Below are 121,896 nucleotides of genomic sequence, written 5' to 3'. Positions count from 1 at the left end.
CTTCCTCATAGTTGAGTGGTGAGCGGTTGGGACTGCGAGACATGGGGTCGCGGGTTCAAACCCCGCGTCATTTATATGCAACATTAATTTATATTAATTTATATTCATTAAACACTTTAAGCAATCACTGATGAGATTCACAGCACCTAGAAACCGGTATTACGGATACTGTACTAATCTCAGCTCGAGGTGGCGGAGACGATTAACATACAATACACAGCTCGATTAAACTATTTAAAACATTCAAATTACGAACGTTTAAAGTGCAATTATTTTTTTTATATTTACGTCTGTTTACATGTATTATTTTGGAATGCTTTGATGTCTGCCGGACGAGTCGCCATCGCCAAAATAAAAGACATCCGAGCCCAATGGGACTTTGATATAAAATACCGCCGCCTTGTGATTCTGAGTGTCTGGTCTCCAGCACAATGGGAGATTCGCAAACCGGTTGTGCAACCAATCCCAATACGCATGACCAATCAATCATGATCAATAACGATCATGCCACACGTCCCCGCCCACAATGGGAGATTCGCAAACCGGTTGTGCAACCAATCCCAATACGCATGACCAATCAATAATGATCAATAACGATCTCAATTGTGAAGCCAAAGCCCCGAGACTTGGAGTCAATGAGGCCAGGGAGACCGCGGGGTGGGTGGTCGGTCACAGGCAACACAGGAAGATGGTGAGATGGATTTTATTATCTTGACTTGTGTTTCTATGTTACAATCAATACATTAGGAAACCGGCAGCAGAGGTTACGCGATAATCAGCAGAGCGTCACGGTGATGTTGTTGATGAATATCGTTCGGAACGGAAAGGGTGTCGCGTGTTTTAAAATCGGAGCTAAAGATGTGTTTTTTTTACAATCTAATTTTACTCCGTGTATACCGTTCTTATTGTGTTGGGGTGACTTCAAATGTAATTGTCACGTTTTTGCATGCGCAGCAACTCTGCGACCATTTAATCGTCGTTAATGTGAGAGTTTGACTTCATTTCCCCTTTCACCTGAACGGGGGGGCTGCCACCACGTGGCCCCCCCAGGGGCTGTGTCACGTGTGAGGCGGCACCCCGAGTGGGAACCCCCCAGGGGCCACCAGCTACTGCTGCTGCTGCTGCTGGTGGGTTCCACTTTGCTTTGAACGAGGACCCCGTGCGCCACCCATCCCCCCACCCCCCGTCTTGGCATGCTGCCGGCCTTAATAGGCGCTCGCTAACAGCACTTGCCCCCGACATTGTGGAAACAAAGGCGATACGGGGGGAGGTCTTTGTAGCAATGACGAGCCGAGATCTCCTTTGCGTCGAATTCCGCTCTCCACGGACCCTCGAATCGGAACCACGCGCAGCGTCACTGTCAGTCGATTCATCTTCTTGGTTCTTTCGGTAAAGTCACGTAGAAGGGAAGCAATAAAATAATAAAAATAAAACATAATAAAATGATTCTCACGACGTTTCGACAGACGCTGTCTCCCCCGATAGACCTGGTCTTCACCTGAGGACGGCTGCTTGCGTTGTGGCCGAAACGTCGTGAGAATTATTTTGTTTTATTTTTATTATTTTATTATTTCCCTTCTACGTGACTTTACCGAAAGAACCAAGAAGATGAATCCCTGCAGTCACGAAAGCTTTAAATCGAGATGTCAATCGATTATCGTGATCTGTGACGTCATCACGCACACGTGCGTGATGACGTCACGTGATTCTCATTATTGAGTCGGGTGCGTGCTGACGTCACGTCCCAGACGTGGTTCGCACGCACACGCGTTACGATGTTGCACGATGCTACGGGCATCCCCTCGACTTGACGATTCTTAAAAAGGAAATTCGTTAATCGGAACGGCTTTAACCATTTCATTCTAAAAGAGAATCGGGGATGTATTTAGAACGGCCATCTCTACTAACCTACAAATATCCACCTGTGTTTTTACAATACAAAAATAATAGGAACGTTAACACAATTTAACAATTTTGATTTAAAGCTTTCGTGACTGCAGGGATTCATATTCTTGGTTCTTTCGGTAGAGTGACTTTACCGAAAGAACCAAGAATACAATTTATAAAACTAACGGTAACCTTTTCGGGGAACGCGCTAAAAGATTTTCTGCGCATTGGATTGAGTGGAGAGGCGATGTGGATGTGCTGCTGCTGCAGGGACACCAAGATGACGTGCGCCTCCCACGTGATTTATCTCACGGCGCGTGGCCGCAGTGAAATTTCGTTGAAATTCGATGTCGTGAATAGAAAAGTGTCCCGTAATTTGTCAGTTGCGTTTTACGTGAAACTTCGTAAACCGAACGTTTTTGCAAGGAGGGGATTAATCTGTATATCCAACACAAGTCTTGCTGGCTGGCTATTGGGAGCGCCAGTCGCTTCCAAAGGATGTGTGGACTGCTCGTTCATGTCAAAGTTGGGGAACAAACTTCTGTTTTAAAGGATCTATTTGAGTGTGGTGCTGCCCCAATGCCCATGCAGAGCAGCGACACCGTTACTGGGTGCACGCAACATTGCATCAATTGCTGCCCCCCCCAAAACCCCCCGGCAGTGTTCATAAATGACACACATTCTGGCAACGATTTTGAAATCGAGTCCTGAACAATACTTTTATTGAAAAAAAACATCCTTTACAGTTACACATTTTAGGTTTGCCACCCGTCTGTGGATTGGCATCTTGTTTCTCAGGTGGCAGGAATTGATTTGTGCATAGATCTGCTACAAGTATTATATTGAACTATATTATACTGCAGTTTTGAGAAGACCTAGGCCCGATTTGTAAACAAGCATTCAACGACGCACAAATAATTGTTGAAACAATCTTCACCATTTGAATGCAGCAACTAGACGCCATGTTTTGTTTGCTACTAAATGGAGCCGCATGGTGCGGTTGGGATGTTAACGCCCTTGCCTGGCATGCCGGAGGTCGTGGGTTCCATCAACCCTGACGCCTGCTGTATACTCGGAGTTGGCATGTCTCTCTCCCCGTGGTCGCTTGGATTTTTCTTCAGGTCCTCCAGTTTTTTACCTCCATTTTAGAATCCACGTGAATTTCCATTATTTGGCTGCTATATGCTTCCATGTCATAAGCTGCCACTTAGTTGAGCTACGATTGGTGGTCAGGTCGCTTTTGAAAATGAGCTACATAGCTCGGTGGGCCTTGTCTGGTAAAATAAAAAGGCTTTAGTTCTTTTAGAGTTCCAGGAAGTGACCACAACAATCGCTAGAAGCCCTGGATCCTCCCATGCAGATCTCTTCACCCGACACGCGTCGGCTAGGGCATGATGTGAGCAAAGGTCCGTCGCCACCTCTTTAAGCGAGCATGGCAAGGTACACCACAAATGGGGGTGCCGGTTTTGTGCCACGGGTGAAGTCCTAAATCATGAGATCGCTCAAGAGTTCATTCTCGTCCAAGTCCTCTTCTGCCACTCCTCCGTCCGGCGTCTCGGGAGTCTGCTGGGCCAGTGCGAGGACGTAGCGCATGTTGTACATGTTCCAGTCGCACCTGCAAGACAAAGATCCCCCCCCGGAGGCTTAACAGACTTGTGGGGAAAGTGCTGTTAGTAAGGATATAAGCTCGGCACTGCGCACAAAGGGGTGGGTAGAAATCCGATGGACATGCCTGGCTGCCTTTGTCTCCCTGGTGGTGATGTTTACACACTGCTGAGTTGACCAAGGGGAGGGGGCCCATGATCGGTTTAGATACTCGTCATTGGTGTTGGCTGTGAGCGGGAATAGAACTCAGGTCGTCGGGTTCGTGGTGCAGCGTGCTAACAGCTCCACGGCCACTCCCCATAAACAGACATTTACACGGCATCCCACCACCTCCCAAGGGTGTGTCGACCAACAAGATCACCTAATGTAGGGCAAGTCTCCAGCTTTCGGGAGAGGTTCTTGGTTTAGAAACTGGTGGGCAGCGCTGTGCATATGCATTATGTAGCCAACCGTGCTCATTGGAGTTGAGGGTTAAGGACGACAAACTAAACGCCAAAAGCAATTCTAAAGAAATGAGAGTTCAATCTACATTTTACACGTGCATGGTTCCAATGGATTCCTAATTTGGGAAGGAATAATTCTCCAGATGGCCACAGAAGCGCATCTGAAAGCGCGCAATGCGGTGACCGCAGTTCGTGTGCTGGTTTATGCTCCTCGACGAAATGTGTAAAGTATTGCTGTTCATTTGTGGCGAGCACTTTGTGTGTAATGTGCGCGACTAAGATGTTACGACTGCAGGTGTCTTAACCCTGAAACACAGGACAAGATGTCTCGTTCACGGTGGACCATTTAAAGAACCCATCATGTCATTTGATAGCAGTAGGCCAGGGGTGGTAGGAATCGTTCGGTTGGGCCGTGTGTGTCCAGGCGCTGTGGGGGAATCTCACAGCTTGGCGACTTCGTCATGGCGCTTCTGGGTGCTGCGCTGGAGGTTCCGGATCAGCGGCAGGATGGACGCGGAGCTGCCAGCGGAGGGAACAAGACGCCACGGCAATGCGCCATTGAGTGAGGGCATCCAGATGGTGCCAGAGCAGCCATCCACATAGTGAGCGGGCATCTGCGTTGCAAGGTGACTGGCTACCCTGCATTGCTTCTAAGTAATAATCGCAAGCATACAATAGGCACACTCTTCAAAGCAATGGTGAGGGACTTTGGCTGAAAGCAGATACTCTCGAAAATGGAGACAATGGTAAGGTTCCATACTCTTTGGTTCTTTCGGTAAAGTCACGTAGGAATAAATTAAATTTATTTGATTTTCTACCTACGCGACTTTACCGAAAGAACCAAAGAGTATGGATCCCTGCAGTCACGAAAACTTCAAATCTAGATTAATGGCAAGGTTGATTTAATAACGCTGATGCATCTCCACATTGCTCGTTTACCTAGGAGAGGCCTCGCCAAAGACTCCTTTTGAGGGGGGTCCTGCCCAGTGGTTCCCAGTAAGGGGGGGGGGGGGGGTGCAATGTTGATGATGCAGGTAATGTTTCAGCATTGGCATGTTTGGGTCAATACCCAGTTGGGTCCCATGTATTCTTAGCTGCAGAACAAACACATTCTGAAAGTGGGGAAGACCAATTCAACACTTGACACCACAGGATGCCAGACCTCACCAGAGGAGCTCGTCATTGTTTTTGTTGAATGTTCCATGGTACAAACAAACAGGTTTTGGTAAACAGGCATTCTCAGTGGCCGCCCCTCGTTTCTGGAATATCACCACAACTTGATTTACAGTCACTACCTTCACTCAATCCTCTGAAATCACTTCAAGTGCATTCCTGACAATCTGCCATTGCTGAAGCAAGTAGACATACGAATCGTTTATTATTATTCTATATAGGAGTCCTGTTGTAATGTGTGCAATGTCATGGCGATTGTGATGGTTACTCGTGTTACTTTCAATTTGTTTGCACAGGAAAACTATTTTACCAAAGGCATTTCTATTCCTTGTTTTACAATTGTATCCAATTTTATTCCTCTCTAAATGCACTATTTTGCAATATGTTTCTCTAATCTTAATGTTTACTTTAGTTAAACAATTCATTCATTAAGTAATATATTGTACATTTTTTATTTGACTTTCATTGCTGTATTTATAAGTTTTATGTGACCTGTTGCAAACGCTGTTTATTTTGTTGATAAAACCAGATTCAAGAGCTTCTTAGCTCGGAGGACAATTCGAAAGAAACGATTTAACACTGCTGGCTCATCCGCTCATTCACTTGATTGCTGCCACCCTGGGGCCTGCCATGGAGGGGGGTCCTCTCACCGAGCCTTGAGTGACGGCCCGTGCAGCAGCAGCAGCTGGTGTGCCCACAGGAGGTAGAAGTGGAGGTGGCAAGATGACTCCAGCATGACGGCAACAAAATCCAAGGTCTTGAGCACGTAGACTTCTGCTAGGGACCTGCTGACAATCTCGACTGGAGAGGAATGGGAGAGCGTGCAGGCATGGTGTTACAATGCACAAACGCCTGGTGGTCTAGCATCAGACTCCCGGAACTCCACTACCCAGCTGGGAGTGCAAGGACCCTTCACTCCAGGGGAGCGCGGGGACCCATCGTGCTGCGGGTGCGAGGAGCGGTCACTTACTGTGCGAGTGGGGGATGCTCTCCAGCACCTCCTGGATGACCTGCTTCTCATTGAGGCGGAAGCTGAGGATGAGCGCGGTGGAGAAGTTCCCGGCAGAGAGTGCCTTGCGCACGGACTGCGGCGTCACGTCCACGTCCAGGTCGAAGGGGTCAAACACGAGCCCCCTGTCGAGGGAGTAGACCAGCAGCCCCTCCGTCGTCGTGGCAGCCCATCCCTGCCCTGAGCAGCCCGTGGCAATCACAATGAGCATTGTTGTGCTGTGCCTATCTAAATTGGAAACTCATTTCTTTTCAAACTGCTTTTAGGGTTTAGTAATTGGTTGTCCTTCCACCGCACCTCCGATTTTAGTAAGTAGGCAGCGAAAGTCCGACACACACAGAACATGCAAGCATTGCTTGTTTCCAGGTTATCTACGCTTTTTAGGTCGTCAAGTGCAGCGCAGGAGGCTGGCTGCCAGAAGCGAGTGAGACAGGACCCAGTGTTGTAGGCCAAGTGGCTGAGAATAATATTTAGTGGGTGCAATTGCACACATTTATGGAATTGTAGAGCAGTAAAGTTTTTGTCCAATTATATTCCATAAGTGCCATCGGTCAACATACAAAGAACGCTGCGCTGAACAGACAGCCAGCCTTGTGGGCAGTGCCACCTTCACAGCACAATGGGTACAAATGCATGATTATTTGATTACATGGGATGGCCAGTTTAAGTCTGAAGACTTTTGTTGGGAGTCCCACATTTGGAATGCTTGGCCAGCGTCAAAGCAGGCACCATGTGTTTGTGTGGTTTCAAAAGGAGGGGAACGTTGTGTTGGACCTGTGGGGGCGAACTGCAGGGATGTGACGCGCACCTCCGGCTTGAAGTGCCGGCTGCTCATGTCTCCTGCGGGCACGAGGGACAAAGAGGACGCGTCAAAGGGCACGGCACGCACACCGCCAGGGCCGTCCAAGACTAGAACTGTGGACGCGCCCATGCCCCACTAACACCAGCGGAGGGGCCACTCGGCGCTCAACGACACGCGCGGCTGAGTGATGTCCAGTCGGCTCGACTGGCATGCTGGCATCACGACCATGCTTGGAAGGGTCAACGTGGGGTCATCACCAAACTATGCTTGCTCACAACTTTTTTTTGGGGTTGGCCCACGTTAACGAGACGTGAAACAGAGCTTCACAGCACATCGGGCTCCCCCAATATAAATACATATTCCCATCCTGTTTAGAATTTGGCCAAGTGTTGTGTGGCGTAACCCTCCACCACCACACGAATGAAACCATGACGCGGCTGTGCAGGCGTCGACGCTATGCTGGGCCGCGTTGTACGGTGCAGCAAAACGGCAACAAGCTTGCACCTTGAAACCACGCATCTCAACGTTTACATAAGAAAGAAAACGGGTAAAAGCAAAACCGGCAGTCCTAGAAACGTTGTGAACAGGATGCCCGCTGGAGGACCGTTCAAAGCACGCGGACTCGCAGGAGGAGGAGCGTTGTCGAAGTTACCTCGTCGAACGCCGGGAAGGCTGATGGCTGTTCCCTCCTCATCCCCCACACCCTCATCGATCAGCGCCAGGCTTCCAAACTCCGTCATCTTACGTCGGTCCAGGAATTGCTGTACACCAACACACAAGTCGTTACATCAGGATGCCCGCTCACATTTATATCATCCCTCATTGGTGCTCTGCCAATTATTTTACTTCCCATTCAAACAAAACTTTTAATTTGACCAGCTAAGGCACACTGAACTCTTTTTCAGAAGCGACCTGGTTACAAATGAAAGCTCAACCAAGTGGCTTATCATAGTGTGGAAATTTATAGCAGCCAAATACTCGAAACACAAGTCGATTCTAAATGTAGAAGTAAAGATCCCCACAACCACATGGAGAACATGCACTCCAAATATACAGAGGGGCTTAAACCCACAACCTGTATACCAGATGAGGTAGTTAACATTTCTCCACCATGCAGAACAGGTGCAAAACGTACCAACTCCACGCAAAAAGGTACCGTGATTAGGGGATCGAACCCAGGACTTTCTTGCTGCAAGGCAGCATGAGCATTACCGCAAGGCAGCATGAACATTACCACAAGGCAGCATGAGCATTACCACAAGGCAGCATGAGCATTACCACCGCACCGCCAACACGACACCAGAAAGCGCGTGTCCAACCGGGGGGAGCATGCGACGACGGCTCTCACCTCCATAGCATCCAGGGAGTGGTTGCAGGAGATCTCAAACTTCTTGATGAGGATTTGTTCCTGGATGTTGTAGATGCAGACAAACTTGGAGCGTCCTCCAGCCAGGATGCACTCCCCGTCGGCCGAGTAGCACAGCGTGGTGAAAGACCTGGGGCGACAGGAACGCCGCGCTGAGGTGGACGTACCTGCAACGCCGAGTGTATCTGGAGCTGCGGCAGCGTCTCCCGGCCCTTGACACGTCACAAAGGGGCAACCCCCTCCTGGTGGCAGCTGCCCCTGTGTGGCTGATGTATCGGCGCCTGGCCTGCTCAAGTCTGCTGAAGAGATGATTACTACTTCGCCTGGTATACAGGAGGTAGTGGCTTCGATCCCCATCCCGACGTCTGTATATTTTGAGTTGGCACGTTCTCCCCGTGGTCGCGTGGATTTTTCTCCGGGTACTCCGGTTTCTCCCTCCACATTTAGAATCGGCGTCCGTTGAGAGTATTTGGCTGCTATACATTTCCACGCGACGATAAGCCATTTAGTAGAGCTATCATTAGTGATGGCCGGGTCGCTTCTGAAAAAGAGCTATTCAGTAGCTCAAGTGGGCCTGCCTCCCCTGGTACAAAACCGTAACAAAAAACAAGTTTTATTTGCGACTCACTTCCCCTTGGCGGTGTGCTTGGCGGTGACGAGGTCGAGGTCCCGGCGCCCCATGACCAGGTCGTGGCGCCCCTCGATGGAGCCGGTCTGCGTGGCCTGGTGCGGGTCCCAAAACGAGATGTGGCCGTCCAGCGTGGCGACGGCGATCTGCTTGCCGTCCGGCCGGAACACCACGGCCAGGGCTGCGGTGGCAGGCACAGCGGCGCGCAGCTAAACGTCAAGCGCCTACCGGCTGGCACTGCCGCCGCCGTACCTCCAATTAGCACGGTTGGCTACGTACGGTGCGCGAAAGATGTTCGACGCACACGCAAGCAGCAAGACCACCAGCCACAGGCTCAACCCGGAAGCGTCGTGGCCTTTGGTCAGTCGACTCGATCAGTGGCTAGATGTTATCTCCCTCGCCTGGTATACAGGCGGTCGTGGGTTTGATCCTGACCGTGACTATGCGAGGAGCGGCGAGTGGGGGCATTGAGGGCAATAGTGAGCGGAGCAGTAAAGGGAGCAGTGAAGGGAGCAGTGAGCGGGGCGGTGAGTGGAGCGTTGGGGCGGTGAGGCGAGCGGTACCGTCCGAGTTGAGCTGGATGGTCTCCCGGTTGCCCTTGTTCTCGAACACGTCCCAGACGCGCACCGTGCGGTCCCACGAGCAGCTGGCCAGCAGGGCCTGTCCGGGGCTAAAGCTGAGGCCACTCACCGGCCCCTCGTGACCGGCCAGCACCTGCGCGCGAGACAAAGAGACCCCCCCGTGTAGCCTCGACAGACCGCTGGGGCGAGTGCCGCGCGTTAACGGTGGCTCCTGCGTACCAGGCACCCACGGTGGCAGGGAGCGGTGAGCGGAAACAAACCTCCAGCAGGCGTCCGGTCTGCATGGACCACACGTAGACCTCGAAGTGGTCGGAGGATCCGGCGCACACCACCTCCCCGCTCGAGTCCACCGCCACGCTGCAGAACTGCGCCGGACGCGGCGACGTGAACGTCCGGAAGTTGCGGTACCTGTGGGACGCCGGGCCGGCGAGGTGTTAACGACCTCGCTTGGTATGCAGGAGCTCGTGGGCTCCATCCCGACCCTGATGATGCTGCTGTATATCTCGAGTCTGGTATTCTCTCTCTCCCCTTCTCTCCCCGTGGTGGTTGTGAGGATTTTTTCTCCGGGTCCTCCGGTTTTTCCCTTCCACATTTAGAATTGATGTGCGTTGAGCATATTTGGCTGCCGATAGAAATGTCCACGTTATGACAAGCCATTTCGTTGAGTTATCATTTGTGGCCAGGTCTGAAAAAAGAGCTAAACAGTCCAGTGGGTTTTAGCTGGTAAAATAAAAATTTAGTTTAGTTTAAGTCTCGCGTCCGGCCATGGGAATGTGGAACTTGCGCCACCTGTGCAGGTCGAAGGCTCGGACGGTGCCATCCAGGGAGGCGGAGAGCACCACGAAGCCGGTGCTGGTGAAGGTGACGCCCGTGATGGAGCTGCTGTGGTCGCTGAAGGTGACGAAGCAGAAGCCGCTGCTGGTGTTCCACAACTTCACCTGCAGCACGCACACCACCACCACCACACGCACACCACCACCACCACACGCACACCACCACCACCACACGCACACCACCACCACCACACGCACACCACCACCACCACACGCACACCACCACACGCACACCACGCACACACCACCACCACCACCACCGACCTCACGTTATTATCATATCATTATAGGATTTTATAATAATTATCATTATGGCGGCTAGGAGATGTTAACTACTTCACCTGGTATACAGGAGGTCATGGATTCAATCCTGACGCCTGTTGTATATTTAGAGTTTGCGTTTCTCTCCCCTCCCGTGGTCGTGTGGATTTTTCTCCGGGTCTTCTGGTTTTTCCCTCCACATTTAGAATCAACATCACGCGTTAAGAGTATTTGGCTGCTATAATATTTCACGTGATGAGCCACTTCTCGTTGAGCTATCATTTGTGACAGCCAGGTCGCTTCTAAAAAGAGCTACATAGATAGCTCAGTGGGCCTTACCTTATTAATTTACCTAAAATAAAATAATGAATTATTCTTCTTGTTTACCAAGGAGAATCTCACTCCGAGTCTCAAGAAGTATTTTCAGGAGGGGACTGCCCAACGTTCGCAATGGGGCCGATGGTGCCCCTGCTGCTGTGTGTTGCCTTGCTGTGGTCTGGGATGGCTCTTGCTGTTGTTTTGCTGCCTTGCCCAAAAGTCTAAACACACATCCTGATTCTGACTCTCCGGCGGCGTCTTTGTTTATCACTGATTTACGCCGTCTCGATAATCGTCGTTGCACCTTTCTCAGGAACGTCCCCCTCCCTCCACCACCCCACCCTCCGTCACCCCCCCCGAACGTAACCCGGCGCCACTGTGGCAAACCAAACGGAGCGGATGCGTCACCTTGCCGTCATCTCCGCCCGTCGCCATGTGCTGCCCATCGGGCGAGTAGCTCACGCACGCCATGCTGTTGTAGTGGCCCTGCTGCTTCATGACGTACGACTCGCTCTGCCATTCCCACACCAACAGCTGCCCGTAGCCTGCACCACAGCAAAACAACGACAAACATCACCCCAACACCATACAGCCTTGAACACGGTGGAGAAACGTAGTATGTTGAACTTCTATTCTATTTCAGATTGAAATAGTGCTCTTTTCAGGGAGATTTACAATACCATACGTAGCCAACTGTACTAGTAAAAGGACAACAAACTAAACACAAAGCCGTTCTCAAGAAATGTTAACTACCTCGCCTGGTATACAGGAGGATTTGATCCCGACCCTGACGATGGATTTTTCTCCTGGGTCGTGAATTTTTCTCTCAGTCCTCCGGCTTTTCCCTCCACATTTAGAATAGACATCACGCGTTTAGAGTATTTGGCTGCTAAAATGTTCACGTGATAAGCAACTTCGTTGAGCTATCATTTGTGGCCAGGTTGCTTCTGAACAAGAGCTGTATAGCTGAGTGGGCCTTACCTGGTAAAAGAAAACAATAGTTTTAGTTTTAACAGACTTTGGGTAGCAAGTGCTGCTAGCGAGGAACACCTATGAAGGCTGGCACAGTGGCACACAAGGGGGTGGGTGGCCAGCACCATGCAAAATGGTGAACACAGAGTAGAATGACGTAGTTGGCAGCAGGGGCGTGCTGCAACAAGGGTTGAGGAACGAGTGACAGCAGCAGAGGGGCACGTGGAGATCACGGGAGGGCGACAGGGGAGGGACGGGAAGCAGTGGAGGAGAAGAGGTGAGTGTTGAGTCTATGGGTAGCAGTGCTGAGTCTATCTTTCAGTGCTGAGTCTATGGGTAGCAGTGCTGAGTCTATGGGTAGCAGTGCTGAGTCTATGGGTAACAGTGCTGAGTCTATGGGTAGCAGTGCTGAGTCTATTCTGCAGTGCTGAGTCTATGGGTAGCAGTGCTGAGGCTATGGGTAGCAGTGTTGAGTCTATGGGTAGTGCTGAGTCTATGGGTAGCAGTGCTGAGTCTATGGGTAGCAGTGCTGCTCAATGTGCAGGGGAAATTGATTCCAGTGGAGGGCTGCAAGGAGGGAGAAGGACCGAACAGGGAGGTGGAGGAGGGACGGAGAGAAGATTGTGAACGAAGAGGACGAGAGGAGGAGGAGATCTACGAAGCCAGACGGCAGCAGTGCCGCAAGGACGGCGAACACCGACTCACCTGTACAGCCAAAAGCGATCCAGTCGCCCGTGTTGTTGATGCAAACCGACGAGATCGATTGGTCCGAAATGCTGCAGGAAAAGGGAGAGAATTTACACGGGAAGGGTTCGCGCTGCGGTCATCCCAAAAACGTTTCAACACCGATTCATCTGGCACGCAAGCGACGCGCGCGATGGTCGCGCGTCGTGCGAGCACGCAGCGTCGCTGCGCCCCGGCGTTCGTGGCGCAGTCAACATTCATCGCACTGGGACGCGAGGGTCGGCGGATCACGGAAGTGTGTGAGACTCCCAACCCTGCCGGGGCGGCAAGGTAAACTAAACTAGACGCAGTGCAGCGCGGAGTAGGAGGCTTTCGCGACCAATATCATCAGTAAGAAGTTTTTTTTGGGTTAGATCGCGTAAATATATAAATGTGTCGTTAAACCCGCCACCACCCGACAAAGCCAACTCGTAAGGGTTGTCACGTAAACAGAACGTGCCAATTCGTCACGAGTACAACACACCGGTGTGTTGGAGAGCCAAGCCACAAAATGTACAACTTTTTATTTTAGAGCGTCGCCTACCCCTACTGCGAATGTAATTGGCAGGACCCTCCACAAAGAAAAGTCTTGAGACTTTATTATATTTTCCTAGGTAAGGCCCACTGAGCTGTGTAGCTCTTTTGCAAAAGTGACCTGGCCACAAATGACAGCTCAATCAAGTGGCTTATCATCATGTGGAAATGTACAGCAGCCAGATACTCCTGAAGGCATGCTGATTATGTGGAGGGGAAAACCAGAGGACCAGGAGAAAAATCCACCACCAGGTGAGCTTAAAGATGTCGAGAGGCCGATGTCTCACCTGAGAGAGTGGATGAGGTTGAAGTCGGGCAGCTCGTGGATGTGGAACACTCCGGAGGCGAAGGCCGAGACGAGGATCTGCGTGGCCTTGTGGTAGTCGGCGGCGGTGAGGCAGTTGAAGTCTCCGTCTTTGTTGAAGAAGTACCTGCAGGGACGAGGTGCCACCACCACTTCAGCGATGCTGACGGACACACTCCACTAAAATAACTCAACTAAACTACCTCACCTAAATTTCGATTTAAAGCTTTCATGACTGCAGGGATTCATCTTCTTGGTTCTTTCGGTAAAGTCACGTAGAAGGAAAATAATAAAATAATAAAAATAAAACATAATAAAATACAATTCTCACGACGTTTCGGCCACAACGCAAGCAGCCGTCCTCAGGTGAAGAACAGGTCTGTCGGAAAGACAGCGTCACCTAACTCAACTCGCCTCAACTAAAACTAGCGAACTAAACTAACTCAACTAAACTTGTATTTTGACCAGGTGAGGCCCACTGATCTATGCAGATCTTTTTTAGAGCGACCTGGCCATCACCAATGATGGTTCAACGAAGCGGCTTATCGTCGTCTAGAAATGTACAGCAGCCGAATACTCTAAACGTGCGATGTTGATTCTAAACGTGGAGGGGGAAAATCGCGACCACCACGGCAAGAGAGATAGACGCAAACTCCACATATACAGCAGGCGTCAGGGTCGGGATCGAACCCACGACCTCCTGCATAGCAGGCGAGGTAGTTAACATCTCGCCACTGCGCACCTGGACCACAGTCTGCTCTCTGTGGAGGCAACAAGTCGATTGGTCTGGCGACAAAGTGGCAACGCTCGTGCCTCACAGCAGGAAGGGCTTGGGTTTAATTCCCCACTCGGCTGCCTTTCTGGTGCACAAGCACGATAATAAGGGGATCTGTGAAACTGCTTCCGTGCTCGACCGTCGCTCGACATAGCGCGGTGCCGTCACGCGACAATGCCGGACGACAGCCGCGTTCGCTTCTTTTCAACCTCCAGTAATCGTCGGACTCGAAAAAAACGTACGCTGGCGATCTATCAAATGAACGTACTGGCGGTACACAACACTCCTCCAACAACCAAACACACACAAACCACGTGGTTGGACAGATCTTTCTCATTCCCAGTACCACACCTCTGGAACAACCTCCCTGAAACAATCGGCACACTCCGACTCCGTCACCACCACACTTACAACTCAACACCACAGCTCGTCACACTTGCACACAACAACAACAACAACTCACAGATACAACTTGCGCGTCACTCGCCACTCACTTGAACTTCTGTTTGTAGTGGACCTTGTATTGGGCAACTTCAGTCTCCACTTTCCCGTGAATCACTTCGCCGGCCTTCTCCCCCTCGCCGTCGCCGCAGGGAACTTCCCGCTCCTCCTCCTCCGCCGCCGCCTCCTCCGGGGCCTTCGCCACCCGAGGCCTGAGGCCCGTCAGCGGAGTGTCGCACTCCCACACGCACAGCGCGGCATCCCGACTCAGCGTGTAAATCTGAGAAAGCGCCAACACACGAACACGTGGACACGTGGAACAGGCCAACACAGGAGCACGCGCGCTCTCTCTCTCTCTCAACAGTTTATCCAGCAAAGCCTCGCATAGTAGGGCGCAGCGGTGGCGAGATGTTACCTTCCTGGCCTGGTATATCAGAGGTCGTGGGTTCGATCCCGATCTTGACACCTGCTGAATATTCGGAGTTTGCGTGCTCTCCTCGTGGTCCGTGTAATTTTCTCCAGCTCCTCCGGTTTTTCCCTCCACGCTTATAATCAACGTGCTTTTAGAGTATTTGACTGCTATAAATGTCCACGTGGTAAGCCATTTCGTTGAGCTATAATTTGTGATAGCCCAGTCGTTTCTATATCGTCTCAAGATTGTATTTTAGGAGGGTCCTGCCAAATATATAATTACATTGTAATCCCAATTCAGTAATTTGCAGGTATTTGTTCAGCGTTAGGATGTTGCTACGTTGTATGTGATTTTGTTTTCTTGTGGCTATGGGAGGAAACCGCCCATTCACAACAGGGGGTAGAACACCCAAACTCCACGCAGAAAGGTGCCCGGGGTTCGGATTGAACCCAGGTGGGGGGCTCCTTGCCACGAGACTCCGCTGGCACCCACACGTCACTGTCACGGCCGAGCCGATGGACAACGGCACGAATCAAACGGCACGAGCAGCGACCCAGCGATGCCCGAGTGCAGCCCGCGGGGCTGCCACCACCCACCAGGCTTACCTGCCCGCCCACGAGCTAGTCCGTCAGCCGCACCACCCCACCCCCCACACCTGGGCGGTGCCCTCCCCCTCTCCGCCCACCGCAAGCGAGCCAAGGCAGGCGCGCACGTACGTCTAGGGAGTTCTGCCTGAAGAAGCACGCGACGATGGCGTCCCTGTGGCCCCCGAGGGCGTAGAAGACCAGGTTCTGCCAGCGCTCGACTCCAAACACCCACGTGGACATGTCCTTGCTGCCCACCGAGAAGCACCTGGGGGGGGGGGGGGGTGGAGACGCGCGTGGTGCTGTCACAAAGACGGAGAGAGGCTCTCGCGACCGAAACCACGCGAGATCGCGCTGCCAGATCTCACTCGCTGGCGCGGGCAGTCGCCCACCGCGTCGGCCTTCTCGCGCTACGACTACCACCACGACCACTACTAAAGGCCACCAGGGGCCGCCAGTGGCCCGCTGGGGCCTTCAATGAACAACGCTGTCCTGGAGGAATCCGATGAGCTATAAAGCTCTTTTTCACAGCTGTCCAGTAGATCTCCAGGCAGCACCCAGCATCGTGCGGAGCGAACACGGAAGCGCACGCACGGTAGCGATGGGCGGTGCGCGCAATGCGGGGCTGTGAGCTCACCTGGAATCGTCCGTCCAGTCGATGCACGTGGTCTCGTCGTACGGCCCAAAGAAGGTTTTGTCCAGCACGAACGGGTTGAACTCCCGCACGAGGCCGGGTGCGTGATAAAGCATCGCCACCTTGTCTTTGGTCACGACAAACTTCCTGCAAAATCAGCGTTCGTCAAGAGTCACAAAATCACAAACTATTTTTTATTTTACGAGGTAAGGCCCACTGAGCCTTCTCATAACCCCGCGACCTCCCACGAGGGGGGTCAGCTTCCCCGACAAGGTGGAGTGGGGGGGGGGGTGTGTTGGTGGCAACTCACCGCCCGTCCGGAGAGAACTTGATGCTGTGCACCGGCTTGTTGAAGTGGAAGTGGTGCAGCACCGACTTGCCGATCATGCTCACGAGCACCGCGGCACCCTCTGCAACAGGGAACCCCCCCCCCCCCACGGCATCAACGCTCGCATTCTCAAGAGGCAACAATCAGCTCGGCAAAAGCGTACGTGGTGGTGTATATCATCGGATTTTCTTTCGATTAGTTTTTCTTCCGACACCGGAAGAAAACTAAAATACAATAACTTTATCGGTACCGAGGCTCCCCCCAAGGCCACGCGGGAGGGCGTGTGGCACAGTTTGGCAGCCGGCTGTCGTAGAGTGCGGCGGTCGTGTCAGCTACGATTCTCTGCCGTGAGTAACGACGTCTTTAAAAACAATGCTACAATGAGCCGCTTGCGCGTTTCCCGAGATTCAGAGGTGAACAGGGACACCCATCCTGCAGTCGTCTCGGAACGGGAAAGGGTTAATATCTCGGGGCAAGCAGCTTATAATCACACGAAGGGCGGATGTTAACGAGCACGGCTCGCAGAGCCGGGGACGCCGTGGGAAGACCGCACCTTCGTCAATGAGGATGGCCAGGCTCATGTCTCGAGAGAGGCCCACACAGCTGATGTTGACCCTCGTCGCCACAGGCAGGGTCTCCGACTTGTTACTGTTGCGTACACACACAAAGACAAAGATCACCCGTGTAGCGTTAACAGCCTGTTGGGGACAAGTGCTGATAGTGAGTACCTATGAAGACTGGTACAGGGGCACACAAGGGGTGGTGGCCAGTACCACCCCCAAAAACCTTCGTCTCCCCACTGGCGATGTTTACGCACTGCACCAGGTACTCATTTGAGGCCGAGTCGACCAAGGAGAGGCCCAGGACCAGTTCTGATACTCGTCACTGGTGTTGGTGACCATGAGTTGAAATCAAACTCAGGTTGCTGGGTTCGTAGCGCAGAGCGCCAACCATTGCACAACCGCTTTCCACCACCGTTGTGTAGAAACACAAACACATTCATCATTTTAAATAATGAGTAGGAAACACATAGCGCAAGGTGGTCTCCACCCATTGTCTGAAATGAAGCAATGTGGAACTCCATGAAGATTGCAACGCTGGAAAATACACACTGTAAATGTAACAATGATGATGGGTGAGCTTTGCTAAACACTTTAGGTTATAAATTCATCAGCACTGGTTCACCACGAGACAACGCATGACCCAATTCGACCTTGTGTGTCTCGTCAGCAGTCAGGGTATCGCTTAAATGAATGCTGGCGAACTGGCAGACCGCTTGTAAACAACAAGAGCCCTCTCGGGACATGGCTTGGAGTGTGACGCTAAACCCTTGTAACACCGAGAGCGGGCATCGCTGCCCACGTGGCGGCACTCACTTTTTGAGGTCGAAGAGCGTGATGCGGTTCCCCACGGGGCTGACCACGCTGTTGCCATCGGGAGAGAAGGCGAGGTTTCCGCGACGGTACACGGTGCCCAGCAGGTTCGAAAACTGCGGAGCAAAGGCACAGGCACGAACCTTAGCAGACACTCGCTCACCGACGACGCACACGCTCGCGCGCATTGCCGCGATGGCTAGGAGATTTCATCTCTCTCGCTTGGTATGCAGGAGGTCGTGGGTTCGATCCCGACCCTCACAATGCCTGTATATTTGGAGTTTGCGTGTTCGTTCTCTCCGTGATCGCGTTGATTTTTCTCCGAATTCTCCGGGTTTTCCCTCGACATTTAGAATTTGGCTGCTATACATTTCCACGTGATAAGCAACTTGGCTGAGCTATCATTTGTGGGCAGGTCACTTCTGAAAAAACAAGAGCTATATCGCTCAGTGGGTCTTAGCTGGTAAAATAAAAGTTGAGTTTAATCTAGTCGTGTTGTATGTATGTTGGAGGTGCGGGGAAAGACAACTAAACACAAAGAGCAGTTCTAAAGAAATTAGTTTTCAATTTAGTGTTTTTTTTTTTATATCGGAAGAGCATTTTAATTACACATCCACCACATAATCGTGGCAGAATGGTTGATGAAGCATTCCATGATTGAGACATTTTAATGCGTGTGTGTAAACAGTAATGGGTGCATTTCGCCGAGATGTTCACGCAGCCTCAACTATGGCCCATACATGAAACCACTGTGCCCTGGGCTCCTTTAACGGAGGAGGAACAGCAAGACTACACATGCCGCTCTCTCTCTGCTGAAGCCCTCGCTCTGGTCGAGGCGAGCAGCAGACCTCGACATTTGGTTCCTGAACAAACTGAGATTCGCAAGAAAACGAGAGAGACGATTTCGCGCCAATGATTGGTGCTGCTTTGAAAGTTACACGGAGGCAGAGAGATGCGCATGTGGATGAGAGAACAAATGCAGCCTGGACAAGTCATGTTGACGGGTTTGAACAGGACAACACTGCAGACGGGGGCGTGGGCTGGCGGCCAAGACGAACGACGGAGTCGCAGCTCAAGGAGGGGACGACGGAGCGATGAAGTCAGCTGTTGCAACATGCAAGGTGGACTTTGAAGTCGCACGAGCGTGAGCAATGGTTGCTGTACCTTTACGTAGTTGCTATTTCTAGTTTTAGCGACCCGGGTTACTATTCAAAATGAGACGATAGTCCTGGTGTCTTTAAGTTCTCACCTGGTTACTGAACGTGAATCTACTGCTGTTGATTATGACGGTGGTGATAATTACAAGGCTACAACTCCCAAGTCACAATCACACAGTGCCGTCCGTATTGACGTCAAAATCAGAATATAAACTGCAGCAGGAGAATCCGACGAGCTTTCAAGCTACTTTCACATGTTTCCAGTAGGGGCGGATCAGGACGTGACAACAGCACAAACACACGATAGGAGATCGAAGCATAGTAAAGGTAACCAAATCACTTAAAATTATTTAGATAAATATTTGTTTTAATCTTACCAGGTAAAGCTCACTGAGCTATTAGCTTCTTTTTCAGAAGCGACCTGGCCGCAAATAATAGCTTAAGAAAGTGGCTCATCATCACGTGGACATTTTATAGCAGCCAAATCATCTAAATGCAGCTGCCCCTCTGCAGAGACCGGCTGAGTGCGCCTCCAAATCCTCTCTCGTGAGACGGGGCGAAGAGGAGAAGACGCCAGAGGAGAGAGCCTGAGGACGAGAAGGACGAGACGGGCCGACAGAGCAAAGGAGACCGCGCTCCGTGCACGGTGGCACGGAGCGGACGACGCTCGGTGAGAACACCGCTCGCGATGGAACGAACCCTGAAGTTGAACTTCATGACGGCGGAGCGCTGCGCGGAACGCGAGCCGCGAACAGGAGCCGGGGGGAGCCACGGGGGGGGGAGAGCCTGGAAGACGTGGAGCTACGTGGAGCCGCGGTGTGGAGCCGCAGCGTGGAGCACGTGGCCGTACTAACACGTGCTTCCGGGTTAACGCGCCCGCGAGGGGTAAACCCGCGGCGATAACTTCCGGTTCACCCCCCCCTCTCCAACCCCCCCCTCACATCCCCCGTTCCGCTTCCGCCTGTGTGCGTGTCGACCCTTGACCCCGCGCGTCTCCTTCCGCCTGCGTGCGTGTCGACCCTTGACCCCGCGCGTCTCCTTCCGCCTGTGTGCGTGTCGACCCTTGACCCCGCGCGTCTCCTTCCGCCTGCGTGCGTGTCGACCCTTGACCCCGCGCGTCTCCTTCCGCCTGCGTGCGTGTCGACCCTTGACCCCGCGCGTCTCCTTCCGCCTGTGTGCGTGTCGACCCTTGACCCCGCGCGTCTCCTTCCGCCTGTGTGCGTGTCGACCCTTGACCCCGCGCGTCTCCTTCCGCCTGTGTGCGTGTCGACCCTTGACCCCGCGCGTCTCCTTCCGCCTGTGTGCGTGTCGCGCGCTCACAGAGCGAGCGGCGGTGACCGCGCAGAGACACCGCGATGTCGTCTACTGCTGCCGCTACTGCTGCAGCTGCCGCTGCTGCCGCTGCCCCCCCCGGGGGGTCGCGGCGCGAGCGGCTGACGCTGCGCGACAAGCTGGAGGGGCGCGAGCTCGACCTGAGCCTCTGCGGCCTCGCCGAGGCGCCCGTGCGCGAGCTGGTGAGGGGGGGTGAGGGGGGTGTGGGGGGGTGTGGGGGGTGAGGGGGGGTGTGGGGGTGAGGGGGGGTGTGGGGGGGTGTGGGGGGTGAGGGGGGGTGTGGGGGTGAGGGGGGGGGTGTGGGGGTGAGGGGGGGTGTGGGGGGTGAGGGGGGGTCGGTGTGGGGGGTGAGGGGGGGTCGGTGTGGGGGGTGAGGGGGGGTCGGTGTGGGGGGTCTGTGTGGGGGGTGAGGGGGGTGAGTGAGGGGGGGTCTGGGCGAGGGGGTCACGTTTGTGGTGGGGGTCTGGGCGAGGGGGTCACGTTTGTGGTGGGGGTCTGGGCGAGGGGGTCACGTTTGTGGTGGGGGTCTGGGCGAGGGGGTCACGTTTGTGGTGGGGGTCTGGGCGAGGGGGTCACGTCGTGTGAGGTTGAGACGTAGGCTGGCCGAGAAATGGGTTTGGTCTGTGGTGGGAGAATTGGCGCTGCCACTCGACAATGCGGAGCTGGGTGGACGCGCCGATGTCCGCGCCGTTCTCCACTGTGCACATCCGCCGAGCCGAGCCGAGCCAGGTCCGTGCCGAGCCAAGCGCGGCACCAATCCCCCATCGACTCGGGTTGCGTTTTTCCACTGCACGAGCCGAGCCGTGCCCCTGACGTCACACGCCGCCTAAACGCGATTTGTTGGTTAACTTTACATTGAGTTAGTGGACGTTTGTTTGTTTTGTAACATTGTTTGCTGTGTGTGTGCACGCTATTAATCTTAAGGTTACCTTTTTATCGCAGGCAGAGTTGCCGAAAGCTACGGTCCTGGACCTGTCTTGCAATCTACTGACATCATTGCAGGTGAACCATCTCTACATCTTGTTGACAATCTCTGGTACTAATTGACAAGCGCCGGATCGGATTGCTAAGCTATTGGTGTAAATGACATGCTATTCATTTATGATCTGGTGGCAACGCAACAGGGAGTAACCACTGATAGACACCGTAAAAGGGTGACCTTTAACCCTCACTCGCATCACCCAGAGGCCGTCTTTGGAAGAGTAAATTATCTCTTGACCTCACAATGAATGCGTCTGCACCTTCGATTAGCTACATACGGTGCAAAATAAGTTCAACGTATATGCAAAATAAATACGAGGCATATTGTCTGTAAATAATGTTACTACTTAAATTCTCCACAACGCTAATATTATTAACGCAAAGAGGCATATTGTTTGTAAATAATGTTACTATGTTACTACTGATATTCTCCACAATAACGCTAACGATTTAACGTTACATTCGAACAGCTAAAGCGTATGGGAGTGCGTGTAAATGTTTATGCTCGTTGCGCTGCGTGGTGGTGTTTATTGTCGTCTTGCAGCCAGAGTTCAGCAAGCTGACGCATCTGGTCAAGCTGGACCTGAGCAAGAACCAGCTGAGGGAGCTTCCCGCCGAGTTTGGGGAGCTGGTGTGGCTGCACCACCTCGACCTCTTTCAGAACAAGCTGCAGTCGCTGCCCACCAGCTTCGCTCGGCTCAAGGTGACAAGCCGCCCGCATGGGGGGAGACGTCGTCCTCATCGGCCCTCGTCAGTTCACTGCAGATACCCTGATCATGCACAAGTGGAAAATTAAAAACTCTCCAGGAGTAGTGTGCGACCGTGGTCATCCAGAACAGACCGTAACAACGCGTAACGATGCAAAGCCCCGTTCCACAAAGATGAAGGAGACATTGAGGCGATGACACACGACGCTGCTGCTCTTGACACAATTGAATGTGAAATGGCATGGTGGCAAGATGTTAACTACCTCGCCTGGGATGAAGGAGGTTGTGGGTTCGATGCCGACCCTGTCGCCTGCTGTATATTTCGAGTTGGCTTGGCTTATTTGTTCTCCCCACATTTAGAATCAACATCACACGTTGAGAGTGTTTGGCTGCTGCTATAAATTTCCATGTGATATGCCACTTTGTCGAGCTAAGTCGCTTAACCTGATAAAATAAAACTAGTTAAGATAGTTAAGTTACTTGTCCATGAGGCAAAAACAACCCTGTGAATCTCGTGTTACATCCTGATGCTTTAATGTAAGTGACCAACTTGTGTTGCACTGTCTTGCAGAGTCTGAAATGGTTGGATCTGAAGGACAATCCCCTCGAGCCAGCTCTTGCCAAGGTGACCACGGACTGCCTCGATGAGAAGCAGTGCAAGCTGTGTGCAGTCCAGGTGAGGCCTCGCCGCACGTAGAGTGTTGAGCTTCAATTCGAGTGGCAAAGTGGTGCGGTGGTAATGTTGAACTTCTTCTGCACCATACGTAGAGCCCCTTCACTGAAGGCACTTGATTTACGTAGCTTACAAAACGGTGACATGGAATGAAGTAGTTGACAGGAGCGTTCTGCAAGGAATGAGTGATGGAGGGGTACTTAGGGATCACGAAAGGGCTATTGGCATACCTGTCAACCCATACGTTTTACCCGTATTCTTATACAGAGAAACTGAGTTTTCAATACAGGAAACAAATGTGTTTATTTGTTTATGTTTCTCCCTTGTCATGGGATTTTGTAGGATGAACGTTGAGATTTGCAAGGGCACGCGGTGACCAATAAGGTCTGATTTAGTCTGTAATAAGATAGGCACTGATAAGGGATTGGCAGGTATGCATTGGGGAGGGACGGGAAGGAGTGAAGCGGCAAAGGGAGGGGAGAGGGAGAGAATGGGAAAGTAAAAAAAACAGCTTGTGTCTCACTGCAAAAAGAAGTTCCTGGGTTCCATGTCCGACGAGCTCATTCTTTGTTGAGTGTGTATGTTCTCCTGTTCTGAATTAATTTCTTCTGTGTTGTCAGGTTTCTTCCCATAGCGAACAAAACATAGAATGTAACTGGTATTGGCCAAACCTCCCAATGTCTAAAAAATACCTGCAAGTTAATCATTGCAAAAACTTGGCCGGGCCCTCTTGAAGATCATTCTTGAGACTGGCTTTTTTTGGGTAAACAAGTTTAGTATCGTTAATATAAATCCATGCTTGATGCTGTTAAAACAGATTTGCTGTGTTAATCTACATTTTGGACACCCTTGTAAATGTCCCATCTCAAGTGATTATCCAGGTGAAATATTTATTAAAAACACTTTTAAACTGCAAATGCCATCATTATAATGGTTGATGACATCAGTAAAGATCACCTGTGCGTTTAAACAGTGAAATTCACTTGCAACACAGTGGTTGTGTAGCTTCACAACAAATCATCCAATTGACCTCTAAAGTAATATTGCTAACCGGAATAATCACCCATTACACAAAGCACGCTGTTGTTTTCTTGTCTTATATTTTAAAAAGCGCCTTTATCCAAGGCACTTTACAAAGGTTATGAGTGGTAAAATGAGGGTAGCCAAGGGTGCTAATGGTGTATAGGGATGGGGTATGGGGAGGGAGGTTTAGTGGGTACGGGAATTACGAGACTACCTCGGGATGGAGGGAAGGACGCGCCAGGGAGAAGAGGTGGGTCTTGAGGGAGGAGCGGAAACTCGACAGGGAGGGGGCTTTATTTCGTCATTGGTGAGTGGACACATTGCGTGTATGGGTCATGACCACTGGACAAGACTCGTGACAGAATAGCAGCCAAATTGGAGAATGTGCCAGCGTAGAGCTGTGAGTGATGAGTTTCGTTCATGTGCAAGAGCAAGATATGTATGCGTGTATGATGAACTTCTTTCGCGCCCTATGTAACCATCCGTGCTATTCGGTGCCTAATTGGAGGGTGGATTGCAGAGATGGTGATGGCATGGGGATGCCTTCATCCATATAAAAAAAAAACCTGTTACCCAGCAGTGGATAGACAATGATCGGTAAAATAATGATTCACCACATTTCAGTGTTCCGTTTGGCAATGTTCTATCCCCTGCCAGGTGGTGGAGTATATGAAGCAGGTGCAGGTGGAAGAGGAGAAGGCCCAGCAGCAACGTCTGGAGAAAGAGCGATGTAAGAGTGTGGCTCGTGAATTGGACAGAGAATCGTACTTAACCATTTCCGATGACATACACTTACAGTTTTACTTGCAATTCCGTATATAATCACAAGTCATAGGCCACGCGGGAGGGTGTGTGGCAGTTTGGCACCAGCTATCGTACAGAGTGACAGTTCTCTGCGGTGATTACAGGACATTCTTTTAAAAAAGCAGCGCCACGCCTCTGTAAATAAAATTTACGCTAAAATGCGTCCCTTTCGTAAATCGAAGGATACCTGTAAATTTATATCGCATTATTACCCACAGTGCACTGGGGGGGAGGTGCCGAAGCCCTGTAGTACCAGCAGGTTGAGTTCACGCTTTTGGGCGCCATGTTGGTGAGATCTTAACTCCCTCGCCTGGTATGCAGGTCGTGGAATCGATCCCGACCCTGACGCATGCTCCATATTTGGAGTTTGCATGTTCTTCCTGTGCTTGTGTATATTTTTCTCGGGGTTCTCCGGTTTTTCTCTCCACATTTAGAATCAACATATTTCGGGTTTTTGGTTGCTATAGATTTCCACGTGATGATAAGCCACTTCATTTAGCGATCATTCGTGGCCAGGTCGCTTCTGAAAAAGAGCTGCATAGCTCAGTGGGCCTTAGCTGGTCGAAATAAAAGTTTTTATTTATAGTTTACGGTGTCCACGCGTGCAGCTAAGCAGGCGCGCAAGGAGGCCGAGCTTCTGCGACAGGAGGAGGCCAAGAGGGAGCTGCGCAAGCAGCAGAAGGCGATGGAGAAGGAGAAGAGGCGGCGCGAGTACGAGGCGGCGCAGGCTCGGCTCCGGCAGCGGAACGAGACCCCGGCTCCCAAACCCAGCGCGTCACCGCATGGTGAGGCTCTCGGGCGCGGCCCACACGGTCGCAGTGTCCGCGAGGGCGGAACCACTGTCCAGGTGCATGGGGGGTGTATTTGAAAGTATCTCGCTGCCAGGGCCAGTTTTAAGAGTTGAAAGTTGCCGATGCCCCGGGAGTGTTCACCGCTGTGTTCACCAGGATGCGCATGTGTGCCGGTAGACGCTGTGGTTGGCGAGCGGCGGCGGCGGCGCGCCAGTGCTGGTCGCTGGTCGTGCCGCAGGGTCCCGGCGCTGCTCTTCCTGCTTCTCGCGCTTGGAGGTCTGATGGCGGGCCTCGTTCTCTACTGTCAGGGCCAAGGCCCAGCGTCGCCAGGTCCCTGCGATCACGTCAACAGGGTCTACGCGGGAATACTCAACGCGCTGCGGCAAAACTTAATCTTCCAATATTTTCTGGAAATGTGTCACGTGCATGCGTAACGATTTATACCTTGCGGAAAATAAATATTCCCGTGGAATTGGAACGTGTTGAAGGTTTTCCAACATGAGTAGAATGACGCGTTTAAATTGATGTCTGCAATATGCTGCATTGTTGATATTAAATGAATTAGTTTCATCATGCAATTCATATGCTAGAGTAATACTTTTGTTATATTTATCTTGAGAGTATAAAATAAAAGGGCAGCCACAATGTTTTTACTCTACGTGGTAGGTCTAACAAGCTAAGTCGTAATTTTTTGCAAGCTAATGCATGCAAATGTACCTTCCACACGCATGCCATGCACAGACTCGCACCCCATGAAGCTCAATGCTGCCAGAATTGTCACTGCCCTGCCACTGGGGGTTTCTCTCTTGGCTCCGCACGTAGACGTGGTGACAGGCCACAGCATTGTGGCAGAATGTGCAGACGTGGTTGGTTTGGGCAGTCCAACGATATTACTCAACCCAGCGGTTTCAACAACTGCCATTCGCCACCAAGTCGCGGTGACATCACCATGGTGCTTGTGCCAGGCTATGTGCACTTTGAGGCCACGTGAAGTGTTGAAGGTTCGCTGGCAGGTTACGGGACAGATCCAGGTGCCATCGGTTGACTGAGACGACTGGCCTGATGCACCATCTGTGACCCCACCACATTTCGAATCAACATCACACGTTTCAGAGTACTTGGCCGCTATACATTTCCACAAGCTAATTTGTAGAGCTATCATTTGTGGCCAGGTTGATTCTTAAAAAAGATAATAGCTGTGGGTCTCTGCCTAGTAAAATTGGAAAGTGTGAGTAGGTTTAAGAAACTTGCTGGTTATTTCAATTGCCTCGCCAGGTCAAAATTGCAGCATCTGGACTGCACGTGCGGTGTGCCGACCATTAACATCACAGCGGCAGCAGCTCTACTTGAGAGTCCAAGTATTTATTTTGAGTACCATAACATAATGAACGTCTCTTAATAGTTTACGTTTTAATCAGAATGCAGCTCAGTCTTCACGTAACAAGCCCATTTCCTAAAAAGCAGAAATAATTTATCCACATAACGGGTTTCGTCAGTGAAAGCATAACAATGGACAGTTGTGCATTTTAGCTTCATTGAAGACTTTAGGGGCATGTATTATGATCTTTTGCTTTGAATCTTAAACTTAAAATTGATTTAGAAATACCAAAATAGCAACCAAGGAGCGAAAATAAATACTGTATAGGCATAATTAGTTTAATTTTGAAAATACCGACAGGAACTTTGAACATTAAGGAAACATTTGTACAGAGGATTATTCTTAAAAGCATGACGCTTTAGTCTGTAAACACGACCTGCCACTTACTTTACAATCGCCTATTATGTGTCTATGTGATCTTGTGATGTACAATAATGCTGTGCAAAGACGTAGCTAGACGGGGGCGTGGGGGATATATCTTCTATCGGCTAGGGCAGTAGGCCATGGGAAAGGGCAGGTCATATTTTCCGTGTTGTTCCTCCACGGCAGTCTTGTGCACATCTAGGTACCAGTCCACCTTTTCCCTGTTGCAGAAAGAGAGAGGACAGAGCGATATATACATTAAAAAGACATCTCCCCATTGCCTTAACAGACTGATTGGGGCAAGTGCTGTCAGCGAGTTGCACCTATGAAGGTTGGCACGGCACACGAGGGGGTGAGTGGCCAGCTCCATGCCCGCTACACCCAGGGGAGGGCCAGGACCGGTTCAGATAATCGTCGCCGATGTTGGCCGTGAGCGGGAATCGAAAACTCGAGGGTCGTGCAAAGTTTTCACAACAAGGGGGCGATGCCACGATTCTAAATTGTAAACTAATTTCTTTATAACTGCTTTTTGTGCTTAGTTTGTTGTCCTTCCCCAACACCTCTGATTAGCGTGGTTGGCTAAGTACGGTGCGAAAGAAGTTCAACATACATACGATGTTGCTATAATGTAATCCCTATTGAGTAATTTGCAGGTATTTTTTCAGCATTGGCAGGGTTACGACACGTTCATAAATAACGCGATCTAACCCAAAAACGTTTATTATGAATTATTATGAGCATTGGGATGTTTGTCCAATGCCAGTAATATTGTGTTTTCTTAGCTATGGGAGGAGATAACTGCAGAACCTGGTGGAAGCCCACACAGAACAGGGGTACAAACATACAAACTCCACACAGAAAGGTTTCAGAGTCGTAAATTGACCCATAGTCCTTTTTTCTGTGAGGCACGTGTTACCACTCTGCCACCCTGCCAGTCAAACATCCTACAATCGGACGCTTCCCTAAGAGGGGAAACAGCAATTAGCATGGCTAGTAGGGTGAACAGCTTTCATGCTGTGTAACTTTATACACATTTACACTTCGAACACTCCCTATCGGGGTACAACCGCTCCTCAAGACGCTGAGCACGCAGGGATGGGCACCGAGGTCAAAGTATACGCGTTGTGACGCTACAGTAGCAGCAGCAGCACGGGTGAGCTGTATAGCTCAGTAATGGCAGCAGTAGGATGTGCAGACTGCACGCAGCAGTGGGCAGCTTGAGATTGTCAACTATTAAAACCGAGTAGCAGTGGGCAGAAATTTGCAGCACGTAGTAATGAGCACGGCAGTAGGCAGCAAAAACGGCAATAGGCAGCACGCAGCGACGGGACAGCAGTGGTCAGCAAATGTCAGTGGGCACCACACAGCAGTGTACGGCAAGTGTCGGTGGGCAGTGAGCAGCACGAAGCAGTGGACAGTACGCAGCAGGCGAGGGAGTACCCCCTGAATGGTAGCGCACCACCACCTCCATATGTATAAAATATCCCCCCCCCGCGTACTGCTGCCCTAGCAAGCGATGACATCACCTGGAGGTCAAACAGCCACGTGGCCAATGCCACCGCAGCACATCATCGCTCAACTCGTCTAAACAATTTGTATTTCACCAGGTAAGGCCCACGGAGCTATACAGCTCATTTTCAGAAGCGACCTGGTTATCACATGATAGCTCAACGAAGTGGCTTGTCATGAGCTCGGGTCGAGGCAAATACACCCCCCCAACCCACCGTGTGATCCTCTTCCTCGTTACCTTGAGAATAAACAATTTTTCTTACCATTTTATTTAGCAGGTATAAAGCCCACTTAGCCATTAGCTCTTTTTCAGACGTGACCTGGCCACGAATGGCAGCTCAATAAAGTGGCTTATCGCGTGGAAATATATAGCAGCAGCCAAATAATCTGAACGCGTGACCAGAGGGAGATGAGACACCGCAAACTCCAAATATACAACAGGCGTCAGGATCGGGATCAAACCCATGACCACCTGCATACCCGGTGTGGGCGATAACATCTCACTAATGTGACGTCCTCCTTTAGACTGCACATGGGCCCCAACCACCGTGCGCTCCACCCCCTTATTACCTTCCGGAGAAACCTTCCACGCTTATCTGTCTTCCAAGAGGATAAGAAGCGACCAATTGGAAATAATTGATTTTGAATGAGTAATAAAAATAAATCCTACCTGCCTCGGGGAAGAAGACCCTTCAGTTGAACAATTTCTTTAATTTATTAAAAAATCCCTCCTCCGGCTGCTGCTGCTCAGACTGCGAGCGAGTGTCCGAGGCGTGGCTGGCCTTACTCCTCTCTGCAGGGGACAGGCACACCACACGGCGGCGTAATCCCACACGGAACCGCCTGCAGCCACGCGTCTCGTCGCCGAACGGGAGCCGCCACGCGGGGGGAGGGGAGGGACGCCAACCCAGCCCGCGTCACGATTCGTGGCGCTGCCGGGTTTCCTTTTAAAGTAGCAAATTCAACTTGGGCGATTTTCGCTTTAGAAAAACGAGTTTATTATTATATCTGTAACACCGGCCACCTTCAGGACGATGCTTCACGCTGCAGCGACCTCAGTGCGATCACAGTATCGCCCCAATTTACGTCTCTCCCACGTTCACGTCGTTTTTGCAAAAGACAATGTCGCTTTATTGTCAACACCGCAACCCGATGATTTGCGCCGTCTCGACCCCACACACTCACGTCGCGACCAACAGCATCATCGTCCGTCTTTTATTGTTACCCGTCGCCTCTCAGCCTCTTTCGCCTCCACCACCTCCGACCCCGTAATCCCCGCTTTGAATTCTGCCGTTTCGATATCCGTCGTCATCGCCGCACCTTTCAGGAACGCATCCCCCACCTCACCCCCCTCCGACGTAAACCGGCGTGCCACAAAAAGCTGCTTGCTTTCGCGAATCGTGGCGTGCGATGCAAAAGCGGTGGAGAGCAAGAGAATGGTCGTGTGGCACCTGTGCTCGTGCTGGTGATGCCCGCCACCGTCCCCTCCACGTCACTCTCCTCCTCTGCGTACTCCAGCAGCAGCGCTTTCTGGCGCTCCGACAAGCGTCTGGCCCCCGGCAAAGGCAACGCGTATCAGCAACGCACCACGTGTCCTCGCAACGCACCGTACGTTCTTTGTTGTTATTATTGAAACTAAACTATTTTTATTTTACTGGGTTAGGCCCCACTGAGCTGTGTAGCTCTGCCTATCAAATGATGGCTCAATGACGCGGCTTGTCACGTGGAAATTTCCAGTAGCAGCCAAATACTCTAAACGTGCGTTGATTCTAAATGTGGAGGGAAAAACTGGAGAAAAATCCATGCAACTAGTGGGAGAGAGACACGCAAACTCCAAATATACAGTAGGGTCGAGATTGAACCCACGACATCCTGCAGGAAACGTATTTCTACGCCGCAGCAGATGTACCACTGCGGCACCCTGCCGCCCACGCCATGCAGCGCTACCCCAGCAGACTGTGGCTGGTGCGCCCATCCAGTCTCAAATCTTTCCCCTTCCAAGACGTCTGCAAGATGCAGAGTGGGGGTCCCGTTCACCGCTGAAACGCACAAGCGGTTAGCGTGAATTTTATTTAGAGAGGCGTAGCGCCGCTGTTTTTCAAGACATCGTACTCGCCGCGGAGAACTGTAGCGACATAACCGCCACACTCTGATACCTGGCGTGCTACGTACTGGACACGTACGTACGTGCGGACACTGCTGGGGAGCGGACTCACTTGGGGATGCGGATCTTGACGTGGATGTAGTGATCTCCGTAGCCGTAGCTGTTCACGCGGTTGATTCCCTTGCCAGACATGCGTATCCGGTGGTCCGGCTGGACCCCACTTGGTATCTAAGCAACGCAGAGAGGGCTTTACAATCAACAACCTAGCCAACCCCGAGCTAGACCCCTCCTTCCCCAACTCACACTGACCAGTGCGGTGAAGTATGATCAAACAATATACATGAGGCAGCTTTATTTCAGCAGAGGGTTGTACACTCGCTACCAAAAATGCTCGTCGTAAAGAAAAGGGCTCAACCCTTTGCAGCAACAACACAGGGGGTGTTGAGATGTTCAAACACCAAATAGATACCTATTGCAAAGCATCAGGTCTGCATTAACCACACATCATGCTTGTAGTAAAACATGCAAACAAACGTGCATTGATAATAATGTACGCATTGCCCTTGAAACGGCCTACACCAGAGACAGCCTCCGCTACTGTCTCGCCACCAGTGGCTGCTATACATTCTACATAAGCCACTTCATTGGGCTATCATTTGCGGCCAAATCACTTCTGAAAAGAGAAACAGTTCAGTGGAATCTTACCTGGTAAAATACAAAACAGTTTAGTTTTCGAATGTGCGGACCCATTTCCAACCTCCAAACATTTTGCGGACCACTACACGCTACTACTAGTTATTTGAAATTGTACATTTCCTTTGTGAGGATGATGTATTTTTTTATTTTCCGCAGCCACACCCTCCGTAGTAGCCTCGCGGACCACCAGGGGGGTCCTCTGTTTAGAGACGTTATTGTTAGGAGAGCGCCGTCACTGTGAGTGGTGGCGTGCGAGGCTCACTGTGATGGTGAAGGAGTCGTAGAGGCCCTGTACGCGCGCCGTGCCGCCCAGCAGCGCCTGCGCCACGGAGATGTGGAGGTCCGAGTGAACGTCCGCCCCCTCGCGGCGGAACGTGGCGCTCTTCTGCACCTGCGGGGTTGAGATGGAGCATGCCCCGACGGTCAGGCAGGGCAGTGCAAAGGACGGAGAGATCCCCCCCAACGTGTAGCCTCAACGGACTGTTGGGGCGAGCGCTGTTGGCAAGTAGCGGCGCCTGTCAAGGCCGGCAATGTGGCGCGTGAGCGGGGTGGGGTGGTAAAATAAAAATAGTTTTAGTTCAGTACGTCGTGTTGGAGGTGCGAAGGCGACGTACCCTGAACGTGATGAAGATTTCCTTCTTCCCCACAGGCATGCGAACCGTTTGTCCGTCTTCCACTCCTGAGCACACCACACATCAACGTATTTTATCGTTTGAACGTATGCATGTAAAACTTCTTCTGCACTGTTCGTAGCCAACCATGCTTATCAGAGGTGCCGGGGAAGGACAATAAACTAAACATAAAAAGCGCCGGTGTGGTGCACTGCACGCCGGTGTGTGGTCATCGGGCGCGGCTCGGTACCGGCGGGCACGGGCACCACCACCGTCTTCTTCTGCTTGGTCTCCCCGGAGCCGTGGCACAGTGTGCACGGGTTCGTCATGATGGTGCCCTTGCCGGAGCACCGGCGGCACGTGGACCTCATCACAAAGGGCCCCGTGTTTATCGTTTCCTGCAACACACGCGCCAGGCCGGCATGGGTGCACAAGCCTTTGGTGGTGGTTACCCACACAATTGTAAACCCTCCGTTCCAAGATTAACATGTCATCACTGCCAACGTTATTGCCACCGCCACAATTTATTGCCAACGTTGGTACCATCCGCGGGATCCCGCAGACGCTGCACTGACGACACGCGACCTCCAACGTATGCCTTGACAGACTCCCAACACCATCTGGCTTTAGACTCACACAAAAACCTATAGACTCACACAGAGACCTATAACTAGCACAGAGACCCACAGACTCTGACAGAGACCGATAGACTCACACAGAGATCCAGAGACTCACAAAGAGATCTCTATTCACACAGAGACACACAAACATGCACAGAGACCTATAGACTCACACAGGAAACCCATAGACCCATAGATATGCTCTAACAGTATCCCACTATCTTCCCTTTGGTTTCCAGCCTCATGGTGACCACCAGAATGCCTACCAACACACACCCTTCCATTACAAGCAATAAGATACACCCAGAAGTTAAACTCATTTCTACAAATGTAAAATTAAAGAGTATTTGTTAACTTACAAAAATAAGGTGGGTCATTTGCCCAAGCAACTAAATGGAGGATAATACACGTGTCTGCAACAGAGGTTATTTCTAGATGCTATCTGTCGTGGAACACTCTGCCGAGGAGAACTATATAACACCGCATGGACAGGCCCACTTTGACCAACTACAACAACTCCTTCCAACAAATATGTCTGGCAGACATGAACTCAAAGACTCCAAACTTCACCACAACCCCATTCAAAACATGCTCAGCATCACCGGTTCTGCGAGCCTCACCCACTTAACTGACACATTCACCCGGTCGGCAATGTACGTATGTTGCATATATATTGAACTTCTTTCGCACTGTATGTAGCCAACCATGCTGATCGGGAGGCGAGTGGCGGTGTTGGCGAGTGGCGGTGTTGGCGAGCTATCATGCGATGGCTAGGCTCATGAATCAGAGCTATATAGCTCAGTGGGCCTTCCCTGGTAAAATAAAAAAAATTGTTTTGTTTATAAAATAAATGAAGAGTTGAGAGTGGCGCCCGTTCTCACCATGCCCGTGCCGTTGCAGTAGTGGCACCGCTGGAGTTTGGTGCCCGGCTCATTGCCGCGCCCTTCACAGCGCTGACACGTGTCGTTAATAAACAGAGAAATCTCCTTGTTCACTCCCTTGGCCGCCTGTGTGAAGGTCAGCTCCATGAAGAACTGAGTGGAGAGATCAAGCAGACGCGCGCATTAGGTCTCTTGTGCGCGCACACACACACACATCGCAGTGAAACACATACATCTATTCAAGTTCTTTTGCACCGTACGTAGCCAATCGTGCTAATCAGAGGTGCGGGGGAAGGACAGCAAACCAAGCACAACAATAAATGAGATTTCAATTTAGATTTAAAAGTGTTACAGCTCCAGTGCCTTCCTAATATTGGAAGAGCATTCCAGACGGTCGCAGAATGGCATCAGAAAGCGCGTGCGATGCGGTGACCACCATCTTTGTTCGACGGCCAGCCAAAAGCCGCTGCTGCAAGGATGAGCATCGTTCGCATGAAGATGGTTTATAGCTCCTCAATGAGATCAGCAGCAAGGTATCGCGTTTTCATTTGTGGCACGAGCGCTTTGTGTGCTCGTGTGACGAGCGCGACGGTGCCGCTCGTGCAACGTGCGCAGCGAGCCCACCTCCTGAGGCTGGTCAAACATGGAGGAGAAGTCCCCGAAGTTGGACCGCGAGAACTCCCCAAATATCTTGCGGAAGAGCTCCTCGGGGTCCACGGTGGAGCCCGCGCGCCAGTACTGCTGCCCGCCTGTGCCGGCTCCCGAGCCGAAACCGGCGTCGAAGCCGGCAGAGCCGTAGGTGTCGTACTGCTTGCGCTTGGCGTCGTCGCTCAGCACCTGCGGCGGAAGAGGGGGCGGGGCACTCGGCGTCGGTGACACGCGTGGGCCAGAGAGGTACGCGCGGCTCGTCGCGGTTTCGTCTAATCGGAGTCGGCGCTCGCACGAGGTGACCACGGACTGCCTCGATGATGAGAAGCGGAGCAAGAGCTGTGTGTGTGTGTGCGGTCCAGGCGAGACCTCCGCTGTACGCATAGTGCTGAGCTTGAATCTATATTTATAGAGCGCCTTCAATCAAGGTGCTTGATGACGGGAGATTACAAAACGGTGACACGGAATGATGTAAATGGCAGGGGCATGCTACGAGGATTGAGGAATGAGTGACAGCGATAGTGAGGCACTCTGATGGGATGCTCTACAACTGACTGGCGAGTACCTCTGTCAAAAGAGTATATTATTGATTGTGTTAAAGTTAAAACGTAGGATTCAGTTTCTTTCTTGAAAAATGTCACATACATGGAAAATGTTGTGAACCATAACGGTCAGATAACCGGCATATTTGATTAACCGGCAGCCTCCATTCCCCATGGATACCGGCCAACGGAGACTTTCCTGTCATTTAAAATCGATGAAGTGTTACACGCGCAGCCGTTGGTACAGGGTGGGCCACAGCAACTTCACCAAGCTGAAGCTGCAAGTGAACGGTGGTTATCCAAGAAAAACTATCTTTTGCCATCGGAATGGAGAATATCCATCGTTCAGCCAATGTAGTAAACGGAGATATGCACCATCACATTGTTCATGTTGCCTGTGAAGACGCTGCGACTAATCTGACCGCGTAAATGCACGCGACACGTTTTTCGCAGTCAATAATGGCATGCGCATATCTGGAGCGTTCACAGCCGCGTTGTTAGACACACGAGGCAGCACGTCAGAGAACGCCCGATAACTGTAACGCTTCGTTAACGGACTGAAGAGACTTGCGAGCGACTTTCAGGTGAATCGCCGCAGCGACCTCTAGTGACATCACGGCCACAATGTCATCCCCTCTCACCTGCACTCGCAAAGCCATCACTCAGACCCGAGGCAGCCAAGGGGTATGATTATTTATCATCAATATATTTTGCATGGAAACTCCACCAAGTGCAGCAATAACAGATGGAGATTCCACCTCGTTCATGTAGCACGTGGGTGAGGACTGTTACCTCGTAGGCCTCGGCCAGTTCCGAAAACTTCTCCTTGGCCTTGGGATCTTCCTTATTCGTATCTGGGTGGTACTTCTTTGCGAGCTGTCAAACCACATGAAGCAAACACTCTTCAGGCGTGCATCAAAGATTAAAGGGCTCCGATAAACATTTTATTCAAGCGAACTAATTCATGCTAATATGGATGGTAATCCATTCTAGACCAGGGACTTACAGATTGAGGATCTGTAAGTCTGCCCGAGAAACTCTACCCCCCCCCCCCCCCCACCTCGTGATGAATGATAAAAGTGGGCAAACACACTGGACTGGTTTCGACCGTCACTGCAGCAGTAGCAGACAAGCTTGTCAAGCAAAATGGGGCTAAATTGTCGAGAGGTCATTGGAGGATATTTAACATCTGCTGTTGGTATTCAAAAAAGTCAGCACAGGTCAAAGAGCACTTCTTCACAGACATTTAATAAGTAAATCCACAAATTTAATGAGTTATTTTTATAGTAGTTTAATTATTGCTTTAATTGGTGATAATAAAATGACATGTTACATATTTACTCCTTTCGTACAATTTTTGGTGATGATAAACATAACAAAAGGGTACACAGCCAATTGCTTTGGTCCTAAAAATCTTTGGAAGAGCAGTTTACTTTTGAACCTCATTTCACCACAGAAGAATCGAGAATGAGCCATTCCGTAAACATTAGCAAGGTCAAGTCACGTGATCATATTTCGGATGTGTTTTTAAAGCATGGATCACACAGCGTTTAGCCGCAGTGGTGCAATCTACTTATCAATGGACCTTTAAACTCCAGGTAGAACATGCACACACCAGTCGCGTGGCTTCTACCTTGCAGGCAGAGGGTTTGGCAGAGAAAGAAGTCGTGGTTTTTTATAAGATAAAACAATGAATGCTAAACTAAAAGCCCGTCCCTGGAAATGTTTAGTGCTGGTATGACGTCAAGCTGCATTCTGGGAAATGTACGCAATGCCGCACCTGATAGTAAGCCTTCTTGATGTCCTTCTGTGCCACATCCTTTGCCACACCGAGGATCTGGTAGTAGTCCTTCTTCGCTGCCAACGCTGTGGCCGACGTGTGGAAGCCCCTGCCCGGCAGCAGGCTCGAGTGCCCATGCACTGCGGTTGGGGGGAGGGACAGACCGCGGTGAACGTGAGCGCACGCCACTCGGAGGGTGCACGGTCTGTGATGGATGCTCCTACGGCGAGAGCCGATTGGTCAAGGTCAACGTGTCATCACCGCCAAAGCCTTTGATGCCACACAACGCGATAACTTTTCGTGATTTGCCGGAGTTGTTGGGTCTACATGTCATTCCAAGTCTACTCTCTTTAGGACTTTCCCTTTCCTCTGGGTGCCCACTCCAGTTTTCATTTTAAGTATCCAGCCCTCCTCCATTCTGTACACGTTCTACCCATTGCAACCTCCTTTGACCGATTATATACCAGTGGTGGGGGATTGGTCCGATGTAGGTGTCTGTAGAGAGTGAGAACGTGGTAGCCTGGAACGGCGGCACGTTTAGATCGGGATGTGCATCACAGAGGAAGGTTTGAGAATTAAATAGAGACCAGTAAAATAATTATTGATGGTAATCAACAAGGGTGGATTGGGTTCATCACTACACAAATTAAGATATGGGCGTCATCGAATAATCTGGAACCACCGTCATAGTTTGCATATTTGGGTAAGGAATTTTGAACGGGTGTAACTTGGCATATAAAGCTTTGAAAAGTTGATATACCACAACATATGAATCGGCAAAGTCACGGGTCAACGTCTTTATTTTCATGTACATCGAGCGGTGACCACCTCCTATTGTCGATCCCGAGCCAGTAGTGGAAACGCCAGTTTAACGCGATCTAACCCCAACACATTCCTGCGGAGGGAGCTGGTAGGAACGTTGGGTTGCTCGGTCAATGGCCAGGGTCAACGGCGGCGTGGTGTATTCCGCAAATGTGCCCGACTGTGAGGGCGGGCACAAGTCGGCGTGAGTAGGTTAAACGTTGAGTTTTATAAGGGCACCACGGGGTGACCAGCCCGTGGTGCCCTCCCCACCCCCCACCCAGCCCCTCCCATTTTTGGATGCATGCACGACAGACGGACACAATAATCCCCTGTGGGCTGGTGGAACCATGTGGTTCCTACCAGTAAGAACCCCTCCAATGGAATGTGCAGCCACCACCATCACCACCACTCCAGCAGGTGGCGCGCGCGTGGATGACCCCAGACAGAGGAGGGCGGTGAACCAGAGGTGAACCAAGACTCACAACTGCGCTACATTCCGCATTGAGGCAATTTACACTAAAAACACAAAGACGACGAATGTGATGGACAAGGTGAGGGGGGGGTATCCACGGGGGAAGCCCAGCCGCACGCCAATGCGCATTGGTAGCACACTAACACGAGTCGGAGTGGACACGCGCGGGGCTCTGAACATCGCCGGCAGCAGAGAAGCCACCGGCAACATGGGGCCTCACACGCAAGACCATTCCCCTCACACCATCCCGTCTCTACGGCGACACCGCCGCCTCCGCAAACACCACGACGACGACAGCCCCCGCCGCGTCCCCTCACGCCGCGCACAGCCCGCGCGAGGCCTCTACGGGGGCCCTGCGCCCCTCAGCCACTCACCGCCCCGCGTGGCGAGGGGCGCCTCCGCCGCGTGTCCCGTGCACCACAGCGCGAGGCGGCGGCAGCCGCGCGGCAGCGGCAGCAGCGGCGGCGGCGGCGCGAGGAGCCCGCGGGGCGCCGCCTCCAACTCGGCGCCGCGAAGCAGCAGCGACAAGCGTGACACCACCCTGAGCGCCGCCATGTTGCCGCACGCACGTGACTCCGCCCCCCTCACGTGACTCCGCCCCCCTCACGTGATTCCGCCCCCCTCACGTGACTCCTCCCCCCTCACGTGACTCCGCCCCCCTCCCGTGACTCCTCCCCCCTCCCGTGACTCCTCCCCCTTTTCCTCCTCCCACCCCTTCCCTTCCCTTCCTCCTCCCCCCACCCCTTCGTCACCCCCTCCCCTTTTCCTCCTCCCCCTTTCCCTCCCCTTCCCCCGCTCCCTCTCCCCTTCCCCCTACCCCAGCGACCGCGCCACACGTGACCGGGCGGGACCAAGTCGGAGATAGTAGTGGGGGGGGGGTAGGAAGTGTCCATGTGCAATGTTATAGAGGGAGTGAGCTTGCTGTTGTATTGCTGCCTTGCCCAAGCCTGGGAATGGATGTACTTGTGCAGTTTTAACTTATATGCTTTATCTATTTTATGTATTTATTTTCAGTGACTTGCTTTCTTTTCGTATACTTTGCACTCCGATCGTTGTTTTATAGCTTGTCTGAGCCACCGCTTACTGGACATCTGTAATAACTCATTGTATTGATCCGGGATTAATAAATAATTGCCGGGCTCTGCGGCGTCACGTGCCCGGCTTTTCTTGCACGCGGAACCGGAAGCGTCTCCCTCCCACCCCTCGCTCCCCCCACGCCCCGCCCCTCCCCCCCGCGCCCCTCCCCTCGCTCCCCCCGCGCCCCGCCCCTCTCCCCCCTGCCCCGCCCCTCCCCCCGCGCCCCGCCCCTCACTCCCCCCGCGCCCCGCCCCTCCCCCCCTGCCCCGCCCCTCCCCCCCGCGCCCCGCCCCTCGCTCCCCCCGCGCCCCGCCCCTCCCCCCCTGCCCCGCCCCTCCCCCCCGCGCCCCTCCCTCCCCCGCCCCTCGGCGCGCCCAGCACAGACGCTCAGCGCGCCGGGTCACGACGGTCAGACAGGGTCAGGTCAGGTCAAGTGGGGTCAGGTCAAGTCGGGTGAAGTGGGGTGAAGTGTCTGCAGGGATTGCGGTGAGCTGAGCGTCTCAAGGGGTTGGCGTTGCCTGCAGCTGCTGTTGCTGTCTCCACAGCGGTAACGCGTGTGGACTGTATGTGCAGTATGTATAGAGACTGTGTGTGTGTACTGTATGCATAGACTGTGTGTGTAGACTGTATGTATAGACTGTGTGTACTGTATGTGCAGTATATATAGAAACTGTGTGTGTACTGTATGTATAGACTGTGTGTATACTGTGTGTATAGACTGTGTGTGTACTGTATGTGCAGTATATATAGAAACTGTGTGTGTACTGTATGTATAAACTGTGTTGTGCAGTCGTAGACTGTGTGTACAGTATATAGACTGTGTGTGTACTGTGTGTGCAGTCGTAAACAGTATGTAGGTGTGTGTGTACAGTATTAGATGTGTGTGTACGGTGTGTGTGTGCAGTGTGTACGGTGTGTGTGTGCAGTGTGTACGGTGTGTGTGCAGTATATGGAGACTGTGTGCAGTCGTAGACTGTATACAGTATGTAGGTGTGTGTGTACAGTATTAGATGTGTGTACAGTATATGTGTGTACAGTGTGTACAGTATATGTGTGTACAGTGTATGCAGTGTATGTGTACAGTGTGTGCGTGGTCTATGGCTAGCGGTGGTGTCGTGGTTTGCGCGCTGCTCCGCGAATCCGGCGATCCGAGTTCGATTCCCGTTCATCGCCACCAACACCAGTGACGATTATTTGAACCGGTCCGAGGTGTCCCCTAGGTCGACTCGGCCTCAAATGATGGTGCGGTGTGATTGCTCCTAGGGGGACAAAGGCGGCCGGGCGTGGTGCTGGCCACCCAACTCCCTCTTGTGCCGTTCTGGTCTTCGACTTACTTCCGGGTCGATAAACCGGGTACTACGTTGTGTTTCATAACTAAAGGAGCCCCAACGCACAGCTCGTCAGCTCCGTATCAGTGCCGGCCTTACTCCAGATCAACTCAGACCTTGTTGGTCACCACGTGCCCCTTGTCATCATGTCTAACCTTCATCCTACAGAGGGAGACACGCAGAATGACCCCCTCCCCCCGTATTGAAACGGCTGTACGACGTATGGACTTGAAAACTCTATTTCCCTGGACAAGAATACGGGGTTCTAGACCGTGTGGGTTGTTGACACGGTGTGAACACGTGTACCTGGGTCTGTGGCCGTGCCCTGGTGACGTTTAGCGGTTAGCGGCGGTTGTTGTTCATCGTCATCACATTTCGTCATTTGTTTGTCTGGAACCAAATCCCTGTGAGATCTTCCTCTCTCTCTTCCTGCTGCTGTTGTTGTCCTTCCTACACGTGTCCAAACAGTGCCAGGTTCCTTCTCGTGTTGTGTAGATCTGGTTGATAAGCGATGCTATTCGACGGTGTATTTTCAGTGAGAATCCTTTTCAAGAGCAGGACCCGACAACGCTGCGCTTTCCATCATGAACCGATTCCAGGCGTCAAGATTCAGGAACACGACGGCGACCATCGCCCAGAGACAGGTGACGACGGCGCTGACGCACGATCCTGGCCACAGTGGACAGCGACTTGGGCACAACTCCAGAGACACGGCCACTCCTGTGCCACTCCTGTGCTATGACAAACTCTGATAGTGCAGTCTTGTACACCATTGGAACCTCATTTGCCAGTAACAAAATATGATAATTGGTTTTTTACCCTTTTATCTGGCAACAAAACTGACACTTTTTTATGTTTGCATAGACCACAATACCTGCAGTCGGAATGCAAAAAAAATATAACTCTGATAATGTACGCCTTTTGGCGTCATCTGGTCCAACACCATGTGAGACTAGGCTCTAAAGAAAGCTGTCTCGGGTGTGGACCAATCAACTTCAAGGACAGTGCATACATTATCAGAGTTATATTTTTTTTGCATTCCGACTACAGATATTGTGGTCAATGCAAACATGACTCCTTGTAAAAAAAGGTGTCAGTTTTGTTGCCAGATAAAATGGTAAAAAAACTATTATCAGTGCTATCTTGATTTGAAGCTTCCGTGTCTGCAAGAATCCATACTCTTTGGTTCTCTCGGTAAAGTCACGTAGGTCGAAAAAATAATAGATCACGACGTTTCGATCGCAACACAAGCAATCGGCATCACCTAATGACGTTTGCTAGTGCTGTTTGTGTGGCGGCCATCTGGCGTTTTTGACCTTTGGGCCTATGCTCAGCAATTGTACGGCCCCAATAGGGTCTTCTGTTGTCCGCACATTAGCTTGCCCACAGAGCCTCAGGCCCCAGAACTATATCACATGGGAGGGAGTTCTCCAGTACATATGGTCACTCGTGAAACTGCCTTTCATAGACTCATTCGGACAATATGAGAAAACTGATCATACGCTGAGCGTCGCATAGCCGTTTAGCGATACGCATTCCTGTCCAAAGATAGTGTGAAAATCAACATTTTTACTTGGGGTCAGTTCATCGTTCAATTGGATTTGTCCCACATGTGTTCGAGTATGGTGCATATTGTCAGTGTTTATATAACCAACTTGTGACAAAAAAAAAAGAAAAACCCAAAACGACACATTTTTGGCTGTTCTGCCTGCCCATGCATGATGACGGCTGCTTGTGCGTATGAATCTGTGCAGCCCAAGGGGCCTTCACACCCACTGCTGAGCCGGTCTGAATTGCATTGTGGTTTTGATTCCCGTCTGCACAGACAAGCACTGGGACAGTGCTAAACTCGGTTCGACTGAAACTAAACTATTTTTTGTATTTTAGCAGGTAAGGCCCACTGAGCTTCTTTAGCTCTTTTTCAGAAGCGACCTGGCCACAAATGATAGCTCGACAAAGTGGCTTATGTGGACATTTATAGCAGCCAAATACTATAAATGCACGTTGATTCTAAATGTGGAGGGAAAAACCGGAGGACCCAGAGAACAATCCATGTGACCACGAGGAGGAAAAATACACACTCCAAATATTCAGCAGGTGACCGGTTCAGGATCGAACCCACGACTTCCGGTATATTAGGCGAGGTAGTTAACATCTCGCCACCGCGGCATGCCAAGCTGATGGTCCTAAGGTGATGGTGAAAATGTCACATTCACACGTTGTGGGCCACCATCTTCAAGGGAGAACCACTGCACCTCCGATTACCATGATTGGCTACGTACGGTGTGAAAGAACTTCAACTGATTTTATCGACTGTGATTTGAACGTGTAACTTTCCAGTTGCGAGTCGTGCGCTATAACAGCAGGCTCTGTGTAATTTCTGCAGGGAATTATCAGTGGAGGTGCCTGCGTTTCAGAAGACGCTGAAGAGACCTTGGAACCAGTGTGTGCCACTGTCAAAATTTAAATCAGATTTCAGGATGACAGCATCCACACCCAAAATATAACGCATAACTCGCCTCACATCACCGTATCCACCCAGATCACCCATGCAACCGTGGCAAATCTCACTGGGCTGCGACATTGAATAAACAAATATTTAAAACATTTTATACGTAGAAAAAAATATATACATTATAATTTATATTCTTTACATATATTTTTTATTTCCTTGATATATTTTTATCATTTGATCCACATGTATAATTATGGACAATGTTAGCAAGATTAAGAGTGAAACAAGGCTCTAAGCAGGATGGCAGATGTGGTCTTTGGCCTAAAATCGAAGGCTGCATATTATTTAAGAACCGGCCACCGAAGACGTGGTGACACTGGAGAGATGTGCAATGCACTTTTCCCGTGACGTTGCAGCATTTGTCAAAAGTTATCTCGCGGGAGCAGTCGGGTAACATTTCGCAAGCCAAATATGATTCCGTCCCTGACAGAGAGCAGGCAGTGATGCTGCACCATTGTCCACAGTGGCAATGCTACAGGCCCGTGTTGTGTTCAGTGGGGAGCCTCCCCTAGGTCGACCCAGCCTCAAATGAGTACCTTGTGCGGTATATATGTTGAACTTTTTTTGCACTGTATGTAGCCAACCGTGCTAATCGGGGATGATCATGATGGTGGTGATGATGGTGATGATCATGATGGTGGTGATGATGATGATCATTATGGAGGTAATGATCATGGAGATGATGATGGTGTTGATGATGGTGATGATGACGCTGTGATTTAGGACTGGCTGAGCGAGCTGCACGTGGACGCTGGGCTGTCCTCCGGGCGCCACATCCAGGCCAGCGTCTGCCTCCTCGCGTTCTCCTCCGGAGCGAGCGGTGAGCCAGGGGGGAGCCACTCACGAGTCGTGGTTGCGAGATTTGATCTCCCTCTCACCTGGTATGCAGGAGGTCAGGGGTTCGATCCCCACCCAGTGACACCTGTTGTATATTTGAGTTTTCTCCGGACCCTACAGTTCTTTCCCTCCACATTTAGAATCAAGGTGCGTTTAGAGTATTTGGTTTCTATACATTTCCACGTGATAAGCCGCTTCGTTAAGGTATCATTTGTGGCCAGGTCGCTTCTGATTTACCACGGTTGGCTATGTTTGGTGCGAAAGAAGTTTAACGTACGTACATTCTGAAAAAGAGCTAATTGCTCGGTGGGCTTTTTTTAATCGAGCAAGTTTATTATAAGTGCTTGGGAACAAAAAGATGTCATTCCAAAATTGAGCAGTGCTAAGGAAAAACAAAGCAAAAAAAGAAGTGAGACCTGCAGCGTGGTGAGCCTGCAGCGTGGTGAACCTGCAGCGTGGTGAGCCTGGAGCGTGGTGAACTCACCGCGTGGTGAACTCACCGCACGGTCTGCCGCGCCGTGACCCCTGCTGTCCTCCGTGTGCCGCAGGAGCTCTCGGGGTGCTGCCCCTCAGCCGATGGGGGCCCGTGAATGGAGGCGTGCCGACTCTGCACTGCCACTCCGGTACGATTCGGCGTGCGGTGGCAACAGTTGACTTATTTAGCGAATGCTTTTACACGTGACTGTCATACAGCTAGAGCTGCAGATACGCAAAATAAACACATAATGCGTGTTTGTCGATGTTATTTGTGAGTGGACGTCGGCGCACGTAGCCACAGAGCCATGTGACAGGTTTCGCAGTGAACACACCACTGCTGTCCCCTGCTCTGTTAATACGATAACGAAATTAGTGGCGTTGCTTGAAATAAGGGTCAGGATCTATGGTGGCAGGGTGGCACCATGCTAACGCTTCTGCCTCAAGGCAAGAAGGGCCAGGGTTTGATTCCCGACTCTGGTGCCTCTCTCTCTGTGGAGTTTGTTCTCTCCCCTGTTCTGCAATGGGTTTTCTCTGGGTTCTCTGGATTTCTTCCCATAGCTAAACAAACACAATGCTAAAATAAATTACAGTAATCTTGATTAGAAGCTTTCGTGACCGCAGGAATTCATGCTCTTTGGTTCTTTCGTTAAAGTCACGTAGATAGGAAAATAGACCGAGAAGATGGATGCAAAATTTAGCAATCTTTGGAAGGACGTGATCAACCAGGTAAAGTGTTAACTGTTGTGTTAGCCGACTCCCCGAGTTGCATTACATTCTAAATTTTGTTAAGTTTGATATCTAAGCTTCCTTTTCTTTTTTTCTCTCTCACCTAAGCCCTCTTTGAATTCCACCCCCACCCTCTCGCCCGTTACGGCCTCCCCTCCCTCCCCCCTCTCCGATGTATATAATGCCTCGTAAAAACGGAATGCTTCTTTCTCTCACCTGAAGACGATTGCTTGTTGTTGCGATTGAAACGTCATGATCTATTATTTATTTTCCTATCTATGTGACTTTACCAAAAGAACCAAAGAGTAGAAATGACAGTACTTGCAACTCACTCAATTGGGATTACACACAGCAGCAGCAACGTCACCCCTTAACTGCAAAATCTTGGCAGGACCCTCCAGTAAAAGTGAGGTTTTCCTGGGTTAACAAGCGTAACAATAAAACTAACTATAATGGCATTCTCATGCCTAAACGTTAACACAGTGGTCCTGAAATAAGGTCTTCATTGATAATTATCCAAATATCAAAATAAATAATAATTACGAAGACGGATCAGTAAACTCGGATGTGCGTCCAAATGTGTGAATGCTGCATTGTTTATTGTTGCGAGGTGAGGCTATGTTGGGTACTGTGTACATCCATATTGAACGTGAACGTCCCACGCTCACCATGGTATCCTGTGTTCACTTTCTTCCTGCAGAAATCATCACGGATTTTGGTTTCTCTCCGTTTGATGATTTGCTGCTGGGCACCTGCTCTGCTGACCACACGGTAGAGACTCCGTGGCTCGCCTTTGGGCCACAACGGCCTCGTCAGCTGTGCCTCCTATTCAAGAGATTGGATTTTCTCTGCGGATTCAGTGGGAATGGCTAAGCCTTTGGGACTCGACATAATTTGGCCTCATAGTTTAGGGCAGTGTTCTTCACTCATTTTCAGAGGGGGGTCACTTCCGCCAATAACACATCATCAGTGTGAGGGCCGCTACACATTTCTAAACCATTGAGGGTTTGACAGCAGCACGATGATGATGGGGGGAGGGGGTGTTCTCATTGTTTGTGTATTGTGGGGGGCCGCACATCATGCACTAAAGGCCACCAGGGGCCGCTAGTGGCCTGCGGTGGCCTTGCAATGTTGGGCACTGCTTGCTGGCAAGGACTGTTTCAATGATGCATCCTAGTAAGTGATTTAGATTCTTTGGGTCTTTCGGTAAAGTCACGTAGATAGGTTCAAAAAAATAATTTAAAAAAACTAATTTTTTTGAACCTATCTACGTGACTTTACCGAAAGACCCAAAGAATATGAATTCCTGCAGTCACGAAAGCTTCAAGTCCGGATTTAAGCGATATATGTTTTATAGATGAACGCAATTGTAGCGTTTGTGCTTCGCAGCAAGAAGGGCCTAGGTTTGATTCCCTACTCGGGCACCTTGCTGCGTGCAGTTTGTATTCTCTCCCCCTGTTGAGATCGGGGTTTCTCTGTGTTCTCCGGCTTCTTCCCATCGCAAAAAAAAAAACATACAATGCAACTGATATTGGCCAAATGTACCAATTTGAAATGTACCTGCAAATGACTCGATTGGGATGTATGTATGTTGGACTTGTTTCACACCGAACGTAGCCGAGTGTGTTAAATCGGAGGTACGGGATCGCACGCACACAGAAAAATAGCGTTGCTCCCTGCTGTGAAAACGTATTGTAACAGCCTCATGAAGAATAAGAGTCTTGAGACTCAGTGAGGCAGGCATTCATGGGTAAGCAAGCGTAGTAATAATGATAACAAAAGTCGAATGCTACCTTCAAAATGAAACCCTTTCCATATAATTGGAAGAGTAAGATGCTAACTGTTTACTGCTTTACTAGTAAACTGAACTAAAACTAAACTTTTTATTTAGCAGGTTGGGCCCTCTGAGTTATATAACTCTTTTTCAGAAGCGACCTGGCCACAAATGATAGGTCAACAAAGCAGCTTAGTTATATCAACCAAATACTCTAAATGTACGTTGATTCTGAAAACCGGAGGACCCGGAGAAAGATCCATGCGACCACGGGGAGAGAGAGTGAGAGACACGCAAACTACTCCAAATAAACAACAGGCACCGTCAGCGTCGGGATCGAACCCACGACCTCCTGTATACCAGGCGAGATAGTTAACATCTCCTAGCCACTGTAGCACCACGGTGCCTGTGCGGTGTGGACCCGGCGGTGGTGGCAACCTCCACCGTTGGCGCTCGTGTCTGCAGGTGAGGCTGTGGCGGCTGCTCGAGGGCGGGGTGGACAACGCGGCGTCGCCCCCTTCGCTCGTCCTGCCCGCGGCCCAATCGAGCGTGGAGCTGCTGCGCTTCCACCCGGCGGCCGACGGCGTCCTGGGCAGCGCGAGCGGCGACGCCGTCACCGTGTGGGACGTGCTGCAGAAGGCGCCCTTGGCAGGTGGGGGTCACGGTCGTTGAGCAGTGACATTCTCGGTAAGCGGAGCGCTCTTTACGACACGGCGCTGCAGCAGGTCATCATAACCATTGTGCGAAACGTCGCTGATTGTCTTATTCTTTGAAGGCGGTGTTGTTGACTCGTCTATGTGAGTTTTTCTTTTTTAACTGTGCTTGTGCATCGCTGCCAGCGCAGCATTAACCACCATAGAATGTAATTAATGTGTGAGAATTGAGCCATGTGCTGTATGTGTTATTTGTGGTATTGTTAAAGGACTTTAGTTAACCAGAAGCAAAGCAGTGTGTACATTAACCGTGGGTTTGCGCTGTGTGGTTGGTGTGCAGTTCTAGCAGATCATTCTGGCCAGGTCCAAGACTTCTCTTGGCAGCAGAGCGGGGTGCTGCTCACCTCCACTTGCAAGGTGATTGTGTGGAGCGCAGAGCCAGCGCACGCACGCCTCGCTGTGCCGCATGCTCACCCGAGCTTGTCGATAGTCTGTGTGCACGGTTCGTACGTTGAATCTAAAATAATCATCGCCGTCGTGGTGGAGAATGCAAGTAATAAATAACGAATTAAATGAACAGCAGCTTTGCATGTACATCAGCCGTACGAAAGAAGAAGAGCAGATCATAACCTCTGCTTCTCCTTATCTGTCGCTCCACTTAAAAAATAAAGTATTTTTACACATCCTATCGTACCTACGGCCTCTTGGGAATACATCTTACCACACAGCATTGGTTCATGGCAAAGTCTGAAACCGGTTTTGACTCACCAGGCTCGCTTGAATTTAATATTTAAAAGTTTCTTGAAAATTGTGATTTTATGAACAACCAGAATAAATATATATCTGGGAGGAAACTGAAGTCACTGCATTCAAAGCAGAGTGTGTTTACGCACGGTGCGTCTTCTGCTGAAAGGTGTTCTTCACGATCGAACCTGCGTGCGTAAGACCTGTCCACCTCCACAGTGAACCGTGCAGCAGCACTCGTGTTGTCCGTGTTGCCCGTGTGGTGAATGCAGGACAAGAAGCTGAGAGTGTTCGACCCCCGACTGCAGCTCTCAGCTGTGCAGGTAAGGTCCTCGCCACAGCCAACCAATCCAAGGTTGATCTCAAAAAGGTGGAAAATTGAAAGCAAAGCATCGATTGCGGCCCTTTACTCGGCAGTGTACGGCATGGTGTGCAGAGAAGCTCGCTATTTAACTACATTTCTTAGTTATTAATTTTTTTTATATATATTCGTTTGTAAAATTGTAGGAAAAACCCACAATGCTCTGCAAGCCCTTATATAGCACGTACCAATTATAGAAATACATTTTCAAATGGCTGAAATTTCACTGTCAATTGCAGCGAAGGTAACCAATTCACTTGGCCACGACTAACCAACTCAAACACTGGGGATCGTCTCCCATGGCGTGTGGTGCCACGTAGGCCACTGTAATCTTCACATCAGGTGCTGCTCATTGAACAGCTTCTGGTCCCGCACAATAGGGGGCAGCACCATTCCACCTGCTTTGCTTATGAGAGTAATGTTCGTCTAATGTGGGTACATATGTTGAACTTATTTTTCACCGTACGTAGTCAACCGTGCTCATCGAAGGTGCAGGGGAAGGACAACAAACGAAACAGAAAAATAAGTTCTAAAGAAATTCGTTTTCAATCTAGATGATTAAAAGTGCAAGGCTCCAGTGGCTTCCCAATATCGGAAGGAAGAACATTCCAGACTGCCGCAGAAGCGCATGAGAAAGCGGCTTTTGCGACCAATATTATTCATCTTCTATTCATCTTCATATTATTATTCATTTTGATTTAAAGCTTTCGTGACTGCAGGGATTCATATTCTTGGTTCTTTCGGTAAAGTCACGTAGAAGGGAAATAATCAAATAATATAAATATAAAAAATTATTACCCTTCTACGTGACTTTACCGAAAGAACCAAAAATATAATATTATTCATGTACAAATTATGACAGTGCATTTAATCACGATATGTCTCGTAAGCATATAGTTTGCAGATGAGCGTACACAGCACATCTGCATATTTTCTACTTGTGTTCGTCACTTATAAATTAATATTTAATCGCCTTGGATGCTTGCATGTGCTTATGAGTAGATGTACATGAATGTGTCTGTGTGTGTCCACAGGCTGTGAAAGGGCATGACAACGACAAGGATTCTCGTGTGCTGTGGCTTGGCAACCAAAACTTAATCGTGTCCACGGGATTTAGTCAGGTGAGTCCCGTTGGCGAACAAAGACGGTGGTCACCTTTTGGATGCGCTTCTGCGACCATCTGGAACGGTCTTCCATCCATCCGCTCCCTCACCCACTCATCCATCCACTCACCCACGCATCCATCTGCTCCCTCACCCACTCATCCACCCACTCACCCACGCATCCATCTACTCCCTCACCCACTCATCCACCCACTCACTCACCACACTGCAGGTCACAACACTTGCACTGTTCCACTTTATAAATCCCTCCCATCAATTTTTCCCCTCAGCAACCTGATAACAACCTTGCTTAATTCGAGAAAAGTATGAACTTTGATCGACTACGCCAAGGATCGTGCTCTGTGCTGCTCGCCGCTTGGTGTTTTGGGCTTTTTGGCGTGTGGTCAGCTCCTGTGTTAAAAAAAAAAGGTGAATTGTGGACATACGCACATCTGTGTTGTGTGCACCTGGCCTGGCACAAGCACCGTGGTGATGTATGTATGTTTAACTTCTTTCGCGCGTACGTATGTAGAACTTCTTTCTCACCGTACGTAGCCAACCGTGCTAATCGGAGGCGAATGGCGGCTGCTGCTGCTGCTGTTGTTGTTGCTGTTGTTGTTGTTGCTGTTGTTGTTGTTGTGAGCAATGAACAGCGAGGATCGGCCGTCTGTGTGTCTGGTCAGGTGAGAGAGAGAGAAGTGAAGCTCTGGGACGTGCGGAAACTCACCGGCTCCGTGTGCACCGAGACGCTCAACTCGTCCTCAGGGTGAGGCTCCCACTCTGTCTGGCCCTGCGCGTTCATCGCCGGCACGCTCGCCCAATTCACGCACGGCACGTACATGCGTGCTTGCACGTTGAACTTCTTTAACACCGTACGTAGCCAACCGTGCCAATCGGAGGTGTGGTGCAGCGCTTGCCAAGACCTGCCGTTGTATGTCAGAAGTTCGGACAATTTGGAAGTTTATAACCGATTAAAACCCGGAGAACTAAGAAGGGTGACTCAGCCAGGCAGACAACAATCGAAGCACCCCCCCCAATTACAGATCCAGTAAAACAAACAAACTTAATAAGAGCAATTACGTTGTAGAATTACGTTCACTCTTAAACTGTCGTGATTTTCAGAGTCTGTTTAAATGAAGGGGAGAGATGGCAGGATGGAGATGCCAAGAGACGCAACTGGAATGGGGCCACAATCACTTTGGGGTAGTAGCGACGTGTGGAAGGTCTCGACAGTTATCAAAGCATCGATTCGTTCATTCAGATCCGCTCTTGCTCTCTCAAACAAGGGTGGCCAGGGTGGGGCGGTGCAGTGGTAGCTCCTGCCTCACAGCAAGAAAGCCCCTGGGCTCGATTCCCGACTCGGACGCCTTTGTGTGCCCTGCCTGGCATCTCCGTGTCCCTCCCATAGCTGCTAAACAAACAAGAAGAAAGGCAATCGCAGTGTTGCGGGTATTGGCCGAACATCCCAATGTTTGAAACGTTACCTGCAATTTACTTGGTTTGGGATCAAAAGCAGCAGCAGCAGCATCGCCCCCGACTGCGAAAACTTGGTAGTACCCTCCTGAGAAATAATCTTGACTCGGTGGCGCTTTTTAATTGGTAAATAAAACAATTCAAATATATATTGCATCATTAGACCTCCTTTGCCAGTACCAAAATATAATAATAGGGTATGGACCAATCAGGTTCAAGGACAATGCATATATTATCAGAGTGTTTTTTGTTAGCATTTTGACCACAAGTATCGTGGTTAATGCACACATGATTCCTTGTAAAACGGTTTCAGTTTTGTTGCCAGAAAAAAAGGGGAAAACCCCTATTATTATATATTGCATGTTGCTAAAAGTGGGTAATCTATCACACCAAGTAAGCTCCTTCATGCTGAAATAAGTGTGCTGCTGCAAGACCATTCCCAGTGACCGGGGGGTCGGCGACCTGCGGCTCTGAAGCCACACTCGGCGGCTCTTTAGGCGCGACCCCGCGACCCCGCGACCCTGGCTATTAAGGAGCGCCACCGTCTCCGATTCACAACTGGCATTGCGGCTCTTGACATATTGAGTTTTTTTTTACCGAATTCGAAACATAAAAGTCTCCTTGTTATTTTGGTTGCCGATCCCTGGCCAAGGCTGTGTGAACAATTCTGGGCCATGCGTATTTTAGTTTTTGTTTGCATTACTTGCCGTGTTTCCCACTCGCGCGTGGCACGATGGTAATGGTGTGTTGCTCGTCACGTGCCTTCACGCGTTCCCGATTGGGCCACGCGATTGTGCTCGTGTTCCTGTTGTTGTCTGATCGTAGCATTCAATTGTTGTTGTTACAGAATCCTACTTCCACTCTACGATGCCGATTCGGGATTGCTTTTTCTGGCTGGAAAGGTACAACGTCCTTTGCGTTCTATAACACGACGATAAATTTGTACCAATTTAATTGTAATTCTAGGGGATGTGAAATGAGTGGATTAATACAGAAGTATTTTGGCGAATGCTCACACCCTTTCATGTATGGGGGGTGAGTGGTTTAGTGAAACTATACAACGAAACTATTTATTATATTACCATGTAAGGCCCACTGAGCTACACAGCTCGTTTTCAGAAGCAACCTGGCCACGTGATGATAGCCCAACAACGTGGCTTATCATATGGAAATTTATAGCAGCCAAATACTCTTAGAGGACCCGGAGAAAAAGCCACGCAAACACGGAGAGAACGTGCAAACTCCAAATACGCATCCGGCATAATGAGGGTTTGGATGGAACCCACGACCTCCTGCATACCAGGATGCGGTAGCTAACACCTCGCCACGGTGGTGAGATGTTAAGTCGGTGCCACTACAGCCCCGAGTTCAGTGTCACCAGACTAAGGGTGACGTTCTCCAGCAGAGGGGCAGAACAAGACGTGGAGAGGAAGTCCGTATGTTGAACTGCTTTCGCACGGCACGTCGCCAACCGTGCTTATCGAGGTCGTAGTTCAGGTGGCACTCATATTCTCGGTTCTTTCGGCAAAGTCACGGAGATAGAAAACAAATCAAAATGAAAAGCAAAAAACCCACGACGTTTCGATCGCAACACAGGCGGTCTTCTTCAGGTAGCCCCCCCCCTCTTTTCTCGCCACCTGAAGAAGACCGCTTGTGTTGCGATCGAAACGTCGTGGGTTTTTTGCTTTACATTTTTGTTTTCTATCTACGTGACTTTACCGAAAGAACCAAGAAGATGAATTCCTGCAGTCACGAAAGTTGTAAGTCTAAATTTAAGGTGGCACTGTTAGGTGGTCGCGATGTGAGTGGAGGATACCTCCTATGAGGAGAGGTGGGAAATTGGTAATGAGTGAGGAGAAAAATGGTGTACTTAATGCAATTTTAACTGATACACTTTATTTATTTTTAGTGATTTTCTTACCTTTATACTTTGCACTCCTATCGTGTTTCTGTATTGTTTGTTCTTGTAACCTTCTGACCTGCCCCTACTGGACATCTGTGAAAAATATCTTCATAGCTCATCGGATTTCTCCAGGATAAATAAAGATTCCGATTCACGTGTTCATCCACCACACTGCAGGTCACAACCCTCCTCTCTCTCTCGGCCTCTTTGCTTGCACTGCTCCACTTTCCAATTCCTTCCCACCGCCTCTTTTTGCAAAGATTTTCTGTAATAACCCTTGCCGAGTTCAAGAAACACGTGGACTCTTATCTACTACAACTTAACAGTGCTGCTTGTGTGCTGGCTGCCTTGCATTTTGGGCTTGTGCTCAGCTGTTGTGTAAACAAAAGGACGTGTGGCTAATGGAGCGTGTGCTCTCCCTGTCTCTCTCCCTCTCTCAGGGAGACAACGTCGTGTACTGCATGGAAGTGTCCGAGTCTCAGCCCACTCTCAGCCAAGGTACACAGCATGCGGCATGCGCAGCCGGTGGCAAGTTTGTTTAAGTTTGTTTGACCAGGCGAGAAACTCAAGAGACCCGGATAGCCTTAATTTGCATAAATGGTATACTTCTTACAATGCCGGCAGTTGGCTCTATCACAACCGCGGAGCTGAGGTTCTTCGTTTAAGGCCTTCCATTTTCCTTGTGAAATTCTATTCAAGTGGCTTTTAGAATTGTGTGTTCGTGTGTGTGTGTGTGCGAGCGTTCTGCAAAGACGCGGCGTTACCTATGGCTGGTCAGTTTCACAGCGGCGTTATTGGTTCTTGCTTCCGTAACATTGGGAGATGGAGAGAGAGAGCGATGGAGTCGCACCCCGTGTGTGCTGTCCTGTGTGTGCGGTCCTGTGTGTGCGGTCCTGTGTGTGCGGTCTTGTGTGTGCTATCCGTGTGTGTTGTCTGTGCTGTTCCGTGTGTACTGTCCGTGCTGCCACGTGCATTAACTCTGGGGTGCCATGCAGGCATCTCGGTTTTACCGTGACCTCAAAACCCTCGATAAAATAAAATCTATGCAGCGAACACGGTTAACTTGTTGCAACGTTAATACGTTTTGTTGAAGGGTTGAATCTTCACTGCAGGATAAACACGGACACATTTCACTTTCAGCCTGGATCTACCAGACTGTGCGCACTTTATTGTAATAAAGTTCAATGCAAGGTCTCGCTACAAATACTTTTATGCCACCCTAACCATAGATGACAATTCTGGGCCCTCTGGGTCTAACCCGTCGGGGTCAGACCCGGACAGGTAGCGACCCCTACGTTTGTTTACCTGTGAAAGCAATGAAGGGAATCCTAAAACCTCCACATCTCCTCTGCAACATCATGACCTGGAGAGACGCATTGCCATGTGATTTAGTCGTGTGGGCCGTAATGTTACCACTTGTCACTGAAGGTTGTTAAAATCGTTCTTTTCCACTGCTAGTAATGGTAAAAAAAAAATGGCTACCGCACATTCGTAACTTTTCATTTCAGTGTCTTGAAGTTGTTGTTCTGTTGTTGTTGTGTGTTCATGTGTTGGGGTCCAGAGTTGGCACAGTCGGCACAGCTGGTGCATCTGCCAATCATCTCAATCAGTCAAACCCATGGCACCTGCTGGGTCTGTCTCGCGACCTGTCAGCGAGCCTTTGACACTTCACGCGATAGCCTCAAAGCGCACCTGGCCTGGCACGGGCGCTGTGGTGACGTCACCGTGACTTAGTGGCGAATGGCGACTGTTGGTATTGGTGCAGAGTTGCCTCAGATTGCAGCCATTCGATTTCTCTCTCCCCGAGCTGCCTCGCGAGCTCCTCTCTGGCGAGCCATCGCCACCACGCGCGCTCGCAGCCGTGCACCCATCCTGGCGCGGGCAATGTACGCGTGGATACGACCTTCATTTCCGAAGGTCGCCGTCGGCGTTTGGCCAATCGATATTTAACCACCCGCCGTGCCCCCCCCCACCCCCTGCGGACCCCCCGGGGGGACAGTGTGCCAGTGCGTGACGGACGCGGTGACGCGTGGCGTGGCGCTGCTCCCCAAGCGGGCGCTGGACGTGATGGGCTGCGAGGTGGCGAGGCTGCTGCAGCTGACGAGCACAACCATCGTGCCCGTGCGCTACACCGTGCCGAGAAAGGTGACCGCGAAGCTCTGGGCAAACGGCAGGGAAGTGACCTCACTTCTGAGTCTGCTCGTGATTATTTCCCAGGGAAGCGTCGCTGCGTTTCAACTCTTATCAGGAGGGTCCTGCCAGGTTTTTCGCAGTAAAAGGGTGATGCTGCTGCTGGTGTGATGCCAGTTGAGTAATTTGTGAGTAATTTTTTTCGCACTGGGATGTTTTTACCCCGATACCGGTTAGGTTATCAGAGCGTGTTTATTTGCATGTTTTACCAAAAACGTGTGGTCAATGCAGACTTGATGCCTTGCAAGAGGTTTCTATTTGGTGTTTGAACATCTTAACACCTCCCGTTTTATTGCAGAAAGGGTCAAACGTACTCTTATTTTTCATCACCGGTTAGGTTGGATGTTTTTATTTGTTAGCTTTGGGAGGGAACGGAGACAACCCAGAGGAAACCCCTAACAGAAAAGCGGGGGGGGGGGGGGGGGGAGAGAGAGAACTTACAAACTCCACGCAAGAAAGGTGCCCGGGTTGGGTATCGAACCCAGGCCCTTCTTGCTGTGATGCACGACCGATGTGCCGCCACTCCGCCACCAAAAACATCAATTTCTGTGCGCACAATGTAATGGGGGATTTCTTTCTTCCCTCTTTCAGAACACGTTTCAGTTCCATGCAGACTTGTTTGTGGACACGGCGGGAGACGTCGCTGCCATGCTGGGCTCCGACTGGTGGACGGGGCAGAACCGTGCGGTGAGCCACTCATGACGCTCTGCCATCTGGAATGCTCCGTTAGAACCACCGCCATCCGTCATAGATGGCAAACACCAATCTTCCTTCACGTTGTTCCGGAAAAAAAATGTCGACAGCTGTCCGTACATTTTGCCGTGCGCTTATCGGGCGTGGAGCTGGCATACCCCCCACCCCGTCGGGCGGTGTGCCGGCCTTCACAGTTGCTACTTCGCGAGCAGCACCTGCCCCAAATAGTCGGTGAAGGCTATACGGGGGGTCTTTGTCTTTGTTGCGTGTTTGTGTGTGTGCTGGTGGGAGAGCGCTAGTGTAGCGATTAGCGCACTGCGCTACGAACTCGGCAACCTGAGTTCAATTCCTGTTCACGGCCACCAACACCAGCGATGATTATCGGAACTGATCCTGGGCCTCAAACGAGTACCTCGTGCAGTGTGTAAACAAGCCCACTAGGGAGACAAATGCGGCCGGGGGTGGTGCCGGCCACCCACACGCCCCTCGTGTGCCACTGTGCCAGTCTCCGTAGGTGTTGCTCCTCGCTAACGGCACTCGCCCCAAACAGTCTGTTAAGGCTACGCGGGGGGTGGTGGGGGTGGTGGGAATCTTTGTATTTGCAGGTGGAGAAGGTGAGCTTAGATCCAACAAAGAGACAGGAAGGCAGGAACGCTTCGGCGATCCTGAAACCGGCACAGCAGCCCAAGTGCAGCGCGACTCTCAGCGCGCCGCACGCGGACACAGAGGACGCGAAGAAGCCACTGGCGGAGAAGAGCACTGGCGGCGTCACGGAGGTGAACGACGTTTGCGTCTTTTTAAAAGTTGTAGCTGTGAACTAATCTTGATCCGTGCCGCATATTCAGAATTAGATTTTTCCAGTAGAGTAATCGCCTCGATATGCGTATGTTCAAGCAACAAAGTTTCGCTCGAACAAAGTTATTACCGTAGTTTTGCACAGAAAACTAAAAGATAAATAAACTCAAATGAATAATGCTTTTATTGATCTACAGTACTAAATAAATAATCGGAGGCAACAGCCGATCTTGCCGTAGTCGCTGTCGTTGCTCCGTGAAGCGAGCCGTCGTCTCCGTGTCTTGCAGAAGCCCGGGGCCGGCGGAGAGAACAGCGGCGGCAAGTCGGCAGAGAAAGCCGGCAGCCCGGGTGGCGCGAAGCGTCCAGCAGCTTACAGCATCGTCGGTGAGGCCCGACGCACTCACGGTGGCTGAGTCAACCGGCGACCCACGATCCGGACTCTTCACCTCGCGATTGCGAGCCGCTCGCTCCCGCCCGGAGTCGACCTGGCCGCACCTGCAACGTGGGCGCTGCCGTGGCGAGATGTTAACCACCTCGCGTGGTATACAGGCCATGGGTTCCATCCCGACCCTGACGATGCCTGTTGTGTATTTCGTGTCTGCATGTCTCTCTCTCCCCGTGGTCGTGTTTTTTTCGCTTTTTCCTCCAAATTTATAATCAACGTGCATTCAGGGTGTTTGTCTGATGTAAATTTCCAGGTGATAAACCACTTTGTTGAGCTATCATTTGTGGCCAGGTCGCTTCTGATTTACCACGTATGGCGCGAAAGAAGTTCAACATACGTACATTCTTAAAAAGAGCTAAAAAAAAGGCCAGGTCACTTCTGAGTGGGCCTCACCTGGTAAAAAAAAATAGTTTGGTAAAAAATATAGTTTGGTTGTTTGGTTTAGTCGTTCGGAAACTGGAAGCCAATGCAGCTCGGCGAGCACCGGACAGACACGGTCGGATCTTGCGGTACCCGTCACGACATGAGCGGTAAAGAATTGTGTACCTGCTGCAACTCGTTCACGTTATTTCAGCGAGACGTCTCGCGTGGTGGCGAGTTGCGATGGTCGTGTGCTCATGGCCGCGTGCTTTTCAAACGCAGGTGTGACGTCCAAATTCCGTCACATGCGCGGCGTGGTGCTGCACCGCGATACTCACATCGGCAACCTGCGCAACGTGAGCCTGACCACGCCCGGAGAGTGCGACGGCATGGCGGCCAACCACCGCTTCATCGCCGTGCCCCTCGCTACCTCCGGGGGGCAACTCGCCGTGCTGCCGGTACTGCCGCAGCGCCGGCGCCTTCTCTGCACGCTTTCATTTCAATTGCACAAAACTCGGCACCCGTTCACGCACAGCCTGGACCGCTGGATTGTCGTTAGCCGGTCCCCAAAGTTCGTTCGTGTTGAACCAACTCGGCCGAAATGATGCCCTCGCAGATGGCCGCTGCGTGGCTGATGGGATGTGTAAAATACGTACGGTGTGTTTTGTGTGTTTTGTGTGGAGTGTGGAGGTACAAATATGTGGAGGAGACGTTCCCTGATTATTGATTTGTTAGTCGAATCATTGCTAAACATGACCAAATGCTTCACTAGGAATAGGCCGACAAAACGTCTCCCTCATCTCTCTGTCCCTGCACAATTAAATAATCGTGAGAAGCACAGGGCCCCCTGGGATGTGTGCACAAGCGCCATGAGTTCCCACACTTGGGCAATTGTGCTGTTGGAGGCCGAGTGTTGTTGTTAAGCCATGATTTTGTACGTATTACTTATTTCGCACGTTACGTAGCCAACCGTGCTCACCAGAGGTGCGGGGGAAGGACAAATAATGAAACATAAAAACGCAGCTCTAAAGAAATTAGTTTTCAATGTAGATTTAAAAGTGCATAGCTCCCGTGGCTTCTTTATATCGGGCGGAAGAGCTTTCCAGACGGCCGCGAGCAATGCGGTGATCGTCTTTGTTCGATGGCGAGCCAAAAGCCGCCGCCGCTGCTGCTGCTGCTGTGAGGTTAAGCGGAGATGGGCTATGTGAAGGCTCCCTGTGTGTGCGCGTGCGATCTGTGTTTGTGCAGCTCTCGCAGACGGGGAAGTTGCAAGACGCCGCCATTCCCACTGTGCAGAACGGCACAGCCATCGCGGACTTCTGCTGGGACCCGTTCAACCCGTGTCGCCTGGCTGTGGGTAGGCAGCCCTTCCCCCCCCCCCCGTACCTCCGTTGAGCGCGGTTGGCTACGTACGGTGTGAAAGAAGTGCAACCTACACACATGCATTTCTTGTCTCTCCAAACAATTGCTGGCGGTCGGCCCATCCTGCCACGATGCGTTGCCCACCGCAGTGCACAAACGCGCTGCCAAGCACCAAGCGCCGCGTGTCACGTGCGCAGTACGGCGCACCGAGTTGTTGCCTCTGTGCGATGCGTAACGCATGGCGGGATGTGTAAACCGTACTTGTTACGCAGAGGGACAGATGTGTAAAGGAGGAGGCGTGTGGTATGCTTCCCTGTGCGGTGGCATGTGCAGCGGGAGAGGACGGGCGAATTCGGCTGTGGATCGTCCCAGAGGCGGGTCTCAGCAGCACGCTCACCGAGCCCCACGTGGTGCTCTCCGGTGAGACGCACCGCTCCTCACCACTCCACTTAACACCACTCAGCTCCTCACCACTCCGCTCCTCACCGCTCCGCTCCTCACCACTCCGCTCCTCACCGCTCCACTCTGCTCCACACCACTCCACACCACTCCGCTCCACACCATTCCACTCCACTCCACACCACTCCACTCCGCTCCACACCACTCCACTCTGCTCCACACCACTCCACTCTGCTCCTCACCACTCCACTCCACTCCACACCACTCCGCTCCACACCACTCCACTCTGCTCCACACCACTCCACTCTGCTCCACACCACTCCACTCTGCTCCTCACCACTCCACTCCACTCCACACCACTCCACTCTGCTCCACTCCACACCACTCCACTCTGCTCCTCACCACTCCACTCCACTCCACTCCACACCACTCCACACCACTCCACTCCACACCACTCCACTCTGCTCCACACCACTCTGCTCCTCACCACTCCACTCCACTCCACACTCAGCTCCAATCTTCTCCGCTCCTCACCGCTCCATTTTACTCCGCTCCACTCCACATGCTAACTAACATGGGCAACATCACAAGACTGCCAAGGCGACTTGAATTATTCTGTACGACAACTTCACGTGCAGTTGTATTTATTATTCCGCTTGTTTACCCCGGAAGGGCTCACCGAGTCTCAAGTAGATAGAACAAATAATAACACGCGTTTTAGTTAATTTGCGTGCTATACATTTCCACACGATGATAAGCCACTTCGTTGAGCTATCATTTGTGGCCAGGTCGCTTCTGAAAAAGAGCTAAAGAAGCTCAGTGGGCCTTACCTGGTAAACTAAAAAGTTTAGTGTCAGTTGAGTGTTATGGCTGTACGTATGTTGAACTTATTGTTGCACCCTACGTAGCTCATTGTGCTAATCGGAGGTGGCTTACCCTGCCTGGTTCATCTTTAGGCCACACCGAGAAGATTTATTCCCTCAAGTTTCATCCCTTGGCTGCCGACGTGCTGGCATCCTCCTCGTACGACATGAGCGTGCGCATCTGGAACCTCAAGTCCAAGAGGCAGATCCTTCAGCTGGAGGGTCACAGTGAGCAGGTGACATGCAGCACCTCCACCCCCCCCCCCCACTCGCTTGCCAGGGGAATCATCTCCCGGGCCATTGTGAGGAAAGTCACGGCGCTGAACTCCCAACGACGGAGTGACGTCCGTGACAAGAATTCGGGCTCGCCACCGTGGTAGCCTGTAGGCACGAGAGACACGTTCCTCACAGTTCAACGGCGCCGAATATTTAACTCGCCCCGGCTTCATAACGATTGCACGCAGAAGCTGCTGAGATTTTTTTAATCGGTTTCATATCAACGCCGCATGTCAGGTGACCGATGTTATTATCATTCACATAACAGACCCTTAAGCACATTTCCAGTTACTCATGTGTGCTTGTCATTGTTGTATTAATTATTACTCGGCAGCTTTAGTTTGTTTTACTTCAAGCTCCGTCGGTCGTTGAGTGTTGACGGCCACAGGCAGCTGTGTTGCGTATTCCCCATCTCCTTTAGATCCGCCTCGTTGTTTCTGGCAGGCCAAAGAGAATCCACCGAGGCTACCACCGCCTGACACATTGAGCGTCTGCAGTGCTGAGGTCACTGTGACGGGCCACCTCGGCTTTGTCGTAATAAATAAGCAGCCGAAACTCCCCCTTCTCCTCACATCGGACTCATGTCGATCAGACGTTCGAGACCTGAATGTCGAAACCGGCCCAGAGTTTGCTCGCGAAGAACCAACGCTGCGGAAATGTCTCTCTCCCAGATGGCTGTGCGGCCAATGGCACGTGTAAATAACACCTTTTTAAAATACATATACATACAGTCGTCCCCGCGTCTTTATGGTCTCCGGTTTACGACGATCTACATTTACATAAATTGGAACCCTCTTTTCCCTACAGACACTAGAAACAGTAGAAACATCACTTGCCGATGTGTTTGTCCTTTTATTGACCCTATTTAACTGGGTTTAACAGGTTATCCACAAAGTCACACAAAAGCTTCACGCCAAGTCAAAACCAAACCGACCCCGTTCAATTGCGTTCGGGAGTCGTGTCGGAAGACACGGTCCTGAATCAAGCTTCTGCATCGTTAATCGATCCGTGGTGGCGTTCTATAAACACCGCGAATGTGGATCGTCATGAATCAGACCGTCGTGAACCGGAGACCACCTGTACAGGCGTGCATGGAGGGACTGAAAATGTGAAGAAGGCGTATTATCTGCCAAGAAGTTATTTTATTGCTTCATTCGTGTTCATTAACAAAGTTTCCGATTCTCCGCTGGCAATGCGCCCGTTTTGTCTTTGTGACCTTGTGTCTTCTGCGCGATGCGTAGAGATGGTGGGCTAATGACGGTGGTGACTGTGGGTGCACTCCGTCTCGTAGATCTTCTCCTTGGCCTGGAGTCCAGACGGACAGCGGTTGGCCACGGTCAGCAAGGATGGGAAAGTGAGAATCTTCAACCCTCGTCAATCCACCAAGCCTATGCAGGTGCGCTCACCTCTAATAATAATGATCACAATGTTTTATGTATGTGTGTGTGTATGTTGAAGTTCTTCAGCACCGTGCGTCGCCAACCATTCTAATCGGACGTGCGAGGGAAGGACAACAAACTTAATACAAGAAGCAGTTCTAAAGAAATTTGTTTTCAATCTAAATGATTTAGAAGTGCATAGCTCCAGTGACTTCCTAATATCGGAAGGTAGAACGTACCAGATGGCCACAGAAGCGCATCTGAAAGAGCGCGATGCGGTGACCACCGCCTTTGATCGATGGGAAGCCAAAGCGGCTGCTGCTGCTGCCGCAAGGATGGCCACCGGAGTTTGCGAGCGATGGAGGTTTACGCTCCTGAACGAGCTCCGCACGGTAGATGGGCAAGGTGTGTGTAAACTCGCGTGTGTGGAGTGGTGGCCACACTTCGCCCGAGTGCCCTGCGCTCCCCGTCTGTCTGGCAGGAGGGACCTGGCCCAGCCGGCAGCAGGGGCGCCAGGGTGGTCTGGGCTTTGCAGGGCACGCGGCTGCTCGTCTCGGGGTTTGACAGGTAAGCCATCGGGTGGTTGCAAGCACAGCGCAAGAACCGCCTGGGTTCGACTCTCCCCAACTCGGGCGTGGAGTTTGTATGTACGTACTTATGTTAAACTTCTTTCGCACCATACGTAGCCAACCATGCTAATTGGAGGTGCGTGGGAAAGACAACAAACTATACACAAAAAGCAGTTCTAAAAAAATAGTGCTGCAGTGGTTTTCTCAAGAGCTGAATAAAAAGTCCAATGTAGCCGGTATTGACTGGACTATCCCAATACTGACAATGTACCTGTAGATTACTTAATTGCAATTTCACTCATCAGTGCCAATTACACAGTGCACTTGTACTGTGCCGCAACGCCTACTTTATTGAGGGCGATATTGGCACGTAAAATAAAGATTAATTGAATGATTGAAGTTTACTGGGACCGGCAGCTCCGGGTTCGGGTTTGGTTCCAACCATCACTGGTAGGCAGTAGGCTAAGCGTTCTTCTTCTTGGTATGGCTGACGTAGGTGCAGAGCAACGACTACAATGTCACGTTCAGGTCGTCAAGCCAGATGACCGCGTCCAGAGCAGCGGAGTAGTGTATCATGGCTGTGATGTCTCCTTCGTATTTGTGGATGGGGCGTTGCGTCGTTATATGCTGTACGGTCTCTGTTCTGGATGACCACAGTCGCACGTCGGAGAGTTTTTAATTTTCCATTTGTGCATCAGGTATCACACATCTACTGCCATGGTTTGTGCAGCGGATGCGGTTGAGGGTGGGCCATGAGTATTTATCGGCTCTAAATTTCTACACGATGATAAGCCATTTTGTTGAGCGATCATTTGTGATGGCCAGGTCGTTTCTGAAAAAGAGCTACACAGCTCAGCGGGGCCTTACCTGGTAAAAAATAAATAGTTGGAGAGTAGTCTCTCTCACAAGCCGAGCCGTAGTGGAGCGCCACGCCGCGTTGTCTCTCTCTCGCAGCGGCAGCGTGCGCCAAGTGTCCCTGCACGACGCCGGCGCCCTGGCTGCCGGGCCCGTGTCCAAAGTGTCGGCTGACGTGTCGCCCTCCACGCTCATCCCCTCCTACGACCCCGACTGCCACCTCGTCTTTCTCACGGGGAAGGTATTGCCGGCCGCCTGCCCCAAAAGCCACGCAAGCGCGGGTGGTGGGTTAATGTGCAGGGAGAAGTCTACGCCGGACGTACGAAGGTTGATGGTTTGCACGTAGAAGAATAGGGTGATGATGCAGGCACTGGCACGATATGGACACACATGGAGGATGAACAACAGGGAAATTAAAAGTGTGTTGCGCAGAAAAATGGAAGGAACCGGACGGAGAGGAAGTCTTCACAGATGACATTAAGAGATTAGTGCCGGAAAAATGTGGCCACTTCTGGAGCGAATTGGCACCAGAGAGAAAAGTGGAAACGAAATGTGCAGTGGACACCTCCGGGGCTATCTGCCCATTGATCGTGATGACGATGGTGATGACGATGGTGATGACGATGTTGATGACGATGGTGATGACGATGGTGATGACGATGGTGATGACGATGGTGATGACGATGGTGATACAGGCGGCACGATGGTGACATTGCGAGCGTTGGTCGCGGTGGCATAAGTAGCAATTGGTGACCGTTGACACGTGCGTGGCTGCCCCCCCCCCCCCCCCCCGTCACCCTGTGCTAGGGCGACACACGCGTCTCTGTGTTCGAGCTCAGCGCTGAACCGCCGTACTTCCTCGAGTGCTCGGGCTACAGCTCCTCCGAGCCTCACAAGGTTGTTCCCACACCACGTTTCCCAGCACCGTGCTGCCCAGCGCAACGCTTTCCAGCACCACGCTTTCCACTTTGCCCTGGGGGGAAGGGGGTGCTGGGCTGCCGAGCTCAGTCAACATGCTGTGGGTGGCGATCGCAGGAGGACCCAAAACCGCCGTGGAAAGCTTAAAAGTGCACGTTTCGTCCTTTGTGAGATCCGCACTTCCGATTAACACGGTTGGCTACATACGGCGCGAAAAACGTTCAACGTACGTAGGTGTACATACAGATTGCAAACCTGTGAGCATGGCGGTAGTTTGTCCTGACCCCGACGCCTGATGTATATTTGGAGTTTGCGTGTCTCTCGCTCTTCCCGTGGTCACGTGGATTTTTCTCCGGGCCCTCCGATTTTTTCCTCCGCATTTAGAATCAACGTTGCGTTTAAAGAATATTTGGCTGCTATAAATGTCCACGTGAGGATAAGCCGCTTCGTAGCACTATCATCTGTGGTCAGGTTGCTTCTGAAAAAGAGCTACATGGCTCAGTAAGCCTCATCTGGTAAAACAAAAAGTTGAGTTTACTTTTATAAATACTTGACTATGTTTGTCTCCCCTGGAAAGCTTCACGGAGTCTCAAGATGCTTTTTTCAGAAGAGTCCTGCCAGGTTTTCACTGTAGGCGGGAGGGGCGACGTTGCTGCATGTAAAATACACATTCTTGTGATTACATTGTATAAATATGAAAACGCGGAAATATAGGCATGTCAAAAATGTGAGATCATCGCGCTATCTATATAAATGTCAGTACAGTGTTGCCAAGGACTGTGATGCTTGTGTATACTTGCGTGGCGGGGCGTGGATGTGCTGCGTTCTAGCTCGTTGGTTGCGTGCGGCCGCAGGGAATGGTGTTCCTGCGCAAGACGGAGTGCAACGTGCGTGACGTGGAGTTTGCGCGCGCCCTGCGGCTGGGGAACAGCACCATCGAGCCCCTGGCGTTCAGCGTGCCGCGTGTCAAGGCGAGCGAGCGAGCGAGAGAGAGAGAGAGACGCCTATTGCACTTGCCCACGTGAAGGGGGCGGGCGCGTCGAGATGCAGATGGGAAGAGACGCGTGTGTGGCTGAAGGAGGTGGGGCCCACGCCGTCGCTACGTCAACCTTGCTCAGGCTAGCCAGGTGACAACCCAAGAGACGAGGAGGACAGTCTCCTTGGGGACCCCACGTGCACGTACCTGTTGCAGGTCGACTCGGCCTCAAATGAGTACTGGACGAGATGTGTAAACGTCGCTACTGGGGAGACAAAGGCGGCCGGGCGGGCGTGGTGCTGGCCACCCACCCCCTCGTGCGCCGTGCCGACCTTCATAGGTGCTCACTCGCTCACAGCACATGCCCCGACGGTCTGTTAAGGCTACACGGGGGACCTTTGTCTTTGTTTCAGAGGGAGTACTTCCAGGATGACCTGTTCCCCGACACGCTGGTGTGGTGGGAGGCGGCGCTCACGGCAGACGCCTGGTTTGCCGGCACAGACGGCAAACTCAAGAAGCGCAGCTTGTGCCCCGGCGATATGCCTCCACGTAAACACCACGCAGCACGCACAGCACCACGTGTACCCTACACAGTACACACAACACCACGTGTACACTACACAGTACACTACACAGTACACACAGCACCACGTGTACACTACACAGTACACTACACAGTACACACAGCACCACGTGTACACTACACGGTACACTACACAGTACACACAACACCACGTGTACACTACACAGTACACACAGCACCACGTGTACCCTACACAGTACACTACACAGTACACACAGCACCACGTGTACACTACACAGTACACACAACACCACGTGTACACTACACAGTACACACAGCACCACGTAAAGACCACGCAGCACGCACAGCACCACGTGTACCCTACACAGTACACTACACAGTACACACAGCACCACGTGTACACTACACAGTACACTACACAGTACACAAAGCACCACGTGTACCCTACACAGTACACACAGCACCACGTGTACACTACACAGTACACTACACAGTACACACAGCACCACGTGTACACTACACAGTACATTACACAGTACACACAGCACCACGTGTGCACAATCGCGCTCGTGCACTCGCACGGTCAATGTCATGTGAATGACAGCGCGGTTCCCAGTTGGTTCAACTTCAGTGGGTTGGTGGCACTGGTCCCTGTGGCCCCACAGTGTCGAGCGTCCCGCGAGAGGAGACGACCAGGAAGTACGCCGGCGGAAACTCCTACGCCGAGGAGAAGTCGGACCAGCAGAAGAAGGAGGAGGTAAGCAGCGCCGCGGGGGAGAGGGCGGCACGGGGCGGCACCAGTGGCAACGCTCGTGCCGCACGGCAACAAGCTCGCGGGGTTCGATCCCTAAACCTGGGCGCATTTCCGCGTGGGATTTTTATGTCCCCCCCCCCCCCCCCCCGTGCCGCTTGGGTTTGATTCATCTGGCCCCTCTCTGGTTTCCGGGCCGTAGCTACAACGCAACTGCCATCTGCCAAAACATCCCAAATCCCAATGCTGAAAATCTGCCTACAAATTACTCGGTTGGGATTATGTGTAGCAGCATTGCCTCCTGCTGCTGCAACAAGGACCCCCCCCCTCCCCCAGAAAAGAGACTTAGTGAGGCTTTTCTGGGTAATCAAGCGTAATAACAATGAAGCAATGTAGTTTAGCTTGCCGTTTTGTCATATGGGAGATGCGCTTTGAGATTTTCTGGGATGCCAGGTGCTGTTCAAGAACACCACCTCGCTTGGCACGCAGGAGGTCGCGAGTGGTGGTTTAATAAATTCTGTCCTCGGTGTGTCCTAAAAGCTGTGCCGTGAATCTGTTTTTCCCGGTTTAATAATTTCTGGCCTCATTATACGGGAAAGGATGTGGGTAGATGTTAACTACCTCGCCTGGTATGCACGAGGTCATGGCCCCGATCCTGACTCTGATGCCTGCTGTATATTTTGAGTTTTCATGTCTCTCCCTCTCCATGGTCGCGTGGATTTTTCTCTGGGTTTTCCCCTCCACATTTAGAATCAACATCACGCGTTTCATATTATTTGGCTGCTATAAATGTCCACACGATGAAAAGCCAATTCGTTGTGAGTTGCCAGGTCGCTTCTGAAAAAATGTTTTTTTCGCTCAGTGGGACCCTTACCTGGTAAAATATAAAAGTTAATAGTTTATACAATGATGATGATGTGTTTGCATCTCCCTTCCTGCCTCAGCTGCTGAATGCCATGGTCTCGAAGCTCTCCTCGCGGGATGATCCTTTACCTCAAGACGAGATGGAGGGAGTGGATGACGATGAATGGGTAAGCTGATCGTTGACGTTGCTACGTGTCCCAAGAAGAAGCAAGGCTACAGCTTGACAATTAACTTGCTACATTTGCTTCATTTCCTATCACACAGCAAGCACAAAGTATTTACAGTGTTCTATTTTGTTATATGTTTCATCGGAAAGGTCTTCCGTGATTGCTTGGTAGCTTAGATTAACAACTTTGCCGGAACGTCGTGTTGGAGTAAATTGTTCAATGCAAAGGCGATGCATCCTCTGTTTCTGTAACATTTGCTCCACAATGACACGTTCGCGTACGAGTGCTGTGGCATTATCATATTGTTATTATCTTGTCACGGGCTAACCGCTATGCGTTTGGGCACGTCTGTGTGCATCTCTGTGCGTGTGTACGTGTGTGTATCTATGTGCGTCTGTGCGCGTCTGTGTGTGCCTGTCTGCGTCTGTGTGTGTCGTCTGTTTGCGCGTCTGTGTGTATCTATGTGCGTCTGTGTGTGCCTGTCTGCGTCTGTGTATCTATGTGCGTGTGTGTGTACGCGTCTGTGTGTGCCTGTCTGCGTCTGTGTGTATCTATGTGCGTCTGTGTGTGCCTGTCTGCGTCTGTGTGTATCTATGTGCGTGTGTGTGTACGCGTCTGTGTGTGCCTGTCTGCGTCTGTGTGTATCTATGTGCGTCTGTGTGTGGCAGGATGATTGACGCTCGCGTTGGAGATGCTGGGTTACAGCCCAGCCCAGCGTGCCCGGCTCGTTACGCCGACCAGGCGGAGGGCGTCAGGATGCGTGTGGTGGTGGTGGTGGTGGTGATCCAGGAGCACCATGAATACAGGGTCCTTTGTACAACCTCCTGATTTTTCTTGCACACGATTCGGAGTGTGTGGTATTTTCCAAAACGACTGATCACCGTGTTGACCACAGCACTCCCTTGTTATTGGAGAGCGAATACGCTCCGGAGATGCTCGTGATTAGCAGATATTGGCCTATGAAAACCTATATTTTTTATGAATTACCTGAAATCAATAGGTAAACAAGGTATTACATACTCTTGGGTTCTTTCGGTAAAGTCACGTCGGTGTAAAAGAACCAAAGAGTATGGATTCCTGCAGTCACGAAAGCTTCAAATCAAGGTATTAAATACATGAAAATTATCATAACACAAAACAATTGGTTATAATAAAACAAAGAACCAAGTATTAAATATTAGATTATAAATGAACTTGTCTTGAGCACATCACTTTATCTCTCATCACTTAATCTCGATTCGCAGATAGCCAACATCGGGGATACCAAGTTCGTGCCGTACTTCACTTGAAATGCACGTACTTTTGTAAAACTTTGATGATTGTGATCCATGTCCACTAACCTGCATTGACCAGCGTGGTGAAGTTTGGCAGATAGGGCCCCATGGCCAAGACAATGTATGGAGGCCTTCATCCAACAGTGGATTGATTAAGGACTGAAAATTATTGTTCTTGAACTAATTCTTTTTCTATAAATGTAGGTTTACTTAGCCTAAAATACATGCTTTGAATTATCAACCTAAACAGAAACATAACTTGAACAGTTAAAATACTTCTTCTTGGTTCTTTCGGTAAAGTCACGTAGAAGGGAAGTAATAAAATAATAAAAGCTTTAAATCAAAAGTTAAAATACTTGTTTGTAAGTTCTAATGTTGTAAACCTTTGTTAGATGACCGTTTTTAAAGGTGCTTAAGAGCGATCAAGTTGGGCCTCTTAACGGACCATGCGTGTGCCCGACGCCCCGATGCATGCTAAGATCGTGTGTGACCCTTAGATTAAGGGGTGATCTTAACATTTAATTCAGAAATGAATTTTTTCCCTTTTCGTTGAGGAATTGAATGCTTTGGCAAGCTCAAAATGATGGGACCATTTAAAATAAACAAAATACTGTGTTTGTAAAACATGGGAATGAAGTTGGACTCAAGCAGCACACGTCGTGTGTATGAAAATAATAGCGGGCATTAAACAGGAAGGGGCATCGCGGTGGTGAGACAAGTGAATAAAAATCGTTAAGATAACCAAATATAAACCAGAGCAAATACAACTGAAAGCAAAACCAACCATAAGGTCACTCACCCACAAGAACACTGACCCACGGAGGTTACTCGGCAACCCACTTAGCCACCCAGGCACCCAATAAGCCACGGGCTACGAGGCCACTCGCCCACGAGGCAATCCAGCCCCCCACCAGATCACTAAGTTACCAACCAGTGCACCCACTCGCCAACCAGTGCACCCACTCGCCAACCAGTGCACCCACTCACCAACCAGTGCACCCGCTCACCACCCAGGCCACCCAGCCACCCACACGGCCTGCCACTAGGCCAGGGGTCGGCAACCTGCATCTCCAGAGCCGCATGCGGCTCTTTAAAGACTGCTTTGTGACATTTAGTAAGGACCACCATTTCGTATTCACATGCATTGTGGCTCTTGAAATAGAGGGTTTTTGTTTTTACCGATATCAATTTATTTTATTTTGGTAGCCAACCCCTGCACTAGGCCACGTGGTCACAAGGCCATTCACCCACGAAGCCACCTACTAGATTCAGGTCATTCACCCACGAGGTCACAAGGCCATTCACCCACGAGGTCACAAGGTCATTCGCCCACTAGGTCACAAGGCCATTCCCCACGAAGCCACCTACTAGATCAAGGTCATTCACCCACTAGGTCACAAGGTCATTCACCCACAAAGCCACTAGATCATCCACCTACGAGGTCACAAGGCCATTCACTCACTAGGCCAGAGAGCCATTCACCCACTAGATGGTGCATGGTTCTTGTACTGGCCTGAGACGAGGCCACGAGCCAGGCTGCTGCTGCTGCCTCTGGTGCAGGACAGATTATTAGAGCGTATTTTTGTTTGCATGTTCACCACAAAGTGCTGTGTGTGCTTAATCCAGACTGATTCCTTGCAAAAGATTTCTATTTGGTATTTGAACATCTTAACAACTTGTATTGCCACAAATGGGTAAAACATTCCTATCGTTTCTCGCATGTATACGACCAAACAATTCGCTGCAAGCCCGTTTTAGAAGAGCATTCGAAGCAGCCCTGTAACGCTTTAAACGCTTTCCCTCTTTTTACATAAAAAAAAAACTGAATTTGTGACATTGCAAGGACAGAAAACCACTTTTTTGGATGTAAAAAATAAAAGCACGGAACCTTAAACAGCAAATCTTTGTTTCTGTTTTGTTTCACCTGAACCCATGCTTGTTTCACCTTAGCCCATACTTGTTATTTCACCTTGAGGGAGTTTGACGAGTTGTTGGTGAAGCTTTGCGACGTTTGCTGATTTAAAAACGCAAACTCCAGCAGCTGCACACGACGGCACCGGGAAGACGGCGGAGACGCGCGCGAGAGTTGTACACCACTTCTATGACCCCCCCCCCACTCGCCCCACCAGAGAACCCACTCGATATCGATTAATCGGAAGGGATAATCGTCATCGGCGTTGGGGGCCGTGATTGGGAATCGAAGTAGGGTCGCCGCACAATCATAACAATCTACAGTATATAAACAATCTATATACTGTATATATAAACAACAATATATATACTGTATATATAAACAATATATATGTAAACGACAATCTACAGTATATAAACAATCTATATACTGTATATATAAACAATATATATGTAAACGACAATCTACAGTATATAAACAACTATATAGATAAACAACAATCTATATAGATAAGCAATCTATATAGATAAACAACAATCTATATAGATAAACAATCTATATAGATAAACAACAATCTACAGTATATAAACAATCAATATAGATAAACAACAATCTATATAGATAAACAATCTATATATATAAACGACAATCTATATATAAACAACAATCTATATAGATAAACAACAATCAATATAGATAAACAATCGATATAGATAAACAATCGATTTAGATTTTAAAAAATCGATATAGATAATCGATATAGATAAGCAACAATATTTATATATAAACGACAATCTAAATATATAAACAATCTACATATATAAACAACAATATATAAACGACAATCTATTCTATATATATAAACAACAATCTATATATAAACAACAATCTATATATAAACAACAATCTATATATATAAAACGCCGAACGTCGAGTCTGTGATGACCGCTGCACTCGCCGTGGTCCCCCTGCAGGGGGCGCCACGTGCTCGACGACGGCGGCGCACGGACAGACGTTCGATTACGTCGGAATCGATCAGCAGGACGAGGCGATTCTCAATCGATTCCCAGAATCGACTGGCCCCACCGACACGACTTTGCCATTTGTTTGGCGACAATTTCGCCATTCTCCCCGCACGCGCTCCCCGTTGATAGGCGCACTACTTCGTTTATCTTTCTCTACTACGATGCATGATACACTAATATGAGATACAACTTCTAAACGGAGCGTCGGGTGCTTGCGTGGAAGCGCCGTTCGTGTGCACATGTTGTGACTTTCCTGGCCGAATTCCGGAATTGCTTTTGTGAACAACTCGTAATGATTAGAATTACATTTATATCGGCGGGTTTACTTCAAGGATTTTAAAGCGCCGTACCAGGACACAGCAGGATAGAAATAATATAAATACTTTTGAAGAATCGTTTACTAATGCTTGTAATACTCGATTCATCAGAGCCGAGTTTTATAAGCTAAAACCCCAACTTCTGGTTCGCAGTTGCACACCGGTGAGCCCCTTGTGAGTGCCCTACCCTATTACAGACCAAATCAGACCGTGTTGGTCACCCCGTGCCCTTATCAATCTCGACGTTCATCCGACAAAGTTCCGTCACAAGGTAGACACACACACAAATAGACAAAAACACATTTTACCCGTATTGAAACGGCCTGTACGCCGTATGGACCTGGGAGCTAAATTTCCCTGCCCAAAGAGAACGCTGTACGGGGTTTAAACCGTGTGGGTTGATACGGTATGGGGATAGGGGACCGGTGAAAGAACGTAAAAAACAAGCGGCTAAAACTAGCGACGCTCTTTCACGAACACAACAAGGATGGAATAAGAAGGGGGGGGCGGGGGGACAAATATATGTTGACGAAGCGAACACGTTCAGTCCCGGGCCACGTCCACTGTGATCCACACAGACTCCATCTCACACTCCTCTGCCCAATATCTATTGGAGCTACATCTGTAAAGGAGCGTGAACTCCGACAGGGATGTTTTTGTTTTTCACAGTCGGCAATGATTGAATTCCTGAATTCCCAAGGCTAATGGGATGATAGCGACTCCAGGGAGAGTAGCAGCAGGATGATGATGGGCTCGGGGAGAAGAGATGGCGGTTGTTCTAAGGGAGGAATGGAAGCTGCAGGTTGTTGTTTTGCCCACTCCAAGGATAAGGCCGGCATCCTCTGGTCTCGGTGGATGCATCTCTGGTCTCAGTGCTGAACTTAGATGCGTCTGTCTTCTTGGTGAAGTCCCCAGTGGTCTGGACAGAGGAATCTCCGAATCCATTGTGGATCACAACCACCGGGCCCACTCCAAGGATAAGGCCCGCATCCTCAGTTTTGCATGTGGTGAAATGTTTACTACCTCGCCTGGTATAAAGGTGGCCAGGGGTTCAATCCCAACCCTGACGCCTGCTGGATATATTTGGAGTTTGCATCTCTTCCCGTGGTCGCGTGGATTTTTCTCTGGGTCCCCCAAGTTTTCCCTCCATATTTAGAATCAACATCACGCGTTTCCAGTATTTGGCTGCTATACATTTCCACGTGATAAGCCACTTCGTTGAGCAATCATTTGTGGCCAGGTGACTTCTAAAAAAGAGCTACATAGCTCAGTGGGCCTTACCTGGTAAAATGAAGAATCTTAATAGTTTAGTTTAAAGTCCAGGCTCCACCACTGATGAGTCAATTTAAATCACCGCAAAAGTTATAATTCTCATATCATACAAAACATTTTGTCACTTTATGCATTTCCCAATGTGTATTTGGGCTTTGTGTTTGCACATTTTTTGTATTTCGTGATTTTCTTTAATGAAAATGTGTATATAATATTTGTCCATTAAATGTTAATGTTTAGGAATAATGTATTGGGTCTCACATTCCACTCGCACGAGATGTCAGCATCGCAAGCGGGCCACGAGAGGGCATGTTTCGTTCTTCGCGCAAGCAGAGCGACGGTCAAGTGCCGAGCCAGTTGAATTAAACTGTCCCCTTTTTTTTTACAAAGAATGAAACGAAAGATTATCTTTGGAAAATACTTTAATATTCTGATATGCTACATTCAACCGACAAGTGTTTATACAATATCTTCTTTAAAATGATCTATTATGTACAGTGAAGGCTACAAAAGAGCATCTGCACCCAATAATGTAGTACAGATCATGCCAGGACATGCAGTGGCATTGTTGAACCTACAGTATATATTACAACCCCTCGATTAAACAAGGGAAAAACAAGAGCATGGTATTGACCTACCACCATGTGAAAAAGTACTCCGATGTTGAATTCAAGTGACCCACTGAATCACAGCATGAGACACAACGGAAAAATCTGCAGGTCCTTTAGACACAACTCCATAAGGGTACCATCTGTATGTACATACACAATAAATATAAATACCTTCTTGGTAAAAAATATTTTAAAGTCAGCAGTAAGTTTTACTGTGAATGCATGCACACAAAATACTGAGGTTTGAGGTACAATGAGTTTTGAAACGTACTGGATATAAAGAATACAGCATAGAATACAGTACCGATATATAAAGTGAAGTCTACGCATGAGTAGAAAAATAAACCGTTCTAAATTATCAAAATTCATGCAGTAGAGGCTCCACGGTATATTTTTTTAATCAAAATAACTCCGGAACCACCGGCACTGCTGTAAATCTGCGATTTTTTTTTTATACAATATATAATCTTTTAAATACAAAATACACAATTTAGTAAACAAATAGTGTCTCTTATTGGTTCCCTTATTTCCCCCAAAACATGCTACATCAGGCCAGTGGATAATCCAAAACAAGAAGATGCCGTACAAAATAACAACAGCAACAAGAGAATATCTTAATAGTTCATGAAGGTGAATCGTTTCTTCCAGCCTCGCCAGTGCCCAAGGTGATGACGGGTTCAAGTTCAATACTGCTTTGCTGCTCTGCGCATCCTCCGCGATTGCGGACGTACGAGGTCCACGGCGGTCACCAATCGCTATTCGATTCGCTCCACCTTCCCGTTGATCTTCTCCTCGTATATCGGAAGAATCGCGTCGTCATCTTGCACCTCTTCGTAGACAACGCCACAGTCGAAGTCCTCGCTCGCCTTCTTGAAGTAGTATCTGCAAACAACAAAAAAGACACGCGCCGCTTAATATGGGTTCAACCCGCACTCAGTCGTTACATTCGGTTTGCCGAACGAATACAAACTATAAGGTCGCGCTTGTTACTACACGCAAAGCGCTTGTCACAAATGAACCACGCTACCTCGCTTATCTCGTCAAGGAGCATAAACCATCACGTGAACTCCGGTGGTCATCCTCGCAGCAGCGGATTTTGGCTGGCCAGCGAACAAAGACGGCCACTGCATCGCGCGCTTTCAGATGCTGCTTCCGTGGATGTCTGGAACGCTCTTCCTTCCTATAATAGGAAGCCACTGGAGCTATGATGCACTTTTAAGTCTAAAATGAAAACTTATTGCTTTTTGTGTTTGGGTTGTTGTTCTTCCTCTGCACCTCCAATTAGCAGGGTTGGCTACGTACAGTGCGAGAGAGGTTCAACAAAACATACATAAATGAGCAAGAATGACCAAGGACATGTTTTAAAGTATATTAATTCATGCCCAATGGCATTTTCAGATTGGTAAGAAGGAAATTTGTGTGATATTTTATTTTCGACTTGCCAGCAGCTTCACGAATGTCTGCGGTTTTCAACATTTTACTCCAACTTGGTAAACCCTCACCCACCTAAAACCTTTTATTTAGTCTACCGTAAAAGATCAGAGCCACAGAGGCCAACACGATGCTTGAGACGTTAGGGTACAGTGCTAGATAGCGAGCCAACGCTCTGAAAATAAGCGAGGAGGGGGACAGAAAAAAACTTAAAAAGAACCATTAAGGGAAAACAAGTTTGACAAATGTAAACAGAATAAGCCTTGCACTGCAGGGCCCTTAAGGGGTTCAATATAAACAATAATGAATAGTGTTAGAGCCTGAGCCAAGTTACCCGAGTAAAGTATGTCACGTATGCCAGCATATCTGTATTTGGCAGTCAGTAATTTCTTCGGCCAGAGGTGAACAAATGTCCTGTTCAGTTCTTACAGAGGCTGCAAAGGAAGCGATTCATCCTTGCCCATGACTTGAAATGGGAACTCTCTTGACCCAACGACTCTGGTAAAAAAATAAGTTTCTTGGACATTTAGCTTATCGGGTAAACAGTACAATCTTGTTATAAAGGTAGCAGTTGCTGTACAGGCAGAATCTGCATCGTGTTTAACAGTATTCTGAGCATGTTAAATGTTCCTATAAAAAAGGGAACTACAACTGGCCATCCTTGGGCCTACACTGGCATGCGAGGACGATTTTTCGCAAGGACATTAACAAGAAAAAATTTGCGCAACGTAGCTGATCACGAGCAACACACACACATTGGTGTAAACACCGCAAAGCGAACTTAACTCCAAGCACTACGTATGTGCCCCGTCACAAGAGACGATCTGAGAAACTGCCAAAAATCACAAGTCTGATGCCAACTGATACTAAAAATATTTTTCAAGCTTAAAATGAGATTCGTTTGCCGAAACTAATTGCAAATTGGAGAAGCTTAGAATAGTGTGATGTTACATCTTACTACCTCCTATAGCTTAGATGGCTAAAACCAGGTCATCTACATTTTACACTTCATGCCATTCCAAACAACGAGTGTGCAAGGACTGATTAGTGTAGAGCGAACAAGGCAGAGTTGATAATACACGACCCCACCCAAAGACAAAGATCCCCGTATAGCCTTAACAGACTGTTGGGGCAAGTGGTGCGAGCGAGCACCTATCAAGGCCGGCACGGCACATGATGGGGTGGGTGACCAGCACCACACCCAGCCGCCTTTGTCTCCAAAGTGGCGACATTTTCCCCTCGCACCAGGTACTCATTTGAGCCCGAGTCGACCTAGGGGAGGCTCGGTGCCAGTTCAGATAATCGTTACAGCCTTGAGCGAAATTCGAACACGGGTCGCCGGGTTCGTAGCACGGCGCGCTAAACCGCTGCACTACCGCTCCCCCACCACCCCACCTACACACAGACACCCACCCATTGTCAGGACTAACAGGTCACTCCTCATCAGGAGTGAACAAACCAAAGAGAGAGAGAGCAGCCAAGTTAATGTACAGGCCCTTGATCTTCTTCAGTCTGCGAGTCATTCAGCTACAGCTAATGAGCCAAACGAGAATGAAGAGAGGCACACAGTGCAACAAGCAGATATTAAAGGGGTCCTCTGATCCTTAGGCACCTGTCAACGTGAGCCTCTTATTAACGTGCCTTGCATTCCTTCCCGCCACTGCCAATAATGGTTCCTCTTTACCGGGCGCCACATTGCCCAATGACAGAGTGGCTATGGAGCAAGTGAGCGCCGCCACCACCACCGCCGCTGCATTCTCTTGCACCAAGCAGCAGGGTAGAGTTAACCGGTCCTCGCTTGGAGAAAGAAAAAATAAAATGTCTCGACACAGACAACTCTTAAATATAAATATTTTTCCCACCCTTCGTCGTGTTTAATACTAAAGCATGTTTAAACAGGAAGCAGTGGGTTCTGTACGATGCAAAAAAAAAAGACAAAGTAACGGTAAACTTTCATAATTTTTTACAGCAAATATGCAAATTGCCTTGATAGGGCAGTAGCTTGATAGGGCAGCTTGATAATTATATCACGGTTGGCAAAATGCTTCCATAAGCTTCTGCAGCAGTGAAAATGTTACAAATCACTGCTCAACAATTCACGGCTTACCAAGCCCTCATGGCTCTTTTAACCGAGGACATTCTGCTTATAACACGATGCTTCTTGGTTATATATCTCGAACACGATAACTCACATTTCCCCCAGAGCAAGGCGTATTTTACACGAACCGCTCCAACATCCACACATCGTATTTTAATACAGCTGGCGGCCTAAGCTCCTTCTCCCAGCACTCCATTTTCTCTCGAAATCAGTTACAACTCCGATTCCTAAACTGAAAACCCACTTTCTACATTCAAAACGAATTTCTTTAGAACTGCGTGTTGTCGAGTTGAGTGTTGCTTGTCCTTCCCCCGTACCTTCGATTAGCACGGTTGGCTACGTGCGGTGTGATAGAAACTCAACGTATACATTGACCTAAACTTTGCCTTTAACTTCCTCAATAGTTTTTAACAATACTGGATCTTTAACGTGAATTAAAACCAAAGGCGGAACACTGGGGAAATCTTACTAGGGCAAGAGGCATTGTATGCCGTAAGGCTGCACTCGCATTCTTCAGCGCTGCTAGTGATAGTTAACGGTTAACCTTGCCCTAACGAGGGAGACTGCGCACAGGGACATCTGGCTCCAATATTGCAATGACAAAAAAATTGGTAGGACATTTTTTCTGGTGACCGTCAATAAAGATTGAATTTAACAAAGGGAGCATTCTACAGTTTTCTAAGATCATCCGTTTTAACTAGCCTTGTACCCAAGCTTGCCCACGCACTGCGAGTAAAGCTACGTACTCCAGAGAGGGTGCCAACACTTGCCTTGGTGCCAATTCAATGAAAGGCGAATAAAAAAGAAAATATCAAGCGCTTTGAGAGTTTTGTAGTTTTTTTTTGGGTTCGCCGTGTGGTTTCTCCTTTGCCTCAGCTGTTTCCAGTTCCCACAACTGTCTCACTCTTTTTGTCTCAATTTCACCCTGAATGATTCAAGATGAGCTTTGGGCCAGCTTTCAAAGAGACGGCGGACATTGGGAAAAAATAGCCATGCAGCTCTCGCTAATTGCAAACAGCTGCATCGAAAACGTGTTTCATCTGTGGTACCAGACTCCTGGAGGTCCAATGGCTAAGTCGAGGAATGTTTCAATGCGAGCCCAAAAACATTCAACGCAATATGCCGTGATCGCTTCCAGAGAAGGGGGGGGGGTGGGAGGAAAAAAAACACAAACCCCAAAGCTGGCCCCAAATAATCTTTGCCTATTGAACCTTCAACATTCTTAACTCAATTAAATTATGACACTTTCATTTTCAACAGCAGCAACAACAAAAAACCTGCACCGCCGTTAATCTCTTCATTGCAGAACTGCATTTTTCATTTGTTCGAATGTCGTGGGTACAATTAACATTCTCACAGCAACATTTGGGTTTTATAGAAATATGTAAAGCGGTGGAGGTTTTGTTATTTAGAATCATTGTTGTTGTTTTTTGTTTCTATGAAAACAACCACGACGTAAAACAGGTTTTCGAACAATACACATTGATGCCCCACCGGCTTCACATCTGCATTGCATTTCCCTATTGATGCATAGACAGAAAGTCGCCAGCTATTAAACCAGTAAACAAGGCACGGCTACGGACTTGCCCGCTGCGATAAATCACATTCTACACACACAAAAAACCGTATGATCGGAGGAGCAAGTTTAATTCGTAGCGTTTTTTTCGTTCTAAACGTTTGCAGGCCGTACGCACATTGGAAGGTTGCGTAATAAAGGCGCGGGAGCTCTGCAGTCCGCGGTCCATGTTTTTAAGGTGAACAAGTGCAATTCTACGCATCTGAAAAATGCCCGAATTGTAGATTTGCTTTTACCAAGACCAGGCAAACAAGGTGGTGTGGGGCGTGGGGATACTTATGGTCGCTTTGGGCCTGAGAAGGTTTGAAAAAAAGCAAATAAAAATATTTGCCAAGCTACTATTATTTTGTCACGTGTGGGACCCACTTCTACCTCCAACACCCCCCCCATCCACCCAGCCAGCACTCAGCAAGCCGGTACCAGCCCCCACGACTTCAAAAGGCCAAGGGGGGGGGGGGTATTCTCCCTCTGGCAGTGGCACAAGAGGCGCGAGAGGGCAAGCATGGCTGAACCCTCCAACCCCCCATGGGACCTGGTCAAACACGCTGGGCAAATACAGCTCTAACCCCTGACCCCCCTTCAAGGGTTGCAGAGTGCTCAGGATCTGGGATAAGGGGGGGAGAAGCGAGATGATAACCCTGCTGACATTACCCTGCTCTCCGACAACCGTACAACAATCTCAATGCGAGTATTCCAACAATCGCACACATGTCTTTTACAACGTCCCACGGTTATACCATCTAGTCGAGCAGGCTTTCCATTCTTTCATACTGTCAAGGGCAGAGCATTCTTCTCCAAGTGTGACATCTGCAACATCCTATTCAATTGCTAAACTGTTTTAGAGTTGGGAATTTTGGATTTGTTTTGCTCGAGATATCGGCATACAATTCCTCCACTGATGGTAAGGCATTCCCTTGTGTTATTCTTCCATCTTTCTCCCCAACGGATACTGCTTTGGGACTTGCCGATCAACAGTTTTGCTGCCTTCGCACTTCCATTGCTTGCTATGATGTCAATCATTCGTGTTGTGTTTTCTGATTTCTTTTCTAATACTTTGCCAACCCTTTTACAGAGTACAATCTCCTATTTAGCATCTCAAAGTATTTTAGATCTCGCCTCTTCCTCAACATGACTTCTGCTGTTTCAGACAATTCGTCATTTGGTTATCAACCTTTCCCCAAATATAAGGCACTATTGATTGCTGTGCTATTTCTAGCATTATTTATGATTGCATACATTATTTTGGACACATGATCCTTATGGCGGTACCCCGGGATACCAAATAATACAAAAATGGCCGAGGCACTTAAATACTTTATTTCTGGGACACTATTTTTTCCAGGGGTGGACTTAACTCTGCGACTGGGGTACCAATCAATCCGACATCAGTGCCACTCCGCGATGTCGAAACGCAGCGAGGACGATTGCGCTGAAACCCTGAACGCTCGCGGTACGCGCCGTAGTGGTGCATCGTGTACAGCTCGTCGAGATGAGTCGATTGCCACATCGCCCACCATCAACAGACTAAAAGTGACTGCATCACGGACATTGTGCGAGAGCCGGGGCGCTATGGTACCCCGGGTACCGCCATGAGGTTCACATTTACTCAATGTTTAAAGAAAAATAAAATACCGAATCTAATTTAATATTTATCGAATGATGCCTCAATCATTATTTTCGGAAAAAAGTGACAACTCACTTGCACAATAACAAGCTCATTAGGCTGTTGTCATACGCATATACACGGTTCGATACGATCACTGGGAAGAGAAGAACGGGACACGTAGAAGCCAAACATCACCATGAGCAAGCTGGGTTTCAGGAAAGGTGTTTCTACCATTGAAGAAATGCTCCACATCCGGTTGTGGAAAAGACAAATGAATATCCTAAACATGTCTTTATAGGGTATGGAAAGGCATTCTGCTCGGTGGACATTAATGCAGTAGTGCAACTTCTCACAAATGCAAACCCTCTGATAAAACAAACTTAGAAATTATTTAAAAAGTTAGCCACACTGAGAGGACATGACGTTACAAAATACAAATCGAGAGACCAATAAGAAGATACTCCTGGCCAGATCATTCTAAGTGGCATTACAACTTGTTTTCTGAATAATTGATTGGGGATACAATGAATTTTACTCATTAATTTAACAACAGTTCAATATTTGCTCAAGACAGTCATTAAAAATAACCAATGAAATTCGAGTACAGGAAATTATTGACCAACTTAATGAAGAAGGTTTGGAAAGTTGGCCTCAAGATAATAAATGAGCTCAACCAAATTCAAGTGCAACAAGTTTGCTAAACAATTGCAGACATCTGCTCAAGGTGCACAGCTGGAAAACACATCTGTACATGTGTACCAAAGACAGTTAAACTATAAACTAAACTATAAAAAAACATGTTACCAGGTAAGGCTCACTGAGCTATGTAGCTCTCTTTCAAAAGCAACCTGACTATCGCAAGTGAGAGCTCAACGAAGTGGCTTAGCATCACGTGGAAATGTACAGCAGTCAAATGCTCTAAACGCATGACGTTGATTCTGGAGAAAAATCCACGGGGAGAGATACACGCAAACTCCAAATATGCAGCAGACGTCACGGTCGGGATCAAACCCACGACCTCCTGTATACCAGGCAGTTAACATCTTATTGAAGGTGGATCAGAATCAAAATTTAAAAGCGGGGATCACAAGAGTAGTTTGTGGAGAACTTTTGAAAGATTAAATTTAATTAATTAAAAGTAACACGCCAATGTGCCTGATGGCACGCCAAGTATGGAGATGGAACGATAAAATCAGCTCGCGTGGCAGGAGCTATACGGATTGTGGCACCGTGAAGTCATCTAAGAGGGCAATAACTTTGGGAGGCTTTTAATCCAGCAGTGGATAGATTGTGGTTGATGACGACGATGCGTTGTTAATTCCTAATTAAACTAATCACTCCGTAAACCGCTGTAAACTATACATGTGCACACGTGCTAGTCGGTACGTATGACTGTTGTAAATGTATACTCTGGAACTTGACAGAGAGGATATGCTTTACGAACTCCAGACCCACAATGGATGTGGATAGGTGTAAACAGTGATTGCCATCTAGTGATCCTCGCAGTACAAGTTCATAACACTCGAATTGGATTTAATCCAGAGCTGTGATTTTTTTCTTGATATCGGGGCTTATCTTTTCAACAAGTTTAACTTTTGTGAATTAAAAAATAAATAAATAAGCAAACCTATTTCCATCTTTCCTCGTGAAATGCATCTAAAAAGAACCAAAATAAACCAAACATAATTTTAAACGGTTCTGGAATTCTTGGCACAGCACGATATGCAATTAGGTGCCACAACGTGTCTTAAAGAAAACCGAAGTTGCTCATCTTGAAATAATTTAAACATCTTCTGCGGTGCTCCAGAAATAAAGAGCCCACCTCATTGCAAGCTTTCCAGGAAAAGTTGGATTAAAATAGCAAAACATCACTACTTAGAAAAAATTACATTCAAGGATTTTTATGTACAGAATTCAATGAAAATTATAGTTCAAGTGTAAATGAAAGCCATAAGCTCGTCAACAAAGATTACTTCTAAGAGTATATCTTGCAGGATTTAATGAATGTGGAAGTAACAGCCTTCAGCTGTATGTGAGCAGCAAGCTGGTTTAATGTTAAGCTGAGATGCATCGGCTTCCAGTTCCTGAACGAATACATTGAGGTTGCACTAATTACACTCAAAGTGCTTGCCACAGATGAACCACAATACCTTGCTCAAACCACACGCGAACCATAAACCATCACGCAAACTCCGGTCATCCTCGCAGCGGCTTTTGGCGATCCATCGAACATGGCCGGTTACGTATGGTGCGAAAGAAGTTCACACACACAATTTGTTCCGTACCTATAGGTGCCCTTCTTGGTGAGCAGCTCCTTGAAGTGTCCGAGTGTGAGTACGTGGCCACGGACCGAGGTGCGGTAGGGGATGGTTTCACCGCAGAAGTAATAAACCACCACCACACTGTCGCTGGCCTCCACTTGGCACGCAGACTTCTTGCCAGCTTTGAGCCTGCAAGAAATGCAGGAAGCACAATTTTGTAAGCGTGAGAATTTCCATAACACAACGCAATAAAAAATGCGGGGGGGGGGGGGGGGCGACGAGAGCGCTACATTTTCTTTCAAAAAGAGGTGCAAGGACTGGCGACAGCTCGCAGAGCTTCTGGTCAAACCGACCCCGCAGCCTTGTTGCCATGACGCACCATTACATTACACATTCAAAAACACAAACATGTGATCGGTGCACTAGATAGGCCAGATACTTGCCGAGGCTACAAAGTGTGGCGGCAGTGGCGACTGCCGAGCCATCATTAAAGGCCGTAGATCACACGGCGGAAAGACTTTTTACATCGGCACCACCCCGGATGACACAAAAAAGCCTGCTTAATCATACCCCATAATTAACCTAATCTGGATTTTTTTTTACTGCCCTCAAAATGCAGGTTAGGGGGATAGGCTCTTAGAAGCACGCAGAGTTAAAAGGATAATAATGAAAGCTTTACAGCTTGCCCTGAAGGCAGTCAGCCAGATAGAGCGATAGGACTTCAAAGTTTGGCTTAGCAGGTAAGGCTGTTGTATCTAACCAGATACCCAACAAAGCTGTATATACTAAACACCACTTGGCAACTCTTTAGAAACTCAGGTGATAAAGTACAAACACAACTCCTGTCAACTATTTGCTTCATGCGACCAAAACTTTTTGCTGGCAAAAATATTTAAATAAGCCTCATTGCACTGGGAAGTTACCGTAGCGGACCACCCAAACCTGCAAACAAACATTACGTACAGTACGGATTAGTCTCACAAAACGCCAAAAAAACTTACTCTCTGTCTGCATCCAGGTCTGTGGAAGGTGATGAATTGGGATTCTGAGACCCTGCTTGTCGTAGAAAAGATCGATTCCTCTGTAGCGTCTCCTGAGTTTGCCTGCGAGATATAAAACAGATAAGACGCGGGCAAAAAAAAAAATACAAGTCACGCACAAATTGCCAATGCAGCAGAAGCAAGAAGAGAGCACGCGCGCTGCTCTCTCTCCCATTAATCATTTTACATCGAGCGAGGCTAAGGCATCACCGCGCTCACACCATTAATCTTTTCATAGCGAGCGAGGCAACAAGATGAGCGTGCGTGCGTGTGCGTGCGTGTGCGTGCGTGTGCGTGCGTGCCTACTACCTGCTCCTGGGGGGCACGCGAGCGCTCCTCTTCTCCTCCTCCAGCAGCCTTCGCCTCGCCTCCTCCAGCTGCGTCAGGGGGTTCGGGGCCGGCAGAGGGGGCATGCCCGGGTCCTGAACGAAGGGCTGCGAGGGCTGCGTCCCGACCGCGGGCGCCCTCTGAGGACCCGTGGCCACGGCGGGCCACGCGTGGGCGGCCCGCGGCGTCGCCTCGCTCCCCTTCTTTGACGAGGGACCGCTGCTGGGCGGAGGAAACGGGACGGGGGGGGGGGGGGCACCGTTTTACGTCAATCTGATTCGCTGGTATGTGCACACGGCGGGGGGCGGGCAAAAGCTGCCGGCTCCAGAGCCGCGTGCGCGACTCTTTAAGGACGGCTTCATAACGTTCATCACGTGCGCATTGCGGCTCTCGAAATATTGAGGGGTTGTTTTTCTTTATTTTACCAAATTGGAAAAAGAAATGTCTCTTCCTGTTATTTTAGTCGCCGACCCTTGGATGTGTAGGATCATGGTGGTGTTGGTTTGTATTTTTTCCAAAACCCACTTTTGCCCCTGGAATATAAATCTACCTACTTGGTTTAAAATATGAACAGTTTTGATTCACAGAGTCTAAATGGAACCACATCTCGAGAAAAAATAATGGGACGCGTGCGTACAGGTCAGCCATTACATAATGTTTCCAAAAGAAACAATTTGCGAATTAAAAAACACGAGCAATTCAGTATTTAAGAAATCATCTTTTTACATGGTTATATAATCTTAGAATTACACACTCCATTGCTGTGTATGGGCATGTGCATGCATAGGTCATGGTTTAAAAATATGTGTTTTTCCCCCCCTTAAGACTTTACATTTCAAGACTTCAAAGCAAACCACAAGGGTTCAGCCCACGGCCTTCTTTTCTCTCTGAGCTAACACAGCAACAATTCTTGACAAGCCAAAACCAAAACCTTTAAACTCTTTAATAAGAATAAACGGAAGTCACGGTTTACCCACCACACATTTTTCAATGCCAAATAAAAACTCAGACTAGCGGTCGATATGTCAACGTGTAAAATGACATCCATGTTTTTTTATACGGAGTGACAAATCACCTGGAGGTGGTGGTGGTGGTGGTCTTGGCATGTCTGCCCGCCTCTTTCTCCCCCTGCACCATCCACTGCCATATACGGAAGCGATCGGGCACCTCTTCGAGCACCCGCATGGGTCCCTCCTCCAGTGGTGCCTCCTCTGCCTTGCTGGCACTCTCGCCTTTCGAAGATTTCTTGCCCAGAGTGCCCGACTTGTTACTGACGGGGTAGAGCGGGGGGGGGGGAGGAATTGGTGTCATTAATAATGGTTCCATGTACTGGGTTATTGCTTTAGATTAGTTGTGATATTTTCTTTGATGTTTTACCAGGTAAGGCCCACTGAGCTATACAGCTCTTTATAAGAAGCAACCTGGCCACAAATTCACTCCGATATAAAGCATATTGTGAATTGACGAGAATACAATGTACAGTATACTGCACTCTTCAAGAAATTATAATCCTATGCCAGCAAAGGACATAAACCTGAAATAAATGTGGGCTTTACCGAGTGAGGGGCCATCCATTTAGTATGTACGCAAGGAGGGGGGAGGGGGGTTCACCCAAATGCGTACGCTTGTGTATGGGGGGTCTACTGACAATCTACGTACGCATAGGAAACGGGGGATGGGCGGGGTGAAGCCTCGATAATAATTTGTCGACATTGGACTTCAAATGAGTGAGATAGTCTGGTGGTGGACTATCTGTTTGCTTAAACACGTTAATATTATTCATCCTCGATCGTACTAAATGGATGGCCCCTGATCCAACTCTCATACCTGATGAGATGAGACAATGTTCTCAAACGTATAAAAACTTTGAGCAATCTACGGACTATCCAAAAACAACGTTGAAATTCAACTACTATTTCAACGATTTTTGTTTAACCACGCAAGGCCCACCGAGCTCTCTTTCAGAAGAGACCGGGCTACAAGTGAGAACTCAACCAAGTGGCTCATCACTTGCAAATTTAGAGCAGTAGCCGAATACTCTAAACGCGTGAGATTGATTTTAAATGTGGAGGAGAAAAACCAAAGGACCCGGAGAAAAATTCACGCGACCACAGGGAGAGAGAGAGAGACAAGCAAACTCCAAAGATACAGCAGGCGTCAGGATCGGGATCGAACCCACAACCTCCTGCATGCCAGGTGAGGTAGTTAACATCTCACCAGCACGGCGCCAAAACTTTCTGGACAATTATTCAACAAATGGTTTGTTGTTGTAACGTTCTGACCTGCCCCTACCGGACATCTGTGAAAAAGAGCTTTATAGCTCATCGGATTCCTCCAGGATAAATTTATATTCTGATTCGGATTGTGGTTCACCTCGTCGGGAGCGTGTTGGTGATGCCGGGCGGCAGGTTCTCTGCGCCGGTGCGCGACTTCGCCGCGTACGGGAAGGATTCGGCGGCGCCGTTCACGCCGCTGCCACCGCCGCCGCCATACACCCTCTGCGCCGCCTCCACCTCCAGCTGCTCGCGCGCCTTCGATGCGGCGTGAGCGTGGTGGATGTGGTGATGGTGGTGGTGGTACACCGTGCGGTGGTGGTGCGATTGCGACGCCGACGACGCCGCCGCCCCGCCCGCCGCGGCCGCTCCCGCCTCGCCCTTGGTGGCCGCCAGGGCGGCCTGTGGCCGTGCGGCGCCTGGGTGGGGCCGGCTGTCCGGGGAGCGGGACCTCCCTGCGCCGCCGCCGCCGCCGTGGTGGTGGCCTGGCGACTGGCAGCCGGGCGTCTTCATGACGCGCGACACGTGCTCGTCCAGGATGCTCTCGGGATCATCGTCCGGCTCGGGTGACAGGAAGGACACGGGCACCGCGGCCATCTGGCCGCCGCCGCAGCCGGCCGCCACCTGCGTCGTCGAGGCCTGGCAAGTCGCCGTGGCGACGGGGCCACCTTCTTCGCCTTCCTCCTCCTGGTTTTTTTCAAAAGAACACAAAAAGAGAGAGAGGGAAGGGGGGCGGCCCTTAATAAAAGCGTGGAAGTGAATCTCGTCACCTTTCCTACGTTAATTATAAACAGACCGCTTTGTTCACCGACATCTGAGGGGTTTTATAAAAGGAGAGGGTGTTCTGGGGAGGGGGGGGGGGTAGTGAGGGGGGGAACAGGGGATACACGGAGGGGGTTTAAGAAAGCTGCCCCCCGCCCCATCCCCCCCAAGACAATGAAAGCAATGTAGCAGCAGGGTGCCGAGCAGCCTCACAGGGGCTGAATGGAATGGTGGCGGGAGAGGGGGGGGGGGGGCAGGGAAACGCAGACAAAGAAAAAAAAGGGTTGTAAATAAAAGGCCAGTGCCACGGGGACCCTTAATCTCCTTACCCCTCCTATTTAATCCGTTGTTTTGCTCTGCATCAGCATTGGCCTCCCTTACTCTTAAACCCCAACACGGTGCTTTAGACTCAATTGGTGTGCATTTGAGTGCATTGGTTGAAATTTTGGGAGGGGGAGTTTGTGTTGGCGTTGGTGATGGTAGGATTTGGGGGGGGGGGTGGAGGGGGGGAGTGGACGCCGTTGGAGGAGGAGGTGGGGGTCGGGCGGCAGTGGGGCGGGGGTACGGGGAGCAGACAGTCGGGCACCACAGTCATCAGCTCACAAGCGGTGAGAGACGGAGCGGCCGAGCGCTCCGAGGCACAGACTTTAACGGCAGCGGGGGACGCGAGAGCAGCGCAGCTGCACGACCGGCGCTGGGAGCCCACGCCGCCGCCGCCGCCACCGCCCGAGACGCCAGCCCCAACGGCACGCGTATAATCAATTCCACATTCCAGCACGGTGCTGCCTTGAGCCCGCGACCGACCGCGGCACACCAAGCCCCCCCCCCCCCCCCCCCGGTTTCATCTAGCAGCTCCAAAACCAACAACCTAATTTTTTTTAGATATGAAAAAAAATGCGAAGAACAATTATCAGAGAGGGACACGGTAAGCAAACATAATAAAATGATTCCCCACTGTACGAGTTCAGCTTAGTTCACCCGGGAAGTTGCCCGGATTAAAGGGGGTGTAGTTTTTTTTAAGAGATCCACAATAAACCCCCCCCCCCCTCCAAGCCCACACAGACCCACCAACCAGATCTCCTTTATCGCACGCAGCCCCCCCCCCCCACCCTGAGCCAGTGGTGGGGGGCCACAGGGGAGGCGGGCACCACCGTTTTATGTCTTTCAGCAATGAATACCGTATGTGTATAATACCGGCGTATATTCTCGGCAGATTATAACAAAAATAAGCATGCGGTTTTTGTTTGGGGAGGGTGGAATCTTTTATGCTATATCCAGCAAAAACGTAGAAGTGCGGCAAAACAACCGCAAAAACATTGTCCCTACACGTGTATTTATGCCAGATGTTATGTCTGAAATAAAGTACCGTTGAAACCGTGTCAAACAAATTGACATTTTTCAACAAATTTAACTCCTATTTGAAAACTTAACCCGACAATATTGTCTCAAATAATTGAAACGCATTTGCATTTCTATGCATGAATCAACAATCGGAAGTTCAAATTCACTGATAAATCAATGAGTTCAGATTACAGACCTTACCTCAAATGTCGGTACATCAAAGACCCTTTCATCTACACAGAACAATGTGACCTCACTGGTGAGCCACAAACGACCAACCTCAATTTGTGCCCACCGATTTGATTAAAACGGGGTAAAATAAATGGCTTACAAGGCATGTTCAGTATAAAACTAAACAATTAAACGAGTTTTATGTTACCAGCTAAGGACCACTGAGCTAGAGAGCTCTTTTCCAGAAGCAACCTAGCCAAACATGATCGCTCAATAAAGTCGCTTATGACGTGGAAATTTACAGCCGCCAAATACTCTAAATGCATGGTGTTGATTCTGAACGTGCAGGGAACAACCGGAGGACCCGGAGAAAAATCCATGCGTCCACGGGGAGAGAGAGAGAAAGAGAGACGCAGACTTCAAATATACAGCAGCAGGCATCAGGGTCTGGATCGAACCCACGACCTGCTGCATACCAGGCGAGGTAGTTAACATCATCATCATCAGCCGTGATGATCTATCTACTGCTCTATCAACAAGGACTCTCTCCAAGCTGACGCCATCCATGCAGGTCCTACCATGCCACAAGTCATCCGGCTCCTGGTGCACGAGCAGATCATCACTGGACTGAGAAGATCGTCACAGTGGTCACTCTTGGGCACATTCTCTTCTTTGGCTGTCATTGTGTCACCAGTCCCATCTACCAGCAATCATCCCTACCTACGAATCCTGCCCAAGCCCACTTGGTTGTTTAATTAAATGAAATGTGTCTGTGTTTGTTCTCGGTCAGTGTAATTCCAAGCATGTGCATCTACACATTTGTTACTAACTTTTTAGGGCTTTTTCATTTTTTTTGTTGAAGTATCCAATGTTCCATGCCATAGCAGGTATTTAGCACCTATTGAAAACTTTATTGTTGAGGCACGATGATATGTTGAATGATTTTTTTTATACAATTCAGTTTTGCAAAGCACTCCCATTCTGCTCCCGTTGATCTCTTACTGAATCAGCTGTATCCCAGTCCACCTTTAATACATGACCTACACATACTTACTACTCTGCTGTTTTCCAGTTGTACCCCTCCAAAAAAATATTTTCTCTTTTTTCAGTGAACAAATTCTACGCCATTTTTGCTCTGCTTAAATTAGTCCGAAAGTTCATCACCGTTGGTTGTTATAATGACGACACGTCAGCAAATCCGCATCGGCCTATTCCGTTCCTCAATTTTTGTCTTCATGCACTCCGATTAAAACTTTCGGAAGGGCATCTCACAAAGTGACCATGAAACAGCCTTGCTGGGAGCCTCCCCACGCCGGTCGAGGAGCGAGACGGAGCAACTCACAGCACGGACTCGCCGCAGACGCTCCTCCAACGCCTCCTGGGCGTCCCTCTCCCTCTGCAGCCGTTCCAGCCTCGAGATGAGCTCCGACGCAAACTTGGCCGGCTCCACCACCATGTCCTTCGGCAGCCGAGAGGTCCTCTATGGCGGAGAAGACATGCCGGACACACGGGGTCATCGCGTGCGCGCAAACAGCCACGAAGTTCAGCGACAGAAATAACGGTGTGCCGTTAGAAACGCCATCACGCGTAATGCTGCACAACTGCGAGGGCATGCGTCACGTATATATGGGCGTGCACATGTACGTATGTTGAACTTCTTTCGCACCATACGTAGACGACCGTGCTAATCAGAGGTGCGGGGGAAGTACGACAGACTAAGCACGAAAAGCAGTCCTAAAGAAATTAGTTTTCATCTTAGAAGATTTAAAAGTGCACAGCTCCAGTGGCTTCCTAATATCGGAAGAGCGTTCCAGACGGCCGCAGAAGCGCATCTGAAAATGCGCGATGCAGTCACCGTCTTAAACATTCAATATTCAAATATATTTTCACATCTGAATATGAATACGTTTTTATTTTGAAACCAACTGACATTTTAAACTGGGAAATTTGAATTTCTAAACACATGCACGGTGTGAACAGAGGGATCTGTAACCACACTCAGCCCAAAGACCGTTTGCTGAAAGCTAACATACCCATATCTATCATGAACTCAAACGTTACGTTTACTACAACTGAACTTCTAAAAAAGAACACAATAATAACTATTTCCTGATAACAAAATGTATAAATTTGTCATTGGTATGTACAGCTGGACTTTTTCGTGGAACCATTAACATTTATTTTATTCCACGGAGGTCACAAATCCTTAAAAACCTTTAGCACCATTATATACGGCCTACGAGGACCAACAATACTTTAAAGTGCAGTTACAAAAGCTTATTCTTTAAAATGACAAAAAAACACATTTGGGTTGTAAATCACCACAAATAGGTGAGATGGAGTTCATTAATGCAAAATATACTGCTTGTTTTTTTTTTAGGCGATAGTCACAAAAAGGGCAAAAACATATTTTCACGTTTCCATGTGGCCATTCTTGCTATGTTCAGAAAAATGCTGTATCCTTCAGTGATGTATGTGGCTTATTAAAATGGTGTAAGATGAAATACAGCTGGAGAAGGAATGCACAGCAAGACGTATAATAAAAGCAGAAGACACAAAGAAAAAAATTAAAATTCTTTTCAAATCTGCTTCCATTCCAATCCAACGATCAAAGATAATTGAGGATTTTGAATCAACTTTTTGCCGATTGGCTTGAGCAAGAAGGCATAAAAGATTTGCTGCAAAGGGCTGCACACATAATCCATGACCCAAGGAGGCCATATCCTGCCCATAAGAAGATTAAACCGCAGCCAGAAACGTAGCTTAAAAACTTTGGAAGAAGCAAATCAAAGCACAAAAGGAGGGTAAAAAACGATTTAGCCGACCGCAAGATTGAAACTCATGCAAGTGACGCCGGTGGAAAAAAACCTTGCAGCTTTTTTTATTACTCGTCGTACATTTTCCCGCACACCTCCGAATATAGCGCGGTTCACTACGTACGGCGCGAAAGAAGTTCAACGCACGCACACACAGACACATTTTGTCAAAACGTGAAACGAATGCCACATTCGCCAGTGGTTGCGGCGCACCGTCAAAATGCAGCAAAACGTTGCACTCAGCGAGTGCACAAATACTTACGGGGACGTGGACCACCTCCGTCCTCCCGCTGTCTTTCGCAGACTGCCGCGTATCTCTCGACGCGCAGCTCCTCAGCCTATATGGTGGGATCCCATCGCTGTGATCACATGCATGGAAGGGAGGGGGGAAACAACAAAAAAGGGAAAGGTTCATACAAAAAAGAAATAACAAAAGTCTTTAAACATTTCTATCGATTCTGAACGAATCAATAGTTTCATACCCTCCAAAAAGGGCCCACAAAGACTCCTTTCCCGTTATTTACTGGTCTCCTTCTGATCCTGTGTCGATATCCGCAGCTTCTGCCCTTGGGAGGCTTTGAAATGCATCTTTTTTTTGTTCTCAGAACAAATGTACAAAGTTCCAGTACACTATCAGATGCGCGCTCTTTGTAATGCAATATACAGTTGTACCCATTGAAGTGTGAATGATACACGACGTTAACGATAATAAGTTTGCAAAACGCAACGACACACTTTTTAGCGTTTGTGCATTTTTGCCGGTACGTGCGCGCATTTCACAATTGTTTGAATCGATTGCTTTTATAAGTCACAGTTTGGGGCTAAATTCTCGCCACCCCCCTCTGCTTAAAAAAACAGCTTCACGGCAACACGTGTTTACTCCTGTTGCTACAAAGTGATAAGTTTCTCATTTCCCTTGCCAAACCTACCCCCCCCCCCCCATTCTCCAAGGGCCAAGAGGAGGAGGAGGAGGAAGGGGGGTCCTATTTTTTTGCACAGCGACTCTTTTCGCTCGCTCATCTGTCCTTTCAGAGAGATGTCAGCGTCCGCCGCACACAGCTGCCCGCCCGCCGGGACGGCACCCGCCCACTGCTCTCCCCCCCCCCCCGCCCCTTTGTCCCCTGGACCCCTTTATGAAGGCGGACAAAGCTGTGAAGAAGGGGAGAGCCGCCACCCGCCCTCCCCCCACCACCTCTGATCTGCCCCACATCAAATGCAAAGAGAATCAACTCGGGGCGGGGAGGGCCCCCCACCTCCGCCCCCCCCCCCCCCATCCTCCCCTCTTTTGAACCGTGCCTCCCCCATTCATCTCCTCTCCTCTCCTGTGTCAACAGTAAACTTTTATTTAAGATAAAAAAGAAGATAAAAAGAACCCAACCCCACGTCGGCCTCCCTCCTAGCCTGACACCCATATTCTCCTTTCCACCAACAGGCGCCCCCACCAGCCCCCCCTCCCCCATTCCCACTTTCTTTCAAAGCTGCAAAGCCCCTTTTTGCAGTTGTTTTGAGCAATAACATTAAATATGCATTAGAAAGTCCCTCTTCCTTCCCTGGGACTTAGAGATCATCAACTCGATTTCACTTGCGCACCATAAAAACCTTCCACCACAAAAAAAAACAGGTTGTTTGCAGTTTAGGGTTCTCGCATTCCACACCCTCCCAGCGCTTTATTTCCACACACAGTTCCGGAAGGATCTCTCTCGCGGGTAGGGATCGGGTTACGGTGTCCATAGATTAAACACACATTGCATGGGCCCCTCTCTCTCGCTGTGCCTCTGTGCCTCTCCACTACAAAGTGCCAGATACAAAAGCCACAGCTTTTTGTGATGATCTTTTATGTGCCAAGTGAAGGAAATAAGGTTTCTGTTGCCGTCTAGTATCCCTGTTACAACATCTTCGGGGGTTTGTGATGTTAAATACAAATACCGACAATATATATCATGTTAAATGAGGCAATCTCAGATCAACTTAAATACTGCTATTGCTGGAAAACAAGTTAGGTGTACAAACAGTAGGGCTGTCGTATAATTTTATAATTTATACGATTAGCGAGGTTGGCTATGTACGGTAAGAAAAAAGTTTAACATACACGCATACATTATGTGTCTTTGCATTTAACATGGGTATGCCAACTCGACCCAAAGATACCACCGAAGCATCTATCGTAATGGGAACAAATTTACAAAAATGTCTTCGCTTAAAAATCTCTAAATTGTAAATGCACCGTTCGTTTCTAAGGCATAACGTGACAAAATTACTGGTATTTGCGCATTGCAAAACATTTACTCAACGAACCTACATTTATTTATAGCGATGGCTTAAAATCTGGGTGTGCATGGTGACGGCCAAAAGGAAGAGCAACCGCTTGGACAATTGTTTTTTGTCGAGTCGAAACACTTTAACGACTTTAACACCTGCCAGATAATTACAGGGAACCCAGAGTTCTTCCACAGGCTACCAGAAGAACGCATCTCATTTACGCTTAGAAACATGCGTTGTAGAGTATTTGTCAGATATAAATTTCGACACGATGATAAGCCACTTTCGTTGAGCTATCATTTGTTGATGGCTAGGCCACGACTGAAAACAAGCTATATAGCGCAGTCGGCCTTAGCTGGTAAAATCGTTTAAAGTTTACGTTTCACCACGCAGTTGTCCTCGAGTGGCTTTATGAAAATGTGAATGATACCATTCAGGGTGCTACCGTGAGACAAAGGTCCCCCCTGTAGCCTTGACAGACTGTTTGGGCAAGTGCTGCTAGCGAGTAGCACCTGTGAAGGCCGGCATGGCACACGAGGGTGTGGGTGGCCAGCACCACACCCATCCGGCTGCCTTTGTCTCCCCAGTGTTGATGTTTACAAACCGCATCAGGTAATCATTTGAGGCCGATTCGACCTCGGAAAGGCCTAGGACCAGTTCAAATATTCACCACTGTTATTGGTCGTGAGCGGGAATCGAACTCGGGTCGCCGGGTTCGTAGTGCAGCGCACTGCACGCTACACTACCTCTCTAACGTTGGTATAGAGAGATGTACGCACACACACACACACGCGCGCAGTGCTGGCATGGCAACTCATCCGCCGCTTTCACGGCTTGAAGCAGTTCCACCTGGCTGTGGAGAGGAGGCAGCAAGGGCTTGTCAGTCGCTCGCATTCCTGCGTCACCAGCAGTGATCAAAACCGCCCCATTATCTCTCAGCTGTCACTTCGGACTCCCTGTGGCAGCGGAGGGCTAACCGAGCCTAAAGCTGCCCTTTTTTCAGATGGCAATCAAAAAGCCACCCAATGACCAAGCCGATGCATACTTGGTCACTACTCCTGGCTAAATGTTGTGTAAAGTGTTATCTAAACAAACGTCTGAAAGTGATTCTGTTACATGTGTTTTAAACATATAAGTTAACCATAACATCTTTACAATTTATCATCTTAGGCTTACAAGACAATGTGGTTTCTTTTGGTCATGTAGGTGGGACTTAAATTACACTCACCTGTCAATAACAGAGCAACTTTTTCATCTGACACTCAACAGCGGGGGAAAAAGGCAAACTTATGTACTGTGCTAGCGACTTCAACAAGAATTCAATTAAATATTGTAACATAACGCACGTTACCCCAGACTACACCAACTGATTCACGAGCACAATGTTCACTCGGGCAATACTGGATAGCTGTGAAAAAGAGCTTCATAGCTCATCGGATTTCTCCAGGATAAATACATATCATGTAATATCCCTGTAATTCACTGTAAATTAAAACAAAATGATTCCACTATTGTACATCTTGGGATTTAACGATCCCTGATAAACATTAGACGTGCAATTATTACAAGTCGCTGGCCTAAATATTCTATACCAATGCTAAATCTGTTATTGAAATATTTTATACGTGTGTATGTATGAAGAAAAACCCATCACACCAGCAATTGGTAATGTTTTAAACGTTGCTGGCTATCTGTTTTATGTTTTCACATCCTGGAGGAGACAAATGTTTCTGAAAAGTCCTCGTGGCTTTTTCACACCCACAAGTGTGGGGATAAGGTGTCAGAAAAACCAAAAGACAGACAATTCAGTGCCACCATTTGTTCAGCTTCCACCAATTTGGCCCTCGACAACCACCCATCCCCCCCCCACCTCCCCCGGCGACCGCCAACCCTTACCAAGAACCTGAGCCCAAGCCCTACAGGAGAGGAAAGATCAACTGTCACCTCCCACCTAGCACTTTGTGTGTAACTTTGTCTTCTCTTTCAAATCTGGTCATAAGCCTCAACTTGTCTCCATTTCCTTTCTTCTTGCCTCCCCTTTGTGCGCACGCGGCGCGGCGCAAAAACAATGCCGCCGTTACAGGCAGCTGACCCCCCCCCCCCCCCCCCCCCCCGGTCGCGCCACCGTCACTCATCTTTCTCACGTGCGGCCGCGTCTGTACGTGCGTGCGGTGGGCATGAATGGAAGGTGGAGGCGCCTCTCCGTGAACTAGAGCCAGACGCTGCGCCAGATAAATGCCATTTATGTTTGCGCGCGCGTTTGTGTGTGTGTGGATACCTCACTTTCATTCATTGTTTGCCCCATTTAACTCCCTTCAGACTTTGGCTTTTATGTCAGATGTTATAAAATCGCTTCATAAGATAATGACAGTGGGAAGTAGCGAGCACACTTCAAAGGTCCGACATCTGTAACATCTAAAGCAGCCTGAAAAGGAAACTATTCCAAAGTGTGTCATACATTTACCAATTATGAAACAAATAAAAATAAAAAAACAATCACGTTAATAATTCACGTTTAGATAATGTTTCAACCCATCGACAATCCAGTCACGTAATCTCAGCTCAGAAGTTTTACATAGCCAACTAAAATTCGTTTGATGCCTATGCAGAACGATAAGTGGCATGCAATATGGCCTTCAAACTAAAAAAAAACACGTGGCCTCAAAGGCCTGAATTCCATGCACGCGCGTGTGCATCATCGGGGCATGTGAGCGCGCGTGCAACCAAGACTTACACACTGCTGTCCGTCATTGACATCGTGTCGTCCGTCATCGCATCACTCGACAGGCTCTGCTCGCTGTCGTTGGCGCTTGATGCAGGAGCTCGTCCGTAGCCCGAGTTCATGTGGTACGGGTTCACTGGATTCCCTGGCCACAGAGGGTTCCTTTTGGGTAATTGTGGGGTTTGGGGGGGGAGGGGAATAAGAGCATCCGGCTTAATTGCAGAGTTCACAGAATTTTCAGTGGGCCGTGTTAAGTGCGTGCCTTGTAAGTATTTGTGAGAATTATTATCAGTGCCCTGCATTGCAGACACGCGTAAGGCTCGTCGATGGAATCCGATATAAAACATCGAACGCAGGATTCCGAACACATACAACTTTGTGTTTGCTGGGTTCTGCGTGTTAACATGTAAAATAAAATGCTGCTTATTCCATTGCAGCGAGTGATAGATTTAAGATACACGTACACTCTATGCTTCATATTAACGTGTACAATTTTAAAAATCGCACGTTGCAAGATATCAGAACAAACAAATATTTTTCTCTCTTTTCTATCGTTCACCTTTGCGGGGAAAACAATATGATTAAATTCAAAAGCCGGGGTTTTGTCACTTTGCAGGCAACAAACGATATTAATCACGCTACAGTGCTGCGGAGGCCTTGACTTGCGGGATTAGCAGAATAAAGTTTTCAAACCAAACACCTGCACAGGCCCCCTTTGCTAGATGTCTAGGGTGGGAAGGAAAAAAAATTCTAAAGGGATCACAGCACAAAATTGCTTGGTGGTGTATTAACACCAAAACAGATCGAGTAATACCCTCCCCTCACTGCAAGACTCCCCCCCCCACCCGCTCTTTCATTTCTTTCCCAGCTTGAGCCTCGATGTGGCACACAAACAACCTTGTCACACTGCCCGCGGAACCTCGCGCCCTCTTGCTGCTTCTGGCATTTCGCTTTAATAATAGGATCAGTGTTTGTAAAGAGTAGGGTTGTAGAGAGGAGAGAGAGAGAGGAGAGAGGAGGGGGTGGGAAGGAAAAATAAAGGAGCGGGGAAAGGCTCCTGCTAGTTTTGTTCAATCCATCGCAATCCACAGAAACAGCAAGGAAGAGACGCAGTGAAGGGGAGTCCCCAGGATCCTTCCATCTCCCACCCCCCCACCAATCAACACCCTGCCAGACGTAGCGGCCCTCTACTCCAAAAGCCAGGGCCGGGCCTTGGGTGGCAGGAGGAGTTGCGGCCTTATGCAGCAAAGGGCAGGTTAAGTCCCACGACAGCCTTCATTCTACCGTTACTGATACGATTTGGTGGTGACTGGGGGTAGGGCGAGCCAGAGAAAAGGAGGGGTGAGCGAGAGCGGGGCGGGGGGCGGTGTGGGCAGAGGGAGGGATGCGGTTCCTTTTGCAGAAAGCTCACTGGAGTAAATTGGTTCCACATGCTCTTTGATGGGGCACCGGGAAAGGGTGATCTCAGCCACGTTATGATCACATCAGTAATCCGTTTCCTGCGGGCTAAGGAAAAACATTATTTTCTTAATAAATGAAACTGCAGCACTGACAGTTTTATGTAAAACGTTCTAATCAGTTGTTTTCAAAGTGTTCTCAAATCTACTTTAATTTAATTCCATTCATTGTGAAGTACATCCAGAAAGTTTAATCCACAGCTATCCAACCGCGTAGTGTTATTATTCAGAACAAATTCAATACTTTCAGATCAGTGCGGAGAAATATTTTATTTTGGTTGATATTTAGCCAATTCTGAATCACTCTGAACTTCCCTTTAACAGTTATTTTTTATCATTCCGCTGTCGTAAGAAATCCAAAAGAAGAAAACGTCAACATATTTAATTATATTTTCTTGCAAGTATAAATACTTCGACAACACATGTGGAAGAATTTCACTCTTAACACCGATGGAATTTTGTAACTGAAAAGTCTTTTAGTGCTTGGGCACTCATTTCGCCAGAAAAAAAAAAATTCAGCGTGACCAAATTAACGAGTCGTGGGCTCACAAAAGAAATGTCTTTCTGATCGCTAAGCCGACACAGCCAGGGCTCCTGGTTCCCATGTGACTGCAGTGGCCTGCTCATAAAAACCATCTCAGCAGCGAGGGTCCATGACCCAGGAGCCATTGCACCACCCCACCACCACCACCCCAAGCCAGACCAACCCCAACAACCAACCACACATCTCTAAAAATATTCTCATGCCGCATACATGCTGTTCTGTTATCCCTAATTGCATTGTTTTGCGGGCGTTTGCACTGCACGTAAAACATAAACACAAATCCCATGTGAATAAACACAAGGCACAAAAAAATACATACCCCGGTGTGTATACATACTTATTAACAATATTCGTGGACGACATACACAAGAAGTTAATGCCACTTTGGACATTTATGGTTGCACAAAAACATGTGTGTGTGTGGTTCCACCGACCTACGGTGATGTAAAAAAGTTGCACCACTTAGAAGAGTCACTGAGTGTTATGGCACTTTTAAATCATCTAGATTTAAAATCCATGTATTTAGAACTGCTTTTTGAGGTTTAGTTTGTTGTCCTTTCCCTGCCACACCTCCGATTTAGCACGGTTGGCTACGTACGGCGCGAAAGAAGTTCAACGCACATACAAAGAAGCATTTCCATAGAATACATTCCAAACTGACTTACACAGATTAAGTCTCTAAAAACCTAAATATTTTGCCTTTAAAAACACTACACGGCTTTACCCTGGGATTTCCTCCCCTTTATGTTAAATAAAATGCTCACAAACATGCATTACAACAACATTGTTGTGTTTTTTAAACATTGATTGACTGGACTTCCTTAATGGTTGCAGCAGCTTGGCAAAAAAACTAGCTAATTCCCTGTACACTTCAAAAAAAGTTACAAGGTCAAATACATCATTATTTCCTTTTCCTTAAACCCGCACCACAATTTGTTTGAAAATATATGACCAACTGCCAGGCCAACATTCCCTCCACAGCAAGAATTGCAAGCATAAATTTTGCAGAAGAAACAAAACGCACACCGTAAGGGACTAATGAGTTACTAATTTTCTTGTACCAATCTTTCCAAATTTTTGACCGCATTAATATCCAGTTGCTGTGTGGATTGAAATTTTTTTATTGTTGTTCAGTGTCAATGTACTGGCACAGAAAAAGACACCTTCCTGAGAATCTTAAAGCAGACTTACCGATAACCTTTTTTCCCCTTTTCCGACGGCCTCATCCCCACAGCGCGTGGCGACGCTACGGAGAAGCAGGAACTTCCCCCGGGTGGCCTCGTCCCACAGTGCACCTCCGGCCACCTTTTGTGAGTCTGCTGGCTGTCGTAGGACAGCACCTCGTCCTCCTTCACCGTCTGCAGGCCCAAAGGCGAGTCCAGTCCCTTCATGGCCATGAAGCCAGCAGGGAGAGGGTCGGCAAAACACCTGGGGCTCTCTCCGCCGCTGCGAGCGTATGCCAGGTACACGTCAGACCTGAGAAACGCCGGGTAGGCATTTTCCTCCATGGCAGTCTGAACTTCTTCCTGGGCCCTGTCGAACATGGTGGAATCGATGCGCTTGCTGGCAATGCACTCCTTCACGCCAGTCCTCGTGATAGATCCAATTTGCCTCAGAACAATGCCCGCGTTATCCTTAATGAACTTCTTGTAAATGGCCTTGGCCAGCTTGGCACGCTTGTCACCGTCGGTCTTGCGGAAGCCGCTGCAGGCGAACCAGAAGTCCAGTAGATCCACACAGTCCTCCTGCTCCAGGAAGGCCCTGAAGAGGCTGGTGCCATCCTGGTCCTCCAGCAAGGCAGGTAGAGACTCGGCCCACCGCACGTAAGGAGGCGTTGGCGAGGCGCTTCCCTCTGGCTCGTAACCGAGGTCTCCATCCATCCTCCTGGGCTGCATCATCCTGACGCCGAAGCCATCGCCGCTACCGCCGCCTTTAACTCCATTGGCCCGAGCCAAGCCTGGGTCGTTGCAATGTTCTGGCCATACATCGACCTTTCCCTCTCGCCCAGGGACTGGTGGTCTCCGAGTAATGGCATTTTCTATAATGTGGCTTAGATCCAGTCTTTGCAGTTTCTCAGAAACACTCATTGCCAGCCCTGGGCTCCTATTAAATAAACGTCAGCAGGTTCCTCCAAACTCCAAATTGATGGGTTACTTGAGTAATTCGAGGGATGCAACTCTGAGCCTGAAAAAAATTAATGCAAACACACATTGTGAATACGTAAACACAACTGTCATTATAGTTTAATTAAGATGATTTCAGTTGTCAACAAAGGAAAAAAAAAACTTCACAAACTAAAACAAACATGGTGACCAATATATGCCAAGAAAGAATGTTTGCAACATACACACAAAGCCTTACTTTAATCATTTAACAATAATTGTCACATTAAGTAAATCTGTGGAATCCTATCCAAAGACAGCAGTGGTATTCTCCAAAATGACATTAATTATTAACAGCAAAGCTAATTAAAAACCCAACGGCAAACCCATCCATTCACTCAGTTATCAGATAAACCAACATGTCATCACTGCTTAATAAACATACAGGAGGGGAGATGTTATCATGTACATCCCCTCTCTCGACTTTTCAGATGGGCTTCTGCCAGAGGCTACTAAGTCCAGTGCGTCCTTCCTAGCAGAATGTTATCAAAACATTATACTTTGGCCGTGAGTCCATCGTAATCTTGGTGCAGACATCTAAATGCATCTGCCGCTGCGTCTTGAAGGATGAAGTTATCTGCGGCGGCGTCTTGTAAATGGTACTTTAAACGGGAAATTCGGGCCCTTAATTAGAATTGAGTTTGATAGCACCGTAAAACAGTCTGGGATGCAATAAAGGGCGGCGTTGATAACCTAACAAAAACAGCACTTTGTGCCCAGCTGCCATTTGATGCATCAAACGCATGGGGGCATTTGCTCGACAGAGAAACACAAACACATCGCGTACAGGGAGGGAGGTCAAAGCGCTCCGTCCAAAACGAGCACGACCGCACAAATGCCGTGCAAACATGAGTGCACGCTGCATACAGCAATACGTGAACGCCAACAAACATAATGTATGAACACATAGCAAAACAGACAAAGCATTAGCATAAACAAGCCAACAAAAGCATGCCAGCACACGTACACGACCACACCATGCAGAGGCACACACCAGCCAGCACAAGGGCAACGGAGATACACCACTACACAACACCCTAAAAGACAAAGATCCCCCCCCCATAGCCAGACTGTAGGGGAAAATGCTGTTAGCAAGAACCTATAAAGGCTGGCACGGCACACGAGGGGGTGGGTGGCCAGGACCACGCCCGGCCGCCTTTGTCTCCCTAGTGGCAATGTTTACACACTGCACCAGAGCCGAGCTAGGGGAGGTCCAAGGACCGGTTCAGATATTCGTCAGTGGTGTTGGCCGTGAGTAGGAATCAAACTCCAGCCGCCGGGTTCGTAGCGCGGCGTGCTAACTGCTACACGACCGCTCCCAAAACATACACAGACCACTAATACACACAGCACTGCCACACGTGTACACATGCACTCAACAAGCACCAACACACAGACAAGTACTACACAGGAGCATGCATCAACACAACCACAAAACTGCATACAGAGGCTGGCTGGGTTGCTTTTTTTCACCCCATGGGTCTCCAAAAAAGGGTTCACAGCAAATTCCCGACACAGGGGTTAGCGACTGAAGATGTCCTCTGTAATTCGGCCCAGCTGTGTATTGGAAAGTCTCTGAACCGCATCCTTGAATTTAACAAATGGCTAAAGTATGATAAAGGTCAGGGAATAGTTTAAGATTGTATTCTCTATGGGCAGCATAAGAAGCTAGTATAGCTCCTAGTTGTATTCCATACTATACCTAATTACAGGAACATCGGAAACTGAACAAAACAATTAGTTCAGAGCCATTATCACAGAACCACCACCGACTGTTAACACCCCCAGAAGCAGATTTCCAAACACTACCATCAACAACCACATCACCAATTACCCTACACGATCATCTCTTCTTCTTCTTGCAGCCATATGCAGTCAAGGGGTGGATTAAGGGCCTGCTTTGCCATAACATCTCCACCAATCAGAACGTTTTTTGCACACAGTACTAGAACGTTTTTGCACACAATCATCACTAACACCACCACCAACAACAACCACAAAATACAAACATTCCCCCCCCCCCCCCCCATAGCCTTAACAGATTATTGGGGGCAGTGCTGTTAGCGAGCACTTATGAAGACCGGAACGGCACGTGAGGGGGTGGGTAGGTGGTCAGCACCCCGCCTTTGTCTCCCCGGTGCTAGCGATGTTTACTACACACCGCTCCACCAGGTACACATTTGAGGCCGATTCGAATTCTGGAAGGCCCAGGACCGGTTCAGATAATCGTCACCGGTGGTGGTCGTGAGCGGGAATCGAACTCTGCTTGCTGGGCTCGTATCGTGGCACGCAAACAACCACATCAACAAAAACCCCAACAGCTTGATCTGTGTTCTTTGGGTTGCAGTAGATTTATGCCAAAATCCTTGTCATTATCCCTCCACCACCTGGCAAAATTGTCACGTTAACCCAATTTGTATTTACGCGTGCCAATCAAGTTGTGACCAAATAAAGCTCCCACAAAGTTGGATTATATATTACAACTATTCACGACTGAAATTAACATCAACGTCCGACGTTTCGCTCAATTTGCTTATGACCACCGCAAGTTATTGTAGGATCATAATTTAAAACACAGCCATCAAGAACCAAACATCACCAACTTCAATATCACCGAAACCACCACCCTATAACACAACCACCACTGAGTCTTTCCCCACTACCATCATCAGCAACACTATCATCAACAACCACTTCTCCCAACCACGTCCACAAGCACCATCTGCACCATCAGCAACTCGTGCCACCATTGATTGCTAGCAGCGCGTAGCCTTTGACTGACAGCCAATCTGTGCTGTACAATCACACTGCACTGCTCTTCTTCTGACGTGTGCTCGCTCGTGTACAAGCGAGCACACGAGACACAGCGAGCACGGTGTGATGCAAGCTGTGCCATGCCACGTGTTGCCGTCTATGCGTGCAGCCTGTTGTTTATAGGCTGCAAGCAGCTGCACTGCTGTGCACTGTACTGTCTTGCCAAGCTGAATGAGCTGATGTGATGCTCTGCCGTGCTGTGTTATGAGAGCTGTAGTTTGCTGTATCTACAATGTGCTATATTCATGTATGGCGCGTTATGCACTGTATTGTACTGTATAAGGAGTCTTTCCAAGCAATCCTGGACTGTGGCCCTGCCATGGTGAGGCCCTGCTATGCTATATGGAAGCTGATCCTCTGCACTTTGTCAAGATCTCTGTTGTGTCCAAGTGCTACTTCACCGAATCCGTTGCGACGCCGCACGTGTATGGTTTAGTGTGCACACGTGCACAGCAACCAACACACGAGTGTGTCCACGCGAATCTGCGCCGAAGTGTGCTCAACATGCACTGTGCCGCACATAATCACCACACACACTCACACAGAGACAATAGAACGCGCACACGACCACCACACGCAGCGGTAGCAGCAGCAGCAGAGTTGTAATTCACAAGAGGACCGCAGACATTGCAGCACCCTCGAGCGCCGACGCGGACCTATCACACGTACAGTACCACACCCAAATGCGCGTACTGTACACAGCACTGTACACACACAGCAGCAGCGTCGCATACAGTAGCAGCACATGGACTGTAGCACGAGCCCAGCATCACACGGCACGTCAACAACAACAACAACAACCACCACCACCACACAGGAGGGCCATCGTAGCGGGTCGTAGGCCGTGAAAGATCGTCGTATAAACAATCCGTACTTTAATATTTCTTTAACCGCGGCTCCTTCCACCGCCTCCCCCCCAATGCACCAGGAAGGCCAAAGGATAAGCACCCCCCCCCCCTCTCTCTGGCGTTCTGGGGCTAAGTGACAGACCACGAGAGAAACTGATGACCGTCCCAGCGCCCCCCACACACACACTCCTTGCTGCGACTTTAGCCTCCCGGACCCCTCCTGCTACTCGCTCTGTTGTTGTTGTCACCCCCCCCCCCCCCCCTCGGCACTCTCCTTTGATGAGCGACTTCGGCTGCCTTCTATCTTTCCCAGCGGCGTTCTTTTAGGAGCCTCCTCCACAGATGCCAACTGGGTGCCAAAAAGCCACACGCGGCATAGTTCAAGGCTCCGTGGAGCTACGGACACAATCCAATCCGGATGAATACTGGGATGGAGCATCTGCGGCAGACCGGCTTGACACAGGCGTTCGTTCCTCCCGTAACGGGAGTGCACGTTTTGCACAACAGAGACGGCGCCACCATAACAGCCGCAAAGAGCACACGGAGCTAAACGGGGCAGGCAGCTCCCAACATCGCGTTACACCCAGCGAGACCTCCTCTGCAAACCCCAGAGTTGGTGACGAACAACACTCACTCTCACTAACCCACGTGCAATAATAATTCCCCTCTCTCTCTTCAAGCAGCGTTAGCCGACAAAGTATCCACGCTCCAGATTCATTATCAGCAGCAGCATCTACAGCTCATCAGCGGCAATTACCAGGTCATCGGCATACCGTGTTGGTCAGATGGAATCCATCCACAGACCGCATTCAGGTCGTCGATTAACCCTCCGACTATATCCATACCAGATGTCAATTCCACCAGTGAAAGAAAGCCAAGGAAGAATTCTCAAAATGCGTGGTTAAGAATGTGTTCAGCAGTGTTGGAGCCAGAGGACATCCCTCCTGCAAGCTCGCGGTTAATCTGGGAATGACGCTACTCCTGGCCATGGCTACACCTGGACGTGTTCACCATCGACGAAGGCACTGATCAGTGACCAGAAGCAGAGGGCCAATACTACAGTCAATACTCGATACAGCACTCATATATACACAACATGAACGGTGTAATGCCCACACACATGCTTTCATAATACACAAGCAGAGGACGTCAAACCCACACCCATACAGTCACACGCCACACACGTTCATTCACGCACTGTAACATCACACGCCGTAGTCGTACCTACAGTACCACTACATAGTGCCACCCCACACAGACATCACACACAGACATCACGATACACGGTAGTGCTGTACTCGAGGTAAGAGCACAATGTAATACCGCTATACACAATAGCCCACCATATCGTTTACACACAGAACGCACACTGATACCGTAAACACACAGACATCCCAGGCAATGTCACACTGCAGTATTCACATCACCACCACCACCACCAAAGACAAAGATCCCCCCGTATTGCTTCAACATGCAGCTGGGCAAGTGATGTTAGCGAGCGCCTATGAAGGCCAGCACTGACACATGAGGGGGTGGGTGGCCAGCACCACGCCCGGCCGCCTTTGTCTCCCCAGTGGCGATGTTTACAGACCGCACCAGGACCGGTTCAGATAATCATCACTGTTGTTGGTGTCCATGAGCGGGTATTGAACCCGGGAGCACAGCGCACTAACCACGACACTACCGCTCCCCACATCACAACACCACGCACTGTGATACCCACGTAGCACTAGCACACACTAACACCACACACACCGTCATACCCACCATTCACTACCACAACATAAAGTACACACACAGTATACCACTCGATACAACACGACAGTCGCATCGCACACACAATCACACCCCGTAGCACTCACAGCACACACACACAGACACAGCAATTACCCCCACAACGTGACACACAGACACATCACACGCAACAGCAGTAAACACAGGGCAACATCACCACAATAATACGCCACCAGTGGTACTAACACCACACCTTACCCCACACACACACACTGGGGTAACACACACCACATGTGGTACTAACACCACACCCTACCACACACACACTGTGTAACTCACCACACAACAACACCCTACCCCCCCACACACACTGTGTAACACACACCACACAACAACACCCTACCCCACACACACACACTGTGTAACACACACCACACAATAACACCCTACCCCACACACACTCTGGGTAACACACACCACACAACAACCCCCTACCCCCCACACACACACTGTGTAACACACACCACACAATAACACCCTACCCTACACACACTCTGGGTAGCACACACCACACAACACCCTACCCCACACACACACTGAGTGTAAAACACCACACAACAACCCCTACCACACACACACACACTGTGTAACACACACCACACAACAACACCCTACCCCACACACACACACTGGGTAACATACACCACACAACACCCTACCCCACACACACACTGTGTAACGCACACACAACAACACCCTACCACACACACACCACACAACAACACCCTACCCCACACACACTCTGGGTAGCACACACCACACAACAACACCCTACCCCACACACACACACTGAGTATAAAACACCACACAACAACACCCTACCACACACACACACACTGTGTAACACACACCACACAACAACACCCTACCCCACACACACTGAGTGTAAAACACCACATAACAACACCCTACCACACACATACACACTGTGTAACACACACCACACAACAACAAAAAAAGATCCCCCGTATAGCCTGAACAGACTGTAGGGGCAAGTTCTGTTAGCGAGCACCACACAACAACACCCTACCCCACACACACACACTGGGTAACATACACAACACCCTACCCCACACACACACTGTGTAACACACACACAACAACACCCTACCACACACACACACACTGTGTAACACACACACAACAACACCCTACCACACACACACTCTGGGTAACACACACCACACAACAACGCCCTACCACACACAAACTCTGTGTAACACACACCACACAACAACACCCTACCACACACACACTCTGTGTAACACACACCACACAACAACGCCCTACCACACACACACTCTGTGTAACACACACCACACAACAACGCCCTACCACACACACACTCTGTGTAACACACACCACACAACAACACCCTACCACACACACACTCTGGGTAACACACACCACACAACAACGCCCTACCACACACACACTCTGTGTAGCACACACCACACAACAACACCCTACCACACACACACTCTGGGTAACACACACCACACAACAACGCCCTACCCCACACACACGCTGGGTGTAACACACACTGTGTAACACACACACTGTGTAACACACACATACACTGGGTGTAACACACTGTATAACACCACCACACACACACAGTATAACACACACATTGGGTGTAACACACACTGTATACCACCACACACACACAGTAACACCACCACACACACTGTGTAACACCACCACCACACACACTGGGTGTAACACACACAGTATAACACACACTGTATAACACCACACACACACACTGTGTAACACACACACACTGTATAACACCACCACACACACAGTATAACACACACAGAGTAACACCACCACACACACTGGGTGTAACACACTGGGTGTAACACACACACAGTAACACCACCACACACACACTGTGTAACACACACTGGGTGTAACAACACACACAGTATAACACTACCACACACACTGTATAACACCACCACCACACACACAGTATAACACACACACAGTAACACCACCACACACACGCAGTATAACACACACAGAGTAACACCACCACACACACTGGGTGTAACACACTGGGTGTAACACACACACAGTAACACCACCACACACACATTCTGGTGCTACTTGAGTGACGCTTCCCCTTCGCGGCCGAGCCCTGCAGCTGCAGCAGCAGCAGCGCCGCCTCCTCCTCCAACTCACCTCGGCGCGCCGGGCCTCATCGCTCGCCCCTCTCCAGCCTCGCACCCTCCTCCTCCTCCTCGTCTCCTTCTTACTCTCTCCTCGGTTTGCCTTCTCCTCCTCCTCCTCGTCGTCTGTCGCCCAGCCAGGCGTCTCTCTTTCCCGTCGTCGTCGTGGTCGTGAACGGGCGATGATGATGATGATGCCTCTCGCCTCGCCTCGCAAATTAGCCGAGACTTGTGCGGAGCGGCGTTTCACCAGCTCCACGCACGCCTCCAAGCCCTGCTCTTCCCCACCACGCGTACAACAACTGTGACTTGGCGAATTGAAGCCAAGGCGACGACGTGAAGAGATGCGCTAGTTACAAATAGACTGAAAACAACGAGTGGCTTGGGGCGCCTTGCAGAGCGAGCGCCTCTGAGCTCCCCCCGTTCTCTTGTGGCGCCGCTGCCTCGAGAAGCTGGGGGCGGGGCAGCCGGGGGAGGGGCGGGGCAGCCGGGGGAGGGGCGGGGCATAGAGGGGGGGTGGTGGGGTGGGGTCGCAGGGGGTGCGATCTGATTGGATGGGAAGGACACGGGGGGCGGGGGCACGACGCTGACGGGTTCCCCCCCTCCCTCCGCGCTAGCACCCCCCCCGCCCCCCACTCCCCCCCCCGCCCGCCTCCCCCGCCCCTCGCGTGCTCGCGCGGCGGCCGTTGGCGGCGCGCGGCGACAAACATCAAAGCAGCCGCGCAAGATCACTCACCACTCACCACCACTACTACTCACTACTCACTCACTACTCACCACTACTACTACTTACTACTACTCACTACTACTCACTCACCACTCACTACTACTCACTACTCACTCACCACCACTACTCACTCACCACTCACTCACTACTACTCACCACTCACCACCACTACTCACTACTCACCATCTCTACTCACTCACCACTCACCACCACTACTACTCACTACTACTCACCACTACTACTACTTACTACTACTCACTACTACTCACTCACCACTCACTACTACTCACTACTCACTCACCACTCACCACCACTACTCACTCACCACTCACTCACTACTACTCACCACTCACCACCACTACTCACTACTCACCATCTCTACTCACTCACCACTCACCACCACTACTACTCACTACTACTCACCACTACTACTACTTACTACTACTCACTACTACTCACTCACCACTCACTCACCACTCACCACCGCTACTCACCATCTCTACTCACTCACCACTCACTCACTACTCACTCACTACTACTCACTCACTACTACTCACTCACCACCACTACTACTACTCACTCACTACTCACCATCACTACTACTCACCACTACTCACTCACCATCACTACTCACTCACCACCACTACTCACTCACCACCACTACTACTCACTCACTACTCACTATCACTACTACTCACCACTCACTCACTACTACTCACCACTACTACTCACCACTCACTCACTACTACTACTCACTCACCACCACTACTACTACTCACCACTACTACTCACCACTCACTCACTACTACTACTCACTCACCACCACCACTACTCACTCACTACTCACCACTACTACTCACCACTCACCACTACTACTCACCACTACTACTCACCACTCACTCACCACTACTACTCACTCACTACTACTCACCACTACTACTCACTCACTCACTACTCACCACTACTCACCACCACTACTACTCACCACTCACTACTACTCACTATTACTTACTCACCACTACTACTCACCACTCACTACTACTACTACTCACCACTACTCAATACTCACTCACCACTACTACTCACCACTACTCACCATTCACTACTACTCACCACTCACTACTACTCACCACTCACTACTACTCACCATTCACTACTACTCACCACTCACTACTACTCACCACTCACTACTACTCACCATTCACTACTACTCACCACTCACTACTACTCACCACTCACTACTACTCACCATTCACTACTACTCACCACTCACTACTACTCACCATTCACTACTACTCACCATTCACTACTACTCACCACTCACTACTACTCACCACTCACTACTACTCATCATTCACTACTACTCACTCACCACTACTACTCACCACTCACTACTACTCATCATTCACTACTACTCACTCACCACTACTACTCACCACTCACTACTACTCACCACTACTACTCACCACTACTACTCATCATTCACTACTACTCACTCACCACTACTACTCACCACTCACTACTACTCACCATTCACTACTACTCACCACTCACTACTACTCACCATTCACTACTACTCACCATTCACTACTACTCACCACTCACTACTACTCACCACTCACTACTACTCACCACTCACTACTACTCACCACTTACTCACCACTACTACTCATCATTCACTACTACTCACTCACCACTACTACTCACCACTATTTACTACTACTCACTCACCACTACTACTCACCATTCACTACTACTCACCATTCACTACTACTCACCATTCACTACTACTCACCACTCACTACTACTCACCACTCACTACTACTCACCACTCACTACTACTCACCATTCACTACTACTCACCATTCACTACTACTCACCACTCACTACTACTCACCACTCACTACTACTCACCACTCACTACTACTCACCATTCACTACTACTCACCACTCACTACTACTCACCACTCACTACTACTCACCATTCACTACTACTCACCACTCACTACTACTCACCATTCACTACTACTCACCACTCACTACTACTCACCATTCACTACTACTCACCACTACTACTACTCACCACTCACTACTACTCATCATTCACTACTACTCACCACTTACTCACCACTACTACTCATCATTCACTACTACTCACTCACCACTACTACTCACCACTATTTACTACTACTCACTCACCACTACTACTCACCATTCACTACTACTCACCACTCACTCACCACTACTACTCATCATTCACTACTACTCACTCACCACTACTACTCACCACTATTTACTACTACTCACTCACCACTACTCACCATTCACTACTACTCACCACTCACTACTACTCACCACTCACTACTACTCACCACTACATTCGCTATCTTGAACGTTTATTTTGGTAATACTGGACAGAACCACTGGGTTATTTCACTTCCCCCCCCCCCCCAAATTATTTGTGCTCTATTCACGCACTAATCTTTTATTATGGATACGTGATAATGTGTAATGCTGTACGGTATTAGTTTTTTTTATATAAAACTTCATAGTCTCGGGACTGTTAGCTTCTGGGCTGAAAATATCAGAACACACAAAACATTAAACCACCACGAATTAACCCAACCGGTCATCAGCAATCATCATCGGATCATCAAACAATGCAATACAATCTCGATTTGAAGTTTTCGTGCGTTGCGCCCGAAACGTCGTGATTTAATGAATACATACGTGACTTTACCAAAAGAACCAAAGAGTGTAATGCAATACAACTGAAGACACGTTTACAAACGTTAACATTACGTATGTTTAATAAGATATCCACAAACTACGACAAACTACGACACTGACGTTGTGACTGGCGCGTCGAAGTTTATCGACAAGCGGCAGCAGCACGCGGCTCCGTGTCGGTGGTTAATAAATAAATAAGTCGCCGTGACGCGTCGCCGCCTCCTCTCTGATGTCCTGAGCCAATCGACGCGCGGCTTCATCGCCCACAACTCAATGTGTTGACCAATCGGGTGTCGCGATGCTGGATGGTGGGGAGGTTCACGGTAATCGGTCCCCCATCCCCCCGCCCCCCGCCCCTCGGCTCACCGCCCCCACGTGACCCCGCCCCTCAGACACCAACAGCCCCTCCCACTTCTACAACCCACGTGTTTGGGGCCTTTTAAGTGTTAAGTCTTGTGTTGTATATTTTAATATTTTAACTATTTTATTTTTTTAATTGTTATTATTTAATTTGTATCGCCAGGTAAAACCCACTGAGCTATGTAGCTCGTTTTCTCGAAGCGACCTGGCCATCGCAAATGATTGCTCAGCGAAGTGGCTTAACATCGTGTAGAAATTTATAGCAGCAGCAGCAAAACCGATTACTCTAAACGCGTGATGCTGATTCTAAAATAGTGTCTAGAGAAAAACCGGAGGACCTCGTAGAAAATGTCACGCGACCACGGTGGAGATCGCCGTGCAAACTTCAAATATACAGCAGACATCATCAGGGTCGGGATCTAACCCACGACCTCCCATCATCATCAAAAGCCATGGCCAAATCCACTGCTGGATGAAGGCCAACCTCCCCAAGAAGCCGCTGCTATCTTCAGTGATCTTTGCAATACTAAACTATGCACTTGGACTGGATTGTTTATTTTTGTATTCCGGACACGATCGTTACAACATCAAACAAAGATTAATAGCAATACTGTACAGTTACAGCCATGACCTGGGATTAATTCTACCAAGGCATTATTACATCATACACAGCCTCGCTTCTACCGATATTTACAGAATGCCACAGCGGTGTTCAATGCGGTACTGCAGCGACCACAGACCGAAAAGGCGGATTACCCCGTGATATTTTAAGATGCGTTTGGCATTCTCACAATCACAGTCTAACTTTGCAGTGAAAAAACCCACAGCTATCACAATAACCAAGCAATTAATACGGTTGTATCCAGCGTAATTCACCGTTCCATATATGTGCTTAGAATGTAGAGCCTCAACTACCGTAATCTGCTCTTAAGATTAATTACTCCGAAACATTCACATTCCAAATATTTACGTGAAGGTAAAAGTCCAACCCCACAATCAACTTGCGCACATCGAAAGACAGTCCGAGAGTGCCCCGATGACTGTGTACACAGCACCCACACTTTGCCCCACCGCACGGGACCTACCCAACCACTAAAGTTGGCGTTCCGTACCCATTTCTGCCGCTGTCCAAATGGAAGCGTCCCCATGTCGACGAGCGAAACAGAGAAGACGCGCATTCGACAACTCTCCGTGCGTTCAAAGCGATGGATGTTAAATGTTTTTTTTGTTTTCTGTGACCGCGTGTTTACGAAAAGAACCCCCCTAGGACGAGCCCATCTAGCTCACTATCCAGACACACGCCCACGAGTTGGACTTATTGCGTCACGCTGCCATTCATCGCGCATGCAGCCATGCTCAACCCACTGCTGGCAGAAGCGCCCTGCGATTCGCTGCCAACTCTCACGAGCACTCCAAGATGTAATCATTACTTGAGCTTTAAGCGTCCTTGACAATATAACTATGGTCTGATAAATTAGTTATGTACTTTGTTTTTTTTAATGATATCACATTAACATTTGTCTCCGTTTAATGCCATTAAAAAGATCAAACGTTTTTTGTTGTTGTCGGGTAATACATTCACATATTGTCTTTGATATGTGGCACACATATTCCGATCAGAGACGGAGGCGGGTTTCGCTTCAATTGGCTATTCATTTTGACGTCTTGCACGGGGCGAGAGGTTCGCCAGGACAATACTGATCCTCTCTGAATACGCCTCGGAGCAGCTGTTCAAATGACAGCGTTTGTAAATTGTTCTTCGGGCCCAGGATCTCCCTCCTTGGTGCTTAAAAAGAGGTCGGGAGCGGGGGGGAGGAGGTGTGTGTGTGGGGGGGAAATTGACACGAAGCGGCGAGAGAGGTGGAGCGGTGGCGTGGTGGCGGCGGCGGCGTTGGAATTGTCGAGGATGTAGACAAAAAATGCAAAGGCGCGGGTGGGGAGATTCACCCCCAGGTGAAACTCGAGGCCCAAAAACGCAGAGGCGCTGATCAGCAAACAAGGGGAGGGAGGGGGTGGGTTGGTGTCTCAATGGGGCCCTGCTTGTTATTATGTAAATAGCTTCCATTGAGTGACGGACGCCTTTCATCTCCCCGGCTCGAGAGATAACAAATGAAAGGAAAGGTGCAGCAAGCAGCAGCCGCCGCTTGTGAAGTTTTACTGAAGTCCAGCGCTTTGTCCTTTAGGGTGGTGGTGGTGGTGGGGGGGGAGAGAAAAAAAAATCAAAAGCGAGGGGGTTTAATCTTAAGGCGCTGCTACTTCTTCAACCGTAAACTCGTGTTTACTCCGCACGACGGCTCGATACCCCCACCCCCCACACCAGGAGCCGCAGTGTTTGATCTCGGCGCGCGATCCTCCAGAGAGGGGGGCCGTGAAATCAACAACAACAACAAAAGACGTGGAGCTCTCTGCTGCTGCTGCTGCTTTCGAGATGGATTTTTTGACAGTGTGCGTGGAGCTTTGCCGTTTTATCCCCCCCCCACCTTCCCGTCACCTGCATTGTTATTTCGTGACTTTGTAGCCGTAAATTTCCTATTTGACAGCACTGCCTGAAACTCAGCAGTGCCCTGCAGCTTGTTTGTATTGGTGTTCGTTGGCACGGGACGTAGCCACCCGTACAGCAGCAGTACGTTGTAGAAAGGAGCACCCGAAATGGATGGTCAACGCCGCCGCGCTGTGAACCCAACCCACCCGAGTTCAATTCCCGGACAAGGCGAACATCATTTGGTGAGTCATGTATCTGAACCGGTCCAGCACCCCGAACCACCGAGAATATATATTTGTTGTGAATTATATCTTGGAAAGGATGCATGTGACGGACATTGCAGTTGAACTGTTGACTCGCCACCGAAGAAGTTACAGCCATCAACGTGATGCAGAGCAAGGGGCAATTCTAATTTTATTTAGACTGGAGGAGTAATCCGATGAGCGACACAGCTCTTTTTCACAGATGTCTAGCAGGGGCGGGTAAGAACGTTACAACGACAAACAATACACAAACATTATATGAGTGCAAGGTATAACAAATGTAAACAAATCACTTTAAAAATGATACTAATGAAAATAAACTATTTATTTTTTATCTTACCCTACTGAGCTATTAACTTATTATTCAGAAGCGGCCTGGCCACATATGATAGCTCAATAAAGTGGCTTATCATTTCAAAAATGTATAGCAGCTAAATAATCTAAATATATTTTATGAGCGTACAGTCGTTACCACCATTGCCCTATGAACCCAGGCCACCTGAATTTGAATCTTTGGCTCACGGCTTCCATTCGTGGTGAGTGATCAATTAACCGGTTCAGCCTCCCCCCCGCCCCCCACACGTCACTAACCCGCACGGACCAGCGTGGTGAAGTATGGTTACCATTTATTTATTTCTGACCAAATCACATGGAACGCGCCCGATCTAATCAGATCTCACAGGCTAATCAGGGCTCAGCTTGCACGGTGCTTGGAGGGGTGATCACCACGTACAAAAGCAGGTGCTATAGGCTGCTTCTGCTTCTGCAGCGGTCTGGGCAACAGAGGGCGGTGCAGCAAGATTTAATTGTTATACTGCACATCTATGCTCCCCGTTTGCACCAACTCTTATCGACCAACGTGGTGCAAGGAATGTTCAGATAACCACCACGACCCGCACGGTGTGTGGAGGCGTAGCTGTACATGCGCATTGCTATTGTTGTTATTCTTATTCATAGTGGTCATACAATTATGCGTAAGAAAACAAGTGATATGTTTACACATTTGTACAGTATAATGTGCACACAGCAGCGTCAGCCATGGTCAATCCACTGCTGGATGAAGACCTCTACAATCCGCCGCTATCTCCCACGGTCATGCAACGTGATGATGCACCCAACACGCGATCTCATCGTTCCATGCCCTCAATGAATGCATTCAGTCGCCTGTTGGTTGTCCTCCGTCATTGTTGCTTCCGTTCGTAACGCTGCAACCCTCCGGGAAAAGTCGTGCGAATCGGGGGGAAACAGTTGCCCCATCCCATTCACCAGGACCTCGATAACGTCCCTCGGCATCGCTTAAAGTCACGCAATCCCTTTTGGACCCCATGCGCTTCACCTTTAACCATGCGAGTTCAACCCCCGATGAAGTTTGTAAGAGCTGAATGGAGTTCACAAGAAGTCACGAACAATCACTGCTGGCGAAAGACCCAGCGCAGGATATACCTGCGTTTGATCTTCTCCGAAGCTCGTGGTCAACCCCTAAACCGCATCCACTGCACAAACCATGGCAGTAGATGCGGGTTGCCTGATGATGCACAAATGGGAAATAAAAAACCCTCCAGCAGTAGAAGCGTGCGACCAGTGTCATCCAGAACAAAGACCGTGCAACGTGCAACGACGCAACGCCCCGATCCGCAAATCCGAAGGGGACACCACAGCGACGATTCACGACTCCGCTGCTGCTCCTGACGCGGCTGCCTGGGCTTGACCAGCTGCACGTGGCATTGCAGCCGTCGCTCTGCGCTGACATCAGCAGCAGCAGCCGCACGAAAGAAGAATACGTCTTCCTTGTACGTGTGTACGTTGAACTTCTTTCGGCACCGTACGTAGGCAACCATACATCTATCGGGCGCGTCCTGCCCAATTCCACTTAACGACAACTTGAACGATGTCATCGGCCAACGTATGGTCCCCTAGTCCACGTGTTCCTGGAGCGTTAACTTTCGCCCGCCACGTGTTATGCTGAAGGACATTTCACTTGAAATGCCTCCTCGCGTTTGCTCGAGACCCGGCGCACAGACTCACCTGCAGCATACCTGGCAACAAAACCCTGAAACCGGTTTAAGAGGACAATGAACACCTTAGGGTTCTGCACGTACCCAGAGGCGCAAACTCCTGGACAGAGATCAACCAGTGGTGGTAGTTTAACGCATGTCACACGCCACGATTAAAATGCATGTCTCAGCATTACATTGCTGGTTGGTGCTTATTGCAAGATTCAGTCCCTATGAGGCAATTCATTACTTGTCCGCAGAACTACTGGTGGAAAGTTCCATTGGCAAAGGGAATTCATGGGATGCCCTATCGCTCATGGGCATTAATCATGGTTGGCTACGTACGGTGCGAAATAAATTCAACATACATACATATATTTTACCCTACGCTTCCACGTCAGCCAGATGTCTCGGAGATGGGTAGGGATACCCACAGTTCACCCCGCCACAAGTTGGTAAAGGCGCCACCCTGCAATTGCTTGTCCACAGCACTGCCGGCGAAAGGGCTTCCGCTTAGAGCAGCGTTCTTCACCACTTTTCAGAGGGGGAAACTCTCGCCAATAAAACGTCATCAAAGTATGAAAAAACAAGAGTAAGTTTGACCCTTTCTGGAAATAAATCAGGAGGGGTTAAGATGTTCAAACACCAAATAGAAACCTTTTGCAGGGAATCAAGTTACTCTAACACGTAGGCTTTCGCGACCAACATCATCCATAATAGAGTTTCTTTGGGTTAGATCGCGTAAATATATAAATGTGTCGTTAAAACCCTCCACCACCCGGTGGGTTTTAACGACACATTTATATATATACGCGATCTAACCCAAAACACCTCTATTATGCAATCAAGTTACTGCATTAACCACAGCTACTTGTGGTGAAGATACAAACAAGCATGCTCTGATGATAGATGGGCATTGTCCTTCAAACGGATTGGCCTCCACCAGAGACAGCCTTCTTAATGGCCTAGTCTCACCAGTATCACACCAGAGAACGCCAAAAGTCATCATCAGTGTGAGGGCCGCCGCGCATTTGAAACCATTGGGGGTTTGACAGCAGCACGATGATGATGGGGGGGGGGGGTGTCACTCTTTGTGTATTGTTGGAGGCCGTATGTTCGAGGCCACACTAAAGACCACCAATGGCAATGAAGAACACTGGTTCAGAGGGAGCTCTTTAAAACTTCTCCAGAGTGTATATCCGCCTACTTCTCCACTCTGGAGCGAGATGTGCTGTTGGAAGTTGTTGTGGGAGTTCTCGCACTCTACCCCGCCACACGGAGTTTCTACTTTGGTGTTCGCGGAACCGCGGGGAGCCTCCGACGGCACTCGGGCGCAGCTGCCCGGACCGCAGCGCATTTCCCAAGAACAATCGGCGTCTTTTTACTCATCGAAAGTTTAACTTTAATTTGTTTTTTACCAGTTAAAGCCCCACTGGGCTCTGGAAGCACTTTTTTCAGAAGCGACCTGGCTATAAGAAACTATAGGTCAACGAAGTGGCTGATCATCACGTGGAGACATTAATAGCAGCAGCCAAATACTCAAAACGCATGATGTCGATTCTAAATACGGAGAAAATCCACGGGACCACAGGGAGAGAAAGCGAGAACGCGCAAACTACAAATATACAGCAGGCATCGTCAGGCTCGGGATGGAACCCACGACCTCCTGCGTACCAGGCGAGGTAGTTAACATCTCGCCATCGGGGCGCCCAAAAGCAGAGGGGTTCCCCATCGGTCTCCGGCGGTCTCGGTCTCGGGAAACCCCGAGACCTGGTCCGGGTCCCCCCCGCCCCCCTGCCCCCCCGCCCCTCCTTAATCAGCGAGTGGCGCCCGGCGGGCGGCTGCCGCTCGGATGCGCGCCGCGCCGCACAAAGGGCGCGGCGCGTAGCTGGCGGCTGCCAGCCGGGCCGGCGCTCATCAAATATCAAAGAGCAACCACCACCCACCCGCCCGCCCCCACCCACGCACCCACCCACACACCCACCCCCACCCGCCCACCCACCCCCACCCACCCGTCCACCCGCCCACACCCACTGACCCACACCCACTCACCCACCCGCCCACACCCACTGACCCACCCACCCACACCCACCCCCATCCACCCACCTACACCCACCCACCACGACAAAAAACGCACGGTGGGATGTGTGGGATAGGCTGGGCGTGTGCGCGTGTGCGCGTGTGTGTGCGCGTGTGTGTGTGCGCGTGCGTGTGTGTGCGTGTGCGTGTGTGCGCGTGCGTGTGCGCGTGTGTGTGTGTGCGTGTGTGTGTGCGTGCGTGTGCGTGTGTGCGCGTGTGTGTGTGCGAGCGTGTGTGCGTGTGTGTGCGTGCGTGTGTGTGCGTGTGTGTGTGGTTGTTAATGGGGAGCTGTATCGTAAGGGGTGATCACGCTGCTGGCGACGTGAGTTCGATTCCCACTCACGGCCACCGCCAACGCCAGTGACGATGATCTGCACCGTGGTCTTGGGCCTCGCCCGAGGTGACCTCAGCCTCAAAGTGGTAGCTGGCGCGGCGTGTAAACGTCACCACTGGGGAGACAAAGGCGGTCCGGGCGTGGTTTCCGGGCACCCCAACACCTCACCCTCGTGCACCATTGGCGGCCTTCACGGGAGATTGCTACTCGCTAACAGCACAGCACTTGCCCCGACAGTCTGTGAAGGCTATAACGAGGGGGGGGTGGGAGTTGGGTAATCTTTGTCTTGGGTGGGGTGGAGCCCCCCCCCCCCACCACCCCCCCAGAAGGCGAGCTGAGCACGATCTGGCTGACCCCCCCCCCACCCCCTTGTTGTTTATAGAAGCGGCGACGCATTCCAGGCGTCTTGCAACGTTCAGAGACGACGCCGCCGCCGCTGTCGTCGTGATGGTTCGCACAGCGGAATCGCAATTAATTCGATCTCTCGGTGTGGCAATTGAAATGAATAAAATGACCATTCCCACCCAGTAGTGTGTGTGTGTGTCACCGCAGTGGCACGTTGGCAGGGCTCGTGTGGTCGAGTAAATCGTGGGTACCCCCACCTTCACACGGCGGCGAGATGTTAACTACCTCGCCTGGTATGCAGGAGGCCGTGGGTTCGATCCCGGCCTTGACGCCTGCTGCTGTATATATATTGAATTTGTCTCTCTCTCTCCCTGTGGTCGCGTAGATTTTGTCTCCGGATCCTGTAGTTTCCCTATACATTTGTCATAATCAACGTGCGTTTAAGGGTATTTGGTTGCTATACATTTCCGATTGAGCTATCGTTTGTGGTCAGGTCGCATCTGAAAAAGAGTTACATCGCTCAGTGGTGACTTACCCGGTTAAATATATAATGAAATAGTTTAATTTTAGTCTGCCAGCGACATGGACAATCCTCAGTGGGAATCGAAGCAGGTATCATAGTATAGGTATCATCATAGTTGTAGATTATCCGGTCTCTACGTGTGCGGACAACACACGGCGCGGTGGAGTTTTGTAAGAACCAGATGGGCCTCTTTACTCGTCGGTGACACCAGCAACCTTGCCATCATTGTGATGTTTAATCCACAACAACAACAACAACACGCATGCTCCCGTTGGCTGGCCCAAAGGCCAGGTTGGGAAAGGCAACGTTTCCATGCAGCCACCCAACAACCACCAGGCAGTGTCTGCACGGAGCCACCCACTTACACGATCCTGCACTCGGGCAGAACAAAAGAGCCACGGGGCGCTCACGTTGATTGATCAGAGGGCGCAATTGCCGCCTGTGGAGGTGGGGTGGGGGAGATAATCCCACCAAAGTTCACTTTGCAAACTGCGGCCCACCTGAGATGTCCAACTACGGCGGCATTGAGCGGCAGCGGGGTCCTCTGATCACGTGTGAGTCTGGGACGGTAAACAAAGCGCCCCCCCGTGATGCCAAAGCCGCGTGAAGGAGACTTCAAATAGAGTCGGCGGCACAGGTCAACAATCCAAGGGCCACAATGAGACAGAAATAAAGGAGAGAGAAGGGAGACGGTCAATGGTTAACTTTTAGGATCCTCTGATAGCAGGGTCTGGAGGAGGCAAGGGATGTCAATGCCCTTATATGAAGCCACCGCCTATCCTCGCGTTGTGAGACCGCGGCTACTAAACAACTCGCGCACAACAGAGCTGAGTGAAGCGATGTCTGTCGCATTGTTCAGAGCCCTCCGCAACAACGCGGCGCTGTCGTTACGCGGAATCGCTTTACCAAACCGCTTCCAGGTGTCACTCTTTCACCACCCGACGCGATGTCACATTAACAAGGTAGGAACAACAACAACAATCGTGCAGACGCATGGAGGTAGCTGCAATGGTCGTTAGCTCACAAGGCTTGGGCAACGCTCAGATTAATTCGGGAACTTTTCTTCAAAAGCGAAATTCCCCAAGAGCAACGCAAATCTCGCCTCAAGTTTCGTTCGTGTTGTGGTCGTGTTCATGGGAGTTACAGTGCCTCTCATCATCATCACGGTGGCTAGGAGATGTTAACTACCTCGCCTGCTATGTAGGAGGTCGTGGGTTCGATCCCGACCCTGACGCCTGCTGTGTATTTGGAGTTTGCGTGTCTCTCTTTCTCTCCCTGTGGTCGGATGTATTTTTCTCCGGGTCCTCCGGTTTTTTTTCCTCCGCATTTACAAACACGCGTTTAGAGTATTTGGCGACTCTAAATTAACACGCGAAAAGCCGCTTTGTTGAGCTATCATTTGTGAGAGCCACGTCGCTTCTAAAAAAGGGCTATACAGCCCAGTAAGATACAACTTTAAAAATTCGGACAGAGAGGGAAATAAACTGAGCTGATTCTCCCAAAAGCTCACCACCTTAGTTGGAAAGTGTAAAAAACGCAACTAATCAGATCTCCCAGATTTGTGTGCCCCGGGAACTAAACGTTAAAAACACGCGCACACACACACACGCGGCGATTGTCTCAGAATGCCATGGGCCTCACAACATAGTGGAAATCGCTCACGACCACGGAGCGCACTGCTGCTGCTGCTGCTGATCCCCTCCCTCCCTCTCTCACACCTGTTCCAACAGTTTGTCATTAATTGTGTGATCGGTCCACCGCTGGCGATGCACATAGCACGCAGGGCGCTTCACAGAGGGTGGTGAGGATTTGTGAACAGCTGACGGGCATCGCTTGCAAGAGGCTACTGACTGCTGGCTGTGTGCTCAGCCGATATCCACGTTGACCGCGTCGCCAAAGCGGCCCGTTGCGTCTTTCCCCGCGACAC

At 49.5% G+C, this 121,896-nt stretch overlaps 5 protein-coding genes across 10 annotated transcripts; 2 read left to right on the top strand and 3 right to left on the bottom strand.

Moving 5' to 3' along the window:
- Positions 1 to 2,587: 2,587 nt before the first annotated feature.
- Positions 2,588 to 20,158, bottom strand: LOC133353472 (periodic tryptophan protein 2 homolog). Its single transcript, XM_061569749.1, has 21 exons — positions 19,843 to 20,158; positions 17,990 to 18,102; positions 17,167 to 17,261; positions 16,596 to 16,695; positions 16,289 to 16,432; positions 15,784 to 15,919; positions 14,709 to 14,935; positions 13,423 to 13,566; positions 12,584 to 12,654; positions 11,315 to 11,451; positions 10,284 to 10,432; positions 9,755 to 9,902; positions 9,477 to 9,627; positions 8,914 to 9,094; positions 8,268 to 8,415; positions 7,572 to 7,680; positions 6,892 to 6,957; positions 6,079 to 6,297; positions 5,759 to 5,909; positions 4,380 to 4,454; positions 2,588 to 3,502 (listed from the first exon to the last, which is right to left on the bottom strand). Exons 1-21 carry the CDS (start codon positions 19,858 to 19,860, stop codon positions 3,373 to 3,375), a joined length of 2,712 nt encoding a protein of 903 aa, XP_061425733.1. The 5' UTR covers positions 19,861 to 20,158; the 3' UTR covers positions 2,588 to 3,372.
- A 248-nt stretch (positions 20,159 to 20,406) lies between these two features.
- On the top strand, positions 20,407 to 26,670 carry LRRC59 (leucine rich repeat containing 59). Its single transcript, XM_061569754.1, has 7 exons — positions 20,407 to 20,657; positions 21,418 to 21,477; positions 22,001 to 22,159; positions 22,735 to 22,839; positions 24,517 to 24,589; positions 25,272 to 25,448; positions 25,632 to 26,670. Exons 1-7 carry the CDS (start codon positions 20,499 to 20,501, stop codon positions 25,886 to 25,888), a joined length of 990 nt encoding a protein of 329 aa, XP_061425738.1. The 5' UTR covers positions 20,407 to 20,498; the 3' UTR covers positions 25,889 to 26,670.
- A 127-nt stretch (positions 26,671 to 26,797) lies between these two features.
- On the bottom strand, positions 26,798 to 38,455 carry DNAJA3 (DnaJ heat shock protein family (Hsp40) member A3). 3 transcript variants are annotated; one of them, XM_061569750.1, is made up of 12 exons: positions 38,237 to 38,455; positions 36,587 to 36,726; positions 35,599 to 35,682; positions 34,241 to 34,453; positions 33,617 to 33,769; positions 32,366 to 32,513; positions 32,119 to 32,183; positions 31,767 to 31,895; positions 30,921 to 31,036; positions 30,156 to 30,253; positions 29,375 to 29,497; positions 26,798 to 27,416 (listed from the first exon to the last, which is right to left on the bottom strand). In XM_061569750.1, the coding sequence occupies exons 1-11, from the start codon at positions 38,415 to 38,417 to the stop codon at positions 29,397 to 29,399; spliced, it is 1,428 nt and encodes a 475-aa protein (XP_061425734.1). In that variant the 5' UTR covers positions 38,418 to 38,455; the 3' UTR covers positions 26,798 to 27,416; positions 29,375 to 29,396. The 3 variants fall into 3 exon arrangements, with proteins under 3 accessions (XP_061425734.1, XP_061425735.1, XP_061425736.1); XM_061569751.1 differs by having other exon boundaries at positions 29,379 to 29,497; XM_061569752.1 differs by lacking the exon at positions 29,375 to 29,497.
- An 841-nt stretch (positions 38,456 to 39,296) lies between these two features.
- Positions 39,297 to 70,407, top strand: CORO7 (coronin 7). Of its 3 annotated transcripts, none has more exons than XM_061569691.1 (29): positions 39,297 to 39,486; positions 40,804 to 40,911; positions 43,506 to 43,602; positions 44,168 to 44,242; positions 45,523 to 45,593; positions 47,062 to 47,248; positions 47,590 to 47,666; positions 48,266 to 48,316; positions 49,389 to 49,475; positions 50,141 to 50,223; positions 51,778 to 51,832; positions 53,274 to 53,331; positions 54,833 to 54,978; positions 55,615 to 55,710; positions 56,322 to 56,492; positions 56,799 to 56,895; positions 57,599 to 57,774; positions 58,565 to 58,673; positions 59,012 to 59,098; positions 60,034 to 60,176; positions 61,508 to 61,612; positions 62,077 to 62,162; positions 63,125 to 63,260; positions 63,827 to 63,916; positions 64,792 to 64,908; positions 65,327 to 65,462; positions 66,123 to 66,214; positions 67,153 to 67,239; positions 67,908 to 70,407. In XM_061569691.1, the coding sequence occupies exons 2-29, from the start codon at positions 40,852 to 40,854 to the stop codon at positions 67,914 to 67,916; spliced, it is 2,784 nt and encodes a 927-aa protein (XP_061425675.1). In that variant the 5' UTR covers positions 39,297 to 39,486; positions 40,804 to 40,851; the 3' UTR covers positions 67,917 to 70,407. The 3 variants fall into 3 exon arrangements, with proteins under 3 accessions (XP_061425675.1, XP_061425673.1, XP_061425674.1); XM_061569689.1 differs by having other exon boundaries at positions 63,119 to 63,260; XM_061569690.1 differs by lacking the exon at positions 39,297 to 39,486 and adding an exon at positions 40,084 to 40,292 and having other exon boundaries at positions 63,119 to 63,260.
- Positions 70,408 to 73,459: 3,052 nt separating this feature from the next.
- LOC133353465 (axin-1-like) lies at positions 73,460 to 108,579 on the bottom strand. Of its 2 annotated transcripts, none has more exons than XM_061569729.1 (11): positions 108,146 to 108,579; positions 99,526 to 100,518; positions 96,346 to 96,495; positions 91,615 to 91,711; positions 89,879 to 90,016; positions 86,363 to 86,949; positions 85,065 to 85,259; positions 83,972 to 84,211; positions 83,624 to 83,725; positions 82,647 to 82,811; positions 73,460 to 74,532 (listed from the first exon to the last, which is right to left on the bottom strand). In XM_061569729.1, exons 2-11 carry the CDS (start codon positions 100,419 to 100,421, stop codon positions 74,406 to 74,408), a joined length of 2,697 nt encoding a protein of 898 aa, XP_061425713.1. In that variant the 5' UTR covers positions 100,422 to 100,518; positions 108,146 to 108,579; the 3' UTR covers positions 73,460 to 74,405. The 2 variants fall into 2 exon arrangements, with proteins under 2 accessions (XP_061425713.1, XP_061425714.1); XM_061569730.1 differs by having other exon boundaries at positions 83,972 to 84,208.
- Positions 108,580 to 121,896: the final 13,317 nt, after the last annotated feature.

This window comes from Lethenteron reissneri, chromosome 44 (genome assembly GCF_015708825.2).
Source record: "Lethenteron reissneri isolate LAM-NWPU_2019-01 chromosome 44, ASM1570882v1, whole genome shotgun sequence".
NCBI lineage: Eukaryota > Metazoa > Chordata > Hyperoartia > Petromyzontiformes > Petromyzontidae > Lethenteron > Lethenteron reissneri.
This window is presented reverse-complemented; position numbering and strand designations above follow the sequence as displayed.

Bases quoted from the DNA above. Each gene is read 5' to 3' on its own strand.
- CORO7 (XM_061569689.1), top strand. From the start codon at position 40,852: ATGAACCGATTCCAGGCGTCAAGATTCAGGAACACGACGGCGACCATC. The intron at 55,711-56,321 runs GTGAGCCACTCA...TTGTATTTGCAG, and splicing joins GGACGGGGCAGAACCGTGCG to GTGGAGAAGGTGAGCTTAGA. The intron at 66,215-67,152 runs GTAAGCAGCGCC...TTCCTGCCTCAG, and splicing joins ACCAGCAGAAGAAGGAGGAG to CTGCTGAATGCCATGGTCTC.
- LOC133353465 (XM_061569729.1), bottom strand. From the start codon at position 100,421: ATGAGTGTTTCTGAGAAACTGCAAAGACTGGATCTAAGCCACATTATA. The intron at 86,950-89,878 runs GTGAGTTGCTCC...GAAAAAAACCAG, and splicing joins GTCTGCGGCGAGTCCGTGCT to GAGGAGGAAGGCGAAGAAGG. The intron at 84,212-85,064 runs GTGATTTGTCAC...TCCTCCGCCCAG, and splicing joins ACCACCACCACCACCTCCAG to CAGCGGTCCCTCGTCAAAGA.
- DNAJA3 (XM_061569750.1), bottom strand. From the start codon at position 38,417: ATGGCGGCGCTCAGGGTGGTGTCACGCTTGTCGCTGCTGCTTCGCGGC. The intron at 36,727-38,236 runs GTGAGTGGCTGA...CCCCAACCGCAG, and splicing joins GCCCCTCGCCACGCGGGGCG to TGCATGGGCACTCGAGCCTG. The intron at 32,514-33,616 runs GTGAGAACGGGC...CGTGTGTTGCAG, and splicing joins ACTGCAACGGCACGGGCATG to GAAACGATAAACACGGGGCC.
- LOC133353472 (XM_061569749.1), bottom strand. The intron at 16,696-17,166 runs GTGCGGTCTTCC...TCCCTGTTGCAG, and splicing joins GGCCATCCTCATTGACGAAG to AGGGTGCCGCGGTGCTCGTG. The intron at 6,958-7,571 runs GTAACTTCGACA...TCGTGCCCGCAG, and splicing joins CCTTCCCGGCGTTCGACGAG to GAGACATGAGCAGCCGGCAC.
- LRRC59 (XM_061569754.1), top strand. From the start codon at position 20,499: ATGTCGTCTACTGCTGCCGCTACTGCTGCAGCTGCCGCTGCTGCCGCT. The intron at 20,658-21,417 runs GTGAGGGGGGGT...TTTTTATCGCAG, and splicing joins AGGCGCCCGTGCGCGAGCTG to GCAGAGTTGCCGAAAGCTAC. The intron at 22,160-22,734 runs GTGACAAGCCGC...ACTGTCTTGCAG, and splicing joins CCAGCTTCGCTCGGCTCAAG to AGTCTGAAATGGTTGGATCT.